This window comes from Camellia sinensis, chromosome 14 (genome assembly GCF_055761805.1).
Source record: "Camellia sinensis isolate YWXY chromosome 14, ASM5576180v1, whole genome shotgun sequence".
NCBI classification, from domain to species: Eukaryota; Viridiplantae; Streptophyta; class Magnoliopsida; order Ericales; family Theaceae; genus Camellia; species Camellia sinensis.
Window position 1 is genome coordinate 53,560,190 of NC_138974.1, and position 144,179 is coordinate 53,704,368.

Here is a 144,179-nt window from a genome sequence, read left to right on the forward strand (position 1 = left end):
ACCTTGACGTGAACTTCGAATCTCTGTCAGATACAATGGATATTGGCACACCATATAACCTCACAATCTCATTCACATAAATGTTAGCTAACTTATTCGCATTATAGAAAGTTTTGACAGGCAGAAAATGGGTAGATTTAGTTAAACGATCAACAATGACCTAGATAGAATCCATATCTCAAGAGAAGCGAGGCAGTCCCACAATGAAGTCCATGGTAATGTGCTCCCATTTCCATTTCGGTATTGGAAGTAGCTGCTGTAAACCAGCTGGTCATTGATGTTCAGGTTTAACTTGTTGGCAGTACAAATATCTAGCCACAAAGTTTGCAATACACTTTTTCATTCCTGGCTACCAAAAATTTTTCTTCAAGTCATGGTACATCTTGGTATTTCCTAGATGCATAGCAAATTTCAAATTGTGAGCTTCAGTCGTAACTCGTTTCCTTAGGTTAGAACAATTCGGTACACAAAGTCTATTCTGAAATTTCAGCATACCATTTTCAATCACAAATCCCGGCTTCGGTTTTGACTTAGTCTTATTAGATACTTTCTTCATGAACTCATCTTCAAGTTGTTTCTCTCTAATCTCTTCAATGATTACAGACTGAGCAGAAATAGCAACTAGGATTCCGCCTTGTTCGCGCAATACAATTTCTATCCCATTCTTCTCCAAATCACATATCAACTCTTTCTGATCGGTGAGCAAACATGATAAATTCCTGATTGACTTCCGACTTAAAGCATCTACAACTATGCTGGCTTTCCTCGAATGGTACAGGATTTACAAGTCATAATCTTTAATTAACTCAAGCCAGCGTCTTTGTCTCATATTCAGTTCTTTTTTAGTGAAGAAATATTTCAAACTTTTGTGATCAGTATACACTTCACAAGTTATGACATACAGATAGCGACACTAGATTTTCAAAGCAAAAACCACAGCTGCAAGTTCAAGGGCATGAGTTGAGTAATTCTTTTCATGAGGTCGGAGTTGCCAAGAAGCATAGGCAATTACTTTCCCATTTTGCATCAACACACAACCAAACCTTTGTATGAGGCATCATTGTAAATCTGAAACCTGTAGCGATCTCAGTTTCGACCCTTCTTTCATGTTTTGCCATTTCGACTAAGTAGGTCGGGGGTCGAGCTGCCCAGTCAGCTCGCAAGGGTCCGAGGGCAGCGCCTCGAAGAAAAAATAAAAAATACATTCGAAGTTGCTTGTCCGCTCGAGCGGCTGTTTATGCGCTCGAGCGGAAAATGTTTGGTTCCAGAAGTTTGACCTTTCTACAAAAGAACTGGGAAGGTGTATTTGACGCTCGGGTGGGGCTTTCTACGCTCGAGCGGACCATGTTATATCAGTTCGTGAATCTGATATTTCAGATCACTTTTGTATATCTCTCTCTCTAAAAATATTTCATCTCCTTTCTCTCTATATTTCCATATGCCAAATTGGATCAAAACCTTGATTTCTCAAGATCCATTAGAGTTTTGCTATAGGTTCTTCATTAAAGTTGGTTAACTTCTAGAGGGCTTCGTTGTGTGTGGTGAAGATCGAGTTTCGACACCGTGGATTTTGAGGGTTTCGTCTCATTTCTTCTTCAAAACTTCATATAGGGATTTTCTTAGAGTTATATATATATTTTTGCAAAATCTAGATGATTTTCGAAATCATCCTTCAATAGCTTTGAAAATTAATTGTTAATTCAAGACGTTGAGCGATTTTGAAAGTGGGTTTGTCTCTTGTTCTTTTAAAATGATGTTTTGATCTTCGTTGCTTGAAGAAAAGATGATTTTAGAAAGTTTTCTTTCAAATATTTAACATGTATATTTTTGGTGAGAAAACTTAGAATTTGGGGATTTTTTTAAAGGAGACTGAAAATCCATGAATGATATTGTTATATTTATTTTGCGAGTCAAAATAAATGGACGTTTGGAAAATTTCTTATTTATATTTATATAAATGATGAATTTCAGGAAATATGAGAATTGTTCATTTTGGAAATTATTGTTCAAAACGTTGAAATAGTCTTGAAATAACTAATTGTCAAGGATACTTGAGAAGAGGGAATTGTGTTATTCCTTGGATGATGAATTGGAATAAAAGTATTTATATTCATATTGTGAAATTGGCATATCAATTCATTTGATTACATTAAACTTTGAAAGTTGATTTGAAAACTTGTATTGAGAAAAGAATATTGAGAAACAAGTTTTCATGGAATGGTTTTGGGGTAAATACGTTAGTAAGTCTTGATAGGTGGTGTAGATGATATTGAATAAGTTAGCCTGAGAGTCCGGGGTGAAAGACTGAAAACCCGCGTGGATAGGTATCGAGTCTTCCGGTTAATACCAGTAAAAATGACAATTTGGTAGTACTTGTATAGTTTACTTGCAGACACCGACCTAGGGATTACCTGAGTCGTATTTACTGCCCTTGAAATAAATTGTTAAGTTTTGAACAATTGAAATTGCATTATATCATTGAGCATGATGGTTTTCAAAAGATGAAAATATGATTTATCTTCAAAAAGGGCATAGCATGGCATGTGCATTTCATCTCTTGAGACTTGTATAAAATGTATATACTTTGTTAAGAATTTCCTAGTGGGCTTTATGCTCACCCTACGGGATTTTTGTGCAGAGAAAGATGTGGTGATCCCACCCAACTAGGGGCGTGGAAGTATGTGTGTTGGGAGTACAATGCTCTTATTTTGCTGTGACTCTGTGTGTAAGCCAAGGGCTGTGTTTGTGTGGGTTTGAATAACCGTTTTGTGTAACCAGGCTCAAGCCTTGGAAACTTGTAAACCCTTGGGGGTATTTATTTGTTTATTTACTTGTTGTTGGATTAATATATTGTTGCATGAAGAACTATTGTATCATGTAATGTAAGTTTGGAGATTTATATTCGGTTTTCCTTGAAAGAGCCATGATTGTTGTCTTATCATTTGGGCTAGAAATTTGGGGCGTTACAAAACCCATCAGTTTCGTTAGGCAAAGTCAGAATTGGTGTCGTTACTAGTCTAGTTTTCAATTCTTGGAAGGCCGACTCCCATTGTTCATTCCAATCAAATGGTACATTTTTCTACATTAACTGTGTCAATGGCATGGCAAGTTTTGAGAAATCTTACACAAATCTTCTGTGGTAACCTGAAAATCCCATAAAACTTTTAACTTCTGACACATTGGTTGGTCTTAGCCAGTCGACAATGGCTTCAATTTTATGTGGGTCCACTGATACACCATCTTTGTTAATCACATGTCCCAAAAATGCTACACGGCTAAGCCAGAATTCACATTTGGATATAACTTCTTTTCTCTCAAAATTTGTAGAGCAGTTCTAAGGTAGTTCTCATGTTCTTCCCTACTTTTAGAATAAATCAAGATGTCATCAATAAACACAACTATAAATTCATCAAGAAATTGTTTGAAAACTTGATTCATTAGGTCCATAAATGCTGCAGGTGCATTTGTTACCCCAAACGGCATTACCAAATATTCATAGTGCCCGTATCTAGTTCTGAATGTAGTTTTCTCTATGTCTTCTGCCTTAACCTTTAACTACTGATACTTGGATCTAAGGTCTATCTTGGAGAACACTTGTGCTCCCTGAAGTTGGTCAAATAGATCATCTATTTGGGGTAATGGGTATTTATTCTTCACAGCCACTTTGTTCAGTTCTCTGTAATCTATACACAGTTGTAAAGACCCATCTTTCTTCTTAACAAATAAAACTGGAGAACACCAAGGTGAAATGTTCGGGCAGATGAATTTCTTGTCTAACACATCTTGTAATTGAGTTTTCAATTCTTTTAATTCAGAGGTTGCCATGCGGTATGGAGTTTTAAAAATTAGTTGTGTTTCAGGTATTACATCAATGGTGAATTCGATTTCTCTATCAATTAAATCTCCGGGCAATTCATTCGGAAACACATTGGGAAATTCACAAACTACAAAAATGGTTTCCACATTCGCACTATCAGAAGATACAGTCAATACACAACACAAGTAACCCCGAAACCCTTTTCCTAACAACTTCTTAGCTTTCACAAATGAAATCAAATATGGCAGAGGAACTACCCCATTTCCAACGAACATAAACTCAGGCACACCAGGTGGTCGAAACATAACGATTTTATTCATACAATCAATAGTTGCACAGTACTTTGTCAACCAATCCATGCCCAATATACAATCAAAATGGTCTATGCTCAAAGATAACAAATCAACATATAATGTCATATCACCAATCATAATATCACATGCTGGATAAACATAAACACATATCATAAAACCCTTAGATGGTGTAGACACAGATAGTAAACAATTCATGGGTTCCAAAGGTCTAGTTAATTTTTGAGAAAAAACATGTAATACAAAGGAGTGTGTAGAACCAGAATCTATCAACACATATGCATTCTGAGCACAGATAGAGATTATACCTGACACTATTGATTCAGTGTTCTGTACATCCCCAGGCACAAGGCGAACACTCTCTTTTGTCTTAGCGTTTCATTTCCGCTGTTGCCCCTGGCATTAGTTCTAGTATTTGACCTTGTTGCAGAAGTCGATCCAGCTGAACTTGCTGCGGGCATTTTCAGACCCAAGTGGACAATCCATCATTATATAGCCAAGTTTGCCATACCGGGAACAGGCACCAGATATACGGTAACACACTCCTCTATGTTTCCTTCCACAATATGGACAGTTTGGAATAAATCCGCTACTTTGACTAGAGCTACTGGAGGATCCTGTGTTTTGCTTCTTCGATAATGATCGGCCCTTCTTGCAACTGAATCCGGCCCTTTTACTTCTCCATTCAGTTGTTGGAGTTGTAGTTTGATTCTTCGCCGCCAGAATGGCCTTTGCCATTAGCGCTCTATCAAGTATGTCCACATATGTAGGTAATTTCAGTACTTCTACTCGATCAAACACTTCCAGGTCTAATCCCCCTTCAAATTTTCGTGCCTTTTTGTAATTTTTCCTAACCATATGAAGAGCAAATCTGGCCAACTCAGTGAACTTATCCTCATACTTGGCTACAGACACCTTTCCTTGCTTAAGTTCTTGGAATTCAAAAACTTTTCAGTCCCGAAAGCACTGAGGAAAGTATTTATTGTAGAAGATCTCATTGAATTGTGCCCATGTCATGTTCCCATTACTAGTTCAGATCAACAACCACCATCTTCGACCCTCATCTTTTAAAGTGTAGGTGGCCAAAAGAAATTTTTGTATCTCTGAGCAAGGAAACACTTCAAACAATTTCTCAATTTCGAGTAACCATGTCTCTGCTTTCAAGGGTTCAATACCACCCAAGAAAGTCGATGGTTTCATCTTCATAAACTTTTAGGTCAAATTGATTATGTTATTGTTATCTAGTTCATTTTTGTATTGGTGGAAGCGGAGGAGGTATAGGTTGTTGCCTTAGTTGCTGTGTCATTGCTTCAGTTAAGGCAAAAATCATTTGTTCCGTTCGGCTCAAACGAGCCTATGAGGATTCGCTTGCATCATTGCTCCATTAGCTATCAGTAAACAAAACAACAATAAACATAGGCGAGTAACTCTTTCCACAATGTTCAGAATATTCAGTTTCAGTTCATGGTTTTATTTGCATGAGTTCATGTTGAATATATGTTTAGATCCAGTTGTTAGAGTAACCAATTCACACACTCACACATGCACATGAAATGCCCCTCCTCTTTTCTAGGACATCTTATAGCTCATATGGACTCATGTGTGCGGTATAACTCGTGCTCTGATATCACTCTGTCACGACCCAAACCTGCCCCTATAGGTTTATCATTGTAACCAGGCAGTAATCTTTGGATTAGCAAAGGCCTCTTAACAAAATAACCTATAACTAGGGGCTACGGAAGCAAATATATAACATATTCATAGTCCATAGAGTTGTGCAAACATACATGGGACAGAAATTTAAAACCTTATAAAATATACACATATAATGTCACATCCACATAAGTCTGGCAATGTCATGCAAGCATTATAAAAGAGACTTAGCCCAGATTACAGAAAAACAAAACAAGACAAAATATAAATGTTCTTAGCGTGATACACAAAATAACCCTTGACATGGTCCACAAAACTTGACTTTTACATACAGGAACCTCCTCGGAAGGCACGAAATGGCTTGACAAAACAGAACTTAGGCCCTCAATCTGGGCCTGATCACGCACTTGGTCACCTACATACATAAATAATTACAATGAGCTGGTGCCCAGTGAATAATAACAAAGTAAAGGTTTTAATGAATGATGACCATAACAAATTTAGATTTCAAATCTCTTATCAAACCATAGGTATGTTTGTATTGGAAACCAAGTCATAGTCATAATCAAATTCAAATCATATGTGGAATATCCACTAGCATTAACATATTTCTTTGGTCAAGCATATTAAGTTCCATAATGGAACCTCCGGTACCAGGTAACATATCTCATACATGGGCTACGGTATTATTCCCCCGGGCAAGGGCCTGGCCATGATATTATTCCCTAGGGCGAGGGCCTTATGACCATAAGCCACAATACTATTTTCCCTGGACGAGGGCCTCTGCTAAGGATACCACAAATACATTTCAGAAACATGGACCATCATTCATGTGTAGAATTTAACATTTCATAAAATAGAGCATTTCTTGTCATATCATATCATATAAGAAATTACTTAATGTAAACATAGCTTTACAAAGTTATTACTCACAGATGGTTCCAAAGTAGATAGACAGAACAGGTAACCGGATTGCCTACAGCACACAACCTACAAAACACATAACAAATATACGTTTGAAACACATGCTCGAATAGTACGTAACTTATTTCACTTTGTTCTTCGTGTGTTTTTAAGCCTTATCCCCATTATTGTGTCTTAATCTTGGCATAGGAATGCCTAAGATGCAATGAGAATGCTAAAATGCACTTGAACACACTTTATAAAACTTGCTGAAAATAGGGGCCTCGCTCGAGCTGACATGCAAAATATTAGTGGTTACTCGAGCGCAACTTCTGTCGCTCGAGCGGTCTGCAAACTTCTGCAAAAGTACTGGTTGTTTGATTTCCCCGCTCGATGGTCACTCAGTACGTGAGACTCAGGTCCTCGCTCAAGCGCAACTCTTGTCGCTCGAGCTGTTTATAAAACATGTGAACTTCTGGGAGCTTTCATTTCACGTTCGAGCTAGCTTTTGGTCGCTCGAGCAGAAGTGCAAGATCACAGAGTGGTCGCTTGAGCATAGGATTTGTAGATCAAGCGGAGGGTGCGAATTCTGAAATTTCCATATTGCACTTCTAAATCCAAAACTTGAATTCAATGCCTTCAAACTCAACCTTTGGGCTCCAAAACTTGAGAAAACATATCTAAACTTGGAAAACATTGGGGATTCTAAATCATTTTGCAAAATCAAGGCCCAAAAGCATGTCATTTGCTGAAAATCAAACTTGAATTGCATGTATACAAAACATGCATGAGTTGTCATGAATTCAAACTTCTAAAACATGATCAAACAAGGTAAAATGATGTGAAACTTAATGAATTTCCAAAACAAAGGTAAGATGAACACATGCAAGAGAGACTTCTTGAAATCAAACTTAAAAATGTGATGTAAGTGCATGCATACATGAATGATCCAATTTTCTCCATTTTTAGCTTAATTCTCCTATTACTCATCTTGAGTCTCTTGAATTCATGGTTTAGACATCATAATTCATAAGCCAAGGGTTGGATCCTTACCTTTACTCCTCAATTAGGTTTTAGATGGTGAATTCACTAAGGTGCCAAGCCAATTATCTTGAGTTTCAAGTAATTCCTCCCCTAATCCTTCTTGACCTCACTCTCTCCCCAAGCTCTCACATTTTGTTTATTTGAGTTGGTTCAAAGATGTGTAAAAAGTGGAGTTAATGCACATACTAGCCTTATATAGGCTTGCTTAGGGAGTTTAATTAATTAAGCTTACTACTAATTAAATGGGTACAATTTATTTTAATTAATTCGTTCCGAATCGAATTTTAATTGAGCCTACCATAAATTCCTAAAAATTTCAAATAACACATATATCAAGTTAATTTCGTGATCGGATGCCGATAAGGCTTTCAATTCGCAGAACAAAACATAAACATGAATACATCTTTTTATAACAAACAGATAGAATTACAATTAATGCGACACACATGCACTTAACTCAGAATTTCATTTTAATTACTCATTAGGCATACTAAATCATGGCGTAATCATGGCTTACCAGTTAATCATGGGTCAGGATTGTTACAAATGTGTCACATATAACCACAAATAAGTACGTAAATAACACAAATTCCAAAACATGCATGATATGTCAGGCCAACATCCAACATCACAACAAAACAACACCTTACCCCAAAATAAGCATAACACATTCGAGAAATTATGAAATTAGCTAACAACACCCCTACAAGGTAGGTAACCCACAGTTCATAAACACGTATACACTCCTGTAGACACCCCATTTTTTGACCAACCTTAAGACTCAGACGTCATTGATTGAGCGCTTGGTGATTGCGCATGTTGTGCTCGTTCTGAGGTTACGGAGTCTCGGCTGAGAGCCTTGCCTCCGAACGTCGGGACTCTTTTATGCTTTGCCTTGGTTTGCGAACCAGGTTTTGTTTTTTCTTCCCGAAGGGAGGGAGAGGCCTTGTAGACCATCTCTCAGTGGCCGTAGGCTACTTTTCGTGGTCGTAGACCACTGTTCCCGTTTGGAGACCAGTTTCCGATTTTCAGAGCCGTCGGTTGTGTACTTCAGTTCGGGACCGCTTAACTTTCTCCGTTTGCTCCAGTTTTTGGCACACACCTTGTTTCCTCTCTCTAGAGGGACACTATGGCCCGAGAGACCACCTTCATGGTCGCACGCCACTTTCGATGCTTAACAATCAGTTTTCGGGGCACCCGGCTGTGCGTTTTGGCCCTTGAACCCTCGTTTGGCATCCATCTTGGTTCATTTTTGGCATCGACCCTATTTTCATTATTTAGGAGGTGGTACAAGGGTGGGAGACCACCTTTTCTTCTTGGAGACCACTTTTTCCGGCCGGCTGATTTTTCTTGTCAGGTAGCTAGTCTCCCTGACTTTTGAGCCACATTTACTGGTCTCCTACCATACCACTAGCTTGCATTGAGTAAGGAGACCACCCTAGGAAGCTATCGACCAGCTTTTGAGACTTGAAGCTTTTGACCCTGGTCGGTCGACCAGGGCAAGTGGTCGGCCGACCACTTGAACTGGTCGGCCTGCCTCCCCCAGTCTTGTCTTTGTAAGTTGTTGCCAGTTGTGCTAGCTGGAAGGCACAGACTGTATCCTCCATACACGTGTATGGAGGATATGCAACCTTGTTTAGCTTCTCCAAGAAGCTTGAACCCTTTGATTTCTCTATAAGAGAGGGCCTTCCTCTCCTTTAGAGAGGTTCAGATTTTGGTTAAGGTGTATACATCAATCTCCCTCTATATCTCTCCCTTTAGGCTTAGAAAGTGTGAAGTTTTTGGCCCTTTGCACACCATCTCCTAGCCTAACCCCTCCAACACCAACCTAAGCTTCTTAGAGGTTAAGGAGCTACATTTTTGGTCTAGAAGCTGCTGGAGTTGCTGAGCTACAAGGGTAACATACTTTAACCTTTTTAAGGCTTTATTTTGCTTCATCTTTTAGCCATACTTGCAAGCATATTTGAGCTTTGTCATCAATTGAAAAAAGTCTTATTTTGAGGTCCTTAACATGTTTGTTTAAGATCATTTTCCTGTTGGGGGTCATCTACCCCCTTGCATGCTTCATTTTGCCTTATTTTGAGCCATGCATTAGGGCCTTTGCATTGACCTTTGTTTGGCCTTCTAGCCACTGAAATCCAGCGGATTTTTAGTCGCTAGCATGCTGTTTTGAGTGCCAAAATGAGAGAGGGGTGACCCTCTCTCCCCTTGTTTTGTTTCCTAGCATATTTGGCCTAACAAAGGAGCCCTTATTTTCATGCTTCCAAGCCATGTTTCAGGCCATTTTTGATGATTTTTAGGACCTGCATAGGCTCTATCCAGAGCTTGTTTTTCCATATTGGGTGCCTATCTTGCATGTGTAGAATAACCGTCTTCATAGCCTATCAAAGGAGCATATCATTCTTGCATACATTGACCATGTTTCAATGAGTTTTTGGGCTTTATTTGGCATGTCATATCTCTGACTTTTGCTAGTTTAGTGACCTCTTGAATGCTTCATATACTTGTAGTGTAAACCCTCTTCACTAGCTTGTATTGCATGCTATTTTGGTCTTTGATTCTAGCACTGTTTGACCATGCCTTAAACTGATTTTATACATGTTTTGGACTGCCTTAGCTCTGTTTTTATACCTCATGGTCGAATGATGCTTGCTATGCATGCTTGTAGTGTAATGCCCATGCCTAGCTTTGAGTTTTGAAGCTTCTTGCATACTTGAATGGTGGTGTTTTCATGTTTTGGGGTCATTGAACCTGTCATTTTAGAACCTATACTTGTGCCATATTCCCATGTTTTCCACTCTTTAAATGTGTCTGAGAGTCGTGCTTAAATACCTCATTTATGGGCCATTGCATGAGCTTCATTTCCATGCCTTTCGAGTCATCATTTTAGTCCATTTTCCTACTGTTTTGGGCCTGCATAGGGACTGTTTGGGGCTGGTTTGGTCACTTGAGCATTGCTTTGTGTACCTCTAGTGTAATGCACTTCACTAGTTTCGGTATTCGGGCCATCTAGCATGCATTGTGTGAGGTGTTTACATGATTCGGGACCATCTTGCATGTCATTTCAGAGCTGAAAAATGTGTGATTGTATGCCATATTTCATGCTTACCATGCTTTGGTGGAGTTGCACTTTGTGCCTTAGGTTTGGTCCCTTGCATTTGTGCATGTTTACATGTGTGTTGTTGCTTCATTTTCATCATGTATGGCCACTGATTTGAGTGTGGCTGAGGCCCATTCATTTTAGTTTAAGTCCATCTTGCATTATGTATGCCATATCCATGTTGTCGCATGCTTGATCGTCGCATTGTGTATGCCTTGTTCATGTCTTCGTGCATGTCCATCTTCGTATGTGCATTGCGTATGCCATATAGTTCATGTGCATTGAGTATGCCATTCTTAGTTCATAGCATTGTGTATGCTAGTTGCATGTTTCATATCATCCCTCGCATGCTAGCATGATTAGGTTGCATTGCGCTTAGGGTTGCATGCTAGTCATATTGTGTATGCCATGTATATTGCATTGTGTTTGGAATAGGGTTTAGTCCAAACACGGGAAATGAGGGACGTTTCGTACTCCAAGTGACTTAACGTGCCTTGATTCTCGGTCGTTGATACTCCGGATTACCCATGATGGAATTTAGGCCTTGTTGTGTTTATAGGTGCATTTATTTTACATCGAGTCGTGCAATCCGACTCCTCGGCCATCATGCATCGAGATGCGTGATTGGTGGCACAAGGATCGAGGACTACACTCCCTGGAGCTTGTGCAGTGATGGGGAGAGTGGTCGTGCACACATATGTTGAAAATACTTTGCCACGCCCCTTTCTTGCTCTCTGTTGCAGCAAACTGAAAGCCAACAACAAAAACTGGTTGGTAGTATCCCTACAGCATGGTGGAGTTTCAGCCTTCTGGAGTTTTGTTCAGTGTTCTGGGACCAGTTGCAAACAGAGGCAAATTGGGCATCGCGATGGATTTTCCGGCAAGGCGACTCGAGCATGCATGCATTCCTTGTCATTCAAGACCGAGCTGAGGCAGTCCATTTCATATGTTTTGCATGCTGGCTTATTTATTCTAGTTAATTTGTTAATTAATTAGGGTTGTGTAATAATTAACTGTAATTCGTTATTCATTCGGTTGTGTATTATTTATTCGGACCCTCCGAGGAGGGCAATGTTGTAATAAGTGTGAGTGTGTGTGATGTATGTCTTTCAACCCCACGTCTTTCTCCCTTTTATTTACCAGCTTATGATGGTTAGTTTTAGGGCACGTTTAAATTAGCATCCTTATGCTCGTATGTTTGCATCCATTCATCTGTTTTGCATGCACCGGGCTCGGCGTATCATGCTAACTGTATTGTATTTCAATTCCAAGTTGAATACATGTATCGATTGTTGCATCTCATATGCCATCTTAGAATAGCCGAGCCTATCGTAGTTGCATTTTTTCATGTGTTGCATTAGGCATTCTTAGTATAGTTAGGATTCATACATGTTTTCTAATTAGCTTCTTTCTTTGGCTTGGTGTACTTGGTAAGCGTTTATGCTTTAGCATCCTTACATGTGTGTGAGTGACTGCCATGATAGCATGCTTGCCATAAGGCTATGTGCTTATGTGATATAACTGCCTGAATGCCTGTGGGTGAAGGTTGGGTTGCTTGAATTGGAATAATTCGTCGAAACCCGTGTTTTAACCTACTTGCGAGTAGCAAACTTCAATCCATTTTTAAAACAAATGGATATGTGACGCTTTGTTCCAACTTAGGTAATCTAGTCTATACTTGTATGTTGTGTGCATCACATAGTAATTCTAGGCTAATAACCAGAATAAGAGCACATAATGTCTTCAAAACTCGATATCACGGTTAGTAGAAACCGATCTTTGATCGGGCGAACGGGGGTGCTCACGAAGTGATCTTCCCCAATCGTACCCAAGTTCCCGAGCCGAGGCAACTTTGGTGATGACGAACACGTGGCCTTAGGCACGAGTCAGGGTTTCCTAAATTTTTTCAAAATAAAATATTTAGGTGGCGACTCTGTATCTGGCAAAGCATTCCATGTTTGGCACTTCTTTCTCAAAATCAGTTTTTCAAAATGATTTGCTGGATTTGGACTCTTTGATGATTCATCGGTCTTGCATTGCACTCCGCGAGATTAGATACAGGACCATGACATTGAGTCCTGAACTGTAGTAAGCCCAAATGAACAAAATGGGATTTCTTTCGGGACGTTCGGGGACGTCTACAACTCCCCTCGTAGTGAAACATTGGTACCATGGTTCAAGAAATTACACCACGACACTCGACATACTATTACGTCGTCCACTTGCAAACATGGATGTCATAATCATTACACATCACCTAACATTATTGTCATTAACATCACACGTACTTACCCCAACCTACACACACCCAAAAACTAGTGGAGCACAAACACATTACATCACACTGACACAACAAACTCATTATTTGTCAACAACATTGCACCGAATGTCGGACACACACCACCATATGAACAATCACAAGAGACAATGACTGACCGTGTGCGTAACATTAGGTTAACAATCACTAACCGTGTGCATAACAATAGTTAATGTGTACTTCATTCAACACCACACATTAACTGCCACAAATCTCACTAACATTGAAAATGAAGACAACCTAAAATACACTCAAAATCAGGGGACCCCAAACCACATTACAACACAATAGCACGACCATATCAATAAAGCACACTAACCTCGCAACCCTGCCACAAACTCACCAACATTATAACAAACACCACAAAATACCCCTGTTAATACTACCACAAATACAAAGTACCCCAAATGGAGGGCGCACCCCAACAGCCCCAATGGCAACAACAGGACTAACATCACAAAAAAATGGGCACTACACGACCATACCCTTAGTAAAATTCGAACGCCACAGACACCCAACAAAACACCTAACAACTTGAAATCGAGATTTCACCATTAAGAATAATACAATCAAAGCCAATTAAGCAAAGAAATATAACATTAATCAAATAATCATTAGGATTAACCAAATATTTTTCCAATGTAAATATATATGCATAATAACATCAAAGCCCACATACCTAACACCATAGGACAACGACACGAACACCGACGCGGACAAACAGATGATGTGCTATCATCGGCAAGGCGTCCTTATCGTCAATTGTAGGACAAAATGACTTAGTGCCCACTCTGAATCGACGACGACAATGTATAACCAGAAGGGGGTTTTCACTTTTTTAGGGTTTGAGGGGATGTCAAATGTTAATTCCGTAAGGTCGATTGAAGATTTAACATTGCCAAATCCAACTGTGCAAAGAAATGAAGTGAGGATAATTGTTGTAACATTGAAAATCGAGAACTTTCCATCTTCGACTTGTCCGTTTTGATCGCGTTCAGGGAAACCAAAAAAGATTATAGTACGCTTTTGGTCAATTTGGTAAATACAACATCACCTAAAACCCACATTTACCCCCTAACAAATGCAAGCCACGAGCTGAATTCATGGGCTTCAAGGTCATTAACATTAAAATGAGACTTTTTAAGTCTATAAAAATAAAAATAAAAAATAAAAAAGGTAAGACTGCATGGTTCAAAAAATCAAATTTTGGGATTTAATGGTGTTTTACTCTTATTTTTTAGACTCAAACAAAATGTCACTTTTTATTTTTTGTTTTGTTTTGTTTCTTTGCTCTTCTTTTTTTGTTCTTTTTGTTTTGTTTTATTTTTTTTCAAAATCTATTTTATTTCTTTGTCGTATGATTCGATAGCACTTCATCCTTATGTTTTTCAAAAATAGCCACATACCTTTTATGTGATTTTGGATTAAAATGTTTTAGTTACATTTTTTATCTAAACTAACAGAGAGTGTGTCTCACATGTCTATTTGGAGAGTGGAAAATGAAAAAAAAAAAAATTAGTCAAAGTTAAATTTCAATGTAAGAAAACAAAATTAACCTTGTTCTACTTCCATTTTTTTTTTATAAATTTTTTGTTTTATCTTCTACCTACCTTAAAACCCTAATCCAAACCCAACCCTTTTCACTAGTGTATATATAAAATTATATAGACACTATAATTTATTATCATAAAATTACATTAAATTTTAACCCAATTTTTTAGTTAATAATAATTTAAATTATAGATACATACACACACACACACACACACACACACATATATATATATATAACAAATTAAACTATAAATTAATCTAAATACCTTAATTTATTATTATAAAAATTAATTATCAAACTACATAAACATATATATATATATATATATATATATATATATATATATATATAACAAATTAAATTATAAATGGGGCACTTATTCATAAATCTCTGTTCATGTACTTATGTTTCACTAGTCTAAATTATTTTCTTATGTTTGAATAATTCGTATGGGTGACATAGTTTCCAAAATACCCTTAATAATAATATTCACATTGACAATGTAAATGTTCCATGATATGAACATTAACACTGTCAATGCGAATATTCACCTTGTAAAATATGAATATTCATATCATCAACTTATTAACCATTCAAAAAATATTTGTAAGGAAAAAATTATCCATAAAATACTTTAAATATGAGAATTAGGATTTGGTGGATCAAATGTTCAAATAATAGTACTTATTGTAATACAAAAATATATTATGGACTAATTGGAATACAATTACTTGAGAATTAGGATTTGGTAGATCAAATGTTCAAATAATAGTACTTATTGTAATACAAAAATATATTATGGACTAATTGGAATACAATTACTTGAAAAATGATTTACTAATAAATCTCTCATTATAAATTAAACTAAACACCCTAATTTATTACCATAAAATTATCTTATTTAATAACATTTTAAATTAAACACACACACACACACACACACACACACACACACACACATATATATATATATGTATATATAACAAATTAAATAATAAATTAACCTAAATAACTTAATTTATTACCATAAAATTAAATCATAAAAGTACTTTAATCTAATTTTTAATTTTTAACCTAATTTATTATTTAATATTATTTTAAATTAAACATGCACATATATGCATATCAACAATGCTAGATTTACACAATTTCTCTTCTTCACAATCCCCCGAATAAGATGGCAAGATGGAATACATGTAAAGAGAATCTTGAGAGAATATTGAAGTGTGGGTCAACTTTTTAAATTTTACTTGCCACATTATTCGAGGGATTTTTGGAGGGGGGAGAAATTATGTGGATGAATCATTTTTCATAAATTTAACAAATTAAATGATAAATTAATTACAATGTTATAATATATACAAACATATATATATATATATATATATATATATAGTATGGGAAATCCTACGAGGGTGTGTAATATATGCACCCTATCACAAATTGGCGTAACTTCACTATAAATTTGCGTAACATCAACCACAAATGCGTAACCTGCCAATAAATTTGCTTAACAAAATGTATAAATTTATGCAATTCATGTAACAAAGTTACGACATTATGCATGGTGAAATACTAATGAAATACATGGTGAAATAGAGATGAACCGTTAATTTTCTCATTGTCCATTTTTTTCATATAAAACTAATTCGGGCACGTAATTGTTGTTATCTGATTGACTTTATTTTTTTGCCTAAATAATATACTCGATGAACCCTAAAATGTGAATAGTTCGAATTATCGGAAAAAAAATCCAAAAATGGGCCCACGTCCCAGACTAAACGGTCCAGTCTTGATCTCTAATTGGAGACAAGTTAGACCCTAGTAGGGTATAGTGTTAAACTAAGGGTTGTTGAACTAGTTATTTTAGTTAACTTTTTGATTTTTTTATTTTATTTGTAAAAAGACGTATAGAAAAATAAAGAGAATAATTGGTTTTTTGGTAATAACTTCTTTATGTATGTTTGATTTATTGTTCTTGTTTTTATTCCTATTTGTGTTTCTTGTGTTGTGTCACCCAACTTGATTTTTTTTTTTTTGGATCAATAAAAAAGGATGCTCTAAGGTATCATTACGGTATCCATGGGCTCAGGTTCCGGGATAACCAGTTGCTAGCCTGATTTGACCCAACTCATAGGAAGAGACCCACTACTGAGGCACTAGTGAAGCTCATCAACCACCCTCAACAGGGCCAAGATTCAATCAAAGTACAGCGCGAAATCTCCGAAGAGAATTACTAGAAAATGCCTAGCGTTTTGCGCCCACCAGAGTCAAACTTGACACACTATTAGGGAAGACAATGCGTTCACCACTTAGCCACCACCTCGGTGGTTGTCACCCAACCTAATTAGTTACATCAATTTCCAACAGCTCTCACCGTAACTCTCTCTCCACCGCAACCCACGTCTTCCTTGCAGATTTAGACTAGTATGCAAGAACAAATTTAAAAAATCATACTCAAAATTTGAAGAGAACAAAAAAAGTACACATATGCATAAACATATTGGATGGTTAGATTTAGGGTAATGTATCATATGCAAGTCATGATATTTGTGAATTTGATTACTATAAATGTCATAATTCAATTCTATGAGAGATCATTAAAAACAATGAGTTATAACCAAACATCACAAATCCTATGGAAGTCATCATTAATAAAGAAAATGAGTTATAACCCAACATCACATAAGATATGATCTTAATCAAAATAATTTGATAACTAATATAATTGTAATTAAGATCAAATATCATAGAAGTTGAAAAACTAAGGTGCATATGGTATACGCCCATAGAATTTCCCTTGTAGATTTTAAAATTCCCTTACAGATTTATGTCAATTTTAGAAGTAGTTTATCAAGTAAATACCCAATAAATAGTTAAAAGTACGTATAAATAACTTTCAGGCATGGTCCTTGGACTTTGCCTTTTCTTTCTGCTGATGTAACCATCAGTTTAATATTTCTAATGCAACTAGATTGTGAGACTTGTATGCTCATATAACATTTTGCCAGTAATGATGCCAAACACAACACCGAAATGTAGTTGCATCAAAACCATATCATTATTATTATTATCATTGACATGGGTAGGCCCATAAAGGCTACAGCTCACTATGAACAACCCAGGCTCACCACTTAGGGCCCAATACATAATCCATTTAATGAAGCCCAGCACTGCTGAAGCCCCCACATAGCAATAAGAACCAATGGCATCAAGACACATGGCAAGAGAAGGGCAAGCCACAACAGCAGACAAAGATCTGCAAAGTTATTGCTACGCCACATTGCCATTAATAAGGCCCTTTACAACATTTATTGCTATAATCCCTCTCCGTCGGGACAACATGCCCTCACCCTAAACAAGGTAAGCTACAGCATAGACTTTCGGCCAAGGTGACAGGTCGAAAGGGACAACGAAATGATTACCAGAGGATATAAGCAGACGTTGAAGACAAGAAGAAGGTTAAGCTTTCTATTTCTAATCTCGCTTTATACTCCACTCCTCTTTCTAACTTGCTCGTCGGAGGGTTCGTTGGGGGACTCCCCGTTCCCCGTTGAACTCGTGTGCAGGTCTTCCGGTGGGTTTGGTCATTCGGACATACGCTTAAAGAGTGTGGATCAGTCCGACCCGTTCTATCATCACAAACTGTATCATTAATTATTATTATTATTATTATTTTATTTTTTAAAATTTTTATTTTTCTGAATAGAAAACCATAGCCTTAATTGCTGATTGTGTGACTTTGAACATTGATCAATCTAATGAGATGCTAAGCCACCATGGAATTCACTGCTGTTGGTCAAGTAGCTGGAAAATTTGGGGTATATGCAATTGAAAAAGTTGAAAAGAAATTGGTTACTTCAAAGACTACAAGACCAATGTAAAGAACTTGAAAAAGCTAGTTCAGAATCTCCAGGATAAGAAAAAAGGGTGCAACGACAAATTGATGCCGCAATAAACAACTTAGAAATCATTGAAGATGATGTTCAAAATTGGGTTAGACTAGTGGATGAAATCACATCAGACACTGATAAATTTTTGGAAGCTGCCAATCACAGGTAATGTTCCATTGCAATGTTAAGACCCCATGCCATATAAATACTTTATTTATTTGTTGTCCTTTTCTATTTACAAAATAGATATAATATATATATATATATATATATATTAAACATAACAGATGCTTCAATGGGTGGTATATTAACTTGTGGGCGCGTTACAAGTTTGGTAAAGAAGCATTCAAGAAAGCTAGAGAAATTGAAAAGCTCCAAGAAAAAGCCAACTTCGAAGCTGTGCCATACACTACTCCTTTGCCGGAAATAAAGTCATCTTCCTCAACCAAAAATTTCACAGCATTTGAATCAAGGAAGTCACTGGTGAAGAGAATTATGGAGGCTCTAGATGATGAGAACATCAACATGATCGGGATATGTGGGATGGGAGGAGTTGGTAAGACAACAATAGTGGAAGAAGTTTGCAGACAAGCTAAAGCAGAGAAGAAATTTGATAAGGATGTGATGGTGGTCGTGTCACAAACTCCAAACTTGGCAAAGATCCAAGGAAAAATAGCCCAGGAATTAAACCTGGTTCTAGAAACTAAAGATAAGTCGGAGACACCACAATCATTGTGGGTGAGAATCAAGGCAGAGAAGAAGATTTTGGTAGTACTGGATGATATTTGGGACAAAGTTGAACTAATTGAGAAGGTTAGTATTCCTGTCGAGGAGGATCATAAGGGTTGCAAGATCCTGCTCACCTCTCGAAGAAAAAATGTCTACAACAAAATGAATGCTGAAAAGATTTTCTCCATAGAGGTGTTAGATGAAGAAGAAGCATGGATACTTTTCAGAGGGACAGCAGGTGAAATCGTTGCCTCTACTGATTTGAATCCTATAACGAGAGAGGTGGCTAGGGAATATGGTGGCTTGCCAATTGCCATTGTAACAGTTGGAAGAGCTCTCATGAAAAATCGAAGCAAGGACGTGTGGATTGATGCAGCTTAACAACTAAAAAAGTCTGTCCCAACAAAAATTGAAGAGGTGGAAGCATATGTATATTCTTCTCTAAAGTTGAGTTTCAATTATTTAGAAAGCGAGGCAAAGTCATGCTTCTTACTTTGCAGCTTGTTTCCAGAGGATACTGACATTCCTATGATAGCATTGGTGAGATACGGGATAGGCCTCGGGTTGTTTCAAGATGTGGACACTGTAGAAGATGGTAGACATAGAGCACTTGCTCTTGTGAGTACTATCGTATCATCTTTTATGTTATTGGAAATTGATGGAAAAATTAAGATGCATGTTGTTGTTCGAGACTTTGCAATACATGTTGCTTGTAGAGAAAAGGCCGAACATATCATGAAAGCTAGTATTGGACTAACATACTGGCCAAACAATGATACTACATTTCAAAATTACGCGAGGATGTCGTTGATGGAGAATGATATTTGTGAACTTCCGTGTAAACTTGGTATAGAGAGAGAGACTGAATAAATTGTATATTAATTATGTTCTGTGATTTACAAGGAGCAGATCACTCTCTTTTATAGAGAGGAAAGTGTGGTACATAGAATGCTAACAGTGTACATAGGATGCTAACACCGAAAGCAGAATGTATATAACATCATTAGTATGACAGCTATATATTACACTATATTACACTATATTACACTAACAGCCCTCCGCAAACTCAAGGAGGGTAAGCATCAACCAGCTTGAGTTTGGAAACGAGAGCATTGAAGCGACCAGGAGGATGAGCTTTTTTGAAAATATCAGTAGGTTGATCGACAGAAGCAATAGGGAAAAGAGGAACAGTGCCACGGGTAACATACTGGCGAATGAAGTGACAATCAATCTCAATATGCTTGGTGCGATCATAGAAAACATCATTATGAGCAATCTGAATGGCACTCTGATTGTCACAATAGAGAGAGGTAGCACTAGAAGAAGAAACACCCATATCAACAAGGAGCCATCGAAGCCAGAGAAGTTCCTAAATAGTACTAGTGAGAGCACGATATTCAGCTTCGGTACTAGAGCGGGCAGTGAGGGATTGTTTCTTGCTGCGCCAAGTAAGAAGAGAATCCCCTAAGAAGAAACAGAAACCCGTAGTTGAGCGTCGATCCGTAGGGTCCCCAACCCAATCAGCATCAAAAAAGGCACATAGTTCAAGAGAAGAGGAAGCAGAGTAGTGAAGGCCATGGAACAGAGTGCCTTTGAGGTAGCGAAGTATGCGGAGGAGAGCAGTATAATGTGGGGTGCAAGAAGCCGACATGTACTGACTAACAAGATGAACAGCATAGGCAATGTCAGGACGAGTCACAGTGAGATAGACAAGACTACCGACGAGCTGGCGATAAAGAGTAGTATCAGAGAGAAGATCCCCATCAAGAGGAGTTAGACGAATCTGAGGATCAATTGGAGTAGAGGTAGTCTTGCAATCTGTAAGACCAGCACAGGCCAGAAGATCGGATGCATATTTGGCCTAGGACAAATAGGAACCAGTGGAATCATGGGAGATTTCAAGGCCTAAGAAGTAGTTAAGTGTACCAAGATCCTTCATCTCAAACTGACGATGGAGAAAACATTTGAGGTGAAGAATACTAGCTGCATCATCACCAGTGATAATCATATCATCCACATAAAGAAGAAGAAGAGTGGTGCCATGAGTAGTAGTCCGAACAAATAATGCAGAGTCATAGGAGCTAGAAGTGAACCTGAAGTCATGAATGGTAGAACTGAACTTAGCAAACCAAGCACGTGGGGGCTTGCTTGAGACCATAGAGGGCACGCTGTAGTTTGCAAACCTTATAAGGTGGATAGGTAGACCCAGGTGGAGGTTACATCTAAACCTCCTCAACAAGATTACCATTAAGGAAAGCATTTTTGACATCCATCTGAAAGAGCTCCCAGTGGCGAGCAGTAGTAACAGCAAGCAAACTGCGAACAGAGATAAGTCGAGCAACATGGGAAAAGGTCTCCTCATAATCAATGCCATATTCCTGGTTGAAACCCTTGGCAACAAGACGTGCTTTGTAGCGCTCAATAGAGCCATTAGAATGAGTCTTGATTTTGTAGACTCATTTGCAGCCAATTGCAGTCTTGCCAAAAGGAAAATCAACAACATCCCAAGTATGTGTTTTGTCCAAAGCCTGGAGTTCATCAGTCATAGCTTGCTGCCAAAGAGGATTAGTACAGGCCTCACGATAGGAGGTAGGCTCATAAGTAGAAAAGGCAGCAGACCCAACAATATAATCACGAAGATGAAGAGGTGGCTAAGTTACCCAGTGCAGCCGACTCGTGGGAGGATCGGTAGGAGGAAGAACTGGTGAAGAAGGAGGAAACGGACTAGAAGGTGTAAGGAGAGGTGAACCATCAGGGAGAACAGTTTGGACGGGATCAGGGAGCAACAAGGGCATCTCGATGAAGGAGGAACCTATATCAAAGTTATTAGAGAAGAGATCGATGGAAGGATTTGTAAATATGACAGGAGTGGAGAGTGCAGATAAGTGAAAGGAGGAGAAGGAGGAAAACATTTTATGCTCCTAAAAGACTACATAGTGGGAGATACGAAGACGCTTAGAGAGAGGATCCCAACAGCGAAAGCCTTTATGTTCAATCCTATAGCCAAGAAAGCAGCAAAGACGAGAACGAGGTTCAAGCTTGGTGTGTTCATGGGATTGAAGCAGAACAAAGCAAGCAGAGCCAAAAACCCGAAGATTAATGTATGGAGGGGGAGTGCCGTGTAGACGTTCAAAGGGAGTTTGATGATGGATAATAGGGGTAAGAACACAATTGATAGTGTATATAGCAGTAAGGGCAGCCTCCCTCCAAAATTTTTCAGGGCAGGAAGAAGAGAGAAGGAGAGCACGAGTAGTGTCAAGAATATGCCGATGTTTCCGTTCAGCACGTCCATTTTGTTGGGATGTGCCAACACAGGAACGATGAGGCTGAGTACCATGACTTTGAAAAAAGGAAAGAAAATCGATATCCCGATATTCCATAGCATTGTCAGAGCGAAAATTTTTAATGTTTTTGGAAAATTGGGTGTGGACCATTTTGGCAAAGCTATAATAAATATGTTTAAATTCAGACCAAGTTTTCATGAGAAAAAGCCAAGTAAACCGTGAATAATTATCAATAAAAACAACAAAATAACAAGATCCCCCCATGGTGGTGGTAGTATGGGATGGGCCCCAAATATCCGAATGTATGAGATCAAAAGGAGCATGGGAAACATAAGTACTTTTATTGAATGATAAAGTAGGTTGTTTTGCAAGTTGACAGGGTATACAATCAAAGGTATCTGGAAGTACATGACCCAATTGACCACTAGAAACCAAAGATTTTAAGTGACTACTAAAAATAAATCCTAAGTAACAATGCCAAAGATGAAAAGGAGACAAAGAGGAAGCAGAAGTAGGAGAAGCGATCTGTGGGGAGTCAGGAACATGAATTTGGATGAGTTCATAGAGACGTCCATGTTTACGGTCGATCCCAATAGTCTGTCCCGTCTAAGGATCCTGCACCAAACAACCATTAGCAGAAAATGTGACGGTTAGACCAAGCTCACATAATTGACTAATAGAGATAAGGTTTAAGGTTAGAGCAGGGATATGATAAACTTGAGGTAAAAATAATTGAGATGTGGAAATAGTACCGACATGACTGACAGACATAAGAGAACCATCAGCAGTATGAATGGAGGGAAGATGAGTAGAGGAAGAGATGGAAGAGAATGTAATAGAGCTGGATGTCATATGATTACAACAGGCGGAATCAAAATACCAAGAAGAGTTACTTGGAGTCACAGACAAAACAGTAGGAGGAGGTGTACCAAAGGTGGAGAGAAGCTGTTTGAACATGGCCTCAACTTCAGTTTGAGAAAAAACAAGGACAGACGGAGCAAGAGACTCAGAGAAATCCTCAGATGTAGTAGCAGCAGTGCGATTAAACTGTCGATGTGAGTTCTCCCTAGAAGAGCCACCGCTAGAGGAGTGGCTAGTGGAAGACGACTGGGATGGATTGCAAAAACAATCCTGCTGCAGATGACTAGGACCAAGTTTATTGCAATAGTGGCAGGATCGGATAGGGCAATGAACCAGAAGATGAGTAGAAGGAAGGCCCCGATTCTGACAATAGATGCAAGCAGTGGTCCGTTGGGTCGGTGAGGGCCGTGACTGTGGAGTGGAAAGAACAGAGTCCATGTCACGCCCCAAACCCGCCCCTAGAAGTTTGGACATGACCACTTCAAAAACGGACACTTAACCTGTTATATATAACATATGGGGCCTGAGTGGAAGCATAAATTTTATATAATAACATGCAAGGAAAGAGCTACATCCATTGAGCGACCACTATCATGCCAGGATCACAAATAGACAGATAATAATAGTTACATACACATATACAACCCCGCCCGTGTTTAGGCGTATAGTAAAAAAAAACATTAGAAGTTACAACATATTATAGACAATCAGAATCTAAGCCAAAACTTCACCAAACGGGTAGGCTTCACCCAAATGCTTGGACACACAGAGGCTAACAAGGAAGACGAGCATTAAAAGTTGAGGCTGACCTCCAAATGCAAGACCTACGGAATCAGACAAAATACATAGTGAGATAACCTCAGTGAATAATAGTACGTGAATAACTCAATGTTCAACTTGAATTATAATGCAAATCAGAGTTTATATAATATAAAAGACAAGTAGTTAATCTGATCCCGTACAACTTATCACATCGGCCTTCGGCCCTTTGGATTCACAAGTTCACAAGTTTGGCCCTTGGCCTCATAGCTTCATAATTTCACAAATGGCCCGTGGCCACATAGGTTCATAGTTCACAAATGGCCCCTGGCCACATAAATTCACAAGTCGGCCCTCGGCCTCATAAATTCACAAGTCGGCCCTCGGCCTCATAAATTCACATATACATAAATTAGTTTTTGGGTTTCATAGGTTCACAATTCGGCTCTTGGCTTCATAGTTTCACAATTCACAATTCGGAAATTCATACTTCACAAATGGCCCTCGCCCACATCGTTTCATATTTCACAATTAGCCTTTGGCTTTATAGATTCATAATTGAGATTCATAATTTCACAACTTGGCCCTTGGCCCTTTGAATTCATAGTTTCACACGTTGGCCCTCGGCCTCATAGATTCATATTTTCACAAGTTGGTCCTCGGCCTCATAAGTTCACAAATTCACAAGTTGGCCCTCGGCCTCATAAGTTCACAAATTCACAAGTTGGCCTTCGGCCTCATAAGTTCATAGATTCACAAGTCGGCCTTTTGCCTCATAAGTTCATAGATTCACAAGTCGGCCCTTGGCCTCACAAGTTCATAGATTCACAAGTCGGCCCTTGGCCTCACAAGTTCATAGATTCACAAGTCGGCCTTTTGCCTCATAAGTTCATAGATTCACAAGTCGGCCCTTGGCCTCATAAGTTCATAGATTCACAAGTCGGCCCTTGGCCTCATAAGTTCATAGATTCACATAGTTCCTTCTAATTATTCACATGAGGTAACATAGTTATGTTACGTTCAACAGAGTGCTAATAGCAACTATTACCAGATTGAACTTCATAATGCAGTCACATCCCATTTGTTTGTCATGAATTACTACCTCTAGTTCACAGATAACAGAATGTTATTACATATTAAACGAGTCCAGAGATACGCAGATACCATAATCCCGTAATACACTTAAATTCCCCTTGTTCGTTATAAATCCATACAACTGACTTACAGATAACAGTGTGTTAGTATCCATTATCAATAATAAACAGAACGTAGTACCCAGTAATGCTTGTAGATTTTCCCATAGTTTCTCATAAGGTGACATAATTGTCCCACAATAATAGAACAACACTATTAACAATAAACAGAAGGTAAATGCTCCATTACATTAATAAGAGTGGAGCCATTCACATCATAACGTGGGTCACATAATCGTGTTATTGACATTCAATTCTTTCTCCGGATTGAGTCATTCAGAGGTTCATCTGATATTTAACATAATTTCATAATGGTTATTAACGTACAAAACAACCCGTAGTCTTATCCAATTATTCGTTTTGATGATCCACTCTAGGTAGATATCTGTATCATGTCAGTGTGTGCCAAATCCTTCAATGTTTACATAAGTTCACACTAATTCTCGTTCCACATACATGTTAACTTAATTGACCACGGAGAACAAGATGTTAATAAGAATCATTATTAACGGTAAATAATGTGCATTAGAGTACTATTACTCACAGTGCTATAACGGAGTGCTCGTCCTTCTCAGGTTATGCCCTACACGTGTACACAACTTATACAGTAAGGCATCAAACACAAATTCCAGAAATACCAGAGGGTTAAGCACGTAAAACAGAGCAAACAATATTTTGCAGCATGAAATTTCAAACCTACTTCTCCAACTCAATATATATATATATATATATATAAGATTACTAGTCTTACAAAACACATTATGGAATTTACACCCATTCATCTTCTAGTCAAAGAAAGAAAGGATTTTTATGAACATTTCCATGTTCCCCAAAACTCCTTAAATTTCTAGTGTTTTCGCCAAAAACCAAACATTTCCCCATCCCCATAAGAAATCCTATTAAATCATTCTCTTGATTTAATAACTAAGCAAGCCTACAAATATTTAGTAAAATGATTTGGGATTAAACCCATTCTTGAAAACTTCACATTTTAGGTCACAAAAATTAATATCAACATAGTTAATATCATCCCACATAATCATCACAATTCAACATATCTCAAAAGGAATTCTTAAATTCCATTTCAACATTCCATAATCAAATTTATATCATCCACATTATCAATAAATCTTTTCCCTCAATTTCCCTTTTATTAAAACATAATTTACAATGCATTTAACAAAGTTCAATCGCAAAATTTAAACATAATTTTCAAACATAACCAAATTCCAATTAAACTTGAACACATCTAATTCAACTTACCACTTTCATGATTCAACTATCAATTTGGGCCAAATCATGGATTATCATCAAAAACCAACCTAGGGTTTCTAAGAAATCTACAAATTTCAAATACAATTTTAAATCTTCTTAACCCATTACTTTTTATTCCAAATCTTCTCATTTATTAGGCACCCTAGGTCCATAACCCATAAACCATACTCTAAACCCCATAATAGAACCCCAACATACCCCAACATACCTCAAAAATTTCGGAATTCCATTCGGTAGAAAGTGGTGATCTCCTCTTATTCTCCATCCTTGATGCAAGATTCATGGTTAATTTGTTGAGAAAAGTGGAGGAAATCAAGGTTTTGGGAGCTAGGGTTTTGGGCATGGAAGAGGGAAGAAGAAGAGAGGAAAAGAAAATCTAAGAAATGACTCAAAAATCACGTTTTTGAGCTGCTGCCCCGCACATCGCCGCACGTGCGCCGCATTTCCCGCACGTGCGATTCTGCTTCCAGCACAGATATGAAAACTTCAAACAGGCGTAACTCTCTCATCCGGACTCCGTTTTAGGTCATTCTTGTGCCCAAATTGAAGCCCCGAAAATAAGCTTTCCAATGGTTCTAACCTCACATCCAAATTCCAAGTGTGGAACAAGAAAAGGGCAAAAGAGTGACGGTTGGTCGTAAACAAATTATTCAAATTAAAGTTTTTGATCCAATCTTACTTTACCATCATATTACCACCACAATCAATAGCCCAAAACAAAATAGGGAGGTTCCAAATACACTAATAAAAATGCCACAGATATAAATCACTTTTCACAGAAAGCAAGTAAATGCACAGAATAACAGATCGAAAATATACTAGAAACAGATATGAGGGTCGGGTTATTACAGTCCACGTGATGAGTCTGGAGAGCACCAAGACGAGTCTCCTCAGATAACAGCTCAGAAATAGCCTGTTCAAGAGTGGGCAATGGAAGGCGATGAAGAAGAGATGCATGCACTGGCTCAAAAGAGGGAGTGACAGCCATGAGAAAGTGAACCAACCGCTGTTGATTACGATAGGTAGTAAATAAAGCAGCATCTTCAAGGTGAGGCCATGTCGGTTCTGAGAGAGCAAGCTGGTCCCAAACAGAATACATATGAGAAAGAAAGTCATTAATAGACTGACTGAATTATTGGCGCATGCAGTGAAGTTGACTCTGAAGTTGATACCGATGGGCAAGACCGGTAGTCTAGTATCAATCTCTCAAAAAATCCCAAATGGATTTAGCAGGATTGGGAACAGAGTCAAGTTGAAAACGGCCAAACTGAAGACTAATAGAGAGAACAAAGGTATTCCGAAGCCAAGTAATGATCTGGTAGTTCTTACTGTCCCAATCTTTGAGTCGGTCTTCATATGTGGTCGTTTGTTCAGCGTCTGCTTTCACCGATTTGGTCACAACCTCGGTGATAATACGCTAAAGTTTCCGTCCCTTGAGGAAGAAAGACATGGCTTGGGCCCACAGTACATAGTTGGAACCATTAAGAAGAACAGAAATTGGATAGGAGGCATCATGGCGATCCATAATAAAAGTGTAATTAGGGGTAAATAAAGAGGAACAGATCTATAGGAGCAAAATTAGGTAAAACAGAGTGTACCAGTGAGTCCGGAAGGTCGAAAATAGTTGGGAAAGAGGGTCCTGTGCAGAGATGACATCAGTAGAGGAGAAATGACGTCAGCGGCGCACAATAGCAGGAATGGCGTGCGACGCACCATAGCAGAACGGCGCATGCGCAGTGCACGGAAGTAGAATGGCGCACGCGGGTGTACAATAGCGGAACGGCATATACGCAACACACAAAAGCAAAAACGGCGCATGCGAGTGCAAAGTAGCAGACGGTGCACGCTAGGCGCACAGTAGCAGGCGCGACGTACACAAGCGCAGGGCTGACGTCAGATGCTAACGTGAGCAAGCAACGGAGGGTGCGTGAGGGAGCGTATGAGAGTGGCGGCAGAAGCTGAGACGCGCCGAACAGAAAGGTGGCGTGATGGCGATTCTGGTGACGGGAGTTGGACCGTTGGAATCGTGAGGTGATTCTGAAGAGGTTGGTGTAGTGCCACTATGTACGGGACTAAGCACCAAAAACAGAAAAGCCCAGAAGTGTAGAACTTTGCTCTGATACCATGTCAACTTGGTAGACATAGAGAGACTGAATAAATTGTATATTGATTATGTTCTGTGATTTACAAGGAGCAGATCACTCTCTTTTATAGAGAGGAAAGTGTAGTACATAGGATGCTAACAGTGTACATAGGATGCTAACACCGAAAGCAGAAAGTATACAACATCATTAGTATGACAGCTATATATTACACTATATTACACTAACATTCCGGATGGACTAGAATTCCCAAAACTAGAGATTTTATTGCTTCAATGGAATTCATATGGATCTCGAATGCAAATTCCTAACAATTTCTTTCAAGGCATGAATGATCTTAAAGTCTTAGATATGAGTCGCAATATTATGTTTGCTGTGTCTCAATCTACTCAATTTCTCACTACACTTCAAACACTCTGCCTTGATTATTGCCAGTTGGGTGATGATATATCAATAATTGGAACACTAAAAAGCCTCGAGATTCTTAGTCTTTATCAATCTAATACTAAAGAGGTCCTGAGATGTTTCACCCAATCAACTCACCTCAAGTTATTTGATTTGAGATTTTGTCATGATCTCACACAAATATCGCCAGGTGTCATATCGAGTCTTCATAAATTAGAAGAGTTGTACATCGGAACAGCTTTTACTCGTTGGGCAGTTGAAGGAGAAGACAATTCAAGAAACAATGTTAGCCTTTCTGAGCTAAAATCCTTGTCTCAATTAACCAGTTTGTGTCTTTCAGTCCCAAATGCCGACATGATTCCCGATGACTTGAGATTTGGAAAGCTGATAAGGTTTGAGATAACAATAGGCACAATTGCCTATGGTGGAGAATCATTCTCCAAAAAACCTTGAGGCTCACATATGATACGAGATTGTGCGGGCAGGTAAAGGTTTTGCTAAAAAGATCAGAATTCCTACTTTTAAGAGATTGCAAGGGTTTGAAGAATATTCTAGGGACCTAGACCGTGACGGTTTTGATCAATTGAAGTCTTTGGAACTCCACTTTTGCCATGAAATGAAATATCTCCTAGACAAGATTGATGGAGCTCCAAGAGTACCGGCCCCCTTCTGCAATTTAGAAGAATTGACGCTTTGTTGTCTTGCCAATTTCAGTGAAATATGCCGTGGCCAACTCCCAAATGAGTCATTCAGTAACTTGAGATCTGTCAATTTGTCTTTTTGGCCCCAGTTAAGATTATTATTTCCACCGTCACTGGTTCAACGACTTGTCTACCTCCGGCGTCTGGAGCTCCATTATTGCAGTAATCTAGAGGAAATCCTTGCAATGGACGGGAAAGAACAAATAGGAAAGAGTCTCAGCACAAGTACCAACTTGCAAAACTTGACTGATGTTACTTTCTGCGAATGTGATAGGTTAAGAAACATTTTCTCCCTCACCATTGCTAGAGGTCTTGTGCAACTCAAACAACTCTATATAAGACGTTGTGCAATGGTGGAAACAGTAGTCGAAGATGAGAAAGGAGAGGAAACAGTATTATCAATTGATAAGATTGTGTTCCCTCACCTGTATGACATACATCTTGAAAAATTGGACAGTCTTGTTTCTTCACAGGTTGTTATGCTGTCGAATGTCCATTATTGGAAGAATTGCTGATATATGATTGTCCCATAATGGAGACTTTTGGTCATGGTGTTCAAATGACACCCAACCTAGAGAAAGTGTATGGTGAATATGATGATGAAAGCATTTGGATGGGTGACCTCAATGCCACTGTCCAACACATCTTCAACCAAAAGGTAAATTTCGTCAACTGGAGAAACTAAGATTAAATGTTATTACTACTAATTTTGTTGCTGATAATAAATAAATCACATGCATATGTATGACCTGCTAGTGTAACAATGGCAGTGTAAATTGTTGGATCATCCCATGTGAGCTCCCATTGGAGAACCCACTTTCTCCACCCAATGGAAGTGGCTCTCCCACTCTACCAACCCCACTAGAGAGTGGAAGAGGGTAGGTGGTGACCAATGAGGCTCTCCCTCTTTGGTGTATAAATAGAGGTTGAGGGGAGAGTTGAAATTATCAGAAATTGAGTGTGAGAGCTGTGAGTTGAGTGAGTTTTATCTCCTCCTCTGTATTTGTATTTTTTGCTCCATTTTAGTGATAATTCTCATTTCTGTCCGTGGATGTAGGCATTGGGCCGAACCACGTAAATATTGTGTTCTCTGTGTGTGTGAGATAATTCTCTGGGTGTGTTTGATCCTAACAAAGTGGTATCAGAGCCAAGTTGTACGTTTTTTGGAAAAACAGAGTATTGTTTCGAAACTGCCCAGAAATCGTATTGCTCGAAATCCGATTTTGAGCATACCAGGAGCAAGGACTCGACGAGAGGAGTCCAGAAACATAAAACAGACACCAAACGGAGGCCGCACGCGCTCCCACGCGCCCCTGGAATTTGGCGCGTTAATCCCACTCTCATCACGCGCCCACACGCGCCGTTCAGGCACCCGGCGCGTGATACCACTCGCAGACACGCGCACCACGCGCGGTTCAAGGAGGAAGACGACTGAGGGAGAAGCGCGTGCCATACACGCGCCATCAACACGCGCGCGCCAGCCGAGTCTTCAGCCGAGCCGAGTCTTCAGCCGCTGACCGAGCAGCTGACTGAGCCGCTGACGTCAGCCCGACGCCAGCCGATCCGGAGAAATAATCTGGTGCTTCTCAGGCGCACCAGATTCTGCCGATCTGAACCGTTAAAATTGTTTTGGCTTGATCTAAGCCATTTGAGGTCCGATTCGGGTAAGCCAATAGTGTTTTCAAACTATTTGGAATATTTCGGACACATCCGTACGGTCAGATTTTGCAAAGAAGGTTTTCAAAAATTTGCAGTTTTTATTTTGGCAATCCGAAGTGATTTTCCGGCTAATTTGAGCAGTCCGGACTTCACAGCAAAGCCTGTTTTTCAAACAGAGATTAATTTCTGGATGATGGGGGAATCCACATCAGTTTCAGGGCCGATGATTCGGTTGAACGCTTCTAATTATGCGATATGGAAGCCGCGGATGGAGGACATCCTTTATTGTAGAGATTTGTTTGATCCTATAGCGCTAAAGGGGGTCAAACCAGATGGAGACAAGGATGTGGACTGGATAAAAAATAACCGGAAGACTGTCGGTCAAATCAGACAGTGGATTGACCACAGTGTGTTCCACCATGTTGCCCAAGAGACAGACGCCTATGCCCTATGGATGAAATTGGAGGGCATGTACCAGTCCAAGACCGCACGGAACAAAGCCTTGATAATGAGAAGGCTTATAAACCTGAAGCTGAAGAATGGTGTGTCTGTTGCTGAACACACCAGTGAATTCCACAGCCTTGTGAACCAGCTTGCATCAATCAAAATGGAGTTGGAGGATGAGATGCAAGCATTATTATTACTCAGTTCCTTACCAGACAGCTGGGAGACGTTGGTGGTTTCTCTCAGTAATTCTGCACCCGAAGGGAAGCTGACCATGGGGATGGTCACAGACGCCTTATTCAACGAGGAGGCAAGGAAGAAAGAGATGGAAGGAGAGCAGTCCCATGCCCTTGTCACAGAAAGTAGAGGCAGAGATAGAGAAAGGGGCAGAGGTAGAGGAAGAAGTAAAAGCAGAGGGCGTTCACAGTCCAGACAGGACAACACGAGGAGGTGTTTTTACTGTGATCAAGAGGATCACGTAATAAGAGATTGCCCGGAGAAGAAGGCGGACAGACAAGCCAAAGAGAAGGCTAAGGGACACGGAGGTCCCTCAACTACAGCAGTTGCAGTGCATTCCTCTGACGATGAAGAGGTGATGCTTACAGTCTCGTCAGAGTTGAAAACACCCGGCTGGATTTTGGATTCAGGGTGTACGTTCCACATATGTGCGGATAGGAAGCTTTTCTCCACTTACCGAAGAGTCAGCGGTAGCATTATCCGGATGGCCAACAACACAGTGAACAGAGTTGTCGGCATAGGGACAGTGCGATTCCTTACTAAGGATGGAAGAAAAGTAATTTTATCTGAGGTCCGACATGTGCCAGGAGTACGGAGGAATCTAATCTCCCTGAGTATGCTAGATCTAAAAGGAAATTGTTTCTCATCTAGTGGCGGGGTTCTTCATGTACGCAGAGGTGATAGAGAAATGTTGCAAGGCAAATTGTGCAACAAACTGTACAGACTGGAAGGAGAAATTTTGACAAAGATGAGTGTTGTCAAATGCCAGTCGAAGGGTACAAAGAGAGAACATACGCAACCAAAGCGTATGATTGAGCAAGGCTTTCATCAGGAATGGCGAAAACGGTGCACGGGAACGCAAGGAGGCAGTTCAAAGGTGCACAGATCTGAGCCAGTGAAGCCAATCTTGAAGAAAGTTCAGAGCAAAGAAACCAAGTCTGTAGAGACTATGCCAGTGAAGAAGAGAGTTTCTTTTGCTTCCGTGTTAGAGACATTTTGCAACCTCTCAAAAGATGCATGGAAGGGAGGGATGCAATCTCAAGTCGCAAAGTGAGCTTTGCAATGCACTCCAATAAGGGGGTGCGAGCACTATGCACGGAGTTGCATAGTGATACCTTGTACAGACCGATGGAAGTTGTCTTGGCAGAAGGGCTAACTGTCAAACATCAGTACGGACGTACAAGTGAGACTAAACCGAACATCAGGGATTGCAGCACAGACAACGGGCGTATGAGATCGCTGGGAAGTTGTTCTAAAGTGCAGAAAGCAAAGGCTGGTTGTTCAGAAATAAGCTCCGAGCAAGGAAAATTGAGGATGTTGATGTGTCACACTCTGAAGTTTTCTAGTTGCTCCCGTGTTCATCATGCAAGGAGTTGCACGGTAATGCAAGGGTATCCCGAGCAGGGGGTGCAAGACATCCAATCAGGGGGTGTCAAGATATCTTGGTTGCGCAAGTTCAAGCATAGCAAGTGAAGATATCCGAGACAGGAAGCGTGGAAGAGATTTGTGGGAGATAGGAGCAGAGGCTCTCTCCAAATCAGAGAGTGGTGTGAGTTGAGTTGAGGATGTAGGATTCCCTCCTCCTCTTGTATCTCTGGTGTATTATCTCTAGCTTTCAGGGAATGCAATGTCTCAGTGAGGAGATGAAGATTCTGTTGGTCTTTTGGGCGTGACAAGATTAGCAGCAGTGTGTGGACTGGATCACCTCACATGAGTTGAGGGGGTGATTTGTTGGATCATCCCATGTGAGCTCCCATTGGAGAACCCACTTTCTCCACCCAATGGAAGTGGCTCTCCCACTCTACCAACCCCACTAGAGAGTGGAAGAGGGTAGGTGGTGACCAATGAGGCTCTCCCTCTTTGGTGTATAAATAGAGGTTGAGGGGAGAGTTGAAATTATCAGAAATTGAGTGTGAGAGCTGTGAGTTGAGTGAGTTTTATCTCCTCCTCTGTATTTGTATTTTTTGCTCCATTTTAGTGATAATTCTCATTTCTGTCCGTGGATGTAGGCATTGGGCCGAACCACGTAAATATTGTGTTCTCTGTGTGTGTGAGATAATTCTCTGGGTGTGTTTGATCCTAACATAAATTACTAACAGCTGAGTTACTGATGCAGGCAGAGTCTTCAGAGCAAGGTACCCAATCGCCCCATCTCCACATCCTACCTAAAATTTGAGTCATTGTATATTTTCCACCTATCAGGTTTGTCTTTTGCCATTGTTGCAATCTTTATCTTGAAATACAGTGATCCATTGACTCTCAAATCTATTAGATTTTTCAACAGTTTAAACTCAGAGAAAAATGCGATCAAATCACATCATAGACTACACTAAATCGAATTACTATGAAAGAGCACAGATTCATTTAAAAAAATTACACCTTTGTAATTTAATCACAATTTTTAATCATTTTAAATATTTGTTGAAAAAACAGTATATATTGATCAGGTGCACAAAATTATTCAATAATTTTAACCATTTGGGGTTCCATCTGCATTTATATCGAACACAAACTAACAATATTGTTGGGAAAAAAATTTCAGTATTGTTATTGCAAAATAAGCACTCCTTATTGTTCCTTAATATTGTTGTTTAAATTGACAGTGTGTTCGCGGCTTCTAGAGACCATATAAGTATGGTGCGCAATTTATTGCCGGAAGCCATTGTTCCATACTATACATCTTCCTTAGAGTGTTGCTTAATGTATATTCCATACTTGTATTTGTATATTTGCTGCCATGGATATTAGTTCTGTATGTATTGTATGTACTGTGATGAGTGTTTTTTGGTACTAATAAATTTATCTTGTGGTGGGGTGTGGTGTGGTGTGAACATGGTATTTTTATTCGAGAGAGGGAATAGACATGCAGGAAATAAATACTCCGAATTTATTTTTAAATACACAATGTCTGAAATTTATTGACACTACTCAACAAGAACCATATCAAAACTGTTTTCATTTGAGTAATTTTATACAAGAAGGAAAAAATAAAAAAATTACACATAATTCTAATACATATATGGATATTTTATGCAAAATATAACCACCAAAATCGACATGCTAGCACCATCAGCAACAATATGAGAGTGATTACTTTCTATGCAATCTCAAAATCATGGCAGTGGGGTGCATGATCATATTCAGAAATTCATAAAGTAAAAAATAATAAAAAATCGTATAAAATTTAAACCATGCTCAAATAGTCATGTCCACTCAAGAACAGAGCTATGGAACAATGCTAGTAACTTTTAAATGGTTGAATGAAACAAGAAAACAATAAAAACAGAGCAAGAATTCCATATTGGATTAAGGCTATAAGAAATAAAACAGACATCCAACCACAATCTTGGTCGTGGTAAATTCATAATTGCATATAGATTATAGTGTAATTCATCTATCACACATCATGATTGCATATAGATTATACTGTAATTCATCTATCACACACACTTTGTTAGCACCATAAATCTGCAATTTTTATTATTATTTATTATTTATATAATTGCAGGACACGTGACATCCTCTTATTCATTTGGAAGTTAAAAGAAGTTATAGAGATAATGGAGAATATGAAGGACAAAGTGGATGAGTGGGAAGACAAAGTGGATGAGTGGAAGGACACATGGCAAGACAAGAATGAAGATGGAAGAAATGGGTAGTTACTAAGTAGTTATTGCTGTATTTTTTCTTCTATAAATAGCCATTAATGGCTACATTGTAAAGGGGGGGGGGGAGAATCATAAATCAAAGACAATTGATTTCAATATTTCTTGTCATTTTTCTTATCTTAGGAGTAGCTTAACATAGATTTATATTTCGAAGCATTTATTTTCAGCATTTCCATTTCGAAGCATTTTATGCACTTTCTTTTCGAAGCATAGGAGTAGAGGTAAGTAATTATTACTTTGATTGTTCACTCAATCATCTTTCTCCGTCCCTTTTTCTTCTTTTACTTTTTCTTTTCGCTACACTTGGCAAATTTGAAGTCCTCTTCGTTGAGGCAAAAGAACCGTCAACACAATCGCTTGATAATTGGCTTGAATTTAATCTGTAAGGATTTTTCAATCCTTGCTGGCACGCTCGCATTTATGATATACCAGTCTTTATTTCATATTTTACTTTCCAGTTTTACATTCCTGTACTTTCAATACCTGCACTTTACATATCTGCACTGCACTTCAATTCATAGGAGTAGTCTCAAGTAGATTCAAGTGGACTGTTGTTGTAAACCTCTTCGAGGCTGAGTTTGGACTATTGTAAGTTTTTTATTTTTATGAAATACTTCCATTGTTCTTCATATTAATTGTTATTTCTCTTAATTTCTCCTAAGTCAAGCCATCAGTAAAAGTCCTCTTCATTGAGGCTGAAAGAACTAAAACACAATCGTCTGGTAATTGGTTGGCAATCACAATTTCTGTAAGGATTTTTCAATCCTTGCTGGCACGCTCGCATTTATGATATTTTCCTTCGTAGGAAAAATAAGCCAACATTTTTTGGCACGCCCGGTGGGACAGCTAAGTGTAAGAAATGACAAACGATTTGGATTTCGCCATTCGAACTTGTCAATATGAAATATATTGGCGTGAAAGAGAAATTTTGGATCTTCAAGAAGAGATCCATTTTCTTGATGAAATAAACTTTCATCCCTTACAATATTATTTGGTGGAAGAAAAAAGACACCATTTAATTGGAGAAATTCATCAACTGGATATGGAAATTCGCCAATGGAATGATGAATTATCAACTCTCACTACCAAGTCTTTAACTGAGGCTTTAATGGTCGGAATTGTTGAATTTTTTCTGAATTTTTCCATGGTTAAAAATAGTAAAAGCAAAGAATTGATTTCATCAATGGCTCGGGGGGTTCAAGAGTTCGTTTTAAAAGAGCCAAATTATGAAATTAACACAACGAAAGAGCATGTTCTTGAGCCAAATTTGGCTAAGAATGATGTTCCATGTATGACTCGAGGGGTCCAAAAACCGAATTTTAGAGAGTCAAGTCATGAAAATAATATATCTATGGGTGATTTTCATAAGCCATTAATGGCTAACATGGAAAAACAACCCACTTTGCCAAATAATTATGAAAACCTATTCGGCAAAAGTCATGTTTTTAAAACAAACATGGTCAAGAATAATGAACAAGCCACTGTTCATGAATTCAAAATTTTTGATATTTTTCAAAATGTCAAAAAGTATAAATTTTCATGGTCACACTATACCATGACTTTTGGTGTTCAAAATCCTTTTTGGATTTGTGGTTCACATCAAAATATAATTATGATGATGTGGCTAATAAAATTAACAAATTGTTCTTATGAGTTCGAAGCACTAAGAACAAGGGATGACCATTTAAAATGCATGAACTTGGCTAGAAAAAGCCTGTGCATTTAAATAAATGGTTGAGAATGACTTATCTTTTCAAATTGATGGCCAGTTGTTTGTATGTACACAATCAAAGCATCGAAGATACATTCGAAGCATCAAGAGTTGTTTCGAAGGTTGATTACTTCACATTCGAAGCTGTATAAAGCTTTGAAGATACATTCGAAACATCAAGAGTTGTTTCGAAGGTTGATTACTTCACCTTCGAAACTGTATAAAACTTTGAAAACTTTCGAAATGTGTACATCTCTTCAAATATATGTAAAATGACAATTAATTAGTTGTCGAATAATGCCTGTTTTTGGCATCATAAGTTGACTCGAAGAACAACAGTTTTGGTGTCTTCGAAGAATTAATAATTGGTTCGAAACACAAAATTAATATTTCCATTAATTATGTGTGAACCAGAACATATAAGTTTTGAATAAACCACAATGGTTGGCGAAAAACAGCTTCGAAAGCCGTTTTGCCATAAGTTGCTTCGAAAGCCGTTTTGCCATAATTTTGTAAGCTTCGAAGCACTCTATCTTGCATCAACAACAGCTTCGAAGAAATAATAATGGTGGTTGTGAACCTTCGAAGCTTTGTCGAGTATTTTTGAGGATGTAATTCGTATTTTGTCGGTTCCATCGACCTTCGAAGAATGATTTTGGTCCTTTATATCACTTTTGAAGCTTGTTACTAGTAATAATTCGAGTCATCTGGTCATAATTTCATACTCATTCGAAGCACTTTATTGGTGTTGTTACATCATTCGAAGCACTTTGCTGCTTAGGTTAGTCATGTGCTTGGTTCGGCCCTTCAAAAATTCAAATAAACATCATTTTTAAGGGCCGCGGGGGGTAATGTTAGCACCATAAATCTGCAATTTTTATTATTATTTATTATTTATATAATTGCAGGACACGTGGCATCCTCTTATTCATTTGGAAGTTAAAAGAAGTTATAGAGATAATGGAGAATATGAAGGACAAAGTGGATGAGTGGGAAGACAAAGTGGATGAGTGAAAGGACACATGGCAAGACAAGAATGAAGATGGAAGAAATGGGTAGTTACTAAGTAGTTATTGCTGTATTTTTTCTTCTATAAATAGCCATTAATGGCTACATTGTAAAGGGGGGGAGAATCATAAATCAAAGACAATTGATTTCAATATTTCTTGTCATTTTTCTTATCTTAGGAGTAGCTTAACATAGATTTATATTTCGAAGCATTTATTTTCAGCATTTCCATTTCGAAGCATTTTATGCACTTTCTTTTCGAAGCATAGGAGTAGAGGTAAGTAATTATTACTTTGATTGTTCACTCAATCATCTTTCTCCGTCCCTTTTTCTTCTTTTACTTTTTCTTTTCGCTACACTTGGCAAATTTGAAGTCCTCTTCGTTGAGGCAAAAGAACCGTCAACACAATCGCTTGATAATTGGCTTGAATTTAATCTGTAAGGATTTTTCAATCCTTGCTGGCACGCTCGCATTTATGATATTTTCCTTCGTAGGAAAAATAAGCCAACACACTTATACCAATCTCAATGATTTGCCTTCATCGAGCAACAATAAGTTCTTCTATAAAATCAGCATCACTGTTGTCTGATGGCATCAAAATTTTATCATTGGCAGTGAAATTGTATCACTCCCCAATAGCTCTTAGAAGCTGGAAGCCATTTCAGAAGCAAATTCCTTCTCGGAGTGTTTGAATATCCTGTAACATCTTCACCATAAAACTTAATCAGAAGATTCAGAACATGAAGACCAAATACAAAGAGCAAGAATTCAAATTCATCGATCATCAACCTCCTTTTTTTTATATTATTTTATATTAGAAATCTTGTTTATGAGGAAATCAAGCAGTAATACAACCAAGATCGCACTAATTCAACTGCAAATTCATCGATGTTCTTATCTGAACTCTCACCTTCATCAGCAGCCTCTTTTGCCAAATTTTTCCATTTGGTTGCATTCTTTTTAAGTCTTCTCACCAATTTTAACCCAATAAGAAACATGATACATTAAAATTAAAACAATTTGAGAGAGAACAATGAGTCAAAAACAAAACTTGGCCATGACATTATTATCTTAATTATAGACAGTGATAGGGAAATGCGAATGCATTTATGATTTTTAAAAAAATTATTTGGTTGTATTACATTAACAATCATTTTGGTATTCATTTGGATTCATAGATAAAATATGAGGATAACAGGAGCAAACCGCTTCACATCTTCAATTAAATGCTTTAAACCAAGAAATAGAGGTTTCAGGGCAGTTGGATTTGAAGCATACTGGATTTTTTGTTTCAATTTTTTTATTTTTATTTTTTATTTTTAAAAAAAAAAATTTGTTGAGATTCTCGTTATATCTATTGGTGGTGCTGGCGAAATGATTGAAGGCCAAGCAATTTGGATGGGGGCCTCAACGCCACTGTCCAGCACTTCTTCAACCAAAAGGTACACGTCATTAACATGGCATTTTGCAGAATCTAAGATTGATTACATGGTACTAATAATTTTGATAATCATTAGTAGATAAATAAAAATAATCACATTCATATGTATTATCAGAAAATTACGCCTGGGCACAGGGGTATTAAGGCCTCAGGCGGACCTAGGTCTGGGCTCAGGATTGGGGCGGGTCTAGATCGGACATGACTATTTATTTTTTTATTTTTTTCACAAAAATTTTATTTTTTTCCACCAAAAATTAAGCTGGGCGATGGCCTAGCCATGAGTGGGCCGATGGGCCGGGCTTTGAAATAGACTGCCCAAGACCATGGTCTTGAACTGGGCTCGGACCTGAGCCTAGACAAGCCGGGCTGAGCCATACCAGACCACGGGCAGACTTCGGGTGGGCCGCGGGCTGATGGGCCAAATTTACACTCCCTAAGCCTGTGAGTTCACTTGCCATCAGCTGCGTATTGTGAACTCACAAGTCCAGAGTTGGCTAACACTTTTGAACCCACTCTCGTTGGTGTGCAAACATATGCCCAGAGAGTGATGCACTTGAAATTTAAAATGTGAAAATGCTATTTACTACAACATTTTGAAGATGATGAAAAAAAAAAAAAAAAAAAAAACAGCACCTTACTGACCAAGGGTCTCACTCAAAATTTTAAATTCGTGTAAATTAGTTACAAAAAAATTAGATTGATCTAACTACATTTATTTTTAAAATTATATTTGTCATCTATATTTTCAAAGACAAATATGTTAAAATCATCTGTTTACAATTATTAAATTAAATTTTTTTTTTTTTTTTACGAGTGATGAGCACGTAATGTCCTAAAAGACCAACAAATTATCAAAATAATGTAGTGGGCCCACAAATTTGTCCAGTCCAATAGGAAACAAATACATCTCTTTGAAAATTAATTAAGTAGTTTTGAAATATATTATCACATTATTTACATAATACTTTCAATAAATAAAGAAACACACAACATATTGAAGTGGATAATTTATTATCTTTTAACTGCCTAATAAAGATGGAAATATCATATGAACAACAATATGTCATGACACTTTGAGATTATTATATAATTACTTTCAAAAATTTTGACAAAATCAAATTAGCAGTGACATTTTAAAAAATAAAAAAATGATATACAAACCCACTTTCTAAATTAATTTTCTAAACTCAATGAAGTATAAATAATATGATTGGTTGATGATTAGAAAAGAAATAAAAAAAAAAGTGTTACCTTTAATATGTAATTGATTATCACATCACTGAACTTAAAAATTAAATCTAATTTTTAGTCTTAAATAATGATGTTCTTAAAAAATATTAATTACTTTGACGTCGTCACGCAATTTCCTATAAATGTATTTAAAATTTAAATTTTTAATTAGGTTTTATCTCCTATCTTATCTAACTTCCCCCGTCTTGTACTGAAACATCATTATTCAAGTTAATTTTTTTATAGCAATAAAACCAACTTTGCTTACCAAAGCCAAGAAACATGTCATTGCTGATCAGCTTCGCAAATTAGGTGTAGTTTCTCCATGAAAATCAGTATTAATGCTTGCCCTAGTGCCTCTCTCCAAGGCCAAAAAAACAAAAACAAAAAAACAAAAAAACCAAAAATAAAATTGAGACTAGAGTGGGTCACTGAGAGTTTTGTTAAGGATCCACACCAATGTAAACTTGGCTATGATGGAAGTCAAGTATAGAGGCTGTGAATACAGATTTGCTGAAGTTTTTCAAACCTAGGGTGGCCCGCCATTAACTTGGTAGTTGGTTGTTGGCAAGTTGAAGCTGGCAAGCAGAGATTGATTTGTTTTGGGGTTCTCTCGTTTGTATATAAATGGGGAGAGTTGTAAGCTGAATTGTATCAATCAGAAAGAAAAAGACAGAGCAGAGAGTGTAATCCATGAGTGAGAGTGCTATAGAGAGCGAGTGAGGTGTGAGTGTCATAATCTCCCTCCGAGAAAAATTCTATAGTGGATATCTCTCCCATGTACGTAGGCTATTGCCGAACCACGTAAATTTCTTGTCTATTTTTTGTGTGTGATTGATTTCTGGTGTGCCTTAATCCTAACAAGTGGTATCAGAGCCTCGTTGGTCGATTTTTAGAACAACAGGGTGTGTTTTTCAAAATTGCCCAAAAATCAAGTTGCTCAAAATTCACTTTTGAGCATACAGGAAGGAAGCTCTTGACGAGAGGAGTCCAAAACTGCAAAGTGGAGCCCCAGACAAGCATCCACGCGATGTCACACTCCACCTAAAGAAGGCACGTGAGTTTCAGTCTCAGGCACGCGCTACACACATCGTTAACAGTATCGGTGCGTCATACCAGTCTCAGGCACGCGCCTGACACACGACAAAAAGAAGAAAGAGAGTAGTGTACGCATGTTCGTGACGTCACCACTACGTCACACGCCATCTAGCAGTCACGTCATCGACACGTCAACCCAGGTCAGAGCCACGTGTTTGCCACGTCAACATCGCGTCAGAGCCACATGTCTGCCACATCAGCGCCACGTGTCTGACACATCAGCCACTTGTTGGCTAATCAACTTGTCGAGTTGACCCAACCCGACTGAAAAGCAGAGGGATTATCCGGTGCTATGCGGCTAAGGTACATCCGCATATCTGAACCGTCAAACTTATTTTGGCTAGATTTGATCTATTTGAAGTCCGGTTTTGACAATCCAATAGTGGTTTCCAACTATTTGGAGTATTCCAGAGAGATCCGTACGATCAGATTGTTGAATCAGAGTAAGAAGTCGATGGAAGAATCTACATCAACTTCAGGATCCATGATCAAGTTGAATCCTTCCAATTATGCAAGCTAGAAGCCGCAGATGGAAGACATCCTATATTATAAAGACCTATTTGACCCTATTGCTCTAAAAAGGGTTAAACCGGAAGAAGTGAAGGATGAAGACTAGATAAAGATGAACTGGAAGACTGTCAATTGTATTAGACAATGGATAAACCACAGTGTGTTCCACTATATCACCCAGGAGACAGATGCATATGTCCTTTGGACAATGTTAGAAGGAATGTACCAGTTAAAGACCGCCCGAAACAAAGCCTTGGTGATGAAAAGGCTTATAAATCTGAAGTTGAAGAATGGTGTGTCTATCGCCGAGCACACCAGTGAATTCAAAAATCTGGTGAATCAACTTGCAACCGTTAAGATCCCTTGGATGATGACATGCAAGCCGTTCTACTCCTCAATTCTTTACCAGATAGCTGGGAGACATTAGTGGTTTCTCTCAGTAACTCTGCACCAGAGAGGAAGCTGACCATGAGCATGGTCACAGACGCCATGTACAATGAAGAGACAAGGAGGAACGACATGGGAGGTAATCAGTCCCATGCTCTTGTCATAGAAGATAGAGGTAGAGACAGAGGTAGAGGAAGAAGCAAGAGTAGAGGCAGATGGAACAACATGAGTAAATCCAGAGACAGTAAAAGTCAAGGTAACTCTAGCTTCACTTGCTTTCACTGTGGCCAAGAGGGTCACATAAAGAGGAACTGTCCAAGTCGAAAAAATAAAGGCCAAAACAGTAAGTCAAAAGGAGATGAGAACACGACAGGCACAACAACTGATGAAATACTTCTTGCAGTTGGTGAAGAGGAGGATTACCTTCACATGGCTGACCACAACTGTACAGAGTGGGTGATGGACACAGCTACATCCTATCACGCCACTTCTCACAACGAACTCTTCAGCTCGTACAACTTTGGAGATTTTGGCACTGTTCAAATGGAAAATTCTAGCTATTCGAAGATTATGGGCATTGGAGACATTAGTATTCAGACTAATGTCGGATACATGCTGGTTCTCAAAGATGTGAGGCATGTTTCAGATTTGCACCTCAATCTTATCTACGGAAACGCCCTGGACCGACAGGACTATTCAAGTACATTCGGAAATGGTCGTTAGAAGCTGACAGGAGGAGCTTTGATAATCGCTAGAAGAGAGATGTCTTTATCACTGTACAAGACTCAAACGAAGATCTGTCTGAGAAGTCTTAATACAGCAGAAGACAAGGAGTCACCAGACTTATGGCACAGAAGATTGGCTCACATGAGTGAGAAGGGATTGCATCTATTGGCAAAGCAATCCAGGATACCCTTATCCAAAAAGAGTGCCCTAAAGCCGTGTGACCATTGCTTTTATAGCAAGCAGCATCGAGAATTATTTAGTTCAACGAGAAAGAGGAAAACAAAAGTGCTCAATATGGTATACTCAGATGTTTGTGGCCCAATCGAAGTGGAGTCACTTGGCGGCCGCAAGTATTTTCTGACTTTCATTGATGATGCATCAAGGAAGTTGTGGGTGTATTTCCTAAAGACGAAGGATAAGGTATTCCAGCACTTTCAGGAGTTCCATGCAATGGTGGAAAGAGAGATCGGAAAGAAGTTGAAGTGTCTTTGCACAGACAATGGTGGCGAGTACACTTCCAATGCTTTTAAAGCATATTGTGCTAGCAGAGGTATTTGGCACGAGACAACAGTTCCCGATACCCCACAACACAATGGTGTGGTAGAAAGGATGAACCGCACTATTGTTAAAAGAGTTAGATGCATGCTCAGAACGGCAAAGTTGCCAAAGTCATTCTGGGCTGAAGCCGCCCGTGTAGTCTGTTATCTCATCAACAAGTCGCCTTTAGTCTCGTTGAATTTTGCGATACCTGAGGAAGTCTGGTCCAAAAGAAAGGTGTCATATTCTCACTTGAGAGTCTTCGAGTGTAAGGCGTTTGCATACATCTCCAAGGGAAACAAATAGAAGCTTGATAACAAGTCCACTCCATGTATATTTGTGGACTATTCAGATACACCATTAGGTACAAGTTGTGGGACCCAGTAAACAAGAAGATGTTCAAGAGTAGAGATATTGTGTTCTAGGAAGACCAGAGAGTAGCAGATTTTGATAAGTCTGCAAAGTCTAGAGATGTCATCACTCCAGACTTGTTCCCATCTCTCGAGCCATCACAAACTGCTAGATGTGATGATGTGCAACAAGAAGTGCCAGAGTTCTAGGATTCTATGCCAGAAATTGAGGATCATGAGGAAAAAGGTGAAGACCCGAATGAAGAGGGTATTGAACAGGGGGAGCAACCCCCTTAACTAGAGGCAACTGGGCCTCAGTTACAGAGATCTGAAAGAGTTGTCGTGCCATCAACCAAATATCCCGCTTCTTAGTATATTTTGATTACTGATGAGGGGAAGCCTAAGAGTTTTTCGGAAGCAACGAGTCATATAGAGAAAGATTGCTGGATGCAAGTCATGAAGAAGGAGATGAGTTCTTTGCAGAAGAACCACACTTATGAGCTTGTTTCACTTCCAAAGGGCAGGAAGGCATTGAAAAACAAATGGGTGTACAAATTGAAGAAAAATAGCAACGGTAAAATACTGCAGCATAAAGCTCGCTTGGTAGTCAAAGGCTTTGGACATAAGAAAGGTGTTGATTTTGATGAGATTTTCTCCCCAGTTATGAAGCTGACTTCCGTTTGAGTAGCTCTGGGATTAGCAGCTCGCTTGAATCTGGAGGTAGAATAGATGGATGTCAAGACTGCTTTTCTTCATGGTGATTTGGAGGAAGAGATCTATATGGAGCAACCAGAAGGATTTAAAGTTAAAGGGAAACTGAATCTAGTCTGCAACCTGAAGAAGAGTCTCTACGGTCTGAAGCAAGCGCCGAGACAATGGTACAAGAAGTTTGATTCATTCATGGTGGATCACGAGTACATAAGAATGGTAGCAGACCAGTGTGCATATTTCCGAAGGTTTTCGAATGGAAACTTCACTGTTGTATGTCAATGATATGCTGATCATCAGACAAGATATTGCTATGATCAACAAGTTGAAAAAAGACTTGTCACAGTATTTTGACATGAAGAATTTAGGCCCAGCACAATAGATTTTGGGCATGAAGATTGTTCGTGACAGGAAAGCCAAGAAAATATGGTTGTCACAAGAGAAATATGTTGAACGGGTGATTGAAAGGTTCAACATGAAAGATGCCAAGCCAGTCAACACACCACTAGCCAACCATTTCAAAGTGACAAAGCGTTCGTGTCCCACGACCAACTCTGAAAGGAAAAAAAAATGGAGGCAATCCCTTATTCTTCTACAGTAAGAAGTTTGATGTATGTAATGGTGTGTACCCAGCCAGATATAGCTCACGCAGTTGGCGTTGTGAGCAGATTCCTTGCCAATCTAGGAAAGGAGCATTGGGAGGCAGTCAAATGGACTCTTCAGTACTTGAAGGGAACTTCAAAGATGTGTCTATGGTTTAGGGGAGTTGAACCAATGTTAGAGGGTTTTACAGATACCGATATGGCGGGTGATCTTGATGATAGAAAGTCCATATCAAGATTTTTATTCACCTTTGCAGAGGGAGCTGTTTCATGGCAGTCCAAACTACAAAAATGTGTTACTTTATCTACTACAGAGTCAGAGTACATTGCTGCCGCTGATGCTAGAAAGAAAATATTGTAGTTAAAGCGGTTTCTCCAAGAATTGGGTCTACAGCAGGAAGAGTACAAGGCACATTGTGATAGTTAGAGTGCAATTGATCTTAGCAAGAATTCCATGTACCATTCACGTACAAAGCACATTGATGTCCAGTATCATTGGATACGCGAAGCGATGGAAAAACAGTTATTGGAATTGTCAAGATCCACATAGATAAGAATCTAACCAACATGCTTACAAAGGTGGTCTCGAGAGACAAACTCGAAGTATGTAGGGACAATGCTGGGATGGACTTCTAGTAAGGATCCAACTCTCCATAGGTGTGGAAGGGGAGAATTGTTAAGGATCCACACCAATGTGAACTTAGCTATGATGGAAGTCAAGTATGGAGGCTGTGAATACAGATTTGCTGAAGTTTTTCAAACCTAGGGTGGCTTGCCATTAACTTGGTAGTTGGTTATTGGCAAGTAGAGGTTGGCAAGCAGAGATTGATTTGCTTTGGGGCTCTCCCGTTTGTGTATAAATAGAGAGAGCTGTAAGCTAAATTGTATCAATCAGAAAGAAAAAGACAAAGCAAAGAGTGTAATCTGTAAGTGAGAGTGCTATAGAGAGAGAGTGAGGTGTCAGTATCGTAATCTCCCTTCGATGAAAAATTCTATAGTGGATATCTCTCCCGTGGACGTAGGCCATTGCCGAATCACGTAAATTTCTTGTCTCTTTTCTGTGTGTGATTGATTTCTGGTGTGCCTTAATCCTAACAAGTTTGTGCAGAGAGAAATTAATGGAGACACCAAACAGAGCCTACAAAGCCCATGTTCTAGTCCTACCCTACCCTGCCCAAGGCCACATCAACCTAATGCTTCAATTCTCCAAGTGTTTAGTAGCCAGAGGTGTCAAGGCCACTCTTGCCAACAGTGTTTATATCTTCAAGTCCATGCACAAGGACCCAATCAGCACCATCGACACTAATACGTTTTCTGATGGACACGACATTGGCTGCTACGACTAGGCCTAAAGTCCAAAGGTTTGCCTGACCAAATTACGCAACGTTAGGTAACGGACTCTAGCCAGTCTCATAGAGAAACTCGATGGGCTTGGCCGACCAGTCGATGCCCTAATTTGTGATGCGTTTTTGCCTAGGGCCCTAGATGTTACCAAGGAGTTTGGAATACATGGAGTTGTGTTTTTCACTCAGACTTGTGCTATCAATAGCATATATTATCATGTGCATGAGGGTCTTCTTTCACTCCCACTTTCACCAAATTCAACTATTTTGTTGCCTGGATTGCCACCACTTGAGGCCTGTGAGACGCCGTCGTCTGTGTATACTTATGGGTTGTATCCAAGTTTCATTGACTTGTTGGTGAATCAATTTTGTAACATTGATAAAGCAAATTGGGTCCTTTTTAATACTTTCTATGAATTTGAGGAAGAGGTATGCATATCAATTTTTCACTTGGTGTAATTAATATTTCAAAAAAAAAACCCTTAAATTGTCTAGAATTTTGTTTCGAAAACATTTCAGATTTGGTAAGTACTTAAAAAAAAAAAGACATAGAATTTGAATATGGTGTTAAAGGGTGTGCAAAAACCCACAGCTTGCCTTGACCCAAATCAATTGATCAGTTCAAATCAATCCGTGTGGTTCAAGAAGATGAGCGGGTTTGATAATAAAAATTAGCCAATTGATTAGTCTACTTTTAAAATTTATAAACCTGCCTATGAATTAACCAAAACCGTGTATATATATGTATGTAAAATTATCTTGCATTTGCTTGTAAAAAATATCTCACTAAATCTAATATCATTAATTGGATGAGTTGTGGGGATATAAATTTTGAATGACAACACGTGGCCGAGGTGTCACCGAGGTGCCAGCTGAGGTGCCACGTGTCCTGGTCATGACGTCGAGATCATCTCAGCTAGGCCGAGGTTATCTGCGAAGATACCGGAATCCGGAATAAGCGAATAAGGGACAAGAGTCCTAAAATGAGAGAGAAATTCAGTTTGGGAAAAGATAAAACTCTTAGAGAGTTTATCCCAATCATACTGGGAGTCCAAGATTAGCAGTAATCATAAGTCCATTAGAGCTAGGCTTCTATTGGAACTACGATTGTGTTGGCTATAAAAGTGAGGCACTCCCATGGGTCTAAGGTAGGTCTTTTATGCTTTGTCTAGTGAGTTAAGCACTATTGATTATCTTTGAGAGATATTTTACTGACTTGATCGTCGGAGTGCCCCTGGGTGGACGAACCACCACCGGAATCTCTTCTTTTTGTGGCAGGTCGTTTGGGCTTAATCTATTATGTCAGTGTTCTCCAGCTGAGTACTTAGTTGGCAGTGTGGTCAGAAAATCACTCACACAATTTGGCGTCGTCTGTGGGAAAGAAAGGAGAATAGATGGCCAACAACGGATAGAAAGAGAAGATTGGGGATAACACTCCTACTAGGAGTGGGAGACCTGTCGACCTTGACGTCGAAGAAGACAATTGCAATAAAGAAACTCGTGACCAGAATCATGGAGGAAAGGACGTCGGCCAGGAAGGCGACGTACCAAAGAAAACAGACCAAAGCAGGTACTACAACGAGGACGACCTCCAGGTATGGAAGGAAAGATGCCTGTGGAGGGACGATGAGGTAAAGACCATGGCAAACAAATTGGCGGACCTACAAATAGTGGTCAATTTCATGATGCAGAATAACGTCATGTAGCCACCATTCCCATTACAAGATACGCCGATTCCAGCAGCAAAGGAGGATGCCCGAAAAGAGGGACAGAAAACAATCCCTACAGTCCCCCAGCACACCAGGACCAAAAAACACTGTCACCGGCCTTCAAGGGAGGTCGGGCGAGGAGAGTCAAGAAGGGAAGAATCGAGGAGGACGCATCGCACCAAGGAAGCCGACCCCAAAGAACATCGGCATGTTCAAGGGCAAGAGTTATGTTTCGATGCAACCAATGGAAGGAAGTTCAAAAGGAACCATAATGAAACTGGGAGTAGTGCACCAAAAAGGCTGAAGTCAGGAGATGGCCGAGCTCCCAGACGGACCAAAGAGGATCTGGGGGATCACCTATAGAGGAAGCAACAAGATGCCGAGGTAACCTCCCTAGTCAAGCCGAGAACGCCATTCTCGGTAGGATTGGACAAATTCAAAGCCCCGAAGAGGTTTAGCATGCCGAGATTCTAGATCTACGACGGTAAGTCGAACCCCAACTTTCACGTTGGCTTGTACCTGAACTCGATGGCGTTGTACACCGGGAACGAGCCGTTGCTCTGCAAGGTGTTCCCCTTATCCTTCGGAGAAATTGCATCGGACTGGTTTCACAAGTTGCCGAAAGGAACTGTGAAAACCTGGGAAGGCCTGGCCGAGATGTTTGTGGCCAGGTTCGTGACAAACAAGCTACAGCCATTGAAGGTGGACGCCCTAATGGCCCTGAAGATCGGAGAGGATGAAAGCCTTAGGGCCTATGCCAAAAGGTATTATGAGATATTCAACCGAATACCAGGATGCAACCAAGAAGTGGCGGTCGTGTCATTTAAAAACGGCTTGAAGGATGACTAACTGTTTCGAAAATCACTGGCAAAGACATTGCTGAAAAGCATGGAGGAGCTGATGGCCAGGATAGAAAAGTATACCAGAGTCGAAGAGGACATGCCGGGGACAAAGGCGTCCAAACAAGAGAAAAGAAATGGTTCGCCGAAGCAAAGCCGAGATAACACTAGATACGAGAAGACAAGAGCTCAGCCCAAGTGAGCAGATCCCGGACTCCAGATCTCGGATGCCAGATCTCAGAAGACAAGATCTCGGCCTAGATGATTACGTCCGAGAAGAGAAGAGCTTGGCCTAAGTTAAAGAATTTTTATATAAGGTCCACAAAGGAGTATGTGGAAGCCATGCAGGAGGTAGATCCCTTGCCCATAAAGTAATATCGTAGGGATTCTTTTGGCCTTACATGCAAAAGGAGGCTAAAGCCTATAAATACTTTGAAATCCACCTGCAACGTGCGATGGAACAGCAATTTGGCTGGGGGCATACCAGCAACAACTTGGGGCATACAACAAGAAGGTCAGCCCAAAAGAGTTCGAAGTTAGGGACCTCAGCCTGAGAAAGGTTGCCGGCAATGGGGTATAACAGTTGAAGCAATAATAAAGTGCTAGTTTGATTTTTGAAATCTGTGCGATAGGACCGACTAGTCCTATGACGATGTTTCTGATTGAAACATGACAAATAAGTTAGACTTATTATATGGCAGAGTAGAAACTTTACTTGCGTATAATAAAGTTGAACTAAGTTGGGTTAACCTGGACTTGTCATATCGGCAAAATCAAACACAGATTGGAGCTGAGTGCCTTAGTAAAGAGACCAAGATTGATAACCTCGGCCAGTCTTTGTTCGAATCTTACATCGGCGACGAGGTCAAAGCCACGTGCCTAATGAAAACCCAAGTGGAACTTAAGTTCACATTAGGGGGCAAAGGGCTGAAGAATGATGCTTGGAAGTTGGAATTTCACAAGCTAAGATTGGTTTAGACACTTGTTGAAATTTAAGTTTACTAGTTGAAGTTAAACCGAGGTCATGTTTAACACTTGTTGAAATTTAAGTTTACAAGTTGAAGTTAAACCGAGGCTATGTTTAACGCTTGTTGAAATTGAAATTTACAAGTTGAAGTTAAAACCGAGGATATGTTTAACGCTTGTTGAAATTGAAATTTACAAGTTGAAGTTAAACCGAGGCTATGTTTAACGGTTGTTGAAATTGAAATTCACAAGTTGAAGTTAAACCGAGACTATGTTTAACGCTTGTTGAAATTGAAATTTACAAGTTGAAGTTAAAACCGAGGATATGTTTAACGCTTGTTGAAATTGAAATTTACAGGTTGAAGTTAAACCGAGGCTACGTTTAACGCTTGTTGAAATTGAAATTTACAGGTTGAAGTTAAAACCAAGGATATGTTTAACGCTTGTTGAAATTGAAATTTACAAGTTGAAGTTAAACCGAGGATATGTTTAACACTTGTTGAAATTGAAATTTACAAGTTTAAGTTAAACCGAGGCTATGTTTAACGCTTGTTGAAATTTAAATTTACAAGTTGAAGTTAAACCGAGGTCACGTTTAACACTTTTTGAAATTTAAATTTACAAGTTGAAGTTAAACCGAGATCACGTTTAATGCTTGTTGAAATTTAAGCTTACAAGTTGAAGTTAAGCCCAAGTCATTTTGAAGGAAGATTGGTTTAACACTTGTTTAAATTTTTGAGAAAAATTTACAAGTTAAGCCAAGGTTCTAAAAGAAGTATCTACATACTTATCGGGATTACCATGTTGCCAACACTTGGAAGAAATTTGAAGACAGAAGTCTTGCTAAGAGTGAAGTATCGAGTTGTAAATAACACTTGTGAAAATATTGTAAAAAATATTTTCAAGTGTTAAGCCGAGGCTGAGATAAACCGATTAGTGGGTACAACTGAGGTGTTACACCCCGAGGAGATTGCACAGTTAAGGTGTATTTTGAAGACATGCAAATTATTTTAAGTATAGAAGCATACAAGAGTAAAAAGAAGACACATACAACCACGTTGAAAGAAGAAATTAAAGAATGCATTCAGAAAAGGAAAGAAGGCACTTCGACCTAACATTGAAGAGTGATTGTTTAGATTACAAAAAGACCGGTGTGAAGTACGCCGATGTCAGATGGTGGTAGTAAGCAAAGAAATACAACGAAAGTCTCACCGAAGGGAGAGAGTGAAACTGGTTGTAGAAAGCTTTACAAAAGCAGCAATGGAGGATTTAAGAGAGAAAGTTTGAACAAGAACGAAGATGCAGAAGTGAAAAGACGGAGAGAGAGTTGATTTTGATCAAAAACATGAAATGGCAGAAAAATGCCAATTATGGTGCCTTGGACGACGTGCTTGTAAGACGGCGCATGCAAAAGTGATATGACTTGATGGCGTGTATCAGGTATGGTCTAGCAAGGGAAAGACGCGTGATAAAAACGGTTAAAATACTGTGCGTGCCAGCTCATACGCGTGCTGAAACTCTTGGAGTTCTTGATTCAATGAAGCAAATACCTTGGCTAGGAGGATGGTTTCGGCTGAGAAACTTGAATGAACTTGGTCGTTGGTTCTAAAGCATTGATGAAAGCAGACTATAGGTCTCAGTCATATTGAGCCGATAAGTTCTGACTTCGGCAATAGATGATGAAGCGAGCTTAGCCGACGTGCTAAATGGAAGAAATGATATAGGTTCCATCACCTCAAGATGCTGAGGTAATAGAACCTAGGGGGCAGTTGTAGGGATATAAATTTTGAATGACAACATGTGGCCGAGGTGTCACCGATGTGCCAGCGGTGCCATGTGTTCTAGTCATGATGCCGAGATCATCTCAGCTAGGCTGAAGTTATCTGCGAAGATACCGGAATCCGGAATAAGCGGATAAGGGACAAGAGTCCTAAAATGAGAGAGGATTTCAGTTTGGGTAAAGATAAGACTCTTAGAGAGTTTATCCCAATCCTGCTGAGAGTCCAAGATTAGCAGTAATCATAAGTCCATTGGAGCTAGGCTTCTATTGGGACTATGATTGTGTTGGCTATAAAAGTGAGGCACCCCCATGAGTCTAAGGTAGGTCTTTTATGCTTTGTCTAGTGAGTTAAGTACTATTGATTATCTTTGAGAGATATTTTATTGACTTGATCGTCAGAGTGCCCCCGGGTGGACGAACCACCGCCGGAATCTCTTCTTTCTGTGGTAGGTCGTTCGGGCTTAATATATGATGTCGGTGTTCTCCAGCTGAGTACTTAGTTGGCAATTTGGTCAGAAAATCACTCACACAACACACATCTCTTATTTTTATTGCATATGTCTTTTCAAATTTGATTGTTTTGTATTTTGATTTGTGAATATAATTTTGAATAAATAGCATGCATTTGAATATTTTGTGAATTTTGTGTTGGGTTTTGGAATAAACAATAAATTTTTTACTAATATTATGAAAAAATTAAGATTTTATGTGCTTTGATTTTTTTTTTTTTCTGATTTTGTATTTATAACCCACCTAACTTGCTCGAACCATCCTTTTGAAACCGCCAAAATATTTAACCAATCCACAATTTTGAGGATGGACATGTTGAAAATTTCTCAACTCAATGGTGGTTCTGTTGCTGATTTTTCCACATAACCTAGTCAAACTAATTAGTGCAAACAACTATGTGACGTAGATTTAAACTTGATAAGATGTAACACTTAGATTGAATTTAAATCACGTATTTTAATTTTTTTTAATTTGTTTTGTGTGTGCGTGTGAATATGTATGTAAAATTTATTTTAGTGTTAGTCGCATCATACCAAGTCTAAATCTAATCTAAAAACTAAATATTCAAATTATGAATACATTTTTAAGTGTAGTCTCTTTTTTTTTCCAAGTACATAATATTTTTTTGTTAGATTTTAATATGAATCTGTATTTTGTAACATATCATTGTGGTTTTGATTAAAATGTCTTATATTAGGTGGTAGATTGGATGTCAAAACTATGGTGGGTAAGAACAATAGGCCCAACACTTCCATTTATGTACTTAGATAAGCGACTCAAAGATGACACAAATTATGGCAACAATCTCTTCAAGCCTCACTCCACGATGTGCATGAACTGGCTAAATGCCAAGCCAAGCGGCTCTGTTGTTTACATATCCTTTGGAAGCATGGCCGAAGTTGAACCCGAACAAATGGAAGAAATAGCATAGGGCTTAAACCAAAGCAATTACAACTTCTTGTGGGTTGTAAGGGCAACCGAAGAAGCCAAGCTACCAACAACTTCATCAATGACACAGCCAAGAAGGGCTTGGTGGTGACATGGAGTCCACAGCTAGAGGTGTTGGCACACGAGTCAATAGGTTGCTTTGTCACGCATTATGGGTTCTATTGGAAATTTTGGTTTTTATAGGCTTATTTTGGGCCAACTTTGAGCCCAAATTAGAGTGGGGTCCACACGTCTTTTGGGGTAAGTCCAAAGGGGTGACGTGTTCCTTGCCACATGGCAAGTCACACGTTGAAGACAATTTATCAAAACCATTTATGAGTGAATGGGAACTTGACATCGTTTTCAGGTTCGTGGAATGGACATCTAAAGAAGTAAAATGTGGGTTTCCTTGAAATGGTTATCCCACATTGAAAACTTAAAAGAACTTATGTGTGCATATAAATTCTAGGTAGCAATACTTGGGTTGGGCCCCAAGGGGCCCACAAGTTTGTAGAAGGGGGAAGTTATGGACAAGTTGAACCTTGGCTCAAACCGCCACACACGCGTGTGCGCGCCGCTGCCGACCAACCAAGCCGGGCGCGAGTAAATTTATTTTGAATTTTTTCAAAATTCTTGCGGGAAAAATTAATTTAAATTTTGCGCCAATTTTTTCTATCCAAACTGTACCCGTTTTCAATCCATTTTCCAATAGGAATTTAAATTTTGCGCCCAATTTTTCTGTCCAAACTGTACCCGTTTTCAGTCCATTTTCCAATAGGTTCAAAATGTTCAAACAGATCAGAAAACTGCCCAGCAATTCTAGACAGTGTTATAACTACAGCAGTTAGCATATTTGTTCAAATTTCAAATCTGTATCTGTTCGGCAGATTTCATACTTGTTCGGATTTTTTGGACAGCCACTGTTTGTCTATAAATACAAGTCATTTCCAGCAGTCTTTTGAGATCTGAAAAAATTCATTTTTGCTGCCCAATTTTGCTATGTTGCATATATATTCTTTATCTAATTTTAGGAAAAAATAAGAGAGTATAGAACACAAGTTTGGTTCGCCGTACAAATTGTTTGGTGTGCTACTACAATTTGTGAAGATCATTATATCCTAGGAGATAGATGCCACTTATCCGTAAGTACCGTAGCGGGGCGAATCTGTCTTAAGGACAGAGTGTCACACACTCGACTTGATCTTTTAAATATTTATTCGGTTCGATAAAATAAATTCTATATTTGTTTCAATTTATTTATTGTACACAAAAGATTGTTCTAACAGGTTCAACTCTATTCTTGAGGCACTGAACTTGGGGGTGCCAATGGTAGGTGTGCCTCAATGGTCGGACCAAGCTACTAATGCTAAGTTTGTGGAGGATGTTTGGGGTTTAGGAATTCGGGCTAAGTTGGATGATAAGGGTATTGTGAGGAAGGAAGTGTTGGAGGCTTGCATAAATGAGGTGATTGAAGGAGAGAAGAAAAATGAATGCAATGAAATGGAAAAAATTGGCCAAAGAGGCTGTTAGTGAAGGTTGGAGTTCAGACAAGAACATTAATGAATTCGTAGCTAAATTAGCACGATTCTAATCTCATTAGTGCTTGATTTCGTCGTAATGATGATTAATAAAAGTAGGTTGATGATGATTGTATTTTCTTATTTGACAAAAATATGAAACATGGTTAAGAAATTACTTTATTAAGAAAGTTTGTTATATCTAGAGTGAATATGATTTGTAAATTTTAAATATTTTATATTTTGTTAAATAAATTTTTTGAGTATGTGATATTGTTGATTAGTCTTAAGAATCACAATGAGTATGAACATGACAAACTTGTCCTAATGGTGATATCTTCCCCCAAGTATGAGATTTCAAGTAAATTTTGATAAATTATAAGATAAATAAAATAATAAAAATATATGGGAAAATTTTCTAATATAAGATTAGCTATTAGTGAATATATATATCTTCAAATTCACTACAAACTCTAAAATTTTAGCAAATTCAATGATAAGTTGGGGAGTGTTAATGACAATACCAGAAGAATTATATTTTATTGATAAATAATGCAAAAAAAAAATATGATATATGAATCGATCAGGCTAAGGCATGGATATTTCATTTTCTTTAAGGAGATCAAGCTTATTGCGGTGGGAAGAACCCAAATACCAATGCAGCAGTCACTAAATTCTGACTTGTCCCCTCCAGGATACAACAGCCCGACCACTTGTCATATGGTTCAGACCAACTATGCACAAGATAGTAAACTCAAAGCTCTATCAAGAAAAATATCCTTCTTTGGCTTGCAATTTCTCAAGTGTAAAAAGAGTTGGTGTAGAAATGAGTAAATGAAAGGAACAATTTATAAACCACTAGGACCTTACAAATTGCACCAAAAAATAATGATCATTAAACTAGAAAAAAATGAGAGTCCCAAGACCTTCAAAATACTAACTCACCACCAATGAACATGACCTTCCAATAATCTCCATTCATAGACAAAACAAAAAATACAAATAAATAAATAAATAAATAAAAGATATTAAAATGATCCATCTATCAAATTCTATAATCATTACAAGTTAAAATAAGGGTCCAAACCCAAAACACAAGGGTTCAAGTTTGGAATATTATTTATTTATTTATAATGATTATATATATCTCCAAATTCATTACCAACTCTAAGGTCACGTTTGTTTGACAGATTAGGTTGGATGGACTTGTTAGTGAAAGGATTGTTAGTAAAGAAATTGTTAATGTGGAGATTATTAGTGAGGGGATTAAGTAAAAGTGTGTTTGTTTTAATGATAGTATGGGAGATGATTAGTGATAGGATTGTTAAATTATTTTTATATAAAATAAATAATAAATTATTTCTATACTAAAAAAATTACAACAAATATTAAAACAAACAGGTGCATTTGGTAAAATAAAATAAAATTTTTATATAAAATAGACTCAATCCCCTCACTATTTTCCTAATCTCACCCAAAATCCAGCCAAACTAATCCCCCTATGTGAGGGTATTCATAGTCCCATGGGACTACTAGTCCCCTTTTATTTTTGTCAATCAAACATGGGCTATGTAGGACCACATGATTGATAGTCTAATCCCCCACCTATGGAGCCAAACAAACATGACCTAAAATTTTAGCAAATTGAACGATTACTTGGGAAGAAAATAAATAAGTTTACCTATCAAATTCTATAATCATTACAAGTTAAAATGAGGGTCCAAACCCAAAACACACGAGTGGAAATTAATCCAAGTTTGGAATATTATATATTTATTTATAATGATTTCGTATATCTTCAAATTCACTACCAACTCTAAAATTTTAGCATGATTACTTGGGAAGAAAATAGATAAGCTCACCTATCAAATTCTACAAATCATTACAAGTTAAAATAAGGGTCCAAATCCAAAACATAAGGGTGGAAATTAATCCACATTTGGAATATTATTTATTTATTTATTTATAATGATTATAAAGCTTTCGTGTCTTTTTCATATGTGAGCATAAACATAAGCGTACTTATATTTTTTTTGGATAAATTATGCAAATGGTCCTTGTAATTTATGCTTTGTGTTATTTTGGTTCCTCTAATTTCAATTTTCTCAATTTTGACCTTAAATTTTATATTTTGTATCAATTGGTCCAATAGATAATTTCTATTAAGCATTTGGACAAAAAAGTCAATTTGCTCTCACTTTCAATTAACTTAATATTAATCCATCTAACTCAAAGTGAGTTAACTCACTCCCATTTAACTCAATGATATATATATATATATATATATATATATATGTACACAAAAGAGAGAGAGAGAGGGGGGGTCGAGGAGGAGGTGTCGTCGAAGAGTTTGGGAAGAAAGAGAGAGGTAGTATCGAGGGCCTATGAGGGATGAAAAGGCAGCGTAGGGTGATAGCAAGGCAGTTGCTGTCGCGAGTTTAGAATGAAATGAGTATGGTGATGGCGTTGCGATTGTGGGAGAGGAAGGGTGACGCGATGGAGAGAAAGCCCCTAAAAAGAAGAGAGTGTAAACCAAAACCCCAAACCTTAATCAGCTGAAGCCATTTGAGTCAATAGAGATCAATTCAAATTTTGATCTGTGTTGGGGGTTTGTATGTTTTCATGGTTACTTTAGAAGTTCCTTTTGTGTTTAGAACTAGTTTCAGTGCTGTGACACAAGAGGGTTTGTAAGGCCTCGGTGTCCCACATCGGGAATGGAGGGGGAGTTCCTGGGCTATAAAAGGAAAAACCTGGACCCTTATATAGCATCGAGGCCTTTTCCCAAGTGGTGAAATCCCTATTAGAACTCCCGAGTTAAGCGTGCTTAGGCTGGAGTAGTTCTAGGATGGGTGACCCACTAGGAAGAATAAATCTGTGCGGATATGACCCAAAACGGACAATATTGATGAAGTGTAAAGGGTCGGGGCGTTACAGGGTTTGAATGGGTTCTTCAATGATGCATTATCTCGATCTCTAGAGCTTCAAAGCGAAGAAGAATTGGTAGAAAAAGAAGCTCTGATTCGGCCCTTGGGGGTCCTCAAAAAGATTTGAATCACCAACCTTCATAATCGAGAAGGCCCCCAAGAAACGAATCAAAACGTACAAAACTCTATCGAGTTTGAATTTAGAGAATAGTGTTAAGAATAATTGTCACGACCCGAACCTGCCCCTATGGGTTAAGGGCATAACCGGCCAGTAATCAAGGGATTACCTACGGCCTCAAACCAAACAAGACATAACTCATCAAAGTAAAGGGGCCAAACGGAAGCAAAATTTAAAACTTTTGTCCATATAGCTGTGCTTACATGGCACATCATAACAGTCCATATATATATACATGTTAATAACCCACACCAAAGGGGTAACAACACAAAGTTCTGTACATACACAGGATCATTCAAGTCTTAGTCAGCCTAACCAAAACTTATATACAAAAGTAATCCAACGTTCTCGCCAACATAACAAAATGTAACAAAATAGCAAAAAGGCGAAAACAAGTCTCGTGCGTGAGACGTATGGGCTGACTCTTCAAAACCTTGACTGTTTCTCACATATTTCACCGAGGCTGGGTTTGGGCATCCCTTGGCTCACCTACATAGACATGAATGAGCGTGAGCGAAAGCCCAGTGAATAATATCAAATAAAGAAGACACACGAACAATCTTTGAAACAATTACATCAGACGGCCTTGGGCCCAATTCATGTTTCTATTTAATGTATCAATCAACTAAAGTTCTAGACGTATCAAACGGCCTCAGGCCCAATTAACTCATACCCGACAGCCTTTGACCTATTCATTCATGTCTAACGGCCTTTTAGCCCAATCGTTCGTATCCGACGGCCTTTGGCCCAATCGTTCAGATCCAACAGCCTTCGGCCCAATCGTTCATACCAAACTATCATTCATGTCAGACGGCCTTTGGCCCAATCATTCATATGTCAGACTATCATTTGTGTCAGACTATCTTTCATGTCATACGGCCTTTGGCCCAATCATTCATATGCCAGACTATCATTCGTGTCAAACTATCATTCATTCATGTCATACGGCCTCTGGCCCATTCATTCGTGTCATACGGCCTCTGGCCCATTCATTCGTGTCATACGGCCTCTGGCCCATTCATTCATGTCATACAAATATTTGTCCCCCAATTCAATGTAACAAACTTATAAGACTTATATAGAAATAAGCAATTGGACAAATAACATACTTCAGATATCTTTATTAAGATATTACTCATAGTGTTCTGCCGGTGGATTCACCCTTGAGCTCGACCCTACACATTACATAACACAGATGGGTCACAAACGATTCAATCTGTTCTTAATTCATACATCCCTCTTAGGCTTCCTTCTTATCCTTTTAATTCATTCATAATGCTCAATGTATGCCTAAGAGTACTTAGAAGTGAAAGAGAACGAAAAATGAAACACAGAACACTTTTACAAAATTTCTGAAACAGGGGTCCCTGCTCGAGCGTGGGTTCCGCTGCTCGAGCGGACCCTCATGGTCTGCAACAGTACTGGTTGCCTCATTTTTATGCTCGAGCATGAACTCGAACGCTCGAGCTGAAGGTCACACTACAAGGCTCCCCGCTCGAGCGTGAATGTCCCCGCTCGAGCGGACATCGATGTCTACAAAAATACTAGGAGCTCGTATTTCACACATCATGAATTCTGGGTTTTCCAGAACTGTTCTTGAGGCTCAATTTCGACATTCAAAGGCTTTAAACACATGATTTTGGCCCAAAAACATGGAAACACATTGTATATCATGAGTATACAAGCAATATGAGGCCAATTGCTCATAATCATAATCCAACCCTCAATTCATCACAACAAAACACATAGTTTCAAAATTCAATTTCAATATACATATGCTCAAACTCCAAAAACTCCTTGAATTATACATGCATGCTTACTTTTGACTCCAATTCCATTTTAAATGACACCATTGGTGTCTATTATCATGAAACTCAACAAAACAATGCTTGCATGTATGCTTCAATGCTCAATTTTTCATAATCAACATATTACATGCTAGTTTATGCAAATTCATGGCAATTTTATGCATGCATGAACATACCAACTTCAATTCAAGCTCTAGATGATCATCTAACTTGAATTCACAAAATCACAACTTCAATCTTATGAAATCATAACCAATTACTCACCTAGAAGCTTAAATCTTCCAAATTATAGTTAATTCTTGAGTTTATCTTCAAGATTCCAAGCCTCTTGATCAAACCTTAGATTGTCTTCACTCTCTCTCTCTAAATTCGGGTCTCTCACTTCCTAGAGAGCTAAATTCAGCCAAAATGAATTAAAAGAGAGTAATTGAGTGAGCATGAGCCTTTTTATAGGCTCTCATAATTATATTTCATTAATCATTAATTAATTGAGCACTAACTCATCAATTTAATCTATTTAATCTGATCCGAATCGATTTTCAACTAAATTTCACTGTAGGCTCTAAAAATTATGCCAATCACAATGGCGTAATCAATTTCGGTTTCTGTGGCCGATAGGGCCTTCAATTAAATTCCAAAGTAGAAAGTCAGACAGATTTTCTTACGGTGAACAGATAGAAATTCAAAACCACATATATTCATATAAATGACACTTAAAATCATATCAAACACATAATCACATTCGTAATTAAGATTAATTAGCATAATACGGAACAGGGTTATCACAATAATAGTAGTAAAAATGGGTTTTCAAGGATTTTGAAGTCAGCAAAAGAGGCATTCAAATTGGGGAAGAAGCTCTGGGATGATCTTGAATCAGGGAAAGCTCAAAATGATGTGAAAAAGACTACAAATAATTGACCGAAGTGGTGCCCATATTCGATTTCATTGTCAGGGTCTGAATTCATAGACCGTGGAGGAATCATTGTTCTTCCATGTGGATTGACATTGGGTTCTCATATAATTGTTGTGGGGAAGCCAAGACAAGCTCACGTTGAGCACGACCCAAAGAGACCTTTGTTAAACGATGGTCAATATGTGATGGTTTCATAGTTTATAATGGATTGCAAGGTTTGAAGACTGTTAATGGAGAGGACCTGAAGATATCTTTGTTTTGTAATTTTTGATAGTTATAATGATCTGTTGATGTCGAGATTGTTGTTTGGCTATGGCAGCGGCAATGGAACGGCATACAACGGTGGTCGGTGGCTGTATTCAATCACACGCAAGGAAGAAGTTAAAAGGAAAAGCAAAATGTCTATTTTGTCCTTGAACACCAATCACGTGTCATTCACGTGCAAATTTTCCGTCCAATTTCTTAACTTTCGTTTTTAATAGGACCAAAATGATATATAGTTCAAAATTCAATATCAAAATCAAGCAAATTAAAATTGCAGGGACCAAAATGACACAACGTATAAATTACATGAACCATTTGCATAATCTATCCCTTTTTTTTAGCAATAGTTGTGTGACTACTTGAGAGTACGTCATGTCGGTCTTGAAAGAATGAGTAAATTACATTAGTAGCTGCTTGTATTTTGCGTCTTCTATTATTATAATTTTTGTAATTTTAATTAGCTCAATTTTGATCTAAAATTTTAAATTTTGTATTAATTTAATCCAATTGGTAATACCGATTAAGATTTTTGAAGGAAAAAATAGTTATTAAGTCGGTTGAGATTAACTAACTGAGTTAAACAAGTTTACAATTTTGTTAATAAAAACATAATACATGTCACTTATTTGCACATTTTTTTTTATCAAAAAAATATCAACAATTGTAATTAATTAGACCAAATTAAAAAAATCATAAATTTAAAATTAAAATCGAATCAATAAAATTATAGAATCAAAATAATATAACAATGCAAAATATGAGGACTAAAAATGTAACCAAAAAGAAAACAGAGAAAAGAAGAGAGAAGACAGAGTGTAGGGCAGCTCTGACCCTCCTCCTCACCGGCGGCCCCTTATTCCTCCGGGATCCAAGTCATGAAGGTTGCTCAGGAGATTGTCGTTGAGTCTCACATCAGGTTCCTCTTTACTTCTCTCATTCTTATGATTCTTCTCTTACAACCATGGAAATTAGAGCATGATTTGCATTGGTTTTTTAGTTTTCTATTTCTGATTGCAAGGCTGGATTCAAATCATGTAAATACCTTGAGCGTATGTATATCACTATATCTGTATTATATGATATTCAATTCAAAATTGGTTTTTAAGTGAAAAGGAAATAAATCTGTGAGACTGGTGTGACAAGTTAAGACTGGTGTTTCCACCATCACTGGGACAAGGGTTTGTCCAACTCATGAAGCTAAAGGTCGGAGAATGCTGAAATCTGGAGGAAATCATTGGAACGCATGAGGAAGAATGAATCGATACAGTTGTACTGGGAACGAGTCTCAGCAGCACTAGTACAAGCTTGCAAAACTTGGCCAAAGTTTCTATATACAGTATTGTTGTAACTCCCTCACCATTGTCTAGTGCAGCTCAAACAACTAAAAATCCAATTCTGTGAAATAGTGGAAATGGTAGTTAAAGATGCGAAAAGAGAAGCAACAGTATCATCAATTGACAAGATTGTGTTCCTTCGCCTACATGTCATATGACTTTGTGTTCTGTTCGGCCTCACTTGTTGCTGCAAAGGTCGTTATGCTGTTGAATATCCATTGTTGGAAGAATTTTGGTCATGGTGTTAAACTGACACCCAACCTAATCAAAGTATCAGTGAAAGTTGATGGATATGGAAAAAATGATTGAAGATCAAGCACTTTGGATGGGTGACCTCAATGCCACTGTCCAGCACATCTTTGGAGAACGTAAAGCTAGCAAAATTACTGAGCTCACAAAATCCAACTTCGATACTGTGTCATACCGTGTTTCTTTGCTGGAAATAGAGTCATCTTTGGCAACCAACAAGTTTGCAGCATTTGAATCAAGGAAGTCAATGGTGAAGGAAATTATGAAGGCTCTAGACGATGATAACATCAACGTGATCGGGGATGTGGGATGGGAGGAGTTGGTAAGACAACTATAGTGAAAGAAGTTTGCAGACAAGCTAAAGCAGAGAAGAAATTCGATAAGGTTGCAATGGTGGTCATGTCACAGACTCCGAACTGGGCAAAGATCCAAGTGAAAATAGCCCACGAATAAAATCTGAATCTTGAAACTAGGGCCGAGTCAGAGAAGAAGATTTTGTTAGTACTCGACGATATTTGGGACAGACTTGAACTGATTGAGAAGGTCGGTATTCCTTTTGGGGAAGATCGTAAGGGTTGCAAGATCTTGCTCACCTCTCGAAGCAAAGATGTCTGCAACAAAATGGATGCTCAAAAGATTTTGCCCATAGAAGTGTTAGATGAACGAGAAGCATGGATACTTTTCAGAGGGACAGCAGGTGAAATCGTTGACTCTAAGGATTTGAATGCTATCGCGAGAGAGGTGTAGAGGAATGTGGTGGCCTGCCAATTGCCATTGTAACAGTTGGAAGAGCTCTCATGAAAACTCCAAGCAAGGACGTGTGGATTGATGCAGCTCGACAGCTACAAAATCCTGTTCGAACAAAAATCAAAGGCATGGAATCATATGTATATTCTTCTCTCGAGTTGAGTTACAATTATTTAGAAAGTGAGGAAAAGCCATGCTTCTTACTCTGCAGTTTGTTTCCAGAGGACAATGACATTCCCAAGGAAGCCTTGGTGAGATACGGAATAGGCCTTGGGTTGTTTCAAGAAGTGGACACAACAGAAGATGCTGGACATAGAGCACATGCTATTGTGAGTACTCTCGTGTCATCTTTTATGTTATTGAAGTGTATGGAAAAATTAAGATGCATGATGTTGTTCGATACTTTGCAATACATATTGCTTGTAAAGAAGAGAACAAGCATATCGTGAAAGCTGGTATTGGACTAACAGACTGGCCAACCATACGACATTTCAAAATTACACGGGGATCTCGTTCATGGATAATCATATTTGTGAGCTTCCAAGTGGACTAGAATATTCAAAACTGGAGATTTTATTGCTACAATGGAATTCACGAAGATTTGAAATAATGCAAATTCCTAACAATTTCTCTGAAGGAATGAAAGATCTTAAAGTCTTAGATATGAGTAGCAATAGTATGCTTTCTTTGCCTCCATCCATTCAATTGCTCACTACACTTTGAACACTCTGCCTTGATTATTGCAAGTTGGGTGATGGCATATCAATAATTGGAACTAATAAAGCTCGAGATTCTTAGTCTTTATAGTTCTTGGATTAAAGAGGTCCCAGAACATTTCACCCAATTAACTCACCTTAAGTTATTTGATTTGAGATCATGTCGTGATCTCACACGAATATCACCAGGTGTCATATCGAGTCTTCGTAAATTAGAGGAGCCGTACATGGCAAGAACTTTTGAGCATCGGGTAGTTGAAGAAGGAGAAGACAATTCAAGAAACAATGCCAGCCTTACATTGTGTTTGGTTGGAGGATTTGGGAAGGGATTTGGAAAAGGAAAGAGAAAAGATAGGTGAAATGTATTTTATTCTCATTTCACCTAATTTCATATACCTTTTCTTTTTCCATTTCAAATCTCTCCCCAAATCTTCCAACCAAACACAGCATTACTAAGCTAAAATTCTTGTCTCAATTAACCAGTTTGGAACTTTCAGTCCCAAATGCCCACATGTTTCCTGATGACTTGAGATTTGAAGAGCTAGTAAACGTTGATATAAGAACAGGCAAACGTGGCTCTGTGTATCAAGAATCATTCGAGAAAACCTTGAGGCTCACATATGGTACGTGATTCAAGAAAACCTTGAGGTTCACATATGATACGAGATTGAGCAGGTCTAAAGGTTTTGCTAAAAAGAACAGAATTCTTACCTTAGAAGATTGCGAAGGTTTGAAGAATATCCTAGAGGACCTAGACAGTGACGGTTTTGATCAATTGAAGTCTCTGAAACTTGAAGAGCGCAACGAGACGAAATATCTCCTAGACATGATTGATGGAGCTCCAAGAGTACTGGCACCCTTCTGCAACTTAGAAGAATTGGAGCTTTGGCATCTAGGCAATTTCAGTGAAATATGCCATGGACAACTCTCAGCTGCGTCATTTAGTTACTTGAGATCTGTCAGATTCACTTCATCTGGCCCGTTAAAACTATTATTTCCACCGTCACTGGTACAGGGGCTTGTCCACCTCCAGAGTCTGTCATGTTTTTGCAGAAATTTAGAGGAAATCTTTCCAATGCAAGAGAAAGAACAAATAAGAAAGAGTCTCAGTACAAGTACCAACTTGCAAAACTTGACTCATGTTACTGTCCACTATTGTGATAGGTTAAGAAACATTTTCTCCCTCACCATTGCTAAAGGTCTAGTGCAACTCAAACAACTAGATATAAGAAAATGTGCAATGGTGGAAGCAGTAGTTGAATATGAGAAAGGAGAGGCAACAGTATTATCAATTGATAAGATTGTGTTTATAAGGTACATCTTCAAGATTTGGGCAGTCTCACTTGTTTCTTCACAGGTGGTTATGCTGTTGAATATCCATCTTTGGAACAAATGCTGATGCGTGGTTGTTGCAAAATGAAGACTTTTGGTCGTGGTATTCTAATGACACCCAACCTGAAGCAAGTGCATGTGCGAGTTGATAGACATGGTCAAATAATTAGAAATGATAGGGGGATTTGGAAGGGTGACCTCAATGCCACTGTCCAACACATCTTCAACGAATCGGTAACTGTCGTTAACCAGATGAAGTAAGATTACATGGTATTACTACTAATTTTGTTCATGGTCAGTTAAAAAATATATATTGAAATAAGATTTTATTTGTTTCGACTTAAAATATTACACCCAAATATATTTTTCACGTAAATTGATTTTGTAAGAAAAATTATTTTCTTTTTATTTTTTAGTGTTTGGTAGATATTTGAAACAAATTTTTTTTATTGTATCCATTGGGTAGAAGCCAATAAAAACGACCCTTACCTTTAAAAGATCAATGTGCTGAAAATGTCAAGCTCGAAATCAACTTTCTAAAAATTAGCTTACAAAAATTTTAATGGTAAGTTATTTTGGAAACTATGACGAAAATATTTTACTTATTTTTTGAGAGATTTATTTATAAATCTTATTTGGAGGATTTATAATCCAATAATCGATAAAGTTTTCCTATGTTTCATTTAATCCCATCTACTTAGACTTGTAACCCAGAAAGTCTCTTTCTATAAATCCCATTTAGAGGACTTATAACTCAATAAGTCTATAAAATTTTCCTATGTTCCACTTAGTCCTGTATATTTAAACTTGTATCCTAGGAGGTCCTACTTTCCTTATTTATAATATTTTTGGAACTAATATACCATTTGTTCTATTTTTTATAGTACATTTTCTTTTTTTGTTTTGGCAATTAGGGTTTTGGGATCACTGATTTTGGAGAAATTAGTGCACTACAACAAAAAACATTTTTGGTGACACTTTTTAGCAACCAAACAAAAATTTAGTTGCCAAAGATACATAATTGGCGACAGAATATTTGTGGTCACTAAAAAATAAACTTTTGGTGACGAATTTATAATTTTGGTCGCTATTGATTTTGGTGCCAAGTGAATTTCTTGCGCGGGAGCGCGAAAACTTTTTAGCGACCAAATTAATTTATAGCGACGAAACATTTAGTCGCCAATTGTATTTGTTTGGCGACAGACATTCCTTGGTCGCTGAAAATCTGAATAATATTTTTGGCAACCAAATTAATTTGGTTGCCAATAAATTATTTGTCTTTACAAATTTTTTATTGCCAAAAATTGTTGACAAGTGAATAAACAATTTGGTACAGACAAATAATTTATAGAAATAATTTGTATTTTTTAAAGACAAATAATACAATTATTAAAGACAAATTCTTAAAGACAAATAATTTCTATAAAGACAATTATTTCTATAAACAAAGTTTGCCAAAAATATAGAAATAATTTGTTACAAATATTTGTCGATAAAAATAATTTATAGTAATAATTGTATAGAAATTTGTAGCAAATTAATAATTTCTATACAAATATTAATTGTTACAATACAAATATTAATTATTGCTATAAAGACAAATATTAATATGTTTTCTATACAAATATTAATTGTTACAATAATTTCTATACAATAATTTCTATATTTCTATACAAATATTAATTTATTAATTTGGACCAATCTATTAATTTGTCTATAAAAATATAGAAATAATTTGTATAGAAATTTGTAAAAATATAGAAATAATTAATTTGACAATTATTTCTATAAAGACAAATAATTTATAGAAATAATTTGTATTTTTTAAAGACAAATAATACAATTATTGAAGACAAATAATTTCTATAAAGACAATTATATCTATAAACAAAGTTTTTTATTTTTTACCAAATTATTAAGGACAAATAATTTAAAGACAAATTAATTTGTATTTTTTTTTACCAAATTTTTTATTGCCAAAAATTGTTGACAAGTGAATAAACAAGCAATTGACCTAACTTGTTCTCATTTTCTCATCCATCTGAAACGGCACACAGCACAGAACGGCACAGCAGTGCTCGGCAGCAGCACTTCTCAGGTATGTTCTTCTTCTCTTCTTCTTCTCTCCCTCTCCCTCTCCTTCTCCTTCTCCTTCTCCTTCTCCTTCTTCCTCTTACTCTCTCGCGCTGCTGAATATGAAAGGCACAACAGTGCTCGGCGGCAGCAGATCGCGACCCTCTTTTTGGGTCGCTACTCTGTTCTCTTCTCTGTCTCTAATATTCTGAATGTAGTCCCTTTCCCTCTCCTTCTCCCTCTTGCTTTCTCGCGCCGCCGAATGCCAACGACATAGCAGCGCTGGGCAACAGTAGATCGGCAGCAAATCGCGACCCTCTTTTTGTTCGCTGCTCTGTTCTCTTCTCTGTCTCTGATATTTTGAATGTAGTCCCTTTCCCTCTCCTAGGCTTTCAATTGGGTTATATGATAGAGAGTAAGAGAATGTCCCCATTGAGCAACCAGAAAGTAGGCTTTATTTGCAACCAGTTAAAATGCATATTAGAGGATTTATTTTCCCAGAAAGTTCACTAACTAATCACTTGATTATTGACAAGCATGTACACATGTATGCATATTCACACATTGAATACATGTTTTGATTGTGTGACCAGTAGCAACATATCATAAAATGAGGCCAAAATGAATGAGTTTGTTGAATGTTTCTCAGTTTGAGAATATAGAGCATTGAGAGGGAAGATGTTTTTCCACTGTGATGATATTTTAATACTGTATATAGTGGGAGATATAGATACCCTTCTGGGAGTAAAAAGTGTTTTTGGTCACTAACATGGATAAGAAGAGATGATTGGAGAAACACTTTTTTAGAGACTCATAATCTCATGCCGTTGAATGAGAAATCGGGTGTCCGTTGTGTTTTGTACAGAACAGGGGTTGCTATGACTCTTACTAGGTCTGACTCCAAACCTATTAAGATTATCTAAATTGTTCGTTTTCTATTATTTGTCAAGCATATTATTTATGTAAAAATCAAATTGATCGAACATTGATTACCACATGATGATTGAATAAAATTTTATTTTATTTTCAAAATGAATTATTTTTCAAAATCACTTTGTTTTTAATATAAATGCGATATCTAATCGTATAACTATCAATATATCTTATCAACCTAATTATTTTATAACTATCAATACATCTTATCAACTTAATTATGTTTATAAATTATGAATTTGTTTGGCATGACCTATTGTAACACACTTTTTTATCATTTTATTTTTATTGAGTCGTATCACCTCTTTACATTTCTATATATCTTTTTATAAAAAAAATAAAAAATATATTTATTTAGATCATTCTAAACCATCCTTACATATTAAAAAGTTATTACATAATGAAAATTGCAAATCATGTTGATGGGTTTAAAGTGAGTCACACTAAATAGCCCTTTGCTGACCCGAAGCGACATGGCTTGGTAGGCTCCCCATGAATGAGGGGTGAATTGGGGTACAAGTACAAGTTGCTGGTTGGCAAATGATACTATTACTCCTGTAATTTAAGTGAAACAGCACTTTAATTTTCCTTAAAATTATAAAAATTAGAATAATATTTCATTTAAACTATAGAATTAATGATATAATTTTTCTATAATTTATTTTGAATTTCATTCTAATCTTTGTAATTTTGTACGTGATTTTTTTAATTCAAAATATGATAACACAGTCAGATGGGCTACATTATAATATAATTGAAAGTGCAAAAATTAAATTAAAATTATAAGAATAAAAAATAGAAAGACTAATGATGTAATCTAGCCTTGCTGATATTACTACCAAAAACACACTTTTTATTTTTATTTATATTTTTTTAATATATTCAAACAAAAAACACACTTTACTAATTGGTCGAACCGACACAAACATTCATACTGTTTTATTTTGTTCAAGACAAAGATTTCACACCCCACTGTAGAACACCACTATCCCAAACTTGGCAGTGTTCGTAAATAATATACAATGAAGCTATTACAATTATTGCTTTATTAAGTTATTGTTTTATTAAAATAATTTTGTATTTTTATAAGAACACATACTATAAATAATATACATCTTCTTTGGTTGAAAACCATCTTCTTTTCCTTGTGTTTGACCAAAAAGCATTGAAGTGGAATAAGTGCATCCACCATCTTCTTTTCCTTGTGTTTGACCAAAAAGCATTGATGTGTTTTGGGACATGTTGATTGAACCTCACTTTCCATATTTTTAGGGATGATATCTCCTTTTAAGAAGTACAATAATTTATTTAGGTGTGTAGGTGAATTGTTTATTTTGCGCATATCTATGAGTGTCCTTATATGTTATTTGACATTCATTTCATGCCCATATCTCTTCATTAATTTCATGTATAGTGCGATTTTAATTTAAAATTTGATTTACAATTATCAATTATTATAGGTTATCGGTTAATGCAGAGAGATAAAAAAGTTGCACTCGTTCGTTGGGGGCAATTACTACATCAGGTAATCTTTGACTATTTGTTAAGGCATTTTTAATTTATTTAGAGAAGTTTGACACTTTTTTATTAAATTTGTGGGTATTAGAGGATTCTCTTAATTGTATTCTTAGGATTCACTTATTGTATTCTTAGTTTCGTTTTACTATTGTAAGCATTCATGATATAATAAACAATTAGATGATCCAAGGAACTATTTGATATATAAATAAGATAAGCCCAAATATGCTAATTAGGGGGTGGTTGTTGTGTTTTGCTACAAAAATCTCAATTCCATGTCTAACTCAACAAATAAATAAGTCAAATTGCTAAAATAAATGAATATGCTTTTACAAAAATAACTAAACTAATATATAATAATTTGAAGACTATAATTTATATAGCAATTATAATTTATGTATCTATGTCATCACTTACTATATAATTCTTTTTCACTCTTTACTCTACATTGCATGCTTTACTTGAATAATAATTCTTGTTTATCAATTATTATTGTTAGTCAACTTGTCAATAAATTACACATACCTAATTTAGTTAAAGGTATATATCTATGTCATCACTTACTATATGATTCTTTTTCACCCTTTACTCTACATTGCATTTCCTTTTTTTTTTCTTCTTTTTTTTTATTTTAAATTTAGTTAAATGAGATAGGACCACTTACCTATTGAATATTAGTGTACATAATAATAAAGGAATTTCACATAACATTTGCTTTGTAGGTGACCAAATATGGACAAGAGTTGGATGTTACTTAAGAATAGAATGAGTTCCCAGTATCGAGATGGGGTAAAGGTTTTTGTTCAGTTCGCAATGTCAAATGTAGGGCCAAATGGTAAGATTCGTTGCCCTTGTATGGACTGTTTGAATTGTGAACAACACACTAGTAAAATTGTGGAGTATCATTTGGTCGTGAAAGGAATGTCAATGTAGGACAACATTTTTGAAACTGCCTTGAACAGGATTTCTGGCAGATTTAGGTGAACAAAATATTATTGGGCTATGTACTCATTTGTTGGAGAAAGTTTCTAGGGTTTGTAGACATTAAGATGAGAGATTTGGCTTGATGTTCAAATGGATATGTTGTTCTTTTTCACCTTTATGATAAATCTTATTTGGTATCATAGCAATAAGTCAACCGTGATCGTCACATAGGGAGGATCTCATCGTTGTTCTCGACCTAAATAAAGTACCACCATGGTCGACTAGGTGTGGGGTTGCTACTTCTAAATTCTCAAATTTTTTCAAGTTATTGGATCCATTTTCCTTTGATTTTTGAAAGAAAAAAAGGGGGCCTATATTATGAATTTTGGATTTCATTCCTTGTTTGGAGCATTTTTCTATTCTATAGGAAAGTGAAGGTGCCAACTAGCCTATTGGGGCTATTACCCAAGTTCTCTTTTTTGGTGTGCTCGCGTGTGTGCTAATTTTGTTTGGTTCTTTGTTCAAGAAGTGTTTAGAAATCAGTTTTTGTGTCATTTCAACCTTGTTTTCCAATTTTGTAAAATGATTTGGTTATATTAAATTGTATTTCTGTTAGGTATTTGTTGGCTCTTTCCTTTTGGGTTGATCCAGTGTTATACCTTGGCTCTGATTGAGTAGAAACCAGATATTTGTGTTGGTTGTTCGCTATTCCTAGTTTGTGGATATATCGGAGGCTAGTAAGCTTCTATTAGCAGTGAGGAAAGTTAGTTAAGTTGGTTAAGGATTCTTGCTATTGGGATTCTTGCCACTAGTATTCTTTAATGCAAAATCTTTTGGTTTGACTTGATAATGCAAGAGATCTGGTTAATCGAGCTGGCCTCGTCTTTGATCTCCACATTATCTCTATTTTGGTCTCACGTTTGGATCTGCTCCCAATTTTGCTGCTCTCTAATATTTGTGTTGGTTGTTCGCTATTCGTAGTTTGTGGATATATCAGAGGCTGGAAAGTTAGTTGGCTACTATCTATCTATTGGCCGTGATGGCTATTGTAGGTTTAATGCTAGTGGGTTTGTATGGTGGGATGTGTGGGTTTAGAGAGGAACTAGAGAAAAGAAAATGAGAGTTTAGGAAGGAGACTAGTAGAGTTTAGGAAGGAACTAGAGTTTAGGAATGAGAGTTTCAAAGAAAGGATGATTTATTATCCCTATGTTTTTGAGACTGCTGCTATATTTTGTTTTAATCTAGGGACCAAAGATGTGGTTTAATTTCATTATCCCAATGTCAAACTCTTATTATACTAGAAATGTCACATATCTCATAATTTGACCTTAATGTAAGTAAAAGCAGCCTCAAGTTTAAGATTTAGGTCCTTCTGATTTCAATTTAGTCATGAAAGTAAAGTTAGCACTTTGGATTACATCTCATTGCAGTGATAGCTCCTACTCAATTGATATTTGCTCTTGTTTTGGAACCTTGAAATTGGATTTCATCAGTATTCCATAATGACATAATTTGAGCTAGGTTTTGGTTAGATAACATGTGACTGGTTTACAAATTTATAGAGATATTGCTTGTAATTAGTTCATATATGCCAAGTTTAACTGGTGAATTATGTGTTACTTTTTGATTTTGGTATATTGAAATTTTGTAATTCACCGTAGGAAAATTTTCTCTCAATTTGTTCATCTATAATGTGAAACCAATGTTTTTAGACCAAGACCTTTATTATTAACATTTTAACATTATAATTTTTTTTTCATATGTTTGACAGATTGGCAATGGATCGAATATAGTTCGGGGAGCATCAAAGGATTACATTTTGAATTTTTGGATATATTTTGTCATAGGTTTTTGTTATGAATTTGCAAGCTTGGAAGGTTTCTTGGATTAGCAATGGATGAATTATAGCTCGGGGAGCATCAAAGGATTACATTTTGAATTTTTGGATATATTTTGTTATGAATTTGCAAGCTTAGAAGGGCTTTGGGCATTACATGTTTGAAGTTTGGGATTGTAAGAGATTTGTACTTAAATTGGATGTTTTGGATTTGATATGTTGTTTATATTTAATATGGTACTACTTTTGAATTTAGTTTATATTTTGGATGCTTTGCACAAGTGTGTTAATTTGAATTATATTTTGCTTATGTTTATAGGTTTATGAATGATGTATTGAATAGGGAAATTGTTAAAAAAAATTATTTATAGGTTTATGAATTATGTATTAAACAGGGAAATTGTTAAAAAAAATTATAAATAATGAATTTTTGATGACAAGTTTTTCTAGTTATAAATTTACTTTTGGTGACATTTTATTTATGTTGCTGAAAGTATGTGTCCATAATTTTTTTAGCGACCCAAAACTTGATTGGTCGTCGAAAGTTTTAACATTCAACAACCAATTCTTTTAGTCACTGAAAGACATTTTTAGCGGCGCATTTATATGTCGCTGAAACTTAACATGTCATTAGCTGAAGGCTACTTTTAGTGACTAAATGTTAATTTATGGCGACGAAATTTTAGTCTTTTGGCGACGGAAGTATTTGGTCGCCAATTTATTTATAAAGGCAACCAAAATTGATTTGGTCGCCAAAGCATTTAGTGACAGGGCTTCAGCGACCAATTTTGTTCATGTCGCGGATACTTTCAGCAACCAAAATTACACTTTTGGTGACCAAAAAATAGGTTGCTAAAAGTGTTTTTTTTTGTAATGGTGGGATATGTTTCTTCTATGTTTTGATAGGATTTCGAAACTCTGTTTTACACGTTGGTGGTGAAAGAATATTGTATTCTTCCATTGTTGCGGTTCAAAACTCTGTGTTCTTTTATTGTTGCAGTTTGAAACTCTATGTTCTTTTATTGTTGCGGTTCGAAATTCTGTTTTCTTCCATTCAAATATCATAGAGGCAAGGTTAGAACCATTTTTGTTTTGTAACTGCATGTAGGTATGCGTTTGGTAGGGATTTATATTCAATAATGTTTGGTAGGGATGTATATCCAGAATTGTCCAATAATTGATTAAAGTTGGATTCGATTTTTTATTTCAAGATCGATTGATATGATATTGTGTATTAGTGTGTGTGTGTGTGTATGCTTATTGGCCGGATATTTTAGTGAATGTGAACGTTCACATCCAATGAAGTCATTATTGTGGATTATCATAAATGTGTTGCAATTGATGTTGTGATCATCACATCATTGATCAATATTAATATTCGTATTTAGAAATAGTCATACAAGCACAACACACTACAACAAAAACACATTTTAGTGATACCATACTAGTGGCATGTTCTTAAAAAATGTGACAAAAAGAATATTTGGTGGCATTTTTTAGAAAAATGCCATAGAGCCACAAACATACAAGCCTCTAGTGGCATTTCAATTGAAAAAAGAGTCACTTCACTACAACAAAAATGTCACTACAACAAATTTACACTTTAGTGACACTACACTAGTGGCATGCTTTTAGAAAATGCCACAAAAATAAAAATTGGCATTAAATGTTTTAGAAAAATGCCACAGAACCACAAACATATAAGGCTCTAGTGGCATTTCAATAAAGAAATGTCACATCAATTTTATGGCATTTTATAAAATAATGACACAAAAAATTATGGTCGTGACATTTTCCAACAGATGCCACTAAACTTTAGTAGCAATGGCATTTTTTAAAAAATGTCAGGACACTAGGTATTTGCAAATTACTTTTTATGGTACTTAGGTGAAAAGTGTCATAAACAAATATTTTATAGCATTTTGAGAAATGCCACTAAGCCAAAAACTTTCCAAGCTTATAATGGCATTTTTGAAAAAACAAAAAATGCCAATATATTTTCTAAATTTTTAAAATGCGGTAAATGATTAAAAATAAATAAATTAAACTCAATATACACTACAGGAAAAAGCACATTCTGTGACTAAATTTCCTGACCAAAAAGAATTTGGTCGCTGAAAGTAATCAAAAAGATGAAAATGATTTACCTATCTTTGATGAACTATTGGTTACTATAAACCTGATGGTGTTAATACATTAATCTATACCATAGTCAGACATTTCATAGGTACCCCTACTAATATTTATTATCGCATACATGATCAACTTAGTAATCTTACTTGCCCTACATTAAGTGATTTTCGATGGTATAAAGATGTTTTTACCTCTCGAGTTATGTTAAGAGAAGATTGTACTAAATCCTTTTGGTATTAGAGCCAAGTTATGTTGCTATCTCTTGCTTACTGCTTTGCTACTTCTGTTGAGTCAACTCTATTTTCTTTTTGTTAAACTGTTTCCAGTCATCTTCATTTGTCAAAATTATATCTATGTTTTCCACTTTGTTACTAGCCACCCAATCTTCGTCCATGTCCTTGGTCAGTCCTTTGGTTAGGCAGTGTTGGATTTTAGGGGTCCTCCGAAATGGGTATGTGTGAAAGCCTAGTATGTGAAAACATGATAAATTTAGACAATGTATTAAGATTCCTGTACAAACAGTTTAATTAAAGAAAAATGAGTCGATTATTTAGAAGTAACTCTTCAGTCAGTTTTAGGTTAACAACTTTGCCATCAATATCTAATCAAGGATTAATAATTAATGAAGAAGAATTAGAAATACAAAATGATAAACTGGATTTAAGTTGGAATATACCAAAATTATCAGTTAAAGAGATTTATAAAGCTACATTTTTACAATCTGCTTTTAATGTTAATCTGCATGTTAAAACATTAGAACAAGTTTATGCTTTAGAAAAGCCTAGAGAAACCTGTCACTTATTTGATGCTAACACTATTAAACGTCATTTAAAAACTAGTCACAATTTTATTCATTTAGGATTAATTCAAGTTGGAATCAAACCATTAACTCCACAAGGCAAAAATGCTTATGTTTTATTATGTTCAAGAGATGCTCGTTTTATTGATTATAATGGTAGTTTAATGGGTATGGTAGAAACTGGTCTTCACAAAGGACCTATTCATTTTAATTGTTTTCCTGATTTCACACTCAGTTTTAGAGATCCACACATATTAGATGCATTAACTTTAAATATTCAATTAAATGGTTCATTTTCTAATATGAAAGAAAAAACTTATAATATTGCTTTAATTTATCGTGTCCATTATAAATGTATTAAAACCAATTTAAATGTTCAAGCTTTACATAAAAGTCCTAAGGATAAAATATTACTGATTCAGACTAGTAACAATGATACTAGTATAAATATCCCTCAAATGATAGAATGGAAATATATTACTCTCCCTGATCAATGGGTTATGGTCAATGAAAATTACAAACATAATCAACAACAATCCACTAGTCAAGATATCCAAGATATTCAACAATTTACTGATGGTTCAGTCCATATTAAATTTAATAGTAGTCAATCTTCTAGACATAGTACTTCTACTATACCTACTGATGTTGAAACTGAAGATGAAATATTTAATGCTCTTTTACTCCAAAAAAATAGTCAAATTAATCTTGGTCAACCCTTCCATAGTAAATTAAAAGGCATTGAGAACTCTACAACTTCTCAAATTAGTAAACTTGTTTACTCTACTCACACACATTTACCTGAAGAAAATATTGGATCAAATAATTTTCCTACTCTAACTCATTTCGAAGTAATACCTCCAATCAATCCTCAATTAATGACAATTAGTAAATCTTTTGCCCCTAATCTTGATAAATTACATGTTGAATTTAAATCTAAAGAAAATAGGACTAAAAGACATGCTTATCGTGCTAAATATGATTCTTCTCAACAATCTAAACTTACTAGAAAATAGTATGATTTTATGATTGAATATAGTATGGAAATTCCTTTCTTTGAATATTTAGACAACTATTACAAAAAGGTTAATACAATCACAAAATATAAATGGAAAACTTCTCCAAATACTTCTGTTAGTTCTAGTCATCCTCCATTAGCTAATATAATTATTGAACACCAAGGATCTGATGTCCCAGCCGCTCCTTTTAAGCTGCCTGGTACTGACCCTGAAATTAGAAAAGTTATTGAACAAAATAATTATACTAATCAATGTTTAAAAACAATTGGTAAACAATTAGATAAAATAGAAACCAATTTAGATGATTATTCTGCTAACAATACATCTACTAAACAATCCTTAGATCAACCTTTGCTTAATCTACCTAGTAATCGTTCCAAACGAAATAGTTTAGTTACCCATGATCATACTACTGTTAAAGCCATAGAACAATTACTTACCAAATTAACTACTTCTGAGAAAGCCTCTCCTTCTACTAAAAAAGGTCTTACTGTATTAAATCAACAACCTAGTATAGATACTGTTTCTCATCAATCTGAAACTGATACAACTGATGATGAAATTAATCAATTAGCTCAACAATTTCAATCCTCTAATCTGAATAAACTTCATTATCCTAAGCCTAATCCTACATCTCTTACTAAAAACTGGTATTCTAGACCTACTCCTCCTGATCTCCAATATGAAGAAACTAATCTTAATAATCAATTTTCTGTATCTGCTAAAAAATTGTACGAATGGAATATTGATGGTCTTAGTGAAGATTAAATACTTCAAAAATTAAATCATTTATCTATGGTTGCAAATAGTTATTTTAGTAACTACCCATTACTCGTTTTTGAGAAAAGCTGCTGATACATATATATATATATATATATATTGATTCCCTCTGTCACATGCCTCCAAGCAATGAATAGTGAAAAAAGTCAACTTTATTATTCACTATTCATCAAAAAGTCATCATTACTATTCATCATTCATCATAATTCATCCAACCGACAAATTCAACACAGTAAAAAGCAGCCATCAACTTTAGTCTCTCATCGAAAGCAGCAGACAACTCCCATGTGCTCTTGATGCTCCTTTCAAGTCAGAATCATTCACTCACAAGGCTCGCAATATTCACTCGCTGAAAGTATAGCTTTCAGCGACCAAAACAGCATTAGTAGCCAAAAGTAAAGCTTTTTGGCGACTAAACAATTTTAGTAGCCAAAAGTCTACAATTAGCGACTAAAACTAAGTTTGGTCACTAATTATATGGGTTTTAGTGACTAAAAAATTTTTAGTATCCCAAAGTAAAGCTTTTTGGCGACTAAAAAAATTTATTAGCCAAAAGTCTACAATTGGCGACTAAAAATAAGTTTGGTCACTGATTATATGGGTTTTAATGACTAAAAACATTTTTTGTAGCCAAAAGTAAAGCTTTTTGGTGACTAAAAAAAATTTAGTAGCCAAAAGTCTACAATTGGCGACTAAAATTTTAGTCACCAAAAGTGGTCATTTTTAGCGCGAAAAAACTAAAATCCTAAGGCGGGAATTAAATTTTTTGGCGAGCAAAATTTTGGTAACTGAAAGTGCATCTTCGGCGACCAAATCCGATTTTGGTCGGCAAAAGTTAAGTTTTTTAGCAACTAAAAAACAATTAGTAGCCAAAAGTATAGAATTGGCGACTAAGAAATATTTTTAGTCGCCAAAAGTGGTCTTTTTTTATTTTGCTAGTAAATAGTTTATTTTACATAAATTATGTTCAATAAAATAATTATGTTTATACATATACTTTTATATTAATATGGATGTATGTACTATGTAAATAATATATGTTGCATATATAATCATGTGGTGCTATAGAGGTGTAGTGGGAAGAGTGTGGTGTATAAGGTTTATGGTGCAGGAGGTTGGCGGTTCGAGTCTCCGCAAGAGCGGATCAAATTGTTTTACAACGAATTATCGTCACGAATGACACTTGATAGCGTCACGAATAGTGTCTACCATGACATTAAAGTGTCACTGAAAAGTTTTAGTCTTAATGGTGTGATGACACTTATAAGTGTCACTAACTCTTTTTTTAATGGCGCTAATATCTACCATGACATCAAAATGTCATTGAAAGTTTTTAGCCATGATGGTGTACACTTGCAAGTATCTACCGTGGCACTAGTATCTACCTTGGCACTAGTATCTACTGTGGCACGGATACAAATGGTACTTGTTCAAAATGTCACAAGACTAAAAAATGTCATTAAACCAATAGTTTTGTGACACTTTCAAATGTCACTAAACTGAGAAAATGTTGTAATGACAATAATGTATTATTTTAGTCACAACATATAGTGCATCTTAACAGTAAAACGTAGAGATGTGAATATTAACATCAACATTGCATTTATCACAATGCACACTAATTCAATAGTTATGTGTACACAACAACAAACAACCACCAACAATGTGAATGTCCATAGTGTCTCTATAATACCAAAATAATATAACATCACCACCAATAAATTACTTACAAATCACAATCAATATTAGTATTTACATTCAAAAATAGTCATGCTAGCACAAATAACAATGTGTTATTTTGATTACAAACATAGTGTATACATAGAGATGTGAATGTTCATATTAATTCTGTAATATAAATAGGTATGTTAATGTTCACACACTCACATAACACGTAACATTGAGTATGTGTATGGTTCCATGAGGGGATATTATTTACCAATATGTATTTGTAATGTTTTTACATCAACAATTATTTGAGAGATAGACGATTTAAGATTTTGGAAATATGAAAGATTTTCTCTATAGAATAAGAGATTTTTTCTAAAATGGAGGAGAGATTTTCTCTATAAAATGAGATATTATTGTTATTTTTATTGTTTATTGGTTTCAAAATAGAAACGCGCGGAAAAAAATTGAAAAGGTGTTTTAGTCATATTATCTTAAAGAAGACTTAACAGAATATTAAAAAAGAAGATAGATTGAATGGAACATCACACTATTACTAAGAAATAGGACTTTCTAAAAGATCACCCCTACTTTTTGTTCAATGAAACAGTAAGAAATACGTAAAATGTTTTACACAAACAAACGGAGCCTACCTTACATATGTGTGACCTGCTAGTGCTACAATGGCACTGTAAAATTACTCACAGCGAAGGGTGGACTTAGGGCTGGGTATAGGTGGCTCCAGTTCAGATCAAAATTTAAAAAATTTGTAAAAATTTTTTTTTTTCCAGCCAAGTGCCATCCCAAATAAATGCCAATAGTTTTTTTTTTTTTTTTTTAGATAAGTAGCCCAATAGCAGTCTAATACTTACCCCCCAAAAAAAAAATAGATAGACAGCTCAATAGGTTTGTATTTGTTTAGAGAACAAATCTTCCAAAACAATCCTCACAAGCCCTCTCTGTCGTCTTCAACAGCGTGCAGCAACTCCACTTTCCTAACATTTTTGGTAAGTGTAATTAACCAATTATTTTATTTCGTTGGTTGAGAATGGATTTGATTAACAATGGTTTTGAAATTTTGTCTTTATGTAACAAATATTATATTGCTCTTAGTTTTTTATGATGCTGCCTTATTCAATGTTCTATATTACTCTTAGTTTTTGAACTTTGAAAGAGTTTTTTTTTTACATAGATAAAAATAATGAAAGTTTAAATAAAAATTATTGAGAATATATATATAAAAACCTTAATATTTAAAATTATTGAGAATATACTCTGGATTAATGTTAAATAGAGCTAAAAAAAATTTAAAATTTTTTTTGGTTATAAATAATGGAACCTCCACACTCAAAAAAGGCAAACCACTTTTCTCATTTTATCAATCAAAATAGAAGTCTAGTAGTACAACATCCAATATTGTTGAAACCTCATTCTCTGATGTGCAACCGGCTTTCATGCCTCAAGCAAATAAACCAAGTGAATTTGATTCAACTGCTATTGAACGGAATCTTGGTTTACGCTTGCAAATTTGTGAATATCCGGTTAATCAACGGGATGGGGTTAGACGAGCTTATGTGAACTTGGAGCCTTATCAATCTAAACTTGAGTATCCTACGTCCTCATTTGAAAAGCAGAATCATCAATTTCAACATATTTGGTTTAAACAATTTTCTTGGTTAGAGTATTCTCCTTCGAAGAACAAATCATATTGTTTGTCATGCTTTTTAAAAATTGATCTAGATTTTGTAATCAATGAATTCGAATCCTTAAAGACTCGTTGAGCACAATTTAGTTAGACTATTTCTAATCAATAAATTTATATATTAATCTAAATTATATTATTAAATTCTCTTTTTTCTTATGTAATTATACTTAAAATATATTATATAATTTTACCTTAATATTAGCTCACTCCATCGACGAATTGCTGACAGCTGAGTTGCTGATGCAGGCAATCTTCACAGCAAGGTACCCAATTGCCTCCATCTCCACATCCTACCTAAGATTTGAGTCATTTGCATACATGGCACCTATCAGGTTTGTCTTTTGCCATTGTTGCAATCTTTTTCTTGAAACATAGTGATCTATTTAAATTGTGTTTAAATAATAAATTTTAGTAAGAATTTAATAAAAAAATATGAATATAGATGAATAAAATATAAATAAAATATAGTTATATTTCACTCATTTTTTCATTTCTTCTGTCAAATTACTACCTAAATCCATAATCAACCACATCCTCTCTCTCAAATCTGTTTAGGGTATATTACAATCACACCCTTGAGCTTTCCTTAAAATAAGGATTTCCCTTATAATTTTAAAAATTTCATCTCACCCCTTCAAGTTTCTAATCGCATAATAAATTATACCTTTTATAAAAAAATTATCAAGTCAATGAACAATTTTTAATGATGTCAGAAATATATTTCAATTAGCAATTTAACTAATTTTATTATTGTATAGGATATTAGTTAGGAATTTTATTTTTTCTATTAATTCTATAACATAAAAAATTCTAACAAGAGTATATTTGTAATTTTCAAATCACAAGAAGCAATTTATATTCTAAACAAATCTTATAAGTGTATTTGTAATTTCTCAATCTATTAAGTTTTTCAACAGCTTAAATTGAAAGAAAAGTGCGATCAAATCACATCATAAACTATACTAAATCGAATTACTATGAAAGAGTACAGGTTCATCTGATAAATTTACACCTTTGTAATTAATCACAATTTTTAATTATTTTAGAATTGTTCAAAAAACTGTATATACTGACCAGGTGCACAAAATTATCCAATCGTTTTGACCATTTGGGGTTCCATCTGCACTTCTATCGAACACAAATAACAATATTGTTGGGAAAAAAATTCAGTTTTGTTATTGCACAGTTGTAAGTAATAAGCATTCCTAATTGTTCCTTAATGTTGCTATTTATATTGGCAGTGAGAGTTTGTTCGCGGTTTCTGGAGATGGCATATGTATGATGCACAATTTATCGCCGTAAGTCATCGTTCATGGCGTGCGGTGGGACATTGGCATAACTAGCATCATATTTGCTTCTACCCTGGAAATTTAGGTCAATACATAAATGAAGGCACAGAACGTAATGTGTTGCTCTGATTTGAGTAATGTATAGTATATCCATGCTTGTATTTGTATATATATTTGCTGCCATGGGTATGAATTATGTATGTACTGTGATGAGTGTTATTTGGTACTAATATATTTATCTTGTGGTGTGAAGTGTGAACATGGTATTTTTATTGGGGAGAGGGAATAAATCTGCAGGAAATGAGTACTCTGAATTTATTTTTAAAGACAGAATGCCTAAAATTTATCAACACTACTCAACAAGAACCATATCAAAACTATTTTGATGAGTAATTTCATACAACAAGAAAAGAAAAAAAGAAAAAAAAACTATACACAATCTTAATACATAACGATCTGGTATAGTTATATTCTTTCGCTTTAAAACGGAATATCAAAAAGAAGATCATATGGATATTTTACGCAAAAATATAACCATCAAAATTGACATGTTAGTATGACAGTACTTACTTTCTATGCAACCTCGAAACATAGGAGTAGGGGGCATGATCATATTCAGAAAGTCTATACATTAAAAAAAAAAAAAAAAAATGCATAAAATTCTAACCCATGCTCAAATAGTCATGTCCATGCAAGCACGGAGCTATGGAACAATTTCTACCAGTATAGTCCCACTCTGATAAAGCTCAGCGGAGAGAGAAAATTAAGCCTCAAAATAAAATATTAAACTATGCAAAATTATTCCTAATGCAGCATCTGATGAAGTGCTAATAACTTTTAAATCATAGAATGAAAACCAGAACAAAATAAAAACTGAGCAAGAATTCCGTATTGGATTAAAAAGCCATAAGAAATAAAACAGAAATCAAACCACAAACTTCACCGTGGTAAATTCATAATTGACGGACAACGTTACAACTAGGTTTAGCTACTCAGAAAAATGAAAATCAACATTAGCTATTCAAAATATTATTATCTAGGATTTCAAAGACGTTTCAAAAGAAAATTTCCTTTGATAAGTGATCTCAAACACTAGTAAATTATTCTAAAAAAAAAAAAAACTAGTAAATAATTAAGCTAACTAAAGCACTGGACCTCACTTCTGATATATACACTAACCATCAAATCCAACAAATGAGCTGGTAAATAGAAAGAAGTTAAATGCACAAAACTGTACCTCTCAGAAGGCCCGATAACATTTAATGATGTTACTATAGTACTTTATGCTATTGAACCATCATAATCAACTAAGTGTAATATTCTAGTTTAAATATCACACTCACTAGTTTAATTCTCTAGTTATGAGAGATATAAACATTTATTTGAACACCAAAAACAACATATAATTACATATAGATTATAGTGTAATTCATCACTATATAAATATCACACTTACTTGAACCAATCTTAATGATTCGCCTTTACTTCTCGAGCAACAATAAGTTCTTCTATAAAATCAGCATTACTGCTGTCTGATGGCATCAAAATTTCATCATCTGTTGTGAAATTGTATCGCTCCCCAATAGCTCTTAGAAGCTGGTACACTTCAAACATAGTAGGCCTCTCCTTATGAGCTGGAACTACACAGTTACACGCAACTTTAAGGAACTGGAAAAGCTCAGCATCACAACCCTTCCCAACCAGAGAATTGTCAATGGCATCTTGAAGCTGAGAGTTGCTTGAAAGCTCTGTAATCCACTCCGCTAAACTTCCCTTAAAGCTATCCGAGGCTTTGGCCACATAGGTAGGTCTCTCACCGGTCACTAATTCAAGAAGCACAACTCCAAAGCTGTAAACATCCCCTTTTGGAGTCGCTACAAGAGTTCGTGCGTACTCTGGAGCAACATAACCCAAGTCTCCAAACTCCCCATTCACGAAAGTACTCAAATGAGTATCAACTGGATTCATGAGCCTAGCGAGTCCAAAATCAGATATTTTGGGCTCAAAATCCACGTCCAGTAAGATGCATTTGGAACTTATGTTTCGATGTATTATACGGGGATTACAATTATGATGGAGCCAAGCAAACCCTTTTGCTGCCCCTATCCCAATTTTGAGTCTCAGAGGCCAGTCCATAGATTTGTCACCTTCATTTACAAGATGTAGCCGATCATGGAGCGTACCGTTTGGCATGTGCTTATAAACCAAAAGCCTCTCCTTCTTAGCCACACAAAAACCTAGAAGAGGAACCAGGTTACGATTCTTCACATTACCCAGAGTAGCCATTTCAGATGCAAATTCCTTCTCGGAGTGTTGAGTATCCTGCAACCTCTTCACCATAAGCGATGTGCCATCTTCGAGCACTGCCCTGTACATGGTTCCTGTACTTCCTGACCCAATGATGTGGTCTTTGCTGAAGTTGTTAGTAGCCTTCATGAGATCACCCAGTCTCATTTTTGAAACCGACTTCTCAAACATAGAAAGCTGAAAATTGCAATACTTTTCATCAATAAGCAATAATAATGAAGATACCAAACAAGAAATATATTTTAAAAAATAACCTAAATAAATTGCTCAAAATGGATTGTAAGAACAGTAGATTAAATCAGCTTGCCTTAATGCCTTTGGCTCCCTTTATACTCTTTGCCCATTTATTTCCTTCGGGGTCATCTTCCTTCTTCTTTTTCGACACCCTACGTGAAAATAAGATCATACCAATACCCACACCTAATGCTGTGATAGTCAACCCGGCAATAGCAGCTCCAATAATGACTCCAGGGCCGGTTTTCTTTGAAGTAGCCTGGCAATTGGGTAAAGGAGTGCCACAGAGACCTGAATTATTTGCATAACTATCTGCTGAAATTTGTAAATTTGAAAACCTTGGAACTGGCCCACTCAACAGATTGTTTGCTACACTAAAAGTCTTGATCCGAGCAAGCAGGCCAAGCTCAGCAGGAATCTGACCAGTCAACTGGTTGCTGTCGAGTTTGATGATATTCAAATAGCTACAGTTTGCTAGGTCCTTCGGAATTCCTCCTGACAAATTGTTGGAGGAGAGATCAAATGATGTCACAAACTTGGTTATATTTGAGATGTTGGATGGAATAGTTCCATTAAGCTTGTTGCTGGAAAGATCTAAGCCTGTCAAGGCTGTACAATTTTGAAGACCAAGTGGAAACCCGCCCTTGAGTGCCATGTCTGAAAGCCGGATATTTAAAACCTTGTTCTCATCAGGATGCCAGCAATCGATACCAGTAAATTTACAAATGGAGCCTTCAGTGGTATTATCGAAATTCCATGAACCCAAGTAATTGAATGGGTCTTCCAAGGACCCTTTTAGAGATTTCAAGCAATCTATATCGCTCTGAAGACCATAGCTGGAGCTGCAACTCAACAGCAACCACATAAAACCACCAAAAAGAACAGTAAGAGCTCTGCTATTCATTTCCATGTTCATGAAGAGACCGTCATAGGCTCATTGACCTAGGGATGATAATCCACTTAGACTTCTGTTCTGCGCATATTACAGCTTTAATTACTAACCTGTAAATTCTCAGCACTCTTAACACCAGAACCTGAAACAAATATGAAAACATTGGAGTTTAAACGAAAACACCACTCCAGAAGTTTGAACACATTCTTAAGAGTTTTAGTACACGTAACATTGTTCTTAAAGGTCTAACAGAAGTAACTAGACTAAGTAAACTTCAAATTCTTAACTCCATTTGGAACCCAAGAGAGAAGAAAAGAAATGATTACTTAAGTTGGGAGTGAAAGAAAAGATTGTGTATTTTCTCCCTCTTGTTTGGATAAATAGGAGAGAAAATAAGATAAAAGAGAATAATTTATATCCTATGTATCTTGTTTGAGTAAACTACGTAAGAGAGAACAAAAGAAATTGTTTCATGTTAAATTACAGTTTGTGTCAGTCAATTTTTTTCATCTTTATATCTAAAGGGGCTGTTTTGGTATTATGAAAAAATAGTAATCTGTTGGGTTTCTTTTTCTCTCCCAATCTCTTCAAAATGAAAATTTTAAGATAAATTGGTTTCTCTCCATTTCTTCTCATTTCTTTCCTCCTTACTAATCCAAACAATTCACCCAAAAAACTAATCCAAACAGGTGATTTGAACAAAGAGAAATGCATTTTTTTCTTTTCTTTTCAAATCACCAATCCAAACAGACTCATGTTACATTGACTACCACAAATATACATGCTATTCAAAGAATTAAGTTTCTACAATCGAGAGAACACAAGGAGCAAGCAGAGTCTACTCTATTTAGCATGTTACCTAAAATTCAAAATTCCCGTATCTTACAAAGAAGAATATAGAGTAGAACAAATTTTCAACTAATTTAACCAGCAAACTCATGAAGTGTTACGAAGACTTTCGGTCATACAATGAGTTCACCCAATTATCCAAATGAGTTTATTCAATTTAGCAATACAGAGGAAACTTATTTCAAAGATCAACCATGACAACTAAAATCAATCAAAAGATTCTGAACATGAAGACAAAGTACAAATAGAAAGGATTCAACCTAAAATACCATCAAAATACTTCAAGGATTAAAGTAAGAAACATTCCAAGAGTCGTCAAAATCATGGAAACACAAAGACCCAATAGACTTCACCAATTCTTATCACCATACGCATAAAATCACAAAACCCAGGTAAGGTAAGGAACAAGAATTGAAATTGTCAGAGAATTCAAAGAAACCCACCTTAGAAGCCACAAATCCAAACTCGTGAAGATCGCAGAACCCACACAAAAGGGGAATTTTGAATCAACAACAAAATATCGGTGTCTGCTCAAAGAAGATAAGGAAGTTTGTAGATCATAGATTCAGAACTGGAAAACCAACCAAAGACCTTAAAAGAGAGATAACTAGCAAGTCTTTGTTTGAATATTCAAAGCGAGCAAGCAAGCAATAGACTTTCAACGAACAATAAACTATATATATAAAGAAAACTCGGTGGAGGCTAATAAGAATTATACAGCAAGAGATAGAGTGATATGAGAGTTACTGCGTGTGAAATTGAGTACTTTAGCGTTCAAATTGATTGATGATCGAGTGGTGGAATTATTGGAAGAGAGAGAGAGAGAGAGTTGTACCGGGTCAAACAAGGAACGCCGGTCTTTCTTTTCCAAAGGTACGACTGGACTTAAAAAAGAGGGCAATGACTCTGAGTATATGCTTGCTTGACTTGCTGTGTTTGGCTGAGAGGGTTGGGTTGATGACCCACACGATATTTTTTTTCTTATTCACACTCCATTTCTATTTTTCTTAATTTGAGATTGTTTGGAATTATCTGACGGAAAATTTACCCATAAGTCCTAGTTTCTGAAAAGTTGAACCATTTAGTCTTAAAAGTTTTCTTATGTTCCATTTAGTCCTATTTGTACATCAATCTAATATTTGAAACATTAATCTGATATTCGAAATCTAATGTTTGAAACATTAATCTGATGTTCGAAATCTAATGTTCGAAACATTAATCTGATGTTTGAAACATTGTAATGGGACCTTTCAATCTATAAGAAAACTTTTAGGACTAAACAGTGTATAAGTTATTAATTTGGGATTTATTGGTGCATCCCACTTATCTCAATAAGCATATATTTTTTTATATTTTTATTAAAAAAAAATTTCAAAAAAATAAAAAAATAATGTAATAAAAAAAAGATAAAAAAATAATTATTTTGGAATTGTCAAACTTATTCTTATTCACACTTTCCTCCAACGTGGGACCTTTTTCTTCCCGAGTTCACACCCCGTGGAGTGGTGTTGGAATCCTCTACAGTATATATATATTTTTTGAACGAATTATATTATTGTCTCTATAATTTGAAATTCGTATCATTTTAATTTTTAATTTTTTAATTATGACATATTAAATTTAAAATTTTAAATCTTCTTCTAAATAAGAATAGTTAAAAATACTATTACTCAATTTCAGGGTAAGGGCAAAGTTATTAATTTAATAAAATATAAATTAATTTGATAATTATTTCTACCCATCAAAAATAAAATTATGTAAAATTAATAAATCTTTTACGCATTCAATTATATATTTATTTTACTAAATTAATTTTTATTATGTGGTTAGATAATGATCATATAATGTGTGGTTATTAGGCTTTTAATGTGTAATCAATATGTTTAATATATGAAATGTTTTTAGTTTTGGATTTTTTTATTTAATGGATTGATTTAATAATGATATCAAAATTGTCGCTATATTTGAGTTTTGGAAAAATAGAAACTAATGTAATAAAAATAAAAATAATCATCCATTACATGATCATTATCCAAACACATAATAAAAATTAATTTGGTAAAAAAAAAATAAACCTGTAAAAGATTTATTAATTTTTCATAATTTTATTTTTGGTGGGTAGAAATAATTTTTAAAAATTTTAAAATATTTTTTTAACATTTATTTTTGTTAAATTAGTTTATATTTTATCAAATTGATGATTTTGCTGTTGAAATTGAATAATTGTATCTCCAATTGTCTTTATTTGAAACAAGATTCGAATTTCAAGGTTAAATGTGTCACAATTGAAAAGTCAATGACCAAAGTGACACAAGTTTCAAACTATAGGGACCGTTAGTATAATTTGTCCTATTTTTTTTTTTTTTTTTTTTTACAAAAATTTTAAAATAGAGCAAAACGATATCGTTAAGAAAAAGACCAAACCCATACCCACCTGTCCCCAAAGCTTCATTCTTGTCAGTACCTGTCTTCCACAGTCTCGCCACTACGATTCCTCTGCAAACCCTAATTCTTAGCTCTTTTTTCCTCTTCTAATGTGACTAACACTGCTATTGTCACTACCATCTCCAACAACATTCGACCTCTTTCAATCCCTTTTGTTACTCTCAACGATTTTAAGATCACCAATGACGAAAATCCTAAGTCTCCCAACAACATTACCATATATTTAGCTCGTACACTCACACATCACCTCCACATAATCATCTCTTTCTCTATTCAATCCATTTATCTCTTTCATATCTTCCTCACTGAGCATCATAGCATCCACAACCGCACCGCGTTCTCTCTCTCTCTCTCTGTGCACCATTCTCTATTGTGTTGCTTATCTCTCTCTAAAAACCTGTTATCGCAACAACTAAAAATAACTCAACAAATGTCTTGGATATAAATCAGACTCTTGTTCAAAAAAAAAGAAAGATGTAAATCGGACTAAAACTCGCTCAAAACAACCTATTAAAATAAAAGAAAATGCTAACAAGTTCCCCTATGACACTTGTTAATATTAGAAAAGTAAGAACAAAGTGCATTGAAAAAGTGTAAAAAGATTATAAAGTAATTTAAAATTCATAAAAAGTGTATTGAATTTAATAATAAATGCATCAGGATTGATATATCTTTTGTTTTTTTTCTTATGCTCTAGGGGCACTTGTTAGCAAGACTGAAAAATAAATACGCATGGAGCATCAACAGATGGTGGTAATGACGGCAAGGAAAGAATGTAAGAGCATCTCCAACCCATCCTTTATATCTTCAAATATGGAGGATCCTCTCTCAAAAACAACTCCAACCCATCCTCTATATCCTCCTGCATTTGGGAGGAGGATGAATTGATCCTCCAAATATATAGGGAGGATGAAAAAATGGAGGAGACTCTAAAACACTATTCACTCTATATTTCTTAATTATATTCGAAATAACTTTTAATGTGTAAATTTAATTTTTATAAAATTGACATCAATAAAAAGTATGAAATCACACCTTTAAAATGAGTATAATATTAAATACGTTTTACAAAAATTTTAAAATTAAATATTTATTAATGAACAAAAATTACTTTTTGAATGGAGTTTGAATGAAGGAAATGAAGGTTTGTGGTTGGAGTTTGAATGAATAGTGACCTCCTCTATATTTACTTTTTGAATAAAAAGTATTATTTTTATCCTCTTGAGAAGAGGATGTGGTTGGAGATGCTCTAAGACTATCTCTAACCCTTCACCAAACCTAGCATCAAATTTGAAATTTGGTGAAAAAAGTACTGTTTGGAGCTCCAATGGTTTTACCAAATTGAAATCAAATCGAGAATTCACCAAACGTTTCATCAAAAGGAGGACAGGCTCCGCATTTTCACCAAAATAGTGTGCATGACCGTTGGAGGAGACCAACCGGTCGACCACCAAAAGGTTCAAACAGTTCTAAAAAAAGTTCAAACAGTTGAAAAAAAAAAAATTTGCCGTACCAGTCGACCAGCCGGTTGACCGGCCGGTCGACCACTAAAAAGTTCAAACAGTTAAAAAAAAATCAAAAAAAAATCAAAAAAAAAAAAAATGGCTTAACCGGTCGACCAACCGGTTATCCCGGTACAGATTTGATGAAAATTTGATAAAAATCAATCGTTAGAGCACTCGGTATCAAATTGAGAAAAAAGTCATTTTTTTACTTAAATTTGATGAAAATTTTGATTTAGAATTGGAGATGCTCTAAGGGGTTAAAAATGGAGGAGGTAAAAGGGATTGAATGAGGTCAAATTGGGCCAAGGATGGCACTGGCAGCAATAATATGGTAGGGATGAGGACTAAGAGTTAGGCTTTGTAGAGGGATGAGGGGGTTTCGATAATAGAGAGGGGTGCTGTCAGTAGGTGGGTGTAAGTCTGGTCTCTCTCTCTCTCTTTCTCTCTTCTTTTCTTTTATAATTAAGAAAAACAACATCATTTTCCTCTACTCTAGGTCACTCTAGAGAAAATATTCTAGAGGATCCGAACACGATGGAGTAAATTATATTCACACCTAAAAATTTTATAATAATGCTATATCTATTATATTTGTATGTCATATTATATTTACCATCTCATTTATTAATATAATATCAACATGAAAAATGCAATATTACCGATTAATGCAAATAAATGATATCTTTATTGTATAGGCCGGTGACATAGAATGGTGAAATAGCAAAATGTTGTTTGGGATAAAGTTTTTTGGAAAACAAATATTTGTAATGAAAATTTTTTTAATCTCTGATTCATTTGTAAATTAATCCAAGAGAAAAAACAATATATATGCTACATATTGTAAATATCCATATGAATATGTTTGAATTTTTTATGTGAATTGAAATTGATAGGTACAAATTGAATTGATAATTACAAAATGAACTATATTTAAATTGTTAATTACAAAAAGATAATCTAAGAATAAATTTATGTGACTGAAAATAAAACTAAACACCATATCAAAATTTCACCTAATGACACGAGATTTTTATTTTATTTTTAGTTTTAAAACATGGTATTCATTATACAAATTTAAAACGATCGTTTTCATGCAATTAATTTCGATGAAATGGACTTGATGTCCAGCAATCTTCGCCTTTTGGAATGGATTGATTTTTTCTTTAAAAAAAAAAAAAACTAACCTCTTTTATGGGGCCGCTAGTCAAGATCCATTTAATGGTTTCTAACCCCTTCCCCCCCCCCCCCCCCAAAAAAAAAAAAAAACCAAAATGAGTAACCTATTTCTCATAAAAAAAATAATAAATTTATTTCTCATAAAAAATAGTTATATGAGTAACCTATTTCTCATAGAAAATAATAAATCTATTTCTCATAAAAAATAATAAATATAACTATCTATCTATTTATATATTATATAAAGAAAAAAGAGTTTCTAGTAAGAAATTTTGTGAAAATTTCAATATTTCATACTAATTTTCTTAATTTAAATAATTAAGAAAATCTTCATTAGCTAACTTTTATTTGATAATCCTACATCGGAAAAAGAAGAAAAAAATGAGTTGTTTTACTCATATAAAGTGAATCTTATACTCTCATCCTATTTAGTGAGGAGTCTTATGAAAGTTTTAGTGCTCGTTTGGTTTCCCTCTTGGAGCTAAAAAAATACAAAAGGACAAAAAAAAAAAAGTCAAAAAATCATAAAAAAACAAAAATTTTTTTGCCATTCTAAAACCAAAAAGCCAAAAAAGTCAAACAGAAAAAACTAAACAAACAAAAAAGTCTCAGGCTAAAAAAGTTTAAAAAGTCAAAAAGTCAACTAAAAAAGTCATTGCCAAATGACCCCTTAATGTCTCATACTAATTTTCTTAATTTTCTTAATTTTAAACAATTAAGAAAATCTCCATTACCAAGATTTTATTTAATAATCTCACATCAAGAAAAGAAGGAAAAAAATGAGTCGTTTCACTCATATAAAGTGAATCCTATACTCTCATCCTATTTAGTGAGGAGCCTTATGAGAGTTTTAATATCTAATTTTCTTAACTTTTTTTAATTTTAAATAATTTAGAAAGTCTCCATTAGTTAGCTTTTATTTGATAATCCCACATCGGGAAAAGAAGGAAAAAATGATTTTTTTACTCATATAAAGTGAATCTTATACTATCATCCCATTTAATATTGTAGTGTTGTACATATTTCAATTCAATATAGTTATTTACCCAAAAAAAATTCAATATAGTTTAAATTTTAAAAGTTTTAATTAATTAATTATGACCTAGCTGATTAAGCTAAATCATTTTTTACTTGATTGATTCGTTGGTTTAACCGCAATTTTAGCGATTTTATCAAAATATATTGATTAGATTTGTTTGATTCGAAATAAACTAAAGATTGATCTGATTGAAGATCAAAAATTTGAGATTGCCTGATTAGAAATAAACTTTTCATCCAAATAATTGTTAACTGTTGGTCATTTGACCCAATCGATTAGGCTGAACCATTTTGGGTTTGACCGATTACCCGGTTTAATCACGATTTCTCATATTGATTTTATTAATTTTAAACAATTAAAAAAATTTACATTGGCTAACTTCCATTTAACCATATAAAAATAAAACTCTAATTAGTTTATGATTTATTTTATAATCTCACATCGGAAAAACAAGAAAAAGCAAAGTTTGTTTCACTATCTATCTATCTATCTATCTATACTTACTATATATTAAGCAAAATGAGGTTTTTAACCTCAAGCCTTGTGGGAGCTCCAATCTCTCAATCTAAATTTTCTGATTTTTTGATTTAAAAAAAAAATCTTAGCATTTATTAACTTCTCCTAACTCCTAAATCTTACCCTCATAATAACACTTTAATGTATTAAGAAAAAGCATAAAAAAAATTTCTTGAAAAATCCAACACATATGATTATTATCAAAATATTAAACTTTAATATAATATAATAATAATAATAAAAAAGACATTTAATTCCTTGAAAAATCCAACACATTTGATTATTATCAAAATATTAAATTTTAATATAATATAAAAAGGAAAAAAAGAAAACATTTAAAAAAAAATTTAAAAATCACAATTCACATATATAGATAATTGTAAACACAATAAAATAAGAGGACATTCATGTCTACACGTTTTTTTTTGTAAGATCTCCTCTATTATAATAAGATAGCACTTTATTTCTCTCATCTTATAATCTATATATATATTATCTATCTATCTATACTATATATTAAGCAAAAAATGATTTTTAATCTCAAGGCCTGTGGAAGCTTCAATATCTCAATCTGAATTTTCTAAATTTTTCGTTAAAAAAAAAACTCAACATTTATTAATTTGGTCAAAATCTCCTTATCAGTATTTATTAACTTTTTTCAATCCACATGTCTTTCCACATGTCTGCATTTATTGATTTGGTCAAAATCCCCTGATTAGCTTTTAAAATCCCCTCATACAAATAATTATAGATACAATCTGTGTATAGTTACTGCAGTACCCTTTTCAACTTCTCTCATACACTATGGTTAGTGATAAGATTGTTAAATTATTTTTATAAAAAATCTTAAAAAACATAACTTATATATCAAAAAAAATCTAAAACAAATATAAATATTTATAATTATTCCGTGCGTAGCACGGGTGATAGGCTAGTATATTATATAAGAAAAATGAGATTTTTAGTGAAAAGCCTCCTATAAGCTCCAAACTCTTATTATAAAATTATTGAATTTTCTTAATTTTAAACAATTAAGAAAATTCGCATGGACTAGCTTTCATTTACTTTTTATTTTACAATCCCATGTCGAAAAAAAGAATGAAAAAAATGATTTGTTTCACTTATATAAAGTGAATTTTATGCTCTCATTTATATAAGCAAAATGAGATTTTTAGTGAGAAGTCCTATGATCGATATCTCATACTCATTTTTTTTTCTTCTTAATTTTAAAGAATTAAGAAAATCCTCATTAGCTAACTTCCATTTAACTTTTATTTTACAATCTCACATAGACGTTTTGATTTTAAAAATAATTTTGTATGAGATTTTGAAACTCTCATAATATTTAACTTTAAAATAATTGCAATCTCACATCGAGAAAAGAAAGAAAAAGTGAGTTGTTTCACTTATATAAGGAGAGGTATAGAGGATGAATATCCCCTGGAAACACTCTGTTTCTACACTGTTAATTTTCTGTTGTAGCAGGGCCATATTTACATTAGTGGCCAGCCAGCCACTATTTGCAGCCGACCGTACACTATTTCTGGCCGGCCGACCACTTTTATGTCAGCAGGCAGTGTTGTTTTCTTGCCAAGCAAAACAGAAGCAGAGGCAAAACAGGAGCTTTTTCTATAGGCAGAACAATCCTGGTACCAAAACAGAAGTGTTTCCAAGAGGATGTTCGCGTTGGCATGCATGGTTCATTACCCCACTCGAGTTCAATTAGTTGTTAATTTGTTAATTAAATTGGTTGATCCTAGTGAATCCCATTCATAGCTCATTAGTTAATGTAATTTATTAGTTAAATTCAATTTGTAATAATTAGCTATTTTATTTTGGTTTTTAACAGCTAGTTAATTAGCTTAGCTAGGCTATTTATTCAGACCCTCTTGTGCGAGGGCCAATGTGTAATAATGTGTATGTATTCCAACCCCTTTTCTTTTCTTCCTTTTATTTAATTGCTTATAATGCGTAGCTTAGAACATCATATTTCTTTTAGTATTTCCCATGCATAAAACATTCATTTGTCTTGCATGCATTAGGCTCGGCACATTATTCTAACTCACATTGTTATTTATTACTTCTTTGAAAACGTGCTTAAAATGCATGCTATCAAGTTGATTCACATATCATGACTAGTTGTTGAGCCTATTAAATTGCATATTGCATTGTTTGCATTAGTCAACATGCATTTTTCTAAATCTTTTTCTTTTGACTTGCCTTGGAGTACTAGGTGAGCATTTATCGCTTTAGCATATTGCATGAGTGTTGGTGTCGCCATGTAAAACATGATTCCCATGAGGCTAAGTGCTTAAGTGATATAACTCTTGAATGCCTGTGGATGAAGACTAATTGCTCAAATTGGGATGATTTGATCAAATGTACGTATGAGATCACTTTTTCCAAGTAGTACATATTCAAAACAATTTTCAAACAAACATAAGATCAAAGTGTTCCAACTTTTGCAAATTAGTCTATACTTGTGTGCATCACATAGTAACAATAGCCTAATAACCAAATTAAGAGCATATAATGTAGATAAAAAACACATCATGATTAGTAGAGGCCGATCTTTTGATTGGGCGAGTGGGGTGCTCAATTCATGACCTTTCCCTCTCGTACCTAAGTTCTTGAGCCGAGACACTTTGGTGATGACAAATAAGTGGCCTTTGGCATGAGTCTCAAGTTTCCTAAATTTCCCAAAAATATTTAGGTGGCGACTCTACAATCTGGCAAAACAGTCAATTTTTGGCATTTTTATTCAAAATCGATTTTCCAAAAGAATTTCCAAATCTGGACTCATTTGTGTTTATCTATTTCACATTGCACTTGTGAAATTAGATTCAGAACCACGAAAGTTCGAATTGTAGGGCTATCGTATCTGAAAGGAGCATGAAAAGTCAAGCTATAGTTTTCTAGCGACTCTGCTGGGAAAAGTAGAGAACTTGACTCCAACTTCATGATATGAAATTTTTTATACGCTTATATGTTCTTTGTGTTGGTGCGCTTAAGTCACTGTGTTTGCCATTTGTTATTCCTAGATGATTTGCTGGAGGCTTGCCCAAAAGGCTTGCCAAAAGGCTGATCGGTCGTAGGCTTTGCCATGTTGGAAACACAACCCTTAGATCTGGACTATCGTTGTACCGTTTGATCCTTATTTCACTTCTCGGTGTTAGGGGTGAGAGGTATATTAGGTAGTCTTGCTGAGGTACCTTGTTTGACTATTTGGCTTAGTTACATATAGAAAAGCCATAGAGATTGTTCCAAACTAGGACAGAACGCTTATCCGAATTCAAGATTACTTGAAATCGCTTGATTAAAATAGTGAACCCTAGTTCATGACAAAAACTAGGATAGGGAAACCCTATCCCCTTATAGGGGTGTTTTGGCTCTTTCTTAACTGGTATGTGCTTTACAATAAAACTGTGCAAGAGTGTGCATATCAGTAGTGTAGCTGGTATCTATTTTGGGAGCAAAATTCAGTGTGGAGTACAGTCCTATAGCTTTGATCATGTCTGTGTTGATAACATCTTAGCTAAGTGTAGACACCCAATTTTGACCACTCGTAAGACTTAGGCGCTTGATTCCAAGCACTCGATGATGAAGGTTACATTATGTAAATGGTTTGAATTCCCAAAAAAGAAATCCAATTTCAAGCTCTAAACAATCCCAACTTGTCATATCCACTGTATTTCTACCCTAGAAACTCAATTTTGAACATTGTACCAACCTGCATTGAACCTGAAAGTGAGGAACAGTGGAAATACACTAAGGCCTGGCCGTGCCTCAGTGATGGCTGGCCGTGGGTATCAATGCCCGGTCGGGCCTCTTGACCTTTCAAAGCAGATTATGTAAATATCTGCCAGCTGTCTATTTCTATAGATATTTTGATCTGCAGCTCATTCTCTATAAATACAAAGCTGCTGGACTGAATTGAGAGGTTGAGAGATTGAAAGGTTAACATATATCAAGATTTAGATATCAAAATATATAAGTATAATCCTTCTTTTGTAAGTTATCTTCCTACTTCTTTATATCATCCATCCATACCATATCAACATAGAGCTTGGACTTGGCACTTGATTGAGATTTGAAAACCATAACTCAAACTTGAGGGTGTTGGAATCAAGTTTGTTAACTAAGAGCATCCTCTCTTTTAAGAGGTATAATTTTTGCATCTTCTTCCTTGTTTCTCTTTTACCCTTTTCCTCATTTTTCCTTGATTTATACACTGTTTTGGGGTTGTTTTGTGGGCTGAAACTTGTGATTTAAAAGCTACTAAAGGTGGAGGGGTTAACCACCCTTCCTTGAACCTTTTTCCAAGCTTATATCCTTGTGTTTCCCACTTATTTTTCTGATTTTAGCCACTGTTTTGGGACAGTTTTTGGATTGTTTTGGGACTATTTTCAAAGGCTAAAATATGATTTACAAGTCCTGAAAGTAGAGGGGTTAGCCAACTAGCTTTGTATCTTTTTGTTTTGGCTATCTTTTTATGCTCTTTTAACATGGTTTTAGCTACTGCTTTTTACACTTTAGGGGCTATTTTAGGGCTGTTTTAATTTATTTAATTAGTTCATGCTTTGATAGGTTCATTTGTTGTCTCATAAGTTCACTTGTATAGCTTGTTGCATATTGTTCTAGCTTTTCTTCAATTCATTTAATAGTCTCATTTTAATAATCAAGTTGTCACTCCTTTATTTCATTTGAGAGTTGTCTCAAATGGTTGATGGTTATTCAACACATGAACTAGAGTTTCGTGCTTAATGGCTTAATCTCTACGGAGATTCATTGTTAACGGCATAATCTTTCTTTCATGTTGAGAATTACTTCCCATTTGATGCTTCTCTTTTTTTAGAGGACTTAACATCACCATGGACAAATACATTAATGAATGGCAATGACTAAACAAATTGGTTTAAAATTGGATTAATACATATAAAGAAAATGACTTAATTTGTTTAGGCTTGACCGGACGTTATGCCAAGTTAATCGAGTCAAGAATTATCATACACTAATTCATGGTGTTTTGATCATTCTTGAAGCGTCTCTACCACCCTCTTTGAGTTCACTCCATGACAAGAGGGAGGGGTGGTCATATTCATTGCATTTCATTGATTTTTGTCCAAAATTGTATCCGAGATTATGAAGCAATTAATTTGCTCGTTGTTGGTTTTGGAATCAATTTCAACCTTCTCTCGAGGTTTTCGCATGATAGAGAAGTGAGAAAGGGACAAACAGAGTCCATAACACTCTGTTTGTACTATTTTCACTTCAGAGCACCAAATGGAGTTACATGAAACTGAGCCACGATTGGCCTTTCTTAGGCCCGGCCGGATGTCAGTGAGGGTCGGCCGGGCATCAATGAATGGTAAGGCAGTGTGTTGTGTAGAAACAGAGGGTAGTGGCTGAAGGTGAAACAGAATAATCTGGGCAGACAGAGCAGCTTCTGGACGTTGCTCATACGAGCATTGTGCATCTTGGAATTGGTAGCTTATTATTTAGTTACTTATTAATTTATTTGATTTTGTAATAATTAGTTTAATTTAGACTATCGGACATTGATTCGGACCCTTCTGTATGAGGATAAATATGTAATAATTTGTGTATGTCTTCCAACTCCACGTCTTTCTCCCTTTTATTACTATCTTATGATGGTTAGTTTAGGGCATCACGTTTCATTTAGCATACTTCATGTTTGCATCCACTCGTATTACATGCATTAAGGCTCGGTTCATCATTTTAACTCGCATTGTTATTGCTTATCCTTCTTTGAATACGTGCTTAGGCCGCATGCTATTGATCCATATGTCAAATTAGTAGCCGAGCCTAGTAATTGTATATCGCATGTGTCGCATTAGACATGTTGCATAAGAATCACGCATTTTTCTAACTAGTTTCTCTTTTTTTGGCTTGGAGTACAATGTAAGCTTTTATTTGCTTTGGCATATTACATGAGTGTGATTATTACCATGTCTAGCATGCTTGTCATGAGACCAAATGCTTAATTGATAAACTACTTTGAATGCCTGTGGATAAAGGCTATTTGTTTGAATTGGAATAATTTGAATAATGTTCATATGCGATCACTTTTTTCAAGTGGTGCATATTCAAAACACTTTTTCAAAACAAACATGAATCAAGTGTTCCAATGCTTGCAAAATTAGTCTATACTTGTATGCATCACATAGTAAAGTTAACCTAATAATTGGAACAAAAGCATATAATGTAAATAAAATTCACATCATGATTAGTAGAGGCTGACCTTTGATCTGACGAGTGGGGTGTTCAATTCATGGCCTTCTTCTCTCGTACCTAAGTTCTTGAGCTGAGACACTTTCGTGATAACGGACTAATGGCCTTTGGCATGAGTCACGGGTTTCATAAATTTCCCAAAACAAAATATTTAGGTGGTGACTTTGTAAATCTGGCAAAGCAGTCCATGTTTGACATATTGATTCAAAACATTGATTTTCTAAAAGAATTGCCGGATTTAAACTCTTTTGTGGTTTCACATCACACCTGTGAAATCAAATCCAGAAGCATGAGAGTCTGACACTGTAGGGCTTATTTGCCTTTCGAAAGAAGTGCGGAAAAGTCGAGCTACAGTTTCTGGTGACTTCACTAGGGAATTTAGAGAACTTGACTCAAACGTCATGATATGAAATTTTATCTATCTATATATGTTCTTTGCATTGCATTTGCATTGGTGCGCTTAAGTCACTGTATTTGCCATCTGCTATCCTGGACGGTTTGCTGGAGGCTCGCCCAAAAGGCTTGCCAAAAGGTTGACCGATCGCGGGCTCTGCCATGTTAGGAACGCATCCCTTGGATCTGGATTACCGTTGTACCATTTGATCCTTATTTCACTTCTCGGTGTCAGGTGCGAAAGGTATATTAGGTAGTCTTGCTGAGGTACTCTTTTGACCATTTGACCTAGTTGCATATCGAAAAGCAATAGTGACTGTTCTAAACTAGGATAAGATATTTACCCGAATACAAGATTGTGTGAAACTTACTGTTTGAAATAGTGCGGCCTAGATCATGCCAAAAACCTAGGACAGGGTAACCCCTTCAAAGGCGGGATTACTACTATGTACAGTAATTCTGCGATCCATCCTCCCCAGGGAACTGCCACGCCAGTGTTGGAAATCATATATGGAAAAGAAGATGTATTGCTCTCTCGCTTCTCACTGATAGAGGCTCGGGTGGTCTAATCCATCATGGCAGAAGATGCCAGAACTTATGTGAGTGCTCAGTCCATCTACATGATGAACAAACAGGGGCATATGCCTGGATCAGGACTAGGCCGAAGTGGCAGATAAGGGAGCACTGTTGCTAAGGAAGTGAGCCATAACCCTCACTTTTTCGAACTGGGATACAAACCTATAGCCATAGATTAGCAGAGAAAAGGGCAAGAGTTGAGAGAAAGACTGAAAGTAAAGAGGACTGGGAAGCAGTATGAGTTAGTCCACAAACTAATACGGGGAACCCTGAACGGAAGCAGCATGAGTTAGTCCACAAACTAATACGGGGAACCCTGAACGGATGCTTTGTCCGCTAAGGGGAGGATTTCCCCTCCTGTGGATTTCTAGGGCCTTGGTTTGACCAGGAGACAAAGGTATCCAGGATTCAAGATCTTCTTCGGGCACCAGTTACCAAAAGAAGAGGATGAGCAGACAGACCTGAGCATTAATACATATCAAGGTAGGACTGCAAGTTTGGCTACTGTAGAGGAAGAATTGTTGGGAAAAGCATTGGTTGACCTACTAATAGGTTTTATTGCTGAAACTGAGACCACCAACTTGGGGGATAGTTTTACTATCTCAATGATCGGGGATAACCCAGCAGCGAATTTCTCTAAACTTATCGTGGATGCGTCTGAGGCTCTATGCCTGGTCTAGAAATTTGAGCACGGCATCGTCAACAGTTTTGAATCGAATAATGAGTCCAAATCTGATTCCATCGAGTCTGTGGAGTCGAAGTCAGATTCGAGTCCCTCTGAGTCTGGTACTTCTGGGAGTGGTAACCTGGATACCAAAGTCCTGTCTAAGTCGTCTTTTAGCCTTTCTTTTGAGTCCACTATAGCTGAAGATTCGGACTTTTTGAATGGGAATGTTGTGAATGTTGCTTACTTCTTTGTGCCTTTGGTTTGTTGTACTGGTCTTAATTTTCAAAACTTTGACATAAACGAAGAGGAAAAGATTCCTCAGGTTTTGAAAAATTTTGGTTGATCGTGAGGAGGAAAGGCGTGTTAAGCCCTGTACAGATGAAATCGTACCAATTAATGTGGTTGGTCCAGATCGGGTCCACCCTGTCTTCAGAGGAACGCGAGCATTTAATCGCTTTATTAAAAAATTTTAAAGATGTTTTTGCGTAGTCCTATGAAGACATGCCTAGGATCGATCTTGAGATTGTACAACACTAGATCCCTCTTGACCCTGAGGCTCGGCTAGTTAAACAGAATTTGCGTAGAGTTCGCTTAGATTAGGCTTTGAAGATCAAAGAAGAAGTTACCAAATAGATTGAGGCAGGTTTCTTACTTGTATCTGGGTATGCAACGTGGTTGGCCAATATTGTTCTAGTTCCAAAGAAGGATGGTAGAATCAAAGTCTTTGTCGGCTTCAGGGATCTGAATAAGGCTAGTCTGAAGGACAATTTTTCGCTATCGCATATTGATGAGTTAATAGACTTCACCACAGGCCATGCGTTACTCTCATTCATGGACAGATTTTCTGGGTATAACCAAATTCTAATGGCACTTGAAGATAGGGAGAAGACAGCTTTCACTACTCCATGGGGCACTTATTGCTACCGAGTCACGCTGTTTGGGTTAAAGAATGCCGGAGTAACTTATCAAAGGGTTGCAACTTCCATTTTGCACGACATGATCCACTAACAGGTTAAGGTATATGTAGATGATATGATTTTTAAGTCTAAAGAGTGAGAAGGCCACTACACCACATTGTAGAAATTCTTTGAGCGGATCAAAGAGTATAAATTGAGGTTGAACCCACAAAAATGCACTTTCAGCATAACGACAGGGAAAATGCTGGGATTCTTGATCACACAAAGAGGAATTGAGGTAGATCCTTCCAAAATCAAGGCCATCTTAGAAATGCCACCACTAAGGATTGAAAAGGAAATGCACGACTTTTTGAGCAAGGTGAAATTCATAAGATGATTTATCTCAAAATTAACCTTGACTTGTGAACCATTGTTTGGTCTGTTGAAGAAAGGAAAGAAGTTCCAATGAGATGATCGATGTCAGTTTGCCTTCAAACAGGTTAAGCAGTACCTTCAGAATCCACCTGTATTGTCGTCACCAGAATCGGGGAAACCACTGATCTTGTATTTATCAGTAATAGGGTGCATGCTAGCACAAGAATCAGAAGCTAAAGCGGAGAATGCCATTTATTATCTAAGCAAGAAGATGCTGGATTATGAGATTCGTTACACTCCCCTCGAGAAAGCTTGTTTAGCTTTGGTTTGGGCAACAAGGAAGTTGAGACACTACCTGTTAGCTCATTCTGTAATTCTGGTTTCGACATTAGATCCCATCAAATATCTCTTTGAGAAACTAGCGCTTACAGGTAAGTTAGCTCATTGGTTGCTTCTTCCCTCCGAGTTTGCTCTCAAGTATGTCACTCGTAAATCAGTTAAAGGGAGAGTTGTAGCGGAATTTCTGGCAAACCACCCAGTAGAAGGAGATGAAGTAGTAGAGTATCGTTTCCCAGATGAAGACATCTTGCAGATGGAAGAGGAAACATGGACAATGTATTTTGACAGAGCATCAAATCAATATGGTTATGGGATATGTGTATTGCTTATAGCACCTGATGATTCTCATATACCTCTAGCCTTCAAACTCCGGTTCAAAGTATCCAACAACGAAACAGAATACGAGGTGTGTATTGTTGGCTTGGAAGCTACCTTAGAACTAGGGGCAATAAGGTTGGACATCATCAGAGTTTCAAACTTGGTTGTTTCTCAAGACAATGAAGATTGGAAAGTTAAAGAAAAGAAGATGAAGGTTTATCATCAGGCCCTGGATGTGCTAATTTCGAGGTTTGAAAAATTAACGTTCACACATCTACTAAAATAGAATAATTGGCTTGCTGATACGCTGGCAACTCTATCTTCCATGGTGGACATCCCGCTTGGAGTGAAGATGCGTCCAATCATTATTGAACAAAGGTATATCCCGGCTTATGAGGCCATCACCGTGATAGATAAGGTTCAATACACGAACTCCTGGTATTACGACATTTGGAACTTTCTGGAAAAGGAAATGTATCCACCAGGGCAAATGCCAAGGATAAACGAGGAATACGACATATGGCCGTCCAATTCATCATCTGCAGGGGCAAGTTATACAAGAGAGGCCATTTGAGAATGCACAAGTTGTGTGTCGAAGAAGAGGAATCAAAGCACCTGATGGAGGCCATTCATGGAGGAGAGTGAGGAGCGCACATGAATGGAGTGATGTTAGCCCGAAAGATTCTCAGGCACGGTTATTACTGGTCTACTATGGAGGAAGACTGTATTGGTTTTGTTTGCGATGCCACAAATGCCAAATTCATGCTAATTGCGTGAATATCCCTCCGTCAAAGTTGTACAATATGACTTCGCCATGGCCTTTCTCAGTTTGGGGAATCGACGTTATTGGTGCAGTCACACAAAAAGGGTCAAATGGGCACGAATACATTTTGGTAGCGATCGACTACTTCACTAAGTGGGTAGAGGCCCAGTCCTATTCCGTGATCAAAATGTCACACGTGACTAAGTTTATCAAAAACAATATCATCTGTAGATATGGGGTGCCTAATGAGCTCATATCTGTGGGAGCCGAAGAAGTAGAAGAGTCGGAAGATGCGTACTCCAGAAATTAGATACTATCCGACTTCATATTGCATGACTAGGACGTCGAATACATTAGGAGAGCCGAATAGACGGAGGTCAGTGGCTCCGAATGAATAAAAGAGGAATGGGATAAAAGTAGGCTCAGGCCCCGAGGCCCAAAAAGCAAGTATAAATACAAGAACCATAGATTTAGAAAGGTATGTAAGAATCATTTCACTAAATTTGGGAAACAAGCTGTTCTTATTGTCTAAACTAACTTGTCCGTCAGAGTGCTAATTCTGGCACCCCTGACTGGAGTGTTTGTGTCTTTTCAGGTGACTAGTTGAGGATCGCTAGCGTCTTCCAAGATCTGAAGAGTATTTCCAAAACCACTTCTCCACAACTGGCGTCGTCTGTGGGAATACTCAAATACATCCATGGCAGGCGTGACTGAAGATCCTCCGATAGCCACTGACGAGACCGCACAGAGAGGTGACCTCATTCCAGCGAACTCGCTTGGACCAAAAACCATCACAGCAAGACTTGCCTCGGACCTCTGCTCATCTCCAAACCCATCGCAAAAGACAATACAAGCGACCATGGCACAAGCTAGGCAAACCAAACAGAGGTTGGACAACATCATCGTTGAGAACGAACGCCTTTGTCGCGATCTAGCCTCGAAAATAGCAAAATCCAAACAAACGGTGCGCCAGGCTTCTGAGCGACCCCCGAGGGTAGATGATCGATGATCTCGGACCCGACAGCAAGAAACTGACGGCCGCCATGCTTCAACAGATCATCTTGAGGAGTTGGTAAAGGACGAACGTCTCCACCAATGCGTCCAGAGGAGTGTGGTCGAAACACCTGCCCGTCCGAAGGATGCATTTCCGCTTGACACCGTCCACATGATATACAGCCTACTAGCAACCCCGGCCGTGCATGCGATCCAATCACATCCAGGCCCCCAACAGCAACTCACGCCAGCAAAGCGGCCCCGAGAAACGCCAAGTATCACCTTTGACGATTCTGATTTGATCGATGTAACACTCCCTCACATCAATCCGTTAGTTGTTGAGCTGCGCGTAAATTGGTTCACCGTCGAACGCGTTTTTATCAACCAGGGCAGTACCTCGGAGGTTATGTATTATAAAACCTTCACCAAACTCAGATTCAGCGAGTCAGACCTGACTCCGTCTCCTTATCCACTATTCGGCTTCAATGGCACTCCAGAGTACCCATTGGGAAAGATCAGCTTACCCGTTTGATCAAGCTCCAGAACGATGGACGTGGAATTCTTGGTCGTCAGGCTGCCATCACCGTACAATCTCATCATGGGGCGATCGTGGTTGCATACCTTGCAGGCCGTCCCAAGCACCTATCATCAACTGCTACGTTTCCCAACAGAACACGACATTGAGCAAATCCACGGATCCTAGAAATTGGTACAAGCATGTTATCTCCTTGTCGCCAGAACGCCAAAGGAACTGCAAGTAAACTCCATTGAGGTGCCGAATCGGGAGATCCTGGACGATGTTGGGCGGTATCCAAATGAGAAGGCCACGGAAGATTTAGACCGAGTTGACATTGATGGCAGCCCAGAAAGTTTTTCATGATCGGCGCCTCTCTAAATCAGGCTGACAGGCAGCAGCTGATCTCTTCCTTGCTCAACAACCTTGACATCTTTGCGTGGACTCAGTACGAAATGCCGGGAATAGACCCATCAGTTTCACAGCACCATCTGAATGTCGATATGAAATGTAAGCTGATCATTCAGAAAGGCCGACGGTCAGCCGCAGAGCACATTGTTGCCGTTGTTGAGGAGGTAGACAAATTGCTTGACGCCGAGGCAATTAGAGAAGTCACTTACCCTACGTGGCTTTCCAATACAGTAGTGGTGAAGAAGAAAAATGGGACTTGGCGAGTGTGCGTCGACTTCACGGATCTGAACAAAGCTTGCCCCAAAGACTGTTTTCCTCTACCTAGAATCGACCAGCTCGTCGATGCGACGACACGTCATCAACGCATGAGCTTTCTCGATGCTTACAGAGGCTACCATCAAATCGCCATGCATCCAGATGACCAGGACAAAACTGCCTTTCTTACCCCAAGAGGAACCTATTGCTACAAAGTTATGCCCTTTGGGCTGAAGAATGCAGGGGCAACCTACCAAAGATTGGTCACCGCCATGTTCAAAGAGCAACTCAACCACACTATGGAAGTATACATCGACGATATGATGATCAAGTCCAAAGAAGAACAGAGTCATATAGCCGATCTAGAAAAGACATTCAACATCTTACGCAAATACAGAATGAAACTGAACGTTTCCAAGTGTGCGTTCGGAATTGGCTCTGGCAAATTCCTGGGTTACATCGTCAATCACCAAGGAATCGAAGTCACAGCAATCTTGGAACTCGGCTCCCCCCATTCAGTAAAAGAAGTCCAAAAGTTGATGGGGATGGCCGTTGCACTCAACAGGTTTATCAGCCGATTTACAGATCGCTGCCAACAATTCTTTTAGACACTATGGCAGGGTAAGGGTTTTGAATGGTCCGCCGAATGCGAATCAGCCTTCAACGGACTCAAGACCTATCTCCGCTCAGTACCTCTCTTAACAACACCCGCTGCTGGTGACCCGCTCATCCTATATCTGGCAGTTTTCGATAAGGTCGTCAGCGCCGTACTGTTAAAAGAGGAGGAGGGGAAGCAACGGCCAGTGTATTATGTGAGCAAAGCAATGGTTGACGCCGAAACACGCTACCTTCTGTTGGAAAAACTCATCTTAGCCCTAGTCATGACGATAAGAAAACTTATGCATTACTTCCAGGGACATAGGATTGGGGTGCTAACAGATTATCCTCTCCGATCAGTTCTACGGCGTGTAGAAGCATCAGGACGTGTTTCAAAATGGGCTCTTGAACTCGGCCAATACGACATTCAATTTTTACCTAAAACTGCAATCAAGGGGCAGGTGTTGGCCGACTTTGTTGCCGAATTCACCGGCGAGCTTGCCAGCCTCAAACTTGATGAAGTTCGACCAAAGGCTGAAGTTCTACCAAAGCCGAACTGGAGAATTTATGTCGGGGATATTTGGCGATTATACTGTGATGGATCATCTAACCAAAGGGGCAGTGGCGCCGGAGTTGTAATCATGTCTCCAGACGGCGCAGTAATTGAGCAGGCCGTCAAGCTTGGTTTCGAAGCATCAAATAACGAAGCCGAATACGAAGCCCTTCTAGCCGGTCTGCGGAATGCGCGCCTTCTCGGTGCTCGGCGTTTGCTTGTGTTTTGTGACTCAAAATTGGTAATCAATCAGCTAAAAGGGGAGTACGCGGCAAGAAACGACCGTATGGCGGCCTACATGAAAACGGCCAATTCCTTACTGGCAAAATTTGACCATCACGAATTGAACCAAATAACACGCGACCAGAACACACACGTGGATGCCTTGGCGTGCCTAACCTCCGCCATCAATTCTGAGATCAAACGGACCATTGAAGTAGGTTTCGTCCCGGAGCCGAGTATTGGCCCTTCGGAGGAAATCCACGTCAACGTTATAGAATCCGCACCAAGCTGGATGGACCCCATTGCTGCATTCCTCTATTCTGAACAACTCCCAGAGGACCAAAACGAAGCACACAAGCTGCGAAATAAAGCACTGCGATACTATCTGGATCCGCACGGAGGGCTTTACAAAAAGTCCCTCTCTGGTCCATATTTGGAATGCGTGCACCCTGTCAAAGTGGAGGAGCTTCTGACAGAGATACATGAGGGCAATTATGGTGCCCATTCTGGCGGACACTCCTTGGCCCATCGAGCTATAACGCAGGGATTCTATTGGCCGACAATGAGAGCTGACGCGAAGAGTTATGTAAAAAAATGTGAACAATGCCGAAAGTTCTCCCCATTAACCCATCTGCCTACTGAAGAGTTGAACTCTATCACCAGCCCCTGGTCGTTTGCTCAGTGGGGACTTGATATTGTAGGACCGTTGCCCAGGGCCCCAGGGAACAAGCGATTCTTAATTGTCGCGACAGACTACTTCACAAAATGGATCAAAGCGGAGGCTTTAACACATACACGAGATGCCGACATTAAACGCTTTGTATAGAGAAACATCATAACACGATTCGGCATTCCGAGAGCTCTCATCTCAGACAACGGTGTAGACGCGCTCGTGCGGGGAGCCCTCGCTACAGTTCGGACTCGATTTGTGTCACGGTTCTTAATCTGAACAAAAGAGTCCGAATCCGGCAAATCGTTTTGAGAAACAGATTTTTGAAAAGAAGTGCCAAACATGGACTGCTTTGCCAGATACAGATTCGCCACCTAAATATTTTTTATGGGGGAATTTAGGAAACCCTGACTCAGTGCCGAAGGCCACATGTCCGTCATCACCAGAGTTTCCTCGGCTCAGGAGCTAGGGTACGATTGGGGAAGGTTAGCTATGAGCACCCCCTTTCGCCCGATCCGAAGATCGGCCTCTATTAACCGTGATATCCGTTTTTGAAAACGTTATGTGTTCTTATTCCATTTATTAGCCTAGAATTACTATGTTATGCGCGCAGCAAACAAGTATAGACTAGATTGCCTAATTCGGAAATAAACATTGCATATCCGTTGGTCTTAAAAAACATTTTGAAATTTGCTACTCGCAAGTAGGCTAAAAAAAAAAGGATTTCAATGAGCTATTCCAACTTAGGCAATCCAACCTTCACCCACAGGCATCCAAACAGTTTATCACATAAGCATCTAGCTACATGGTAAGCATACTGTCATGGTAGCATTCGCACGCATGCAATATGCTAAAGCATTAAAATACTTACATAGTACTCCGCGCCAAAACAAAGAACTCGTTAGCAAACATGCATGATCCAAGTCCATGTTTAAATGTCTAATGCAACACATACAGGATGCAATTAGAGTAGGCTCGGCTAACCTAAACATGGGATATGAAATGCGATCAATTGATGCACGTATTCAATTTGGAATCGAAATACAAATGCAGTTAGCATGATGTACCGAGCCCGGTGCATGCGAGACAAATGTATGGATGCACGCATGCATAGCATAAGGTATGCTAATTTAAACATAACCTAATCTACCATCATAAGCAGGTAAATAAAAGGGAAGAAAGAAGTGGGGGTTGGAAGACATGCACACACTTACCCACACTTATTACAAATTTACCCTCGCTCGGAGGGACCGAATAAATAATACAATTTGAATAACGAATTAACTAACCTAGCTAATTAATTATTACAAATTGCCTAATTAGTTAACAAACTAACTAATGCTAGGAAAAATAGTAAATCGCCTCGGGAGGAGAGCTCGGTGCATGCACACTCGGGTCTTGCTCGGAAGTGCACTGCCATGCATAAGTCGCCTCTGTTTTCCTTGCTCTACTCCTCTGAAGATTGTCAAAGTCTTAGAGTTGCTTCTCTGGACATTGGGAGACATCACCGGCTGAGTAGAATGGCCACCGACAGTGTTGTATGATCACCGGCCATTGTCGAAGCTATCGGCAGAGGAAGGATTGCCGGTCGGCACTAGACACTGTCGGCCGGCAGAAAGTTCCTGCAGAATCTGCAATTGACAGCAACAGAGGGCAAGGTAGAGCATGGCAATACAATTCAAGGCATATATGCACCAATCATGTCCCTTATCATATTAGTGACTCAAAGGGACATGGTCCTTGGTTCTCGGACCATCAATCGCGCATTTCCATGCGTGATGGCCCAAGTGACCGAGTATGCACATTTTGATGTTAAGTGCAATGCAAACCAACAAACCAAAGGGGTCCGATCCCTATCACTAAATCAAGGGACAAGATATGCATGTTCAATGCAACCTAGGCATGTTAGCTAGGGATGCAACATGGAGATGCAAGATGCACATGCAAGCATGCAAACAAACATGCAACGTAAGCATGCAAGCTAGCAAAGGGATGGACTTAAACATGATTTGGACAGCTCTAATTAGGCCCAAAACAGTGGCCAAAGTGACCAAAATAAAGGACTAAATACACATACACACATGCACATGTTATAGGGCCAACACTTAGGCACAAATGAGGCAACTCTCAAGCACATTTGAAAGAGGCAATCATGGACATATGGCATGCAAGGTAAGCATTGGAACTCATGTTAAGATGGTGTCAAACCAAGCAAACAAAATAGACAAAGCATGCAATAAATGACCCAAGTACTTGAAGCAAGTCAAAGGGGCTTGAACCATGACCAAGTCAACCAAGCCTCACAAGGCTAAGAGGACTTAAAATAGATTCAAGGTAGACCTAGACCATGCAAAGGGGACTCTTAGATGGCATCTAAGTGGCTCAAATTCAAAGGCATGTACAGTGGCCAAAACATGGAGCATATAACACAAGCTCATAAGGCATGAAAGAGACATCCAAGGCAAGCATATAGGCATGCAAAGGGGACTGAAAGGACATGGTGGATAGTTCCAAATCACTAAATCAATGCAAGAATGTCATGCTATACATTCACACACTTAAGGCCAACAAGCCGGAATGCAAAGGGGCTATACTAAGCATGCCAAATCCGACCCAAACAACCTAGGACAGACCTTAAACATGGCAAAATATGCACAAAAGCTTCACAAAGCTAAGCCTAAAACATGCTAGAACAAGGGTTTACAACCTAAGGCATGTTAAGGCAACAAAGTGGCATTACAAGGTAGGTATGCTAAGCATACATGGTGTACCAAAACCAATTAAAAACAGAGGCATATTATGACATAATAAGCACAAAAAATAACTAAGGCATGGTCAACATGAAGCTTAGCTAGGTGCTCCCTCAAGAGGCCAAAAATAGTCCATTTCAAGGACAACAAGGAGAGGGGGTGGTCCTCTCCTTCTTGGGACCTCAAGGCACCATCCTCACCTCTAAAATCCCTCAAGATTTCAGTGGTGAGGAGATCCAAACACCAAGGTCTCGGAGCTCACTCAAAATAGCACAAAATGGGGCCTCTCAAGGCCTAAGAGGGGTCAAACACCTCCAAACCACAAAACACTCTAAACAAACTATTTAGAGGGCCTAAAAACAGAACTTTTTATGTTATACACTAAGTACAAAAACAGCTCTAAGATAGGTAAAAAAACAATGCCAAAATGGGGAATAAAGGGACTAGTTTCTTACCCTTGACGACCCCTTCAACAATGGTCGACCAGCAGCCTCTTTTAGGTTGAAACCAGCTCCAAAACCTCAAAAACAACCTCTTAGAACCTCAGTAGCTAAGGGAAGGTGAAACACTATGTGTTTGTGTGCAATAGTAAGACACAAACACACTTAAACACACACAAAGGTAAAAAGAGAGAGGTATAGAGATAGAATGTGTATCAATCCTAACCCTAGAACTCAAAACCCTAATGTGGCTGTCTAAAATCTCTCTAACCTAAACAAGGGAGAGGAGGGCTCCTCTTATAGAGCTTCTTGTCTTGTAAAGCTTACAAGACAAGCTTCTAAAGAGAGAGATCCCTCCATACACGTGTATGGAGGGGAGCCAAATGCAAGACAGCTGTAATAAAATATCTGTAAAAGCAGATGAACAGTAGTCAGCTGCCCAAAAATGCCATTTTGGCAAAAGGGAGTGCCGACCGGCAACAAAGAATGCCGACCGGCAATATAGATTGCCAATGGCAGCAAAACACCAGCCGGTGGCCTCTGGCCATGGCCGGTGATGTGTGGGGATGCCTCACAAGGCATTCCCTGCCCCTCCAAGGCAAAACACAAGTGTTTGGTGCAAAACCAGACACTAAACAGTCAAGTTCGGAGATCCTGAGGCAAGGCGCGTAGCCGAGACCTCCGGGAACTCCAAACGAACACAAACAAGGGTAATCACCAAGTGTTCCAATGGCGATGTCCAAGTCTTGAGGACGGTCAAAAATGGGGTGTCTACAGTTGCCCCTCTTTGACAGAACACGAAAGTCATAACAATGACGGGAGTGAATGTCAAAGCCCAGAGACGACCTATTTTTGACAAGGCCGAAGACTTAGACAAACATGCAAGACAAATAAGGTATGCGCTCGAAGGCAGGGGCAAAATGCAAGACAATGCACGATGCCGAGCATAACTTATGATCATGCAAAGAAAAACTGTAACGAAGCATAACATGCGACAGTTTTAAGCTAGCATACACCAAGATACACTACAATGCAGAAAGGATGTAAGAGAATTATGCAATTCTCGATACTTCTCACTCGGAGGATACAATACCTGTGCGGCTCGTCTGGTTGCACCAGCCTCAAATGAACCGTACATACAATATCATGCCTGAAAAGAAAACAAACTTAACAGGTACGATGTTATTAGCAACATGCATGACAATGCAAAAATGGATGCAAAATGATATGCAATATATACAAAACAATGTATAAATAATGCAAATAAAGATGCAATGTAATTGAAACAATGCTAACTAAATGCAAAGCAATTGAATCATGATCCAATCATGAGCGGTTCGAAACCACACCTATGTCAAATAGATTGATGGAGGTAACAAGTCTGTCTACCATAGAACGGTCAACTGAACTATGAGTAATGTAGACGGACGCAAGAACAAGTATTGGGGGGGGGGTGACAAAGGTGGGGAAACGACTCGCTGGGGAAAGGACTACGATCCTAATGCTGGATGCAACAATTACACTACAATGTAATATATATATGGATATGCTGGGGAGGTGGCAATGGATACGGCACGCGGGCCAAACCAAATCTTGCCTAGGAAAGGCATGTACACATACAAGCCACGTCTAACATAGAACGGTCCACTGAACTATTCTTCGACACGAGAAGTATGGGCACATACCAGACCAAGCTCAACATGGAAAGGCGCAAGCCATAGGCGGAGGTGATGCGGTGAACGCATGCAATCTACAATGCAATGGATATGGTGCGCAGGCCAAACCAAATCTTGCCTAGGCAAGGCATGTACGCATACAAGCCAGGTCTAACATAGAACGGTCAACTGAACTATGCTTCGACACGAGAAGTATGGACACATACCAGACCAAGCTCAATCATGGAAAGGTGCAAGCCGTAGGCGGAAGTGATGCAGTGAATACATGCAAGCTATAATACAATAGAAATGGATACAATGGATATGGCACGTGGGCCAAACCAAATCTTGCCTGGGAAAGGCATGTACACGTACAAGCCGCGTCTAACATAGAACGGTCCACTGAACTATGTTTCGACGTGAGAAGTATGGGCACATACCAGACCAAGCTCAACATGGAAAGGTGTAAGCCGTAGATGGAAGGTGCTGCCATGAATGCATACAATCTACAATGCAATATCTACAAATATGCAATGGAATGAATATTTACAAACATGCAATGAAATTGAACAATGCAACTATTTATTTTGTTTTGTTTTTGTTTTTGGAATGCAAATGATGTATGAAATGTATGATGCATGGAATGCGCGACAACACGCGGCTTAAGATATGCACGGCAATGCAAATGAACTGCACACATTAATGCGCCGAAGGTTTTGCACCTTCCAAGGATTTAAGGTCTCCTAGACCGTGAATATACCTGTACGGTTCGTCTGGTTGCACCAAGCCCTAAATGAACCGTACATACAATATCGTGCCTGAAAAGAAAATAAACTTAACAGGTACAATGTGATTAACAATATGCATATTAATGTACTTAGAAATGCGTGACAACGCAAAGCAAGTGGGAAGAATAACAATGCGGTGAAGGCACAGACATGTAAGTGGAGCACGCGGTCTACGCAGGCAACGAATTTGATCATAGGCATGCGGTCTACGCAGGCAATGAAATTGAACATAAGCATGCGGTCTACGCAAGTCAAAACATGTGGTCTGCGCAGGTAATGAAATTGAACAAATATGCGGTCTACGCATGCAATACATGCGGTCTACGCAGGTAATGAATTTGAACAATCATGCGGTCTACGCAAGTAATGAAATTTGAACAAATATGCGGTCTACGCAAGCAAAACATGCGGTCTACGCAAGTAATGAAATTTGAACAAATCATGCGGTCTACGCAGGTAATGAAATTGAACAATTATGCGGTCTACGCAAGCAAAACATGCGGTCTATGCAGGTAATGAAATTGAACAATTATGCGGTCTACGCAAGCAAAACATGCGGTCTACGCAGGTAATGAATTTGAACAATTATGCGGTCTACGCAAGCAAAACATGCGGTCTGCACAGGTAATGAAATTGAACAATTATGCGGTCTACGCAAGCAAAACATACGGTCTACACAGGTAATGAATTTGAACAATGATGCGGTCTACGCAAGCAAAACATGCGGTTTACGCAGGTAATGAAATTGAATAATCATGCGGTCTACGCAAGCAAAACATGCGGTCTACGCAGGTAATGAATTTGAACAATCATGCGGTCTACGCAAGCAAAACATGCGGTCTACGCAGGTAATGAAATTGAACAATCATGCGGTCTACGCAAGCAAAACATGCGGTCTACGCAGGTAATGAATTTGAACAATCATGCGGTCTACGCAAGCAAAACATGCAGTCTACGCAGGTAATGAAATTGAACAATCATGCGGTCTACGCAAGCAAAACATGCGGTCTACGCAGGTAATGAATTTGAACAATCATGCGGTCTACGCAAGCAAAACATGCGGTCTACGCAGGTAATGAAATTGAACAATTATGCGGTCTACGCAAGCAAAATATGCGGTCTACACAGGTAATGAAATTGAATAATCATGCGGTCTACGCAAGCAAAACATGCGGTCCACGCAGGTAATGAAATTGAACAATTATGCGGTCTGCGCAAGCAAAACATACGGTCTACGCAGGTAATGAATTTGAACAATTATGCGGTCTACGCAAGCAAAACATGCGGTCTACGCAGGTAATGAAATTGAACAATCATGCGGTCTACGCAAGCAAAACATGCGGTCTACGTAGGTAATGAATTTGAACAATCATGCAAAATGCAATGAGATGCACAAAATAGCGCGATGGAATGCAATGCACAAAACAGTGCGATACGCTAAACAGCGCGATCGATATGCAATGCACAAAACAGTGCGATTGATTTGAAATGCACAAAACAGTGCGATAGATTTTGAATGCACAAAACAGTGCGATAGATTTTGAAATGCACAAAATAGTGCGATTGATTTGAAATGCACAAAACAGTGCGATAGATTTTGAAATGCACAAAACAGTGCGATTGATTTGAAATGCACAAAACAGTGCAATAGATATGTGAGGCACAGGGGGGCAACTTTTGAGTTTCGTAAAAGCCAAAAGGATACGGAAAGGATACACCTTGCACGAACTCGAGTGCCACGCACAGAAGACACGACCCTAGGTCACAACGGAGGCCAGTTGAGTGTCGGGGATGCACTGTTTTGCACTTTTTTGAGCACTAAAAGCCCTGAACCCCACAAATAGCTCAAACAAGGGTGTAGAAAGCTCCAAAATCACTCTAGGAGACCACCGGATGTCCACCGGCCATCAGAATACATCACCGGCCGTCCACCGGCCATCATTCAATTCCATCGGCACAATATTTTGCCAACCGGCAAAGAGTGTGGCCGACCGGCAAAGAATTGCTGTATCGGGGCAGTTCTGTCATTTCGGCACGGGTCTTTTAAAATAGGGTTTCTAACCCTATTTTCTTACTTCTCCTTGGTCGAAAAATGCCTCTCTCTCCCTCTAGAGTGTTTTCCTCCCTTGATTCTTTCATTTCCGTGCATTCTAGCTCTCATTTCGTCGTTCGATTCGCGATCTCCTTCGCGTTTCGGACATTTTCAACCGAACGAAACTTCATTTCGGTGTTTGTTTCTTGATTTCCGCCACTCGAGGCTTGTTGCCCTCGAGTTTTCCTCGATATCCGTACCTTTTCCGTACTCTGACTTTTTTGGCCTTTTTCGACCCTCTCGGGGTTTGACTTTTTGGTTGACTTTCCACATTTTCGCCCGATTTTCCTTTTTCGGCTATTTTCTCACCATTTTTGACATGGCCGATGATATTCCACAGGGCGGGACTCCCCCGGATCACGAGATGGATCCCGGGGTTGAGCTTCTCCCGCTGAGCGTCCGCCCGTTCGACCCGGCGACCTACCGGCCGGCGATTTATATGCTACCTCCTGACGGACTTCGCCAGTTTCGGAGCTTCGAGAGGCACGTGCCACCTGAGCTATTACTGCGTGAGCCTACCTCCCACCTGTCCTTCGGCGCTTCCGAGGTAACTCTCTTTTCTCTGCTTTACTTTCTGCAATGTAGGATACAAAACTGTCGTAGCTGATTGTGCTCTTTAATTGCTTTAGCTCAGATACCCTGTATACTGTAGTTGATTGTAAACATACGTGCAACTGATATCTGCGTGAGACTGACACTTGCACACACACTGCACTAGCCCTGAATCACCCGAACACACGGCGTTCACTGTATTTCACTGCATACACACTGCTACCCAGTATTTGCTTGAGTCTGAAAATATGCACACATGCTATACTGTACTGAACCATCCGAACACGCTGACGCATCACACGTTGTAGTTCACTGTAAGCATACCGGCACTCGGTATTTGTTTAAATCTGAAAACATGCACGCATGCTACATTTGCATCGATCCATTCGAACATACTGACGTATCACACGCTGTAGTTCAATGGCGAGCACACCGGCACCCGATATTTGTTTGAATCTGAAAACATGCACACATGCTGTATACCTATATGCTTCTTAGAACTGCATTTTGAATGTTGCTTCGCAATTGTTGTTTTTTTGTTTACAGGGGGATTCCCATACCATCCGTGGGTATGGGAACACCGGCGCTCGGGACTGGTATGCCGAGCTTCCCGATGCGGTTCGCCACATCGTGGACCAGGCGGGCTTCGGCACTTTCTGCAGGGGACTATCCAGACTCACGACCTGCAGGCCCTTGCTCGCCGCTCTAGTGGAGAGGTGGTGGGACACCACCGACTCGTTCCATTTATCTGCGACGGGAGACATGACGATGACTCCCTATGATTTCTCGATGCTCACAGGCATCGGGGTAGGGGGTGATCCGATCCCCTTTGATACTGACATGGACGAGTGGACTGCCACTCAGATCCATCTGCTTGGTGAGGTGCCACCTCTCGCCCGTCCAGGCTTTGTTCGTTACTCCTGGTTCGAGGTGCAGTTCAGGGTCCAGCCCGCGTTGGTGGAGGAGGCGCAGATGACTCAGGAGGCTGTGGAGAGGTATGCGCGCGACTTTCTCATGTTCCTGCTGGGGACGACTATTTTCGCCGACCGGGCGAACACCGTGCCCCTCTGCCTGCTTAGTGCTTTGGTGGACGTCAGGCAGATCTTGCACTATGATTGGGGTGGCGTCGCTCTGGCCACACTTTACGGGTATATGAGCTCGGCTTCCCGTGGTAGCGAACAGTTGCTCGGAGGCTACTGGCGTGCTTGGGAGGTACGTTTCTTTCCCGCTTTTCATTTATGCTTTTCTATCTTCTGTACTTTGTACTGTATTCTGTATTCCACATACTGTAGTCTGCTTTTCACTAACTGTATACTGCACACGCGGCACACACATACACTCTGCTTTACACTGACTGTACACTGCTCACACTGTACACAATATACTGTCTGCGCAACACACTGTACAACATGTGGCCCTATTATTCCCGTTTTATCTTGCATTCCGCTCTTATTTGATAATCATATTGATGTTTTCTCTGCAGTTGTGGGTTTACGCCTACTTTCCCAGGCTTGCACCCATGCCAGACACGGAGACCCCCCTCGTCGTCCCGTTCTCGCGACGCTTCGACGGGAGATGCGTGCGGAGGCCAGGAGAGACATTTAGCTTCTTTCGCCGCTACTTTGACACTATCACCCCTGCCGAGGTATGTTTTATTTTAGAATTTATCTAAGCTTTGCTTTTCACTGCATACTTCAATAACGATAGATAACAAACTGTATGTCACTTTCAGATCACTTGGCAGCCTTGGGCTTCGTTGCCGGCGACGATTCGGGACCGATTTGCCGGTGCTGATGAGACCTCGCGTTTTCGGATCTTACTAGGGGGCCCGGTCTGTCGGGCTTGGTACTTGGGTGAGCGTTTCCTACGCCAGACCCTAGGGTTACCAGAGCAGATAGTCCCGGTTCATCCTCCTGAGGACATGAGGGAGACCGAGAGACTCACTACCGAGCAGATGGCCGATTATACTATCGGCTGGGAGGTGACCCACTTCAGAGGCATCGGCGACTACAGAGAGTACGTGCAAACGTACATTATGCGGTCTCTGAACGGCGGCCGTCGAGCTGAGGGAGCTAGGCCCGTGGCGCCAGCAGTTAGGGCAGGAGCGGGAGCTGGAGCAGGAGCATCGAGGAGGGCTCGAGTCCGTGGCAGGGGCGGAGTTCAGGGAGGACGGGGGACCGGTTGGCCTGCTCTGCCCACTTTACTGACATACAGAGGGCAGGATGGGGCGACCTACCAGATCCCCTTTGCTCCTCCCCCGGCTGGTCATGAGTTAGCCGGCATCCCCGACTTGCCTCCGGTATGTATTACTTCATTTTGCATCTTACATTGGCATTTCATTTCAGTTTGTTTGATATTCCACGGAATATTGACATATCTTGTACTTTTGCAAGCGTCTTCCGAGTACACCCGGCAGTCCGTGGAGCTGAATGCCTCCATGATGGGGATGCTACAGCAGACCTTCGACCTCCTGGCCCTCTACAGTATTCCGGTATGTTCTTCTGATCACGACCTCAAATCACTCACAAGCTGGTTCACGTAATCTGATGCACAACACAACACCTGACACACTGATCTCACAACGCCTGATACATTGCATACACTGCATTCTGCACTGTACTCTGCACTGATAAACTGCTCACGGCATTCATACATTGTACTCATACGCCGCATTCTGCACTGATAAACTGCTCATGGCATTCACACACTGTACTCATACACTGCATTCTATACTGATAGATTATCCACAGTATTTACACACTGTACTCATACACTGCATTCTGCACTGATAAACTGTCCACAGTATTTACACACTGTACTCATACACTACATTCTGCACTGATAAACTGTCCACAGTATACTGATGCATTTGCCTTTTATGTATTTTTTCAGCCTCCCTTCCAGATTCCCGTGGTAGGAGGTGCTCCAGCTGGACCTTCCGTCCCCGCCCGAGGGAGAGATGAAGAGGGCAGAGTATTCCCCCACACCAAGGCGGGGCGCACTTATGTCGGGAGTAGTTTGCGGGCTCCCGTCCCTGACGATGACGATGATGATGATGACGAGTCGGAGGCGGAGGCAGAGTCGGAGGCAGAGTCATCGGAGGAGGAGACTGGAGGTGGCATTAGCTCGGGCTCTGACGACGATGCTGATGATGCTCCTGGACCTTTGTCCAGGAAGAGGACTAGGACAGACCAATAGCCCTCGGAGTCACTTGACATGGATACAGATTTTTGTTATTTTTCTTCTTTTTGTACTTTTCCCTTTTGTTGGTAGTCAGGATACTTTGTACTGCCACAGGCAGCTTTTTGTTTCCAAAATTTGTGTACTTGAAAAGATGATGAAATGAAACAGGCTTTTTATCTGAAAAAGTGTTTACATCCGTATATCTTTACATTTCATACTTTACATTGCATCACACCATGTTACACCTCAATGTAAATGAAATATGATTAGTTGTCTGAAAATTGAACACCTGCACTGTGATAATCAGATAATTAAACAGCCAACAGCAAAATAGCCCAAGCAGCCCACTGCCTGATTCTGGACACACTGCCCTTACTCTGCTGGGGGATTAATCTGCATACAGCCCATAACACAGCATTCGGTTCATTCTGCACACAGCAAATCCTGAGCGAACGGCCCAATCTGACAAGACGGAGCTCAAAGATGGAACCGATGGGAGTTGAAGCACGCTTAAATATAGAGAATGGCACAGCATTCTGAGTATAGACGATTTTTGAAATTAAATAAGGATTTTTCAAACCGGGGTATCGAGCCTATAACTGAACATAGCGGGGAGGACTCAAACAAAAGGGTATGCGACCTAAACACAACAAGACACGCTCGGGAAAGACTGAAAACAAAAGGCGAGACCGACAAATCGAAAAGACAAGACATACGGACGCGTCAACGAAGACGAGGGACCTTAGATCACGAGGAGCCAGTTTCTCTGGGTATCGTTTCCCACACTTTTCTCATTTGTGATTCTCCCATCACTCGGCCCTCAGGCTCATTTTTTCTCTTAAAACCCTTTTTCCTCACTTTGCTCTCAACTTACACCTCTCTATTCTTTATTCTCTCATTTTTCGTCCCTCCCCAGGGTGATTGATGGATAAATAGGAAGGTGTGGGTTCATGCTCAACACCGTTAGCTCACGACTATTTCTTCTGGTGGGTAGGGTGCCCTTCTGGCAAGTATGTTGACGACTGGGGGGGGGGGACAGAACGCCTGGCTCAACTATGCCCTTAGTTCATCACTTTGACCATTTTTGTTTTTGCTTTCTACTAAAACAGTTTTGATCAAAATGAGAGTCGGATTAACGTACTTGTTTGATTTTTGATTTGAAGACCATGCAAGTCAGGCTGTAAGCACTGAAAATTTTCCTTTTTGGGTCCAAGAAAATGGTCCAGTTTTGGAAAATGGAATAGTTTTCGAGAAAATAGTCAGCCTCAGTAAAAATTTTCAAAAACTATTTTGCAAACAGTCAACGCTCAACGAGCATGGAACTTACTCTTTGAGATGCGCAACCTCGGATCGGAGGCAATGAAAAATTGCCCCTAGCTTAAAGGGGGTGGATGGCAACGGAAAGTTGCCCCTGGTTTGAATGGCGGTTCACGACGACTCGTGGCAACGTAAAGTTGCCCCTTGTTTGGATGGTGCCGCAGCAGTCCGCAAATAGTCTTCATTGGCGATGGTCGAGCTCTTGGACACAGAGATGACGAAGACGGTCACAACAAATATATGGACACAGTCGCCTTGGAGGGTGTTGGCGACTGGACTTTGGGATGAAATCGAAACCATTGTATGGATCGAGACGCTATGAAAGCATTGGGGGCTGGACTTCATGATGAAGTTGCCTACGTATCCCAAACATGGGAATCAAGCCTTACGTAGTTCCGGTTAAGGTACACTCGGGTATTTTAACCTTCACTTTTCAGGCTCTAACTTTTGCCAAGGCGCCCGATGCGGGTTTTCGACCTTGCGAGCTTCTTTTCATTTCTCTTTTTTTGATTTTTTTTGTATCTTTTCATTCTCTTTTCTTTTTCGCATTTTTTCTTTTCTTTTCTTTTCATTCTTTTTTTGTATATATTTTTTTTTTTGTATTTTTCTCTTGTTCTAACTTTTGCCTGGGTCGCCCTTCCGGGTTTTCGGCCCAGCGAGCCTCTCAAAGGGTAAAAGTGTAACAAGTCCATGCCAAATGGTTTTTTAAGTTGAAGCCTCTCTGTATCTAGGAGAACGGCTGTTGCACCAATTTGCGAAAGAATCCATCATGGTTGCTCCACGAGCTTCTTTTGGTGAGATCTAATCTTTTTGATTCGGCTTTAATGCCTCTCGCTCGAAGGCTGCTTCAAAACTGGTCACACGGGCCTCCTCTGACAGTTGACTATTGAACGTTCCGAATGAGTTCGAGGTTCAAGATAACAGGTCGAATCTTGAGGCTGAGAGCGATCCTAGGCTGCGCGATCTCAAGAGCAATTCCACACAGGTCTTCACAGGGCCGTGTAAAACATTTGTTTTTGAAATTTTTTAAGAAAGCGATGAATCGCTCGTGCCGAAGATAGTGTGGAACCAATCTGGATCAAGCCAGGGTCCTTCCCAGTACTCATGCTGATAAGCATGATTTCATTCATTAAGAGCTTAGCACGTCTCTCTTTCTTTTAAGATGATCAAAATTTTGCAAAACCCGAGGAATTCCTTCCTCTTCGTTTTTATCACCGCAGTATTCAAAAGGGGTTTTTTGAAAAACTTTGGTTAATGCAATGAGCTTGGCGCGCAGGAGAGCAGGCGAGATATACTGTTGGCCCATTCAAATCCTCTGGCACAAATAACTCACATTGAAAGTAAGCATGAAAGTGAGATACCCACAGCTATTTCATTCAGATTTGTTGGTATAACTAGCCCCTCGGCAGAAACAGACTAAAAAACAAAACGGGTAATTACAAAACAAAACGGTGTTCGAGGCAACAACCCCGTAATCACCTGGTATTCTATACAAAGAGGACTGACTCGCTATAACAAGATAGACCCTTAAGCAAAAAGACTGACTCAAGACAAAGAGACAGACTCAAAACAAAAGACTGACTCGATACCCAAGCCAGAATTTACAAAGCTAGCATTCACAGATGCTAAAAAATGCGTGCCAGACGCCACATCCAAAATATACCAGATGCCGCCCGCAGGTGGTTCACTTTCTGATTACATACTTGCAGTATCTGTGTCCTCAAAGTCCAATAACTGGGTGGTAACAGACTTGGCTGAGGTGGGCGGGAGGATAACCTCGTTGTCAATCAAATCTTGCACCTCATGACGGAGGCGGAAACAATTGTCGGTAGCATGGCCTGTCTGCTGGTGGTACGCGCAGTACTGAGCAGCATCATGTGTAGCAGGGAGATTCTTCGGGAGAGGCCGAGGCTCCAAGGGTTTAAGGTGTCCCCTCTCGGCAAGGATCTGAAGTGCCTTGGACAGAGGCATGTAGAGAGCATGAAAGGTCCTGCGCCCCCGGGGCAGGTACTTTGAAGTCTGAGCGTTTTTACTAGCCGCACAAGCAAAAGGGTCGGCAGGCGCTGCCTTGGCTTTCTGATCTTTCCCAGGTGCAGGGGCGGAAATAGGAGGAACTGTTCTGGCATGACGGGGCCTATCCCGATTTTCTAACTGACTTGAACTACCCTTAGGTGGAGTGGGGAAAGCATCCTCCATAGTTTTTGCTACAACTGCGGATATCTGTTGCTTGTTCATCCCCCCGGCTTTCAAAGCCTCGACTGCCCACAGCAGTTGTTCAACGGGATCGGCATCTGCCTTCATTTTGTCTTTTCCCCTGGCCTCAGCCTGATCGAGGGTTTGGGTTGATGTTGATATGTCATTGCCATAGCTGGAGGCCATCTCCGGTTGGCTAAGTTTGATCACAATTCGGCCCAACAGCGGGGGCTCCTGGGGTACAACACTCCCAGCATATGGTGCGGCCGGAGGTGAAGCTGACATTCCGTAGGCAAGATCCGCCACAGACCTCTGGAGATCACCTATCATCCCCATTAGTTCAAATGTAGTAGGCTAGCGAGCCTGGTATAGTTGGGGGGCCCAAACCGGGTGCGCAACAGGCGACCTGGGTGGATGTGACACATCAATGTTAGCCTCACCTTGCAGAGTGATCCCTTGCTCAAATGCAGCTGTCATAACCACGATCTCTTCTAAATTCTGCGTTATCATAAGTCCTGCCTCAGCAAGGGGGAGCACTAGCTATTCTGTACCAGCTGTCCGAACTGAAAGAGACAACAAACAGCATTTCAGCCCAAACAGATCAAACACGGGCGTAGCTGAACAACTGCACTCTACCACTGATCACTGTTCTCCAGAAATCACTGTCCCAAAAACTGAACCTGATACCCGCAGATAACTGATTCTCGTAACTAACACTGATGCTCTCAGGTCCGATACTCAAACTTGAGAACTGATATGTACGTTCTTGTAGAGGTACATTCTAAAAGCACATAGCAGATAAGTGAGAACCAAAACACCCCTATGTTGGGGTAGGGTTTCCCTGTCCTATTTTGTCAGGAGCTAGGGTTTCACTATGCACGCGGCGGTTTCAAACAACCTATAATCGGGTAAGCAACCTGTCCTAACTTGGAATGGTCACTATGGATCCGAATATGCACTAGGTCGAATGGTCAAAAGGGTGCCCCGGTGAAAAATCGGGGTTGTGTTCCCATATTGTCAGAGCCCATAACTGGTCAGCCTTATGGTCATGCCTTGACAAGACAAGCCTCCGGCAAACCGTTCAGGAATGGCAGATGGCAAACACTGTGTTCCTAGGCGCACCTATGCACATGCAATGCAAAGAGACACATAAATGAGATCAAAACAGGATATCACGAGTTCGAGTCAAGCTCTCTAAGTCCCCAGCAGAGTCACCAGAAACTGTAGACGTGTCCGTGCGGGGGGCCCTCGCTACAGTTCGGACTCGATTTGTGTCACGGTTCTTAATCTGAACCAAAGAGTTCGAATCCGGCAAATCATTTTGAGAAAAAGATTTTTGAAAAGAAGTGCCAAACATGGACTGCTTTGCCAGATACAGAGTCGCCACCTAAATATTTTTTATGGGGGAATTTAGGAAACCCTGACTCGGTGCCGAAGGCCACATGTCCGTCATCACCAGAGTTGCCTCGGCTCGGGAGCTAGGGTACGATTGGGGAAGGTCAGCTATGAGCACCCCCTTTCGTCCGATCCGAAGATCGGCCTCTACTAACCGTGATATCCGTTTTTAAAAAAGTTATGTGTTCTTATTCCATTTATTAGCCTAGAATTACTATGTTATGCGCGCAGCAAACAAGTATAGACTAGATTGCCTGATTCGGAAATAAACACTGCATATCCGTTGGTCTTAAAAAACATTTTGAAATTTGCTACGCGCAAGCAGGCTAAAAAAAAAGGATTTCAATGAGCTATTCCAACTCAGGCAATCCAACCTTCACCCATAGGCATCCAAACAGTTTATCACATAAGCATCTAGCCACATGGTAAGCATACTGTCATGGTAGCATTCACACGCATGCGATATGCTAAAGCATTAAAATACTTACATAGTACTCCGCGCCAAAACAAAGAACTCGTTAGCAAACATGCATGATCCAAGTCCATGTTTAAATGTCTAATGCAACACATACAGGATGCAATTAGAGTAGGCTCGACTAACCTAAACATGGGATGTGAAATGCGATCAATTGATGCACGTATTCAATTTGGAATCGAAATACAAATGCAGTTAGCATGATGTACCGAGCCCGGTGCATGCGAGACAAATGTATGGATGCACGCATGCATAGCATAAGGTATGCTAATTTAAACATAACCTAATCTACCATCATAAGCAGGTAAATAAAAGGGAAGAAAGAAGTGGGGGTTGGAAGACATGCACACACTCACCCACACTTATTACAAATTTACCCTCGCTCGGAGGGACCGAATAAATAATACAATTTGAATAACGAATTAACTAACCTAGCTAATTAATTATTACAAATTGCCTAATTAGTTAACAAACTAACTAATGCTAGGAAAAACAGTAAACCACCTCGGGAGGAGAGCTCGGTGAACGCACACTTGGGTCTTGCTCGGAAGTGCACTGCCATGCATAGGTCGCCTCTGTTTTCCTTGCTCTACTCCTCTGAAGATTGTCAAAGTCTCAGAGTTGCTTCTTTGGACATTGGGAGACACCACCGGCTGAGTAGAATGGCCACCGGAAGTGTTGTATGATCACCGGCCATTGTCGAAGATATCGACAGAGGAAGGATTGCCGGTTGGCACTAGACACTGCCGGCCGGCAGAAAGTTCCTGCAGAATCTGCAATTGACAGCAACAGAGGGCAAGGCAGAGCATGGAAATACAATTCAAGGAATATATGCACCAATCATGTCCCTTATCATATTAGTGACTCAAAGGGACATGGTCCTTGGTTCTCGAACCATCAATCGCGCATTTCCATGCGTGATGGCCCAAGTGACCGAGTATGCACATTTTGATGTAAGTGCAATGCAAACCAACAAACCAAAGTGGTCCGATCCCTATCACTAAATCAAGGGACAAGATATGCATGTTCAATGCAACCTAGGCATGTTAGCTAGGGATGCAACATGGAGATGCAAGATGCACATGCAAGCATGCAAACAAACATGCAAGGTAAGCATGCAAGCTAGCAAAGGGATGGACTTAAACATGATTTGGACAGCTCTAATTAGGCCCAAAACAGTGGCCAAAGTGACCAAAATAAAGGACTAAATACACATACACACATGCACATGTTAAAGGGCCAACACTTAGGCACAAATGAGGCAACTCTCAAGCACATTTGAAAGAGGCAATCATGGACATATGGCATGCAAGGTAAGCATTGGAACTCATGTTAAGATGGTGTCAAACCAAGCAAACAAAATAGACCAAGCATGCAATGAATGGCCCAAGTACTTGAAGCAAGTCAAAGGGGCTTGAACCATGACCAAGTCAACCAAGCCTCACAAGGCTAAGAGGACTTAAAATAGATTCAAGGCAGACCTAGACCATGCAAAGGGGACTCTTAGATGGCATCTAAGTGGCTCAAATTCAAAGGCATGTACAATGGCCAAAACGTGGAGCATATAACACAAGCTCATAAGGCATGAAAGAGACATCCAAGGCAAGCATATAGGCATGCTAAGGGGACTGAAATGACATGGTGGATAGTTCCAAATCACTAAATCAATGCAAGAATGTCATGCTATACATTCACACACTTAAGGCCAACAAGCCGGAATACAAAGGGGCTATACTAAGCATGCCAAATCCGACCCAAACAACCTAGGACAGACCTTAAACATGGCAAAATATGCACAAAAGCTTCACAAAGCTAAGCCTAAAACATGCTAGAACAAGGGTTTACAACCTAAGGCATGTTAAGGCAACAAAGTGGCATTACAAGGTAGGTATGCTAAGCATGCATGGTGTACCAAAACCAATTAAAAAAAGAGGCATATTATGACATAATAAGCACAAAAAACAACTAAGGCATGGTCAACATGAAGCTTAGCTAGGTGCTCCGTCAAGAGGCCAAAAATGGTCCATTTCAAGGACAACAAGGAGAGGGGGTGGCCCTCTCCTTCTTGGGACCTCAAGGCACCATCCTCACCTCTGAAATCCCTCAAGATTTCAGTGGTGAGGAGGCCCAAACACCAAGGTCTCGAAGCTCACTCAAAATAGCACAAAATGGGGCCTCTCAAGGCCTAAGAGGGGTCAAACACCTCCAAACCACAAAACACTCTAAACAAACTATTTAGAGGGCCTAAAAACAGAACTTTTTTATGTTATACACTAAGCACCAAAACAGCTCTAAGATAGGTAAAAAAATAATGCCAAAATGGGTAATAAAGGGACTAGTTTCTTACCCTTGAAGACCCCTTCAACAATGGTGGACCAGCAGCCTCTTTTAGGTTGAAACCAGCTCCAAAACCTCAAAAACAACCTCTTAGAACCTCAGTAGCTAAGGGAAGGTGAAACACTATGTGTTTGTGTGCAATAGTAAGACACAAACACAATTAAACACACACAAAGGTAAAAAGAGAGAGGTATAGAGATAGAATGTGTATCAATCCTAACCCTAGAACTCAAAACCCTAATGTGGCTGTCTAAAATCTCTCTAACCTAAACAAGGGAGAGGAGGGCTCCTCTTATAGAGCTTCTTGTCTTGTAAAGCTTACAAGACAAGCTTCTAACGGGAGCCAAATGCAAGACAGCTGTAATAAAATATCTGCAAAAGTAGATGAACAGTAGTCAGCTGCCTAAAAATGCCATTTTGGCAAAAGGGAGTGCCGACCGGCAACAAAGAATGCCGACTGGCAATATAGATTGCCGATGGCAGCAAAACACCAGCCGATGGCCTCTGGCCATGGCCGGTGATGTGTGGCGATGCCTCACAAGGCATTCCCTGCCCCTCCAAGGCAAAACACAAGTGTTTGGTGCAAAACCAGACACTAAACAGTCAAGTTCGGAGATCCTGAGGCAAGGCGCGTAGCCGAGACCTCCGGGAACTCCAAACGAACACAAACAAGGGTAATCACCAAGTGTTCCAATGGTGACGTCCACGTCTTGAGGACGGTCAAAAATGGAGTGTCTACAAATGGCACCTAGTTCGATTGTGGCGTATATCAAGAATTATGTAGCAAATATGGCATTCGGCCTTACTTCTCGACACCGGCCTACCCCCAAAGCAATGGTCAAGCTGAAGCCTCTAACAAATCCATCCTGGATGGCATAAAAAAAGAGACTGGAAAAGTCTAAAGGCAAATGGGTCGAAGAATTGCCGAGTGGATTGTGGGCTCATCGTACTACACCGAGGAGATCCACTGGAGAAATGCCGTTTGCTCTATGCTTTGGAACCCAGGCAATCTTAGCCCTGGAAATCAGCCTCCCAACTCTGAAATTGCAAGTTTTTGATATGGGCCGAAACGACATGATGCTTGCCTTGGATCTGATTCTGATCGAAGAGTGAAGAGACCGCGCCCTGGCATCCATGGCATGGTATCAGCAACAGCTCGCTAAATCGTATAATTAGCGGGTTCAGTTGCGCCGATACACGCCAGGGGAGCTTGTCCTGAAGAAGGTACTTCCAACCGACCGAAGACCGGCCGATGGAAAATTGGGTCCAAACTGGGACGGCCCCTATCAGATAGAATCCATCGCAGGAACAGGGGCATATCGGCTCTCAGACATGTCAAGAAGAAGCCTGCCACGGCCTTGGAATTCAACACATTTACGTAAATTCTATCATTGACCTGACTTGTGGGCTTGATACTTGTACATATTCCACCGTTGCAAAACAAAGTTTCTCGTTTTCTGAAGCTCGCCCCCAAGCCTTTAAGGGCCGATTAAGCCTTCTAAGGCCAAAATAAGCCTTCGAATTCGGAGCCCCCTTTGGTGCAGGTCACCTCAGGGCCGATTAAGTCTCCGGATTCAGAGCCCCCTTTTGTGCAGGTCACCTCAGGGCCGATTAGGTCTCTGGATTCAGAGCACCCTTCGTAGATAGCACGATTGGCCAAAATAAAGTCTCCGGATTCGGAGCCCCCTTTGGTGCATGTCACCTCAGGGTCGATAAAGCCTCCAGATTCGGAGCCCCCTTTGTTGCAGGTCACCTTAGGGCCGATTAAGTCTTCGGATTCGGAGCTCCCTTTGGTGCAGGTCACCTCAGGGCCGATTAAGTCTCCGGATTCGGAGCGCCCTTCGTGGATATCACGATTGACCCAAATAAAGCCTCCGGATTCGGAGCCCCTTTCGGTGCATGACACCTTAGGGCCGATTAAGCCTATTAGGGTTGATTAAGACTTCGGATTCGGAGCGGCCTTCGTGCATATCACGATTGGCCAAAATAAAGCCTCCGGATTCGGAGCCCCCTTTGCTGCAGGTCACCTCAGGGCCGATTAAGTCTCCGGATTCGGAGCGCCCTTCGTAGATAGCACAATTGGCCAAAATAAAGTCTCCGGATTCAGAGCCCCCTTTGGTGCATGTCACCTCAAGGCCGATAAAGCCTCCAGATTCGAAGCCCCCTTTGGTGCAGGTCACCTTAGGGCCGATTAAGTCTTCGGATTCGGAGCGCCCTTCGTGGATATCACGATTGGCCCAAATAAAGCCTCCGGATTCGGAGCCCCTTTCGGTGCATGACACCTTAGGGCCGATTAAGCCCATTAAGGCCGATTAAGACTCCGGATTCAGAGCGCCCTTTGTGCATATCACGATTGGCCAAAATAAAGCCTCCGGATTCGGAGCCCCTTTTGGTGCATGACACCTTAGGGTCGATTAAGCCTATTAAGGCCGATTAAGACTCCGGATTCGGAGTGCCCTTCGTGCATATCACGATTGGCCAAAATAAAGCATCCAGATTCGGAGCCCCTTTTGGTGCATGACACCTTAGGGCCGTTTAAGCCTATTAAGGCCGATTAAGACTTCGAATTCGGAGCACCCATGGATATCATGATTGGCTCAAATAAAGCCTCCGGATTCGAAGCCCCTTTCGGTGCATGACACCTTAGGGCCGATTAAGACTCCAGATTCGAAGCGCCCTTCGTGCATATCACGATTGGCCAAAATAAAGCCTCCGGATTCAAAGCCCCTTTTGGTGCATGACACCTTAGGGCCGTTTAAGCCTATTAAGGCCGATTAAGTCTCCGGATTTAGAGCACCCTTCGTGGATATGATGATTGGCCCAAATAAAGCCTCCGGATTCAGAGCCCCTTTCGGTGCATGAAACCTTAAGGCCGATTAAGCCTATTAAGGCCGATTAAGACTCCGGATTCGGAGCGCCCTTCGTGCATATCACGATTGGCCAAAATAAAGCCTCCGGATTCGGAGCCCCTTTCGGTGCATGACACCTTAGGGCTGATTAAGTCGATTAAGGCCGATTAAGACTCCGGATTCGGAGCGCCCTTCGCGCATATCACGATTGGCTAAAATAAAGCCTCCGGATTCGGAGCCCTTTTTGGTGCATGACACCTTAGGGCCGATTAAGCCTATTAAGGTCGATTAAGACGCCGGATTCGGAGCGCCCTTCGTGCATATCACGATTGGTCAAAATAAAGCCTCCAGATTCGGAGCCCCTTTTGGTGCATGACACCTTGGGGCCGTTTAAGCCTATTAAGGCCGATTTGAATTCGAAGCACCCGTGGATATCACGATTGGCCCAAATAAAGCCTCCGGATTCGGAGTCCCTTTCGGTGCATGACACCTTAGGGCCGATTAAGACTTCGGATTCAGAGTGCCCTTCATGCATATCACGATTGGCCAAAATAAAGCCTCCGGATTCGAAGCCCTTTTTGGTGCATGACACCTTAGGGCCGTTTAAGCCTATTAAGGCCGATTAAGACTCCGAATTTGGAGCGCCTGTGGATATCACGATTGGCCCAAATAAAGCCTCCGGATTTGGTGCCCCTTTCGGTGCATGACACCTTAGGGCCGATTAAGACTCCAGATTCGGAGCACCCTTCGTGCATATCACGATTGGCCAAAATAAAGCCCCCGAATTCGGAGCCCCTTTTGGTGCATGACACCTTAGGACCGACTTAGCCTATTAAGGCTGATTAAGACTCCGGATTCGGAGCGCCCTTCGTGCATATCACGATTGGCCAAACTAAAGCCTCCGGATTCGGAGCCCCTTTTGGTGCATGACACTTTAGGGCCGATTAAGGCTCCGAATCCGGATTGGCTTTTTTGAGATGCATTCGCACCACTTCATTGGCTGAATAAATATTCACTGAGAATCATTCTTAATTCAAGCCGGTCTATACATGTTTAAACATTTATGCCACGCAACACAAAACTTGCCAGAAAGTTGAAATAATATGATTAATTAAACACATAACATTTCAAGACCAAATACAAACGTTGAAAATAAAGGAAATTCTATTTATTCGACGCGAAGTCTATTCATTCGACACCCTCATCATCGCTCTTCTCAATTTCAAAATCGGAATAAGGAAAGTATTGGCGATGATACAGAGGCGAGGCCGAATCAATGCCCACGGCTTCGAGAGCTTCCTCAGTTTGAAGGGCCTTGATCCAGCCGTGCTTGAATCCATGATTTTCACATAGGCAGACCTCCTCGGCAAGGTCCTGTTTGGTCTTCTCTATCCCGACCTTCAGGCCGTCTTGAAACCCCTTTTCATAACTCGAGGTCCATTGGGTCACTCTCTTCGTAACAACCAATTTAGATTGACCGGCCACCACCAACGCGCTCGTTTGAACATTCTTCAGTTCCCGAAGCTCACGCTCAGCCTTTTTCGCGCGAATCTCCAGACTGGGATTCCTTTTGTCCCTTTTCTCGCTCTCACGTCATGCTTCCAGCAGACGCATGCCGACTTCGTAAGCAGAATATAGCCCTTTTACGGCCCCATGTATGCTGTCTCGAAATACTTCAAAATCTCGACGTCCGACCATCGATTGTTGGACTTTCGGCAAGAATATCTGTCGAGCGAACTCGACTGCCATATCTGGGTCTTTAATGATAGAATCCCCCTCCGTCATTGGTCCATTCCTCACAAAAATCGCAAAACTCAACGGTTGTGGCGTCGCATCAGGCTCAATTTTCGGTCGTGGGCGCGGAGAATTTCCCCGTTGTTGCTTGTCCTTTCGGGGCGATCTGCTTCGATGACGTTCTTCTTCCCTATCCTTGGACGTTCTTCTTCCTTTGCGCGTAGGCTCGCTACTACGACTCATTGCGGCGTTTGATTCAGTCAATCTTCATCCCTCCCAAGTTGCCTAAATGGAAATAAGTAGGGCCTCTGGCATGCACCCGCCCCATTTATCCTTCAATGTTTACAGCTCTCCCGAGGCAACGTCAGTAATCCCAAACATCAACCCATTCGGCTTCCCAAGCTCGCGCCCTGACTAAGGCAAGGGCAGATTTACTTTATTAATTCGGCTGGCCATGTTTTCAAGCACAAGCGCCGATCAATCTGTGCCTCAGCCAGCCCACGAGATAGGCCCATTCGGCTTCCCAAGCTCGCGCCCTGGCTAAGGCAAGGGCAGATTTACTAATCTGGTCGGCCATGTTTTCAAGCACAAGCGCCGATCAATGTGTGCCTCAGCCTGCCCATGAGTCACACCCATTCTGCTTCCCAAGCTCGCGCCCTGACTAAGGTAAAGGGAGATTTACTTTATTAATCTGGCCGGCCATGTTTTCAAGCACAAGCGCCGATCAATCTGTGCCTCAGCCAGCCCACGAGATAGGCCCATTCAGCTTCCTAAGCTCGCGCCCTGGCTAAGGCAATGGCAGATTTACTAATCTGGTTGGCCATGTTTTCAAGCGCAAGCGCCGATCAATGTGTGCCTCAGCCAGCCCACGAGATAGGCCCATTCGGCTTCCCAAGCTCGAGCCCTGGCTAAGGCAAGGGCAGATTTACTTTATTAATCCGGCTGGTCATGTTTTCAAGCGCAAGCGCTGATCAATGTGTGCCTCAGCCAGCCCACGAGTCACGCCCATTTGGCTTCTCAAGCTCGCGCCCTGACTAAGGCAAGGGCAGATTTACTTTATTAATTCGGCCAACCATGTTTTCAAGCACAAGCGCCGATCAATCTGTGCCTTAGCCAGCCTACGAGATAGGCCCATTCGGCTTCCCAAGCTCGCATCCTGGCTAAGGCAAGGGCAGATTTACTAATCTGGTCGTCCATGTTTTCAAGCGCAAGCACCGATCAATGTGTGCCTCAGCCAGCCCACGAGTTACGCCCATCCGGCTTCCCAAGCTCACGCCCTGGCTAAGGCAAGGGCAAATCTGATCGGCCAAATACCTAAGCTAAGCAGCCGATCTAACGATAACTGAAAGCAATAACATTCATCAACAACATTTTCCTTAGCCAGTTGAGCACAACTCATAAAATTTTATATACTCAAGTTACCAAACAAAAAGCTACAAGCCCGCATAAAAATGCCTAGCAAAAAACAAACACTATGACTGTAGCAAAAGATGAAAAATACTAAATTAAAAACCATAAAAATACATTCGACATCCTAAAACTGTCAGTCGGCCGGATCAGCCATCGGAATCAGACTCCAATGGCTTAACATCCACTTGCTCATATGGTAATTGCATAATCAACAAAGCGTTAGCAGTAACAAGGGCTTTGTGCCAGCCGTGTTTGAATCCTCGATTTTCAAACTTGGGGACTTGGTCCATGTACTCGGCGAGTCTAGTATTTTTCCTGGCCTCGAATACTTTGGAAGACTCCAAGTTGGCTGATTCCTCCGCCGTCGAGAAGGTCATATATGTCGGCTTGTAACGAAGCAGAATGTGGGCCGCCCTGCCTTGTTTCTTAAGACTTCGACGGCCAAAATATTTGAACGCGACTTCGATATCCGAAAGAGCGGCGCCGTCAGTTAAAGAAAGAAGTTTCTTCAAATTTCTCCCTGCACAAACCAAGCCGTAACATTTCAAAGAAGAGGCTTTACAACAAAAACGAACAAATAATAAAAGTGAGAAAGCAATCAGCCACCTGGCTCGCCCCTCCGTCTAGGAATAGGGTCGACGTGATCCTCCCCTTCGTCAAATTCCCAGTTACCTTGGACAACGACCATAACATCATCAACTCGTTTTCCAAAACTAGAAAGCGTCGTAATCAGCTGATGGTCGATATCTTTGGCCCTAAGGAAGAAACACCCGTGCCGACCAGAAGACTTAGCCAAGGCATAACAATGTCGGATGGCTGGAATGCCAAGGTTAATTCTTAGGCGACGGTTGAGCGCTATAATCCCCATTATGATTCTAAAGAAATTCATATTAGGTTGGGAAGGGATTAAACCCCAATGGCGAAGCACAACCCTAAGAAATGGGTGAAGGGGGAAACAGGCTCCACCCTCTGCAATTGACAAAAGAGGAAAGACAATCGTGGTTTCGTCCTCCCTCTCCATATCAAGAGTGCCGTCTGCCACAAGCGACAGACGGACATCATCAGGAATGGAGAAATGGCGTTTAAAGCCAGCAATACGATCTGACGAGAGGAGGTCTTTTAAATGTTTCGCCATACCCTACAGTTTATGAGAATATGTGTGATACCCCTGTTCTGTATTATGCTAATTGGTCCCAAATGCCAATGTGATTATATGTTTTGATATGATTTTGTGTGCCATTATGCGAATATATATAATTTTGAAGTTTTATCTATTCATCGTAGGAATATCTATTTGAATAATCCGCTTCGGGAATTAAATTGAGGGCCTTATTGGCCACAGAACCCGAAATTGATTACGCCATTGTGACCGGCATAATTTTTAGAGCCTACGGCGAAATTTAATTGAAAATTGATTCGGGCCAGATTAAATTGAATTATTTAATGGCATTGTGCTCAAATTGTTTAATATCTTAATTGTGGCTAGTGGGGCTTCTTGTATTTGAGCACTACACTTCTCATTCTCTCACATACCTTCATTTTGGCTGATCAAACTCTAAGAAAGGGAGGAGGTCGGCTGTTAGAGAGAGTGAGGGAGAAAGTTGTGTAATTTTTGGCCCAAGGTTATGAATTTGAAGTCCAACTCAAGAACTGACCATAGATTGAGCTTCTAGGTAAGTGATTGTTTATGAATTCGTGAGTTTGAACTTGTGATTTTGTGAATTAAAGGTTAATTGGTGATCAAGAACAAGAGTTGTACTCTAATTGATGAATTTGAAGTTAAAATGCACATGCATGTATAGGATCACCATGGTTTTGCATAATCAAGCATGTATTGGGATGAATATGGAAATATGAGTGTTAAATCCTACATGCAAGCATGTTCTTGTTGTGTTCCATGAGAATGAACACCATTTGCATTGATTGGAATAGAAATGGAGTCAAGAATTGACATGCATGCATGATTGATGAAGATATGAGGCTTAAATGCATGAATTTAATGTATTGGAAGTAAGTTTGGTAAATTTGGGTTTGCATGTGATTAATTCATGGGAATTGAGTTTCAATATGTTGTAATTTGGTGTTTATATCATGTTAGTACACATATATATGAAGTTTGAGCCGAAATCATGCATTTGGGGCCCTTGAATTCGATGTTGGAGCTCAAGAATACAGTTCTGGGTTTTCCAGAATTTTGAAGTCCGCTCGAGCGGGGAACCTGACGCTCGAGCGGGAAATGCGTGCTCCCAGTACTTTTTGCAGACTTAATGTCCGCTCGAGCGGGGTAATTAACGCTCGAGCGTGGGAGCTCTTTTGACAGGCCTTCCGCTCGAGCGTCCTATTTCACGCTCGAGCGTATTTTTGATGCAACCAGCACTTTTGCAGGCCTATAGGGTCCGCTCGAGCGGGTAAGTCCACGCTCGAGCGGGGACCCTATTTTCTGAAATCCTGTTTTTGCATTTTGTGTTCTGTTTTCCGTACTGTTTCACTTGTGATCACTCTTAGGCATGTGTTAAACATTATAAATGAGTTAATGAGATAAGAATAAAGCCTAAAGAGGAATATGTGAATTAAAGAACGGATTGAACTGTTAATGACCCCTTTGTGTTCATGAAACGTGTAGGGTCAAGCTCCAGGGCAAATCAACAAGCCGATCACTGTGAGTAATATCAATATTTGAAAGCTTGTCAATGTCCAATTGTTTATTCCCTTATAAACTTTATGAGTTGTTAATTGGGATTGTGGACAAAAGTTTGACAGGAACGAATGAATGGACCAAAGGTCGTTTTGATATAAATGGATGGACCAAAGGTCGTTTTGATGCGAATGAATGGACCAAAGGTCGTTTTGATATAAATGAATGGACCGAAGGTCGTTTTGATGTAAATGAATGGACCAAAGGTCGTTTTGACATGAATGAGTGGGACGAAGGCCGTTTTGACATAAATGAGTAGGCCGAAGGCCGTTTTGACATGAACGAGTGGGCCAAAGGCCGTTTCGACATAAACGAATGGGCCGAAGGCCACTTTGACAGAAATGAATGGGCTGAAGGCCGTTCCGACATAAGTGAATGGGCCGAAGGCCGTTTTGCCATGGATGGAAACCCGAATGGGCCAAAGGCCAAAATGTTTGGAACTACAATCATTTGATTTACATTTCATACAGTTATTTATACATTTGTTAAATAGAAGTATGAATTGGGCCTAAGGCCGTTTGGAGCATCTTGTTCTACATATTGTTATGTAACTGTCATATTTGATATTATTCACTGGGCTATCGCTCACGCTCATTCATGTGTTTGTAGGTGAGCCAAGGGAAGTCCAAACCCAGCCCCAGTGAAGCCTGCTAGGAAAATTCGAGTTTTAAGGAAGTCAGCCTCGAGTCTCACTCTTGAGACCTACCTTGCCTTTTTGCTATGTACTTACGTTTTGTCTTGTTGGCAAGGGCCTAGTGTACATCTGTAAATAGTCCGTCATAGGTTGACTTGTTTTGGATGATCCTGTCTGTAATAAATTTTGTGGAACTGTACTTTTGATGTGGGTTATTAACGTAACTGAATATGGTCTGTTTGTTGTGCATATAAGCACGGCTCTATGGACAAAGTTTTTAATTTTTGCTTCCGTTTGGCCCCTTTACTCTGACAAGTTATGTCTGTTTCGAATATGAGGCCGTAGGTAATCTCAAGATTGCTGGCCGGTTATGTCCTTAATCCTTAGGGACAGGTTCGGGTCATGACAATATGCCAAGGAAGGAATAAACCAGAAAGAGTCCTCGAAGCAAGGGAGGAGAGAACTTACAAAGGACGAAGAGGATATCGGAGAAGAAAGTTTCAGGGACGATCCAAAAGGCAATCCAGCGATGAGCATCATAAAATACATACTTGAAAGGACGTCGAAATTTTAAATCGCAATAAATAGACACGTACGAGGGGGGTGGGAAGTCGACACGACAACCGAAAGGGGTGCGCTTAGATATCTGCATGAGGATGAGGCCAACCGCCGAATTTTGGCTCCGACTTTTAGGAATTCAAAACCAAGCACTCCAGCCAACTGTCGTCGGTGAAGTGCTTGGGGGGGCAGTTGTGGGAGCCGAATAAGTAGAAGAGTTGGAAGATGCGTACTCCAGAAATTAGATACTATTCGGCTTCATATTACGTGACTAGGACGCCGAATACGTTAGGAGAGCCGAATAGACGGAGGTCAGTGGCTCTGAATGAATAAAAGGGGAATGGGATAAAAGTAGGCTCAGGCCCCGAGGCCCAAAAAGCAAGTATAAATACAAGAACCATAGATTTAGAAAGGTATGTAAGAATCATTTCACTAAATTTGGGAAACAAGCGGTTCTTAGTGTCTGAACTAACTTGTCCGTCGGAGTGCTTATTCCGGCACCCCTGACCGGAGTGTTTGTGTCTTTTCAGGTGACTAGCTGAGGATCACTAGCGTCTCCCAGGATCTGAAGAGTATTTCTAAAACCTCTTCTCCTCAATATCAAACAATGGCTCGCACTTCAAGAAAGATGTGATAAACCTGCTTGAAAAGTACAACGTGGCTTTTCATAAGTCATCAATATACAGGCCGCAGACCAATGGAGCCGTTGAGGCTGCGAACTAGAACATCAAGAAAATTTTGCAAAAGATGGTGAAAACTTATAGGGACTGGCCGGAGAAACTTCCGTTTGCACTTTGGGGCTATAGAACGTCGATTTGGAAATCTACAGGGGCGACTCCTTATTCTTTTGTCTATGGCATGGAAGCTATTTTGCCAATTAAAATTGAAGTACCATCACTGTGGGTTATGGTTGAGTGTTATATAGCAGAGGTCGACTGGCAACAGAATAGATTTGAGGAGTTAATGTTGTTTGATGAGAGGAGGTTGAAGGCATTGTATCATATTCAAGGCTACCAACGCAGGATTGTTAAGGCTTTTAACAAGAAGGTTAAGTCTAGGAATCTCAAGGAAGGAGATCTGGTGCTCAAAGACAACCAAGCACCCATCTATGACCCTAGGGGCAAGTTCAGACCCAATTGGAATGGTCCTTACATCATCAAGTCTATCTGGTCAGGAGGAGCAGTCATTCTCATGGACCTAGATGGCCTAGAATTTTAATAACCGATCAACATGGATAAGCTGAAAAATATTACCCTTGAGAGGCTCGCTAGGCCGAAAACCCGAAAAGGCGACCCAGGAAAAAATTAGAGCATAAAAAATTAGAAAAAAAGAAGAATTTAGCTTGCAAGGTTGAAAACCCAAAAGGGCGACTTTGGAAAAAGTTAGAGCGTAAAAGGAGAGAGTCAATACTCAAGTGAACTCAAACCTGAACTATGTATGACCTAATTCCCATTTTCAGGATACATAGGCAACTTCATCCTGAAGTTCGGTCGTAATTATCTCCAGCTCAATTGTCTTGTCTGATCAGGTCATCTTTGTTTATTATTTGTTAGTTCAGTTGTGATCTTTGTTATGGTATGATCTTTTGATTTGGAGCTGTGCATCTTAAGGGTTGATTCCGTGCATATCAGACAGCGAGTGGTTTTGAAGAGTTTTAATCAAAGTTGATTTTTCTCAAAAATTCACCTATTACAACTGAGACCATTTTTGGACCAAAAGGATAAGTTTTAATGCTCACAACTTTAATTTTTATTTATTTCAACATCAAGTACATTCTCTAACTCTCTGATACAAATCAAAATTTCTTTTACATAAAACTTGAAAAGAAATATCAAAGTAATAAAACTAGGGGCATAGATGAGTCTGGTGTTAGGTCTCTTTCTCTTCCTCGCACCCACACCTGTGGAAGTCTCCATGGAAGTCTCTGTAGCCAAGGTTGACCCAATCCGTTCCTCATCCTTCAACCAAGCCAAGAACTCACTAGAAAGGATGTAGCTGAAATTTAGGGCAGGGACCAAAAGCTCTCTTGTTCTCCAGGCAGTGAGGTACCGAGTCGAATTCGAAGCACGAACATGAAATGAAGTTGGGTATTTTACTCCCTTATCTGGACAAATTTGATTATGTCCAAACTGACGTCTAAACTGAAAGGGGAAGTAGAACATGCAGTGCCTCAGACCAATCAACTGTATGTTGAGCTGACATGTCATGCTGTAACTCATTTCGGCCAAATCAAGCCAGGGGCAACGCCAAGCTATGTTGGCTTTGGATCAGTTACACATCCAGATGTTCCACAACCCTTCTAAAAGGGAAATCGATTTAACGTTGGCAAAAGAAGTAAGCTCAAGCCAAGTATTCAATGCGAGGGTCTATTACTTTCAGTTTGTCCATCAACCATACCTGGGGAGAGATGCAAAATCAGAGAGATTAAAGAATAAAGAGGTGTATGTTGAGAGAAAAAAAAGTGAAAAGAGGTTTTGAGAGAAAAATAGAGCTTAAGAGTTGAGTGACATTAGAATCATAAATCAGAAGGGTGGAAAATTATACTTGGAGAAATAGCAGATTCCTTGCAAACCTGGTGGTCTCTTGTCGATGAACAGTATCCAGGCCCATCAAGGTTTCGGCCAATACCAAACCAATACAACTCTTACCCTCTTTCAAACATTGGGCCACTTGGATCAACCGGATACTAGCTCCACCAAAACTAGGGGCAATCAGGAATTGCGCAAGTAGGCATAAATAGAGAGCATGTTGTCGGTGGCTGCGCCAAAGAAGGTCGCTCTTATCTCCAATAGTGGAAAACCGATGAACTAAACCGGGGATGTCCAGCTCCCCATCATGTGCCAAAGACCGAGCCTCGTGCACTGATAATACGCACATTCGCCCCAAAGTTTGGGCATGGCCAAAATGAGGTTGAGACATAATTTCCTCACCGCGTCGAGATTCCATCAATGCTTGAAATTTTTTAAGTGTTGGACATACTTCTTGAGATCCAAATTGAAATACATGTGTGATCAGGTTCCAACATCTAACCTCAGCATGAAGGAATGGAAAGCAAAGAGGAGTGCAACTCAAAGAAAAAAGGGCGTTTAGGCCAAAACCATGAAAATTCACCTTTTCCAAGCTATCCAAAGTGGCTATCCAGTCTCGAAGCCTATTGACAAATAACATCTCCATTTTGAGAGCAAAATATCAAGGATTTGTGAATTTGCCAGAAAAACAGCATGAGAGCACCATTTATAGAGTTTTGGGATGGAGTTGTGCATAACAGCTAGACAATATTGATTGACCGTTGGCCGTGCATTGGTGATGGCCTGCCATGGATCATTGAAGCCCGTTTGGGTCTTGGTGTTGGTCCAGCTCAATGTAGTTGCAGTAGAAGCCGACCTTCGTTCGGGTGGACCACGACTGTACTTTTGAGTCTTTTTTGTTTATACCAAATGTGTTTTAGCTTTTTCGAGTTATTTTCATTTCGTTTTTCTATTATCGAGTTGCATTTTACATTTTGACTGGTTGTAAGTCATTATTCGATTCATGATTCAATTCAAGAACAAAGCATTCACAGATCCAAGGGTTGCAATGCAAGGGTTACACCGTTCATCATATGCAAATGCCAATCATCATATTGTGCGAAGAAATCATTCAACAAAAAAACTTGTTTTTATAACTAACGGGACCAACCTCGATCATTGTTTTTCAAAGCAAAGCACAAAAACAACAAAAGAAAAGTCTTCAAAAAACAAAAGGTCTCTCTGAAGCTAGTATTTAAACTACAAAACAAAAAAAAGAAGCACAAAACAACATCAGCATTAGTAGCCCATTCTCGCCCTCTTCCTCCTCAGTTGCAGATGAGGTGTATCACTGTCATCACTAGGACTGCTCGACTGCAAGTCGACCTCCTCTCCCTTACCCTCGGAGGTCGTGTGCTCCTCCATAGACTCCTCGGAAGGTGAGCGCTACCTCACTCGACCTCTCTCCCGAATAGCTCCTCCATGGCCTCTTCCCTTGGCCCTATCTCTGCCTACTAGCTATGGAAGATCCTGTAGGCACTGCTGACTCAAGCTAAAAAGAGGGTAGATATCAGTATGCATTAACAGAAGTTTACAATATGGCTTACAGTATAGCAACAACAAAACTGCAAACAGAATGTACCTCAATCCCATGGGTGACCAGGGCGGCCTCTCTCCTCCGTACCATGAGGAGTAGCCGGTCGATCGTCCAAGTGAGCTTGTCACCAAATGCCCGAGATATCTGCAAAAGGAATAGAGTATGAGAAATGTAAAAAGAAGTAACAGAGAAATGACAGGAAAAGTATAGTGAGTAGAACGTAGAAGAGTGTATACCTGCTCGATGCCAGGAGCAAATACTATACTGCGGTCCTCCTCCTCAATATGATCAAGGGGAATCTGTCGGATCACTCAATTTGGATGCATGAAAGTAATCGCAGTAGAAATCATTGGGAACCCAAGAAAGGGACCAACGACAGGCGCACCTCAAGCAGGGACACCCCTAGCAGGGATATCACCACCAATAGCAGCGGCAGCAGCAATCTCCAGAACAGCACGGGCCACGCTCGGAGTAAGAGGCGCCATCATCCAAGAGTGTAAAAAGGTAGTGAAGTCGTCGGGCATATGATGCCGGTCACTATCCTCGCCTAACATCAGGAGCTCGATCTGAGGACTATCCCGTAGCTCATCAACTACCCTCATAATCGGTAGAGGAGGAAATGAAACGTCTAGATCTGCTACCCCGCATGTCTGGCTGATGAACCTCTCTCCCAAATAGTAAGCCCGGCCGAAGGGGCCCTCAAATAAAATCCGCATGGTGGAGGCATGCCATGCAGCGGCATAAGTTATCCTTAACACTTAGGGAATACCCGTCCACATGTCCCAATCAATCTGACAAAAAGCAATGCAGTATGATAGACATCAGTACATTATAAGGAATTAGTGCAATATCAGAAGTCAGTACAGTATGAGAAAGACAATATGGTACAGATACAATAGTATGAGAATGACCGTGTAGTGTATGGGAAACAATACATTATGCATACAGTATGTGAACAGTTAAGGTATGATGTTCTGTTACCTGATCTGTGGCGATCGTATCGAAGAAGCGGCGGAGGTATGAGAAGGTGCAGTCTACGAGGCGGCGTCGCTCAAATCGCAAGTTATAGTACGGAGAGTGGGGTACTGATAACTTGATAGGCCTCACTGGGACTGGGGCCAGAGAAGCGAAGTAGGTATACACCTAGAGCTACATACAGAAACAGATGGATGAAGTAACTAAACAGGAAATGAAATGAAAATGAATAGAAATTATAGAAACAGAAAAGATGAGTGTGAGACATACCTCCCAAATCCTTAAGGAGCCGCCGAGTGAATCCGTCTTGCGGCAGGAGACGGAGCTCATGTAGCAATATATGGTGGCCAGGTCGACGCCAACCCAGTCATACTCTGCCACCTGGGAGAGGTGCACCAGTGCCCCCCAAAAGATATAGCCCCACGGTATTTTCCCTGTTAGAAAACATGGTAGTACCGAGGAGATACATGAGAAAGCCGCGGGTGTACTGAGTGACCTCCTCTGCAGTAGCTGGCTGATGGTCAATGAAGTGGTCATAAAACTAGCTGTACCTCACCATCCCATGATTGGTGATATCTGGGATCGCCCCGAGAAGCTAGCACAGTGCATCTCTCCACTAGGTCATCTTCGGATCAAAGGAGACTAGGCCGCCGACCCCGACCCTCAAACCGGTCAGCATCGAGAAGTCATACGGGGTCAGTGTTATCTTCCCGATCGAAGAAAAATGGAATGAATCAGTGGTATCCCACCATCTCTCCACCAGGGCCTCGTATAGCCACGACTCATCCCTCATCTCAATAAGACCGGAGCAGAAAGGCCCGAAGCCAGCTGCATCAACCGCTGTGCGAACTTCTGTAGGTAGTCTCTCGTACTAGCGCACAGGGTCGGATATAGATCCATAGCCACTGATCCTCCTAGCTACCACCTGTTAATGGGGAATATGGTTTTAGCTTGTGAAATGAAGTTCAAGCACAATTCATAGAATACAAAAAACAAAGGAAAATGGTTTACCATGGAGGCATCGACGGATAAGTGCTCCGTGGGCTCTCGCAGTAGAGTGTCCTTATCTAGCACTGGGATGAAGCCCTCAAATCTCAAAATGTCGCCTGGGGGTGGCACATATGTACGCGGCTAGTATGTAGCCGCATCAAATGGCCTCTTGACAAGGGAAAGCAATGCAGCAGCTTCCTCTGGCTCTATGTCCGCACCAAGAGCGGCACCAATCCCTACAGCAAGGTCAGGAATGGGAACCTTGTCACTAGCCATAGGAAAAGTGAAGAAAAATGAAGAAAGATGAAGAAAAGGTGAGTGGTTCGGTGTTTTTGCTGTG

The 144,179-nt window shown here is 39.0% G+C and overlaps 3 protein-coding genes, 1 long non-coding RNA gene and 1 pseudogene across 4 annotated transcripts; 3 read left to right on the forward strand and 2 right to left on the reverse strand.

The window, feature by feature from the left end:
* The first annotated feature begins 18,479 nt into the window (after positions 1-18,479).
* LOC114316712 (putative disease resistance protein At1g61190) lies at positions 18,480-19,703 on the forward strand. The gene is made up of 3 exons (XM_028263396.2): positions 18,480-18,580; positions 18,702-18,758; positions 18,881-19,703. The coding sequence occupies exons 1-3, from the start codon at positions 18,480-18,482 to the stop codon at positions 19,701-19,703; spliced, it is 981 nt and encodes a 326-aa protein (XP_028119197.2).
* Positions 19,704-23,989: 4,286 nt separating this feature from the next.
* On the reverse strand, positions 23,990-27,034 carry LOC145807743 (uncharacterized). The gene is made up of 3 exons (XR_014351097.1): positions 26,903-27,034; positions 25,964-26,002; positions 23,990-24,291 (listed from the first exon to the last, which is right to left on the reverse strand). It is a non-coding gene; the product is annotated as an uncharacterized LOC145807743 (long non-coding RNA).
* A 19,801-nt stretch (positions 27,035-46,835) lies between these two features.
* Positions 46,836-55,884, forward strand: LOC114316714 (UDP-glycosyltransferase 74G1-like; annotated as a pseudogene).
* Positions 55,885-63,535: 7,651 nt separating this feature from the next.
* LOC114316715 (disease resistance protein RFL1-like) lies at positions 63,536-66,345 on the forward strand. Its single transcript, XM_082904871.1, has 6 exons — positions 63,536-63,805; positions 64,027-64,180; positions 64,267-64,559; positions 64,613-64,685; positions 65,444-65,569; positions 65,663-66,345. The coding sequence occupies exons 1-6, from the start codon at positions 63,536-63,538 to the stop codon at positions 66,343-66,345; spliced, it is 1,599 nt and encodes a 532-aa protein (XP_082760997.1).
* Positions 66,346-84,214: 17,869 nt separating this feature from the next.
* Positions 84,215-88,204, reverse strand: BIR1 (BAK1-interacting receptor-like kinase 1). Its single transcript, XM_028263385.2, has 3 exons — positions 87,682-88,204; positions 85,571-86,531; positions 84,215-85,440 (listed from the first exon to the last, which is right to left on the reverse strand). Exons 2-3 carry the CDS (start codon positions 86,411-86,413, stop codon positions 84,424-84,426), a joined length of 1,860 nt encoding a protein of 619 aa, XP_028119186.2. The 5' UTR covers positions 86,414-86,531; positions 87,682-88,204; the 3' UTR covers positions 84,215-84,423.
* Positions 88,205-144,179: the final 55,975 nt, after the last annotated feature.

Bases quoted from the DNA above. Each gene is read 5' to 3' on its own strand.
- LOC114316712 (XM_028263396.2), top strand. From the start codon at position 18,480: ATGGAATTCACTGCTGTTGGTCAAGTAGCTGGAAAATTTGGGGTATAT. The intron at 18,581-18,701 runs GTAAAGAACTTG...AAATTGGGTTAG, and splicing joins TCAAAGACTACAAGACCAAT to ACTAGTGGATGAAATCACAT. The intron at 18,759-18,880 runs GTAATGTTCCAT...TAAACATAACAG, and splicing joins TTGGAAGCTGCCAATCACAG to ATGCTTCAATGGGTGGTATA.
- LOC114316715 (XM_082904871.1), top strand. From the start codon at position 63,536: ATGATTGAAGATCAAGCACTTTGGATGGGTGACCTCAATGCCACTGTC. The intron at 64,181-64,266 runs GTGAAATCGTTG...CCATTGTAACAG, and splicing joins ACTTTTCAGAGGGACAGCAG to TTGGAAGAGCTCTCATGAAA. The intron at 65,570-65,662 runs GTACGTGATTCA...TTCTTACCTTAG, and splicing joins AACCTTGAGGCTCACATATG to AAGATTGCGAAGGTTTGAAG.
- BIR1 (XM_028263385.2), bottom strand. From the start codon at position 86,413: ATGAACATGGAAATGAATAGCAGAGCTCTTACTGTTCTTTTTGGTGGT. The intron at 85,441-85,570 runs GCAAGCTGATTT...TGCAATTTTCAG, and splicing joins AGGGAGCCAAAGGCATTAAG to CTTTCTATGTTTGAGAAGTC.